At 54.0% G+C, this 119,704-nt stretch overlaps 1 protein-coding gene and 2 long non-coding RNA genes across 16 annotated transcripts; 2 read left to right on the top strand and 1 right to left on the bottom strand.

Annotated features, from left to right (window-relative positions):
• Positions 1-11,892: 11,892 nt before the first annotated feature.
• Positions 11,893-20,467, bottom strand: LOC138992052 (uncharacterized). Its single transcript, XR_011467854.1, has 3 exons — positions 20,303-20,467; positions 14,277-14,456; positions 11,893-12,605 (listed from the first exon to the last, which is right to left on the bottom strand). It is a non-coding gene; the product is annotated as an uncharacterized lncRNA (long non-coding RNA).
• A 143-nt stretch (positions 20,468-20,610) lies between these two features.
• Positions 20,611-81,551, top strand: RGS9 (regulator of G protein signaling 9). Of its 14 annotated transcripts, none has more exons than XM_070388949.1 (21): positions 20,654-20,815; positions 21,205-21,275; positions 36,282-36,378; positions 38,400-38,450; positions 39,490-39,596; positions 39,780-39,831; positions 40,062-40,120; positions 41,569-41,645; positions 45,073-45,154; positions 48,948-49,010; positions 58,794-58,823; positions 59,498-59,559; positions 60,899-61,012; positions 62,521-62,541; positions 62,946-63,061; positions 66,626-66,713; positions 67,346-67,484; positions 68,609-68,694; positions 70,808-70,925; positions 77,659-78,107; positions 80,951-81,270. In XM_070388949.1, the coding sequence occupies exons 3-21, from the start codon at positions 36,303-36,305 to the stop codon at positions 81,123-81,125; spliced, it is 1,965 nt and encodes a 654-aa protein (XP_070245050.1). In that variant the 5' UTR covers positions 20,654-20,815; positions 21,205-21,275; positions 36,282-36,302; the 3' UTR covers positions 81,126-81,270. The 14 variants fall into 14 exon arrangements, 12 of the variants coding, with proteins under 12 accessions (XP_070245041.1, XP_070245050.1, XP_070245051.1 ...); XM_070388943.1 differs by lacking the exons at positions 20,654-20,815; positions 21,205-21,275 and adding an exon at positions 31,860-32,052 and having other exon boundaries at positions 80,954-81,045; positions 81,138-81,551; XM_070388942.1 differs by lacking the exons at positions 20,654-20,815; positions 21,205-21,275 and adding an exon at positions 31,860-32,052 and having other exon boundaries at positions 80,951-81,045; positions 81,138-81,551.
• A 3,175-nt stretch (positions 81,552-84,726) lies between these two features.
• Positions 84,727-89,097, top strand: LOC138983958 (uncharacterized). The gene is made up of 3 exons (XR_011461317.1): positions 84,727-84,879; positions 85,042-85,091; positions 88,391-89,097. It is a non-coding gene; the product is annotated as an uncharacterized lncRNA (long non-coding RNA).
• Positions 89,098-119,704: the final 30,607 nt, after the last annotated feature.

Here is a 119,704-nt window from a genome sequence, read left to right as displayed (position 1 = left end):
AATGGTACACATTTAAAAAAAAAAATCTAAAAAAAAAAAAAAGGAGCTAGAGGTTTGATGGTTCCTCAGAAAGTTATACTTAGGATTGCCATATGACCCAGCAATTTCATTCCTAGGTATATACCTGCAAAGAATTGAAAACAGGTGTTCAAAGGAAAAACTGTACTCCTGTGTTCATGGCAGCACTATTCAGAATAGCCCAAAGGGGTGAACAACTCATATCCATCGATGGATGGATGGATGAACAGTGTGGTATATCTGTGCAGTTCAATTATTCAGGCATTAAAAGGAATGAAGTGCTGACACGTGCTACAACGTGGATAAGCCCTGCAAATGTTATGCTGTGTGGAAAAGCTGGTCATAAAAGTCCACACGGTGTAAGGCTCCGTTTATAAGAAATGTCCAGAATAGACAAATCCATAGAAACAGCAGATTAGTACTTGCCAGCAGTAGGCAGAAAGAACAGGGAGTGATTGCTTCATGAGTATAGGCTTTCCTTTTGGGGTGATGAAGATGTTTAAGAATTAGATAGCGGTGATGGTTCATTCACAGAATTTTCGAATATATGTATATTATATACATCCTATATGCATAGGGCGTGCTCAGTCATGTCTGACTCTTTGCCCATGGACTGTAGCCCACCAGGCTCCTCTGTCCATGGGGTTCTCCAGGCAAGAATGCTGGAGTGGGTTGCCATTTCCTTTTCCAGGAGTTCTTCCCCATCCCAGGGTAGAAACCACGTCTCTTGCACTGCAGGCGGATTCTTCACCCACTGAGCCATCAGGGAAGCCCCTTGGAATTTACTAAATGCCCCAAATCATACACTTTAAAATGGTCAAGTGATGAATTTAATGTTATGTAAATTTCACCACAATAAAATGAGGTAGGGAAAACAGTAGCTTCCATAAAACAAAACTCACCGGAGTCATTTACCATTGAAGGCCCACAGAATACAATGTTCAGTGAATGAAACTGTGATTATGAGTTTTTTTTTCTTTTTTGGCCATGCAGCTTGTGGGAGTCTTAGTTCTCTGAGCAGGGATTGAACTCAGGCCCTTGGCAGTGAAAGAGCTGAGTCCTAACCACTGGATAGCCAGGGAATTCTCTGGTTATGTTTAAAGTAACTCGAACAATTAAAATTATTTGCACCAGAAGCAAATCTACTCTAACTATTGTTTCAAGTCACATTATAATGATATTAGTGAATATTATAATTTTCAGACAAATTGTTTCATAACTGAAAATAGAATCTAAAGTTTTTAAGGGAATATAGAGTCTGTTGGTTGGAATTGGATCTGCTGGCTACTGTATTTCCGATAGACACAGATGTGAATCCATCGGAAGCATCTGTATTAGCTGGTTAATCCAAGTGCAGATGAGGGTTCAGATACCCCGAGGAGGAGCTGTGATAAAAAGATTGCACGGGTAAGCGGTTAGTTAGTTGTCGTGTGGCTCTCTTCTTACTGGAAACTCAAAGTCCAGTGGCAAACAGTCTTGCTAGATAAATAATCACGGTGTGACTGACAGCGTAGAAACACATTTCCACACGACTTTTCTGCTCTCTGTGGTCACTGTATGAAGGATCAGGCCCTGTCTAGCAATACTGTCCATTCCTGTAATCTCCTATCTGTTCTTTTTTTTTTTCCTCCTTGGCCGCTCCACGGCTTGTGGGGTCTTAGTTCCCCGGCCTGGGGTGGGACCCATGCTCCCTGTGGTGGAAGCGCCGAGTCCTAACCGCTGAACCTCCAGGGCAGTCCACCTATTTGTAACTTTCTGTTGGAACTGAAAGAAAGACAGGTTTCCTATCTTAGAGTCACAGTTTTCTAAAAAGTGTGGTCTTCCCTCGTGGCTCAGTTAGTAAAGAATCTGCCTGCAATTCTGGAGACCCCAGTTTGATCCCTGGGTCCAGAAGATACCCTGGAGAAGAAAATGACAACCCAGTCCAGTGTTCTTGCCTGGGAAATCCCGTGGACAGAGGAGCCTGGCGGGCTACAATCCATGGGGTTGGAAAGAGTCAGACACGACTGAGCAGCTAACACTTTTTAAAATAGTGGCACTGCTTAGCTCGTTTGCCAGACTCTGACAAATAACTCTGGGCTGTTTACAAAAATCAGTGTTCTTCACAGAGGACAAAAATGTGTCACCCTCAGACATGTTCGAAAGAATGTGCCAGAGGCACTTGGAACGATTCCAAAAAAGGAGTTTAAAAAAAAAAGATTTTGGAACGATGGGAAACATAATTTAAATAAGTGCTTGACCTGCCAAGGTGACTACTCACTCTTCAGGATGGGACAACACCCATTTAGATGTGTTTATTTAAAAATCAGTCACATTACTGGATGGGGAAACAGTGGGTTAATTTTCTAATAAAGATGGCAACACACCCAAGGTTTTCTCTCCTTGACTCTTCAGTCTCATCACCAGTGTTATTATAATAGGTGTATTCTGCTGCTTTCTTTCAGATAAAACAGGCGTGGGTTTTTCGTGTCTTCCTTTCTGTGCGAGGAAAGGAAGGGAATTCCCTAGTCTTCCCAGAATACAGATCTTCTAAGCTGTGTGTGTGTGCTGTTTTAAATGCCCCAAAGCACTTTGACCTACTTTATGTCATTCTCTGTTCACAATAGGCTGACGGAGCACCCAGTGTTAAGCTCACTCCCTGAGCAGGAGGAAGCCGGGTGGAGAGAGGCCTGAGGACTCGCAGCCTCCCTCCGACTGCAGAGGCAGAACCAGAACCACCTCCTTTTGACTCTAAATCCAGGGCTCTTTCTGAGTCACCAGGAAGAGGTAGTTCCCTGGTGCCCAGGTGTACGAAGATCGCATTTAAGGAACAAGTAGCTAAGTTTGTTTATTTGTTGGTTGGTTACTCGGTCTGTTTTTCCAGCCCCTTTTGGGCTACATGCCACCTCAAAGTTCACAGCTCGCAGGCTGATCCTGGCTCAGTCAGATGTTCTGCACCGGAGCTCAGACTCTGGTTTGTAAAATGTTCTGGGTGACTGAGGTAGAAACAAGAAAGGAGGAGGCCGGCTTTACAGCCATATTTACGCGGCGGCTGAAACCCCAGATGGTCCCTTCATGTGAGTCTGGTATGAAAAGGCAACTTTCTTTGTTACGAAACACAACGGTGCCCTTACCAGGATAAACCTCTCATGTGGAAAGTTTTGTATGAAACCTGGCATGTGGAATTGCCTTCGTGGTGGATCTTGTTGCTGGTGTTATTGAAGGAAAACATGACTTTAATTACTGGCTGTGTTTTTCTCAGCCTCCGAGGAAGATTCGTGAGCTGCTGTTGGGCAGTCGTGACCTCTCGGCTTCTCTGGAGTCAGAAGCCTGCCTCTCAAAGACACACACCCGTCCTCGGAGAAACCCTCATACCTCGCTTGCTCAGTGCGCCGGGCGCGTTTGTGGGCAGTCTATTAATGTGACCCTAAATGCGAAGCTTTGCTTGGAAATCTGAGATTCTTTCTGGGAAGCTCAGAACATCTTGCTCACCATGCCTCCTCTTCCCTTACACTTCTGAAGGTGAGGTCGGCTTTTTATGTTGTGCTGCCTGTGAATGGCTTGCGCCTTGCCAATACCAGTAAAGGTTCTCTAATGCAGGTTCATGCAAAGATGGGCCCGATAAAGGACAGAAATGGTATGGACCTAACAGAAGCAGAAGATGTTAAGAAGAGGTGGCAAGAATACACAGAAGAACTGTACAAAAAACATCTTCACAATCAAGATAATCACGATGGTGTGATCACTGACCTAGAGCCAGACATCCTGGAATGTGAAGTCAAGTGGGCCTTAGAAAGCATCCCTACGAACAAAGCTAGTGGAGGTGATGGAATTCCAGTTGAGATATTTCAAATCCTGAAAGATGATGCTGTGAAAGTGCTGCACTCAATATGCCAGCAAATTTGGAAAACGCAGCAGTGGCCACAGGACTGGAAAAGGTCAGTTTTCATTCCAATCCCAAAGAAAGGCAATGCCAAAGAATGCTCAAATGACCGCACAGTTGCACTCATCTCACACGCTAGTAAAGTAATGCTCAAAATTCTCCAAGCCAGGCTTCAGCAATATGTGAACCGTGAACTCCCAGATGTTCAAGCTGGTTTTAGAAAAGGCAGAGGAACCAGAGATCAAATTGCCAACATCCACTGGATCATGGGAAAAGGAAGAGAGTTTCAGAAAAAGATCTATTTCTGCTTTATTGACTATGCCAAAGCCTTTGACTGTGTGGATCACAATAAACTGTGGAAAATTCTTCAAGAGATGGGAATACCAGACCACCTGACCTGCCTCTTGAGAAACCTATATGCGGGTCAGGAAGCAACAGTTAAAACTGGACATGGAACAATAGACTGGTTCCAAATAGGAAAAGGAGTATGTCAAGGCTGTATACTATCACCCTGCTTATTTAACTTATATGCAGAGTACTTCATGAGAAACGCTGGGCTGGGAGAAGCACAAGCTGGAATCAAGATTGCCGGGAGAAATATCAATAACCTCAGATATGCAGATGACACCACCCTTATGGCAGAAAGTGAAGAGGAACTAAAAAGCCTCTTGATGAAAGTGAAAGAGGAGAGTGAAAAAGTTGGCTTAAAGCTCAACATTCAGAAAACTAAGATCATGGCATCTGGTCCCATCACTTCATGGGAAATAGATGGGGAAACAGTGGAAACAGTGTCAGACTTTATTTTGGGGGGCTCCAAAATCACTGCAGATGGTGATTGCAGCCATGAAATTAAAAGACGCTAACTCCTTGGAAGGAAAGTTATGACCAACCTAGATAGCATATTCAAAAGCAGAGCCATTACTTTGCCAGCAAAGGTCCGTCTAGTCAAGCCTATGGTTTTTCCAGTGGTCATGTATGGATGTGAGAGTTGGACTGTGAAGAAAGCTGACCACTGAAGAATTGATGCTTTTGAACTGTGGTGTTGGAGAAGACTCTTGAGAGTCCCTTGGACTGCAAGGAGATCCAACCAGTCCATCCTAAAGGAGATCAGTCCTGGGTGTTCATTGGAAGGATGGATGCTAAAGCTGAAACTCCAATACTTTGGCCACCTCATGTGAAGAGTTGACTCATTGGAAAAGACTCTGATGCTGGGAGGGATTGGGGGCAGGAGGAGAAGGGGACAACAGAGGATGAGATGGTTGGATGGCATCACTGACTCGATGGACATGAGTTTGGGTGAACTCTGGGAGTTGGTGATGAACAGGGAGGCCTGGCGTGCTGCGGTTCATGGGGTCGCAAAGAGTCGAACACGACTGAGCTACTGAACTGAACTGAACGTAGGTTCTGTTTCTCTGGAGAAGTTGACATGTGCGGGGTCTCAGCTGAGTCCTGTGTCTGCACACCCTCTGCTCCCAATCCAGTTTTCTTTCCCTCAGAACATAGACTGGCAGGCCCGGGCCTGCTGCTTCCATAAACCGTGCTCCTGACTCGGTGGCAGCCAGGTGTAGCATGGCACGCCAAAACTGGCCTTGGCCTCTGTACCCACCTGGGCGCTGACCGTCATGTGGTTAGGGCTCACCCAGGGGTGCCGAGAAGCGGTCCCAGGGGCCTTTGTCAGGCCATGGCAGCCTGGCTCCCCAGGGGCGAATAATGCCATCAACGGTCCGTCTCCAAACTCCTGTGTCAGCCACTAAGGGAAAGAACAGGCTGGCTCCCGGCAGGACTCAGGGAAAGACACCAGCTGCTGAGTCAGAGTCACAGAGGCAGAGGTCTGGCAGCTGAGCCACGAAGGCCTTCCTTGTCTCTCGCTGTGGTTACTGCCTTTCTCCTGGCCCTGGGAGGGTTGGCCGGGCCCCCACCGCACACGAGAGGATGAGGAGGGGGTAAGAGCAGGAGGAAGCGCTTCCCTGTGTGCCAGCAGCTGTGCACTCGTTTGCCCTTTCTGGTACACAGCTGGTGATGGGAAAAGTCCTTTAAGCAATGAGTTGAGGTCACCTGCTTCTCTGGTTTAGCCGTGTGAGCCAGATCAAATTGTCTGCTGGTCATTTCCTTTCCCAGAGAAGGAAAGGAGCAAGGGTGCGGGACCCTGGGGAGAACTCACTGAACATAGTGTGCCTCACTTTTCCTGTCTGTAAAATGGGAGTTTGATGATGATGGTGGTGGTGATTTTTACCTTTTGGCCACATCGAACAACGTGAGATCTTGGTTCCCCGACAGGAGCTGGAACCTGTGCTCCCTGCAGTGGAAGCTCGGAGCCCTGAGCACTGGACAGCCTGGGAAGTCGCCCGGGATAAAAGCGTTTTCTTAGGGAGACACTGCTCCTGGTGAATTTCATGCCATCCCAGTCCAGTGCTGGCCATTTTTCGCATTTGGCCCCTGATGGTAGAGAACACCCAGGGTTCTCCCTGCTGTATTTCCCAGGCCCTCGCCCTCTATCTCACTCCTTTCCTTCCAGGACCTCCACCCCTACTCTCATCTCCCACCCCACCTCCCCACCCTGTCTCATTATTTCCTTCCCCTCGTCCCTCCCTCACCCCCCAGGCTGATCAAAGTTCCCAGCCCGAGGTCCCCAGGCATTCTCCCGCCCCCCACACCCCGCAGATCATGGTTCACAGCAGGCGGTAACTTCCCCCCCCTCCCCCACTGCCCCGGAATAAGGGTCCGAGGCCAGGACCACAGCCAGCTCACTGGTGCCCTCGACATCCAGCATGGCACATGGTGCGTGCTCGTGTGCTGAGCTCAGCTACACGCGACTCTCTGCAAACCCTAACTGTACCCGCCAGGCTCCTCTGTCCATGGGGGTTCTCCACTCAAGCATACTGGAGGGGGTTGCCATTTCCTTCTCCAGGGTTTATTCCCAACCCAGGGATCAGACCTTCGTCTCCTGCATTGGCAGGCGGATTCCGCACCACTGAGCCCACTGGGAATCCCATGTCATATGGTAAAGACTCACTGAATGTGTGTTATTTAAATGAGTAGTCACCATCTGCCTGCTCCCAGCCGTCTCCCTGCATTTCTGACGGCTGCCAGCTGGATCTGCAGCCCTGCAGGACTGGAGGGGCGTGTGTGCAGTGACCAGAGACTCTTGTGGCTCTGCCCCACCACTCAGAACCAGGGTCCAGACGCTGCAGGACACTCCGCTAACTTGGCACGGCCAGACACCACTCATGAGGGGCTCTCAGGTGACCTGAGCTAGCCGGAGGGTGCGCCTGCCACGGGGCGCCTGGGACGCGCCATCACTCGCTGCTATCCATCAAGTGGCCGCCCCCATGGGGCAGGCAGGACGCTCCTGATGCCCGCGGGCCGAGAGGAACCAGAACTTGAGCTGCCACCCCTCTCAGCCGCTGCCCACCCCTATCAGGCTCGGGCTGGGGTCTCCGAGAGCGGCAGGGAAAGCTGGGCACGAGTGGGGTCCAATCCGAGCTGCTGCCCCACACGTCTACCGTGTTGTTCTTGTTGTTCAGTCACCCAGTCGTGTCCAGCTCTCTGCGACCCCATGGGCTGCAGCACACCAGGCTCCCCTGTCCTTCACCATCTCCCAGAGTTTGCTCAAACTCATGTCCACTGAGTGGGTGATGCCGTCCAATCATCTCATCCTCTGTCGCCCCCTTCTCCTCCTGCCCTCAATCTTTCCCAGCATCTACCATGTGAATCCTGAAAAAAAAAAAATACACACACACACACAAACTCCCTCAGCTTCATTTCTTTTTCTTTAAAAATTATTTATTTATTGGCTGCCCTGGGTCTTGGTCACGGCGTGTGGACCCTGGTTCACTGACCAGGGATGGAACCAGGCCCCTGCGTTGGGAGCGAGGAGTCTTAGCCAGTGGACACCAGAGCTTCGTTTCTGTCATCTGAAAAGTGGAGCTAATTCTGCCGACACGTCACTGGGCTGCTGAGAGGGTTCAGTTTGGTGATAACTAAGCACCTGGCAGAGTGCCTGCCTGGCCCCACATAGGTGGCACATAATGTAGCATCTGCCGCTGTGCATCGGGGGACTGGAAGTGGTTAGTGATTTTGTTACATATATATGAAGGTTAAAAAAATACAAACCGTGGTGTTGTTGTTTAGTCGCTAAGTCCTGTCCGAGTCTTTTGCGACCCCACGGACTGCAGCCCGCCAGGCTGGCTCTTTAGTGAGGGCAAGGACAGAGGCAGATGTGCTGGGACGCGTGGGGGCTGCCCGTCTGGGAGGCTGGGTCGACCCTGAAGGGCTTAAGGAGCCAGGGTGCTTCTGTGTCGGAAAGCTCCTCTCCTGAGGAAGGGCTGAACGCAGGCCCAGGAGACATGTGTGTGCGCACATGCGCGTGTGTGTGTTTTAAAACAAACGTGTAATTTATGACATCTACTCCACCCTCTGAATCACACAGTGACCCTAGACTTTGCCCAGAGTCTCTGAGATTGTGAAGGACACTCCTTAATTCTAGCGAACTCCTGGAGGTGCTAGGTCCAGGCTGGAGACATCAGAAGTTGGAGGGAAAGTCGAGTCTCTGATGGCTCCCTGGCTGGCTTTTCAATCCCCTTCATACCTTCCCGGGGACAGGCACAGCTTCTAACAGGACTTCGGGCTTTGCTGGGTTGGAGGGGGCAGACTCTGCGGGAAGGGAGAGCTGCCGCACCCACAGCGGGCCTCCCCCTTGCCCCAGCTCCGCTAATCCTCCAGCCGCCTGAGTCACTGTGACCCGTCTCCTTCTGCAGACTGTCCAGGTCAAAAGCCAGCCCGTGGTGGCTGCCGTACAGGGAGGGACCAACCTATGGCCTGTGGTACCAGCCCAGCACTGCCTGGCCTGGACGTGTGGGGAGCGTCTGTGTGGGCCGGGCACTGTGCCTTGTGTTGTGGACTTAGAAAGGAGGGCCATTGCAGGGAGGGCGAAGTGGATGAGGCCAACTGGTCAACCAGCCATCACAGCGCTGTCAGGAACAGGGACAGCTGATGTGTTCGAGCAAGTCCACCAGCCTGGGAACTCAGGTGGGGTCTTGGAAATCAGGTGGATGGTATTTGAGTTATTTTGAAAGAAAAGAAGGGGAAGGTGCGGAAGGGAAGGTGAGCATTCTGGGCTGGGGAATAACATTCGGGGAAAGATCAGGAGGCCCGGAACGACAGCGGAATAAGGAGATGCTGCTGCTGGAAGTTTGTTGTCCGGGAGCTCTCGCTCTGTGTTGGGTGAGCCCTGTTCCCATTTCCTGGATGGGTAGACTGAAACTCTGAGCCGTCAGGGGCGCTCATCAAGGTCGCACTCAAGGGGTGATGCTGATTGAAATCTGGAAATGCCTGACTCCAGCCATCCCACCCAGCAGCGCGGGGCACCCTGGGGGCTGCAACTCATTCGACTTCACATGGGGGGCACATGGGGACCCCACACTGATTCACAAGCATTTTTTCCTTGTAATTGTCTTGATGAGTAGACCTAGCTGGAGGAGCTGAGCAGGTAGCCCCGCGCAGGGCACAAAGGTGACCCTAAGTGATGGTCGAGCCCTGCCCGGTGTGGCGGGTCCGTCGTCAGGGCCGCATATGCAGTGTGGCCTCACCCCGGGCACGTCAAGCACCTCTGGACTCATGGGCACTTCCCCCGGGTGCTGGCTGGGCAGCAGATGTGGGTTTCTTTCTAGGCTGGGCTGCCCGAGGATGCGGTCAGTGTAAGCTGCAGGCCCGGCTGGAGCGCGGTGGAAACAGACTATCTCCTAACCCAACGTTTCCTTTTCGGAGGCCCCTTCCAGCTGGGGCGCTTGATTCCAACTTCCTTATCAATTCGAGCTTCCTACCCTGATATAAGGAAGCTATTAGAGTCCACTTCCTGGTGTTGCCTTGACCTCCCCTGGCCTTGCTTGCGCTGGCATGGAGTTGTCTCATCAAGTAACCAAGAGAGACAAGGGCCCTGCATAGCCTGTGCCTGGGTGTGACCTGTAGCCCCTCGTGTTCCCCGATGCTCCACGCTTCAGTCCTGCCCATCCGGGCCCTTCTCTCCCACTGTGGCCCGGGGGACGTGGGGAGCACCTTCCATCTACCTGGCAGACGCTGGCTCCGAGACGCTCTGAGAGCCAGCTCACTGGAAAGCTCAACTGCTCATCTCAACGTCCGCTCCTTCCCAGTCCTGCCTGGGGGCCTGGGAGTCCAGGAGAGGGGAGCTTGGGGGAAAAGACGGGGTGTGTCTCCTGACAAACTGGATCCTGGTGACCTGGGGCCGCTGCAGGGAGCCTGGCCTGAGCCAGGTCCTGCATGTCCTTTAGGGGCCCTCCAATGGGGACCTGCTCAGCCATCACTTTACAAGTGCGCCTTCCCGACTTCCCTGGGGCAGGAGGTCGGCAAGGACGAGGATGGACTATATACCCCAAGGCTGGGGTGGGGGCGGGGAGGGCTGGCCGGAGCTCAGGGCTGTCAGTGTTAACCTGCCGGCCTCTGGAAGCAGGGTGCCAGGAGGCACGGAGAGAGGTGCTTTGTTTCTGTTCCAGGGGCTTCTGGAGAGACAGAAGGGGAAGGGAAGCCCAGCCGGCTTCTCTCCTGGGAGCCGTGAGGCACCCTTGGGAACACAAGAACCCAGCAGAGCCCCGGAGCCTCTGCCTGCAGGTCTGGCGAGGCCTCCCCAGCTGTCTGAGCCCCCAGGGCTCTGGGCACACAGCACCAGCACTGGGTGACCCGCAGCAACAGAAATGCACTCCCGCCGCCCAGGGGCCACAAGCCCGAACTCCCGGGGTGGCCAGCTAGAGACCAGGAGCCTCCTTTGCTTGTCCAGTGTCTGCGGTGGCCACACTCCTGGACGCGCCGTGCCTGCACACACACCGCTCCGCTCCCACGGCCATTTCTTTCTCTGGGTCTTCACGTCATCTTCCTCGTGTCCAGATTTCCCCTTCTTGTAAAGACACCAGTCATACTGGAATAGCGTCTACCTGACCTCGTTTTAATTCGATTTTGTCTCTCAAGTCACATTTTCACGTATAAGGGGTGTCAGGACTTGGGTCCATCTTTTGGGGGGACACAACTGGACTCTGGCCCTGGCCTCACCAGGCTATTCTTGGCAAGGCCCTTAGCTAAGGGAAGAGACAGAGACAGAGTCAGAGACAGACAGGGTGGAGCAGGGCCAAGGTGGACATGGTGGGAAGCAGGCTGGAGCCCACGCAGGGAGGCGGAGGCCTCTAGCCGGACAGCTTTACCCTCTGGCAGGAGCCAGTGAGGATGCACCAGGGCAGGGATGCGGGTTAAAGGTTAAGGGTGCCATGCTTCCTACAGAGAATCAGAGGGGTGAGGTCTGCTCAGGGGTGTGGACGAGCCGCAGGACCCGCCAAAGTCACGGGGTGATGAGTAGCTTCAGGACCCAGATGAGACGGTGACCTGCAGTCGTGCTGACGAGATGCCACAGCCGGTTTTCCTCCCGGGTCTCTTATTCTCTCCCACGGGGCACCTCCGCTGGCTCAGGGGGACTGGAGGGCCAGGCTGAGCACCGGGGGCCCAGGAGGCCCTCGAGAAGTGGGCTTGCCGGCTGACCTGGAGTCCAGCGAACCGGGCGGGAAGCGCGGCCCCTGGGGGCCGAGGACCCAAGGGGAATGGCAGGGCCGGGCGTTAGGGGGCAGCGGGGTTGGGGGAGAGCTGGGGGGCGTTAGGGGCGGGGGGGGGGAGCTGGGGGCGTTAGGGGGCGGGGTGGGGGGAGCTAGGGGCGTTAGGGGCGGGGTGGGGGAGAGCTGGGGGCGTTAGGGGCGGGGTGGGGGAGCTGGGGGCGTTAGGGGGCAGCGGGGAGGGGGAGAGCTGGCGGGGGCGTCAGGGGGGGGGGTGGGGGGGGAGAGCTGGCGGGGGGCGTCAGGGGGCGGGGAGAGCCGGGGCGGGGGCGATAGGGGGGTGGGGGGGGAGAGCCAGGGGGAGGTGTCAGGGGGCGCGGGGGCGGGGGAGAGCGGAGGGGCGAAGCCGGCTCGCAGGCCCGAGCCGGACTCCAGACTCCGAAGGGCGCGCGTTGCTGGGTGAGGACAGGGTCCCGTGCGGCTGGGGGTGGGCGGCTGACGCGGGGGCAGCAGGGTCCCCGGGGGCTGTGAAGCTGGGAAGGGGGGCACAGCACTGCGGGCTCTGAAGTCACTCACTTCAGACGAGAGCCTGCCCGCGGGGGAGACACCTGGCAGTAGGAGGAAGCGGAGCGGCGGGGGTGGGGGAGCCCCAGGGGAGCGGGGCTTCCAGCCTGGGCGGGGTGCGCGGTGGGAGGCCCTGCGGGGGCTGCTGCTTGGAGTTCTTGGGCAGAGGGCAGTTCGTTTAGAAAGGGGGTCCCATGGGGGTGGAGAGTGTGCGATGCAGGGGCCGGAAGGGGGTGCCAGGAAGTTGTGTCGGCCCCGCGCTCCCCCAGGGACGCCCACAGTGCAGTGGGGACCCGGGCCCCTGGGATCTGTGTCACACGCGGGCGCGGGCCAGCCCAGAGGAGGAAGGAAGCGCTCGGGTGAGGGGGGCGCTTCGGGGCCGCCACGGTCAGACCCGGGCCGGGAGAGGCCAGAGCCGACCGGAGGTCCAACATGAACCAAAGCCGCTCCCTGCGCTGACCGAGGAGGGCGGTTCGGGAGGGTGAGGGGCAGCACTGGCTGGAAAATGAGCTCAGGTCCCCGTGGCCTTGGGGTGTCAGGCGGGGGGCGCCGTCCTCTCCCGGGAGGCAGTAGGGAGCCACAGAAGGTCTTTGCAGGAGGTATGCTGGCAGTCCCTGGGAAGATAAATTCTCTGAGTTTGTATTAAAAACAAAATGCTTGGTGTCTGCAGGGCAGCCTTGGCTTTGGTCCCAGAAAAGCTGGCTACCCAAGGAGCGAGGAGGCAGGAGGATAGGACTGCTGCCCCCAAGGTCAAGGTGCTGCTCACGTTACTGGGGAGAGAGGGGGGCGGGGAGAGGGCAGGGGTGCGGGGCAGAGAGGAGGGAGGGGAGGGCGGGGGTGGGGGAGGGGGAGGACCGAAGTTCCCCGTCTAAATAAAGAAAGTGAAACTGGCGGTGGCCGTGAAATGGGCCCTCGCAGGTGTCTTCACTTCCTGCCGTCGGTCAGCTTCCTGAGCCCTCCAGAGGGGCTCTTCCCAGGAAGACCAGAGCCGGAAGGAAGCAGGGCAGGAACCTTGGAAAGTCCCTGACTAGGGAGCATCACAGTTAAAAGGACATGGAGACAGTGCTTTTCTCTCATAAGGGCGAGGCTGGAGACCTGAGCCTAGTCTGAGGGTCCAGCGGGCCTGCGGAAGCCGGAAGGAGACGGGATCTCCCGGCTGGCCCAGGGCAGGGCTTCTCAGGGCGGGCAGCGCTGGAGAGATGCTGGCTGTGGGAAGCCCCGGCTGGGGGGAAAGGGCTTGCCCGTGGGATGAGTCACCTCCGCCCCAGGACGGAGGGAGCAGAGGGCAGAGTCGGGGTGGGAGGTCGGGGTGGGAGCGGCCTTCAGCTCCCCCGCGCCTCCTGTCTTTATTCCACAAGCCTCCAGTCTTTATTCCACAAGCGCTTCACTCGGGAGTCGCCGAGCCCCGCGGCGGTTCCTCTGGACTTCGGACCTGGCCTGCTGGGTTGGAATCTCTTCTCCACCCCTTCCTAGTTCTGGGCCAGGCCTCCTGCGGTGTCCAGGTTCTCTCTTGAACACGGAGCGGGTGGGGAGGGCATCCATGTGACCTGAAGACTAACTCTTTAAAACACACTTGGGACTTCCCTGGCGGTCCAGTGGTTAAGACTTTGCCCTCCAACAAAGAGGGTGTGGGTTTGATCCCTGTTGGGGGAGCTAGGATCCCACAGGCCTCAAGGCCAAACAAACCAAACTTAAAACAAAAGTAATATTGTAACACACTCAATAAAGACTTTAAAATAGTCCACATTAAAAAAAAAAACAAACCTTTAAAAAAGGGCCTTCCCTGTATTAAATCCAGGAGCTCCAGTCCACCCCTTTCCCTCCTCCATCCCACTTCAAACTCTCTCAAACTTCTTTTCCTAGATTACATGCGAAGTTCAAAAATTTGCTTCTATTTCTATATTTTCAGTAGTGAGCATATATTTACAGGGGAACAAGGAGACTTGTAAAATCAAAGACGTCAATTTTCTCAGAGTCCACCGGACTCCTGATTAAGGAAGGCAGAGTGTGATGTCTTCTGGGGAACAGGGGACGGGACAACGGGGTCCTGTTTGCCTTGGATCATTTCTAGCAGCTGTTTCTGGGAAGTGTGTGCCCCGGACCCTCTGCAGGAGCGCTTCTCCTTAGAAGATGGAGGGGAATCATTCCTTATCATAGAGGGGCATCCTGGAGGCGACTAGGAGGTCCCGCTTGGCTCAGATCATTCTACGTGGAATTCCTGAAGCCACATTCCCATGTTCCTACCCGCTTCCTCCATCCCCGACTCACTCACTCACCCACCTCACCTGGAAGCCATGGAGGTGCAGCTCAGGTTGAGAAATAGGATGTGCTGTTACTTCTGAACTGAGCTGATCCCTTTCGATAGACAGGCGTGATCTAATCAATTGCCTCGCAAGGAAAGCAAATTTTCATCAAACTCCAATGTATTTTCACCACACTGTTCTCCTTCTCTCATGCATCTTGGACTAAAATAAAACAATGTAGGTTCAACAAACATTTGGATGAATATAGTCACTTATCCTGAAGACCATTTCGACTGCACAGTTTTTCCTTTCTCCCCCCACCTTGTCCAATTCATCAAGCCAACTCCCATTCGCTACTCAAATACAATTTATTTCTATCCCAAGTCATTCCAAAAAGGACTTGTTGTGGCTGACCAAAAGACCAAAACCCAGAGAATGAAATCTCTGGGAGAAAAAAACACGAAAAATTGAACATTCATTCCAGTTCCTGCAAAAGAGCCTGATGCCAGATTTGTTCTGCTGCTCAGGGTGGGAAATGTCTGGGCGCACATCTCTTTTTGATCAAGAAAAAGGATACGTTGTGATTTCTGTCTTCAGGGAACTAAACTTGGAAGGAGATTTCTTTTGTGGTGTTTGTTAGAGAGACAGAATAGACACTGTCTTGACAGTAGTTTGGGGTCAAGTCAGATTTTTTTCGAAAAGAAATTCACGTGCTTTGTTCCTGTAATGACTTTTGGTACCCGCTGGAAACCCTCATACTGTAGATTTGCCCAGAGATGCCGATTCAACGTGGGCGTTTGAAAGCACAGTGGTGGAAGCTCAGACTGGCAAGAATTTTTGGAGGCAAATGTTATTTCTAATGTATTGGCCATTATTTTATTTGGCATCTGTGAAAACATAAGCATTATGTCGTCAGTGTTGTCAGCTAGGTCATTATGATTTTTAATAGGATGCCATTGGGTGAATCCTGTGACATACAAGTGGGGACTAAGGAGGAGCTGGGACTGTGGTCATTTGGACATGAGTCCACTTAATCTTTGGGGCTTCCTTGGTGGCTCAGAGGTTAAAGTGTCTGCCTCCAATGCGGAAGACCCGGGTTCGATCCCTGGGTTGGGAAGATCCCCTGGAGAAGGAAATGGTAACGCACTCCAGTATTCTTGCCTGGAGAATCCCATGGACGGAGAAGCCTGGTAGGCTACAGTCTACGGGGTCACAAAGAGTCGGACACGACTGAGCAACTTCACTTTCACTTTCCACTTAATCTAGTATTCATCCAAACTCTTGATTCATTTATACCATGCCTCTTTTCGGGCTTCCCTGGTGGCTCAGACGGTAAACAATCCTCCTGCAATGCAGGAGACCTGGGTTTGATCTCTGGGTTGGGAAGATCTCCTGGAAAAAGGAAAGGCTACCCACCCCAGTATTCTGGCCTGGAGAATTCCATGGACAGAGGATCCTGGCAGGCTACAGTTCATGGGGTCAGCTGCAAAGAGTTGGACAGGACTGAGCGACTTTCATTTTCACTTTATGCCTCTTTTCACAGTTGGATCAGTGAGGCATACAGGAGATGCTTAATATAAAACGTGTGTGTGTGCTTAGTCGTTCAGTTGTGTCCAACTCTTTTTGACCCCCTGGACTGGACTGTAGCCTTCCAGGCTCCTCTGTCCATGGGGATTCTCCAGGCAAGAATACTGGAGTGAGTTGCCGTGCCCTCCTCTAAGGGATCTTCCCAAACCAGCGATCCAATCCAGCTCTCTCGCATTGCAGGTGGATTTTTCACCATCTGAGCCACCAGGGAAGCCTCAACATAAAATGGTAAGCTATAAATTAGAAATCCAGGCAAGGAAGGCGTTCCCTGGGGGTCTAGTGGTTAGCACACAGTCTCACCCCAACCTGTTGAGTCAGAATCTGCATTTTTACAAGATCCCTGGGGGACTGCTATGTGCATTAAAGTTTGAGAAGGTTGAAGAGCGGACTCTGGGGAGTGCTGAACAACTCTGACCGGGGACTGGGATTCCCTGAGGTGATGAGTCTTGCCTGATGTCCCCAGTGGGTCAGCCGTAGGTTTGCAATCAGCATCTAAGTGTCCTGAGTCCTAATTACGTTCCTTCTTCCCACCCTACCTCGTCCCCTTCATCTGGGAAATGAGGACGCTTGATGAGATCCTTGTTAGGGTAGTAAACTGTGGGGTGATGAGGGTGGCCATTCAATTTATCATCCGAGCAAGGTCGCCTTAGAGAGTGCCAGAGGACCGTGAGCGTCTTCAGGCTGACAGGCCACTCACAGTGACTCAGCTGGCCACTCTACGCACCTACGGTTCTCTCCTGGTCGACAGAGCCCTCTCACAGATGTTCAGCAATTTAAACAGCAGAAATATCCAGTGACCAGATGATCTTAACATTCTATCTTTTTAATAAAATCTGATTCTCAAGGAAACTACACACACACACAATCTCCTAATAGACAAGTCACCATCTAACCTAATTGAGAAAACAGAAAGCCTAAGGTAACAAACAAAAGAGTGGGGAAACAGGTTTGCCAATTATGAGATTCTGAAACCGTTCTGCTCTCCCCATCCCCATGAGTCTGGGAGCCTGGCTGAAGCGGGGCTTTCCCGCCATCTGTTATGCTCTGTGGCCGCCGCCTGGCCGGGCTGACGTCACATCTGCTGGCTTTCGGCCAAGTCATCTCCCGATGAGTCAACCAGCCCTATTCCAGCACTTCAGCCTGGAGCTGAGATGTCAGAGCAGCTTGGCAGAACTCCGCTCTTCTGCTGGGATGGGAACCCGATTATCTAAAGCCCAGTTTGTTGACTGCTCCTCTGACGGCAGCTGCCCACGTCCCCTCTCTGCCACAGCGTCACCCGCCGCCCTCAGCTGCCCAGTTCTAGGCAAGTCCCCATTTTTCACAGAACCATGTTGCTGGAGCTGGGAGGGCTCACCCTGTCGGAGACTGGGAGCTCCAGTCGCCCCTTTACAGATGAAGAAATTGAGGATGAGGGGAGGGAAGTGGCTGTCAGATGAGACTGCTTTTATTCATTTTGTGCTCTTTCTATTATACTATCTTTAATGACACTAAGTAACAGTCACAACTGGCATCTGTTGGTTTGCGTGCTGTCTATCACGTAGGCAGTCACTGTGCCATTCCCATTTCACAGAGGGGTTAAGTAACTTTCCCAGACTCACACAGTTCGTTGGTTGTAAGTAGCAGTGTGGAGATGTGACCCCACATAATCTGACTTCAGATGCTATTCTCTCACCTCCACTGACTGCTCCAAGAGTCCTCACGTTATTCTGGAAAGATACAGGACTCAGACGATGGGTGTAATGGAGCCACTAGAGACGGTGGTTTTCAACAGTCCCCAAAACACGAGAAACTGTGGTTTATCTGACATTCACCACTTGTCAGTCACGGTTCTAAGTGTTTTTAAAACATTTTAAAATTTTATATGGGAGTATAGTTGATTTACAGTATTGTGTTAGTTTCAGGTATACAGCAAAGTGATTCAGTTATACATATATATGTCCATTCTTTTTCAGATTATTTCCCATTTGGGTTATTATAGATTATTGAGTATAGCCTCTGTTTGTGACCCCAGGAACTGTAGCCAGCCAGGCTCCTCTGTCAAGGAGTTTTCCAGGCAAGAATACTGGAGTGGGTTGCCCTTTCCTGCTCCAGAAGATCTTCCTGACCCAGGAATCGAACTTGCATCTCTCGTATCTCCTGCATTGGCAGGCAGATTATTTGCTCTTGCGCCACCTGGGAAGCCCTCATTAATACTCTCTGCTGTATACAGTAGGTTCTTGTTGATCATCTATTTTATTTATATGTAGTAGTGTGACCTAGGATAACCACGATGGTGTGGTCACTCACCTAGAGCCAGGCATCCTGGAGTGTGAAGTCAGGTGGGCCTTAGGAAGCATTACTACAAACAAAGCTAGTGGGGGGATAGAATTCCAGCTGAGCTATTTCAAATCCTAAAAGATGATATTCTTAAAGTATTGTACTCAATACGCCACCAGATTTGGAAAACTCAGCAATGGCCACAGGACTGAAAAAGATCAGTTTTCATTCCAATCCCAGAGAAAGGCAATGCCAAAGAATTCAAACTACTGCACAATTGTGCTCATTTCACATCCTAGCAAGGTAATGCTCAAAAATTCTTCCAGCTAGGCTTCAACAGTACATGCACTGAGAACTTCCAGATACACAACCTGGATTTAGAAAAGGCAGAGGAACCAGAGATCAAATTGCCAACATCCACTGGATCATAGAAACAGCAAGGGAATTCCAGCAAAACATCTATTTCTGCTTCATTGACTATGCTAAAGCCTTTGTGCGGATCACAACAAACTGTGGGAAATTCTTAAAGAGATGGGAGTACCAGACCACCTGACCTGCTTCCTGAGAAACCAGTTTGCAGGTCCAGAAGCAACAGTGAGAACCGGACATGGAACGATGGGCTGGTTCAAAATTGGGAAAGGAGTACGTCAAGGCTGTATGTTGTCACTCTGCTTATTTAACTTCTATTCAGAGTACATCACGTGAAATGCTGGGCTGGATGAAGCAGAAGCTGGAATCAAGATTGCCGGGAGAAATATCAACAACCTCAGATACACAGATGACACCACCCTTATGGCAGAAAGTGAACAGGAACAAAAGAGCCTCTTGAAGTAGGTGAAAGAGGAGAGTGAAAAACCTGGCTTAAAACTCAACATTCAAAAATGAAGATCATGGCATCCGGTCCCATCACTTCATGGCAAATAGACGGCGAAACAATGGAAACAATGTCAGATTTAATTTTCTTGGGCTCCAAAGTCACTGTGGATGGTGACTGAAGCCATGAAATTAAAAGACACTTGCTCCTTGGAAGAAAAGCTATGACAAACCAAGACAGTGTATTAAAAAGCAGTCATTACTTTGCCAACAAAGGTTCATATAGTCAAAGCTATGGTTTTTCCAGTAGTCATGTATGGATGTGAGAGTTGAACCATAGAAAAGGTTGAATGCCAAAGAACTGATGCCTTTGAACTGTGGTGTTGGAGAAGGCTCATGAGAATCCCTTGGACGGCAAGGAGATCAAACCAGTCAATCCTAAAGGAACTCAACCCTGAATATTGCACTGGAAGGACTGATGCTGAAGCTGAAGCTCCAATAATTTAGTCACCTGATGTGAAGAGTTGGCTCTTTGGAACAGACCTTGATGCTGGGAAAGATTGAGGGCAGGAGAAGGGGCGGCAGAAGATGAGATGGTTGGATAGCATCACTGACTCAAAGGACATGAATTTGAGCAAACTCCTGGAGACAGCAGAGGACAGAGGAGCCTGGTGTGCTGTGGTCCATGGGGTTACAAAGAGTTGGACATGACTTAGTGACTGAACAATGAGTGTGGACTTCCTGGTGGCTCAGCAGTAAAAAATCCATCAGCAATGCAGGAGATGAAGGTTTGATCCCTGAGTTGGGAAGATCCCCTGGAGGAGAAAATGGCAACCCACTTCAGTATTCTTGCCTGAAGAATCCCATGGACAAAGGAGCCTGGGGGGGGCGACAGTCTATGGAGTCCCAAGAGTCAGACATAGCATATGCACACACACACACACACACACAGAGTGTGTGTATGTTAATTCCACATTCCTCATTTTATCCCTCCCCCCCCCTTTCCCTTTTGGTAACCATCTTTGTTTTCTATGTCTATGAGTCGGTCTCTGTTTAGTAAATCAGGTTATTAGTATCACTCTTTTAGATTCCACATATGATATTTGCTAAATGCTTTTCATATGTATCAGCTCAGGTATCCTAAAACCAAAACCAAAACTCCCCTTCCCAAAGAAAAACTCACAAGGAGGGAGCAGCAATGGCACCACTGAGATGGGGAGAATGAAACAGAGAAAGGTTACATAACTGGCTTGAGCACAGCGAGTGGCCATCTTGGGGTTCAGAGCCAGTCCACCTGGCAGGGGAGCTGCATTCCTCCCAGCTAACCACACTCCACTGCCGGTTCACCGGGTTATTCATTCTGTCCTCGCAGAGCCCGACACACAGACAGGTGTCACTTTCCATCCACTCACTTTTCTCCAGCGAGATGAGGAGACAGACGCTCAGAAAGTTCAAGCAGCTTGCTAAGGCCATGCAGGGAGCTGATGGCAGCCCAGCTAGGGATCCAAGTGCCGGGGCGCACTGTTCACGCCCCTGGGCCTCGGTGCTCGGTCCGAGCTCGCCCCGGACCACAGAGCATGCGGGCGCCCTGGACCACAGAGCATCCTGGCGCCCCGGGCGCACCTCACCTGCGGCTTCCCGTGCCCGCCGGCCCGACACTGCCCCCTAGCGCCAGGTGGGTGCCAGCGCAGCGCTCGCCCGGGCGGGCGCGGCGCGCTGATTGGCCGGCGCGGATTCGGGCTCCCGGGGGCGCGGGTCGGGGGCGCGGCGGGCAGCCTCGCTCCGCCTGGGCTCGGGACCGCGGGCGCGCTCTCCGGGGGCTTCCCCTTCCGTCCCGTGCGTCCCGGTTCTGAGTCCCAGGGGCCAGGATGACTATCCGACACAAAGGCCAGCAGTGCAGGCCGAGGATGGCGTTTCTGCGGAAGGTGAGCGCGGTGCCATCCGCCGGGCCCGGGAGGGGCGCGGGGACCACCTCGGGGAAGTGCCGGCGGGGACGTGGGCTGGGCTGCGGGCGGGCCTCGTGGGGTGGGGGGAGTCCTTTGTGGTCTTAGTAACCTCAGTTATCTAAGCTTCCACGCCGCCTCTTGGTCCATGTTGGAGTACACGGGCCCGACTGTCCTGAGGATGTCTACACGCCACACTTGCTCCGAGAAGCTTCCAGTGACCCACGGGGGGAACCTGCATAGGAATGCACCTGGCATTGCGCTCCTTTCTTTCCCTGGATCGGGCCCCCAGCCCTTACGGCCACTTCTGCGCATCAGACTGCCCACCGGACGCTATGAAGATAGGTGTGACTAGTGTCCCCATTTCACAGGGAAGGCGACTGAGGCGAGTGCGGCCGAACACTGAAGACCCGTCGGTGTGACACGACAGCCCCTGACAACGGTAGGAGCGCCACGCAGGGTCTGCTGGGAAGGGCTGCCGGCTCTACCCCAGGAGCCGGGGAGCGCCGCGGAGAAGCGTGCCTTGAATGTGAGACCCAGGCATGCTACATCGGGCTCTGCTGGGCCCAGGAGAGGCAGAATGAAGACCCAGGGGATGCGTCTTGTCTGTAGGGAGCCCTCTCCGGTTGGTGGGAGCTCCCCCTGGCTGAGATCTCTGTGGAGAGTGTCAGCCACCTAATGTGAGCAGCATTGTGAGCAGTGGGGGGTGGGCGGGATGTTGAAGCCATCCCTTCTGATACTTTTGGTGACTGTCTGGATTCCTTGCAACGTTTGCGGTCACACCTCGGTGAGCCGGAATCTGGGAGTGGTAGCGCCAGGGCTGCCTGAGGGGTCAGACAGGCCAATGATGACGTCTTGTTACAGCTGGGAAGCTGTGGTCTGGTCATCTCTGTGTGTCTGCCTGTCTGTATGTTGTGGAAGGGGTCTTCAGGAGGGATGGCACAGGGCACAAAGGTGATGGGGGGCCCGGAGAAAGGCCGCAGCAGCAGCCCCTGTGGAGAGCTTTAAAGTCTAGGCGGGTTTCTGTTGTTGGTGGACAGTTTCTGTTTAAGAAAAGATCAAGATGGCTCTGAGATCCTAGGCGTCAGTCATATACATGTATAATTTTTTTTGCGCTTCGGATTGATAGCTTTTTTATATGTTTTTGTTTATTTCCAGGTCTTAGTTGTGGCATGCGGAATCTTCTAGTTTGCATAGGAACTCTCTAGTGGAGGCATGTGGGATCTAGCTCCCTGATAGGAGTGGAACGCAGGCCCCTGCATTGGGAGTGCAGCGTCTTAGCCACTGGACCACCTGGGAAGTCTCTGACTAGAACTTTTTAAAGGGAACCATTTAAGTGGTTCCTTTAGAGTTTGGTTGGCATGGGTGTGTCCTCTGGAGCCAGGTTATCTCTGTGGGAACTGTGTAGGTTTCTGGCCGTACAGGATGGAGGGGCAGACAAAGGAACAAGGACACAGTCATGTCTTGTTACTGTCGTCCTTTGACAGGTCTTGCTTGAAAGTGCAAGTTTAGTAACATACTATTAATAGTAAGTCACTTCAAAGCTCCCCTTGATAGAGGTTTGGGTCAAAACTGCCTCATTGATTCTGTTGTTATTTCAGTATCTACATCATCGTGAATAAAGCTGAAGAGGTTCCTTGTACCCAATTTTATTCTATAATGTTAGGGCAAGTTTCCAGTGAAAGTTACTTCATGCACACATACAACAGTTCTTGAGTGTTTCTTAGCAACCTTCTATTTATCAGAGGAAATGTTAATCATGTTTTACTAAAGTAGGTCCTTGAACAAATTTCCGAGGTTTGTCATTAAGAAGCCCTGAATTGTTGAATTTCCACTTGGAACAATTTGTATTTTTTCCATGTAATTGTTTCTATATTTTATAAATAATTCATTGATAACACTGGCTCAACGATGTTGAGGTGGTATCTATTCATGATACATGTAGGAGGAAGGGCAAGGAGGGTCCACTTCCTTCTCCAAATGCTAACGGCTCGTAGTACTTCATTATTTATGGACTGATTTCTCAATCGTCTGTAAAACTGAAACCATCCTACGGAAATCCAGTCAGATGATTTTCAAAACAGGGGTTTCAAAATGTCGTTTGAGAAGTGAGAGTGACTCTTGCACAGGTCTGTACTCAGGTGAATGATTTATGTCAGTGTCCCCAAAAGTGTGTTCTGGGAAAAAAACACCAGTTGGTGGTGGGGAGAGAGGTGGCTATTAACAGGGTGTTACCCCAAAGTCTCTGAGGTCAAATGCTTGAAAACCACTCAGCTAAACAAAGTCAGCTGAGCTCCATTACTGCAGAGCTTCTCAGAACAGTTTAATATTCTATCAGTAACTGTGGCAAGAGACTGGAGCTCAGATCCCAAACTTACTTGTCCATCTTTTATTGTCCCCTCAGGAACACACTGTGTGAAAGCTTCTTTATGTGAAATATTCCCCAATGCAGCTTGACAGTGTCAGAGAAGGTGAATCTGGTTCACTGAAGAATGCATGCCACAGTAGTCACACGCAGCACGACAGGGTCCCATACAGGAGGCCAGGGTCACACAGGACAGGGTCAGAGTAGGACAGGGTCTCATAGGAGGACAGGGTCTCACAGTAGGGCAGGGTCACATACAGGAGAGGGGCACATACAGGACAGGGTCACACAGTAGGACAGGGTCCCATACAGGAGGCCAGGATGACACAGTAGGACAGGGTCACACACAGGGCAGGGTCAGAGTAGGGTAGGGTCTCACAGTAGGGCAGGGTCTCACAGTAGGATAGGGTCACACACAGGACAGTGTCACACAGTAGGTCAGGGTCACACAGTAGGTCAGGGTCACACACAGGACAGGGTCACACACAGGACAGTGTCACACAGTAGGTCAGGGTCACACACAGGACAGGGTCAGAGGAGGGCAGGGTCTCACAGGAGGACAGGGTCACATACAGGAGGCCAGGATGACACAGTAGGACAGGGTCACACACAGGGCAGGGTCAAAGTAGGGTAGGGTCTCACAGTAGCGCAGGGTCTCACAGTAGGACAGGGTCACACACAGGACAGGGTCACACAGTAGGTCAGGGTCACACACAGGACAGGGTCACACACAGGACAGTGTCACACAGTAGGTTAGGGTCACACACAGGACAGGGTCAGAGGAGGGCAGGGTCTCACAGGAGGACAGGGTCACATACAGGAGGCCAGGATGACACAGTAGGACAGGGTCACACACAGGGCAGGGTCAGAGTAGGGCAGGGTCTCACAGGAGGACAGGGTCACATACAGGAGGCCAGGATGACACAGTAGGACAGGGTCACACACAGGGCAGGGTCAGAGTAGGGCAGGGTCTCACAGTAGGACAGGGTCACACACAGGACAGGGTCACATACAGGACAGTGTCACACAGTACGTCAGGGTCACACACAGGACAGGGTCACATACGGGACAGTGTCACACAGTAGGTCAGGGTCACACACAGGACAGGGTCAGAGGAGGGCAGGGCCTCACAGTAGGACAGGGTTAGAGGAGGGCAGGGTCTCACAGTAGGTCAGGGTCACACACAAGGCAGGGTCACATACAGGACAAGGTCAGAGTCGGGCAGGGTATCACAGGCGGACAGGGTCACATACAGGAGGCCAGGATGACACAGGAGGACAGGGTCCCACACAGGACAGGGTCTCACAGTAGGACAGGGTCACACAGTACGTCAGGGTCACACACAGGGCAGGGTCAGAGTAGGACAGGGTCTCACAGTAGGTCAGGATCACATACAGGACAGGGTCAGAGGAGGGCAGGGTCACACAGGAGGTCAGGATCACATACAGGGCAGGGTCCCACACAGGACAGGGTCAGAGTAGGACAGGGTCTCACAGTAGATCAGGGTCACACAGTAGGTCAGGGTCAGAGTAGGGCAGGGTCTCACAGGAGGACAGGGTCTCACAGTAGGACAGGGTCACACACAGGACAGTGTCACACAGTAGGTCAGGGTCACACACAGGGCAGGGTCACATACAGGACAAGGTCAGAGTCGGGCAGGGTCTCACAGGAGGACAGGGTCACACAGTAGGTCAGGGTCACACACAGGACAGGGTCAGAGGAGGGCAGGGTCACATACAGGAGGCCAGGATGACACAGTAGGACAGGGTCACACACAGGGCAGGATCAGAGTAGGGCAGGGTCTCACAGGAGGACAGGGTCTCACAGTAGTTCAGGGTCACACACACAGGACAGGGTCACATACAGGACAGGGTCAAAGTAGGGCAGGGTCTCACAGGAGGACAGGGTCTCACAGGAGGACAGGGTCTCACAGTAGGTCAGGGTCACACACAGGACAGGGTCAGAGGAGGGCAGGGTCTCACAGGCGGACAGGGTCACATACAGGAGGCCAGGATGACACAGGAGGACAGCGTCTCACAGTAGGACAGGGTCACACAGTACGTCAGGGTCACACACAGGGCAGGGTCAGAGGAGGGCAGGGTCACACAGGAGGTCAGGGTCACACACAGGGCAGGGTCAGAGGAGAGCAGGGTCACACAGGAGGTCAGGGTCACGTACAGGGCAGGGTCCCACACAGGACAGGGTCAGAGTAGGACAGGGTCTCACAGTAGGTCAGGGTCACATACAGGACAGGGTCAGAGTAGGGCAGGGTCTCACAGGAGGACAGGGTGACATACAGGGCAGGGTCACATACAGGGCAGGGTCTCCAGTAGGTCAGGGTCCCACACAGTAGGACAGGGTCCCACACAGGACAGGGTCAGAGTAGGGCAGGGTCTCACAGGAGGACAGGACGATAAGACTGCAGGAGGAGGCCACACACAGGAGGCCAGGATGGCTACGCCCACGCTCCTCACAGCTGAGGGCACTCAGCCCGGGCGGTCAGCGGTGCCGGCGGCCAGCCGCTACCCGGAGGAGGAAGAAGCTGGGTTCCGAACGGGTCTCCCCGCCAGGCCCACTTCCGGGCGGGGGCTCGGTTCTGAGCGCCAGCCCGCGCCGGGCGGGGGGCCCTTCCGGGGCGCCGGCAGGGCCTTCCCCCGACACCTGCACGCGTGTGTCTGTTACTTGATGCGTTTTACACGCGCGGCCGGTCCGACACAGCACGACGAGCCCTAGCTCGCGTCCTTTTAGGTCGGGTTTTCACCCTTCTTGTCCACAAACCAGTCGCCTCGAGGGGTTGAAACGAGGAGACAAGTCCACAGCGCTGGGGGTCGACGGGCCGACCCCGAGCCAGGCCCTCGGGAAGGGCCGCGGGAGCTGGGGGGCAGACCCACCCTCACTAGCGCGCGCCCCCCAGGCTCCGGCAGGCGCAGGGAGGGGCCGGGCCGGAAGTGGCTGCCGCCGGAAGTGGCCGCCGCCGGAAGCCCGCCGGCGGAGCCTGCCCTTCCTCTCTAGGGGTGGGGCGGTACCCGCGTCTCTGTGGTCCGGGCGCGGCGGGCGGCGGAAGCGGACGCGGCGCGGGGCTCTGCGTGGGGCCCTTCCCTGCCCTTTGGCACCTGTGCGCGCCTGGCGGCGCAGCTGGCAAGAGTCGGGAATTGCCCTCATCACGACGTTAAATGTGGAGCTGCGGGAACGCGCCAGGGCCCCGTTTCTCACAGCGCGGCCATAGGGGCTCTATCGAAGTGAAGTCTGGCGCCCATTCGCTCACACTTGACTTGTTTTTTTTTAAAGCGGTCTCACCCTTGAAGTAAGTTTTGGGCCTGAAGCCCGGCCTGGCCGCTGGACCCGCGGCTCCTGTGTCCCTCCGGGTTCGGCCCTCCGGCGCCCTGGGTCTGCGGGGCCCACAGACAGACCTTCCTTCTCTTCCCCTCGGGCCCACTGGTTCGCCTGGGTTCAGAGGCTCCTGTTAGCACCCTCTTACTTGGATTTTCTGGTCCAAGAAGAGAACAGAAACTATACAAATACAGAAGCTAGGAAAAGTAGAATCGTCTAGGTTTAAAAAACTTCACAGCATCCAACACAAACATCCAACATCTGTGGAGGATTCATCCTGGGCAGACAATCAGAGAAGTGGAGGGGAGAGGAAAACCTGCGTTTCTGAAGTGATCCTCCCACGAACGTCTGTTGGGTTTGCTCGCCCAACACCCAGTTTTGTTTGTTGCAGTTTTAAAGTGATGATTTTTCTGTGGAAACCAGCCAGCTCTCAGTCGTCTGAGGTGGGCGCAGGACCCAGGCGTGCCGGGTGGGAGCGCCCCAGCACGTCAGGGGGGCGAGGTTTGAGGTCAGAGGCTGGGCTGCCCAGGTCCCAGTCCTGGGTGCTACCTCATAGGGGTACTAAGAACCTCAGCTTATTATTTGTCCTCTACTCGTTTTTTAAGAAAAACCTTGTTTTAAATTGTAGTACAGTTGGTGTGCAATGTTGTGTTCATCTCAGGTGTACATCAATGTGAATCAGCTAAACACATGCATATACCCACTCTTCCTCGGAGTCCTTCCCCAGGTAGGCCGTTGCAGTGTTAGAGTTCCCTGTACTATACGGTAGGCCTGTGGTCATCTATTGTGTTGCTTTTATTTTGAATTGGAGTATAGCCACTTAACAGTGTTGTGATAGTTTCAGGCAGCAAAGGGACTCAGCCGTACACGTACATGCGTCCATTCTCCCCCAAACTCCCCTCCTGACCAGGCGGCCACAGAACACTGAGCAGAGTCCCCTGTGCGGTACAGCAGGTCCTTGCTGGTTATCCGTTTTATATGTAGTGGTGTGTGCATGTTACTCCCAACCTCCTAGTTTACCCCCCGTTTTCCACTCTGTTTACCCATTTGTTCACTGGGGGTATTTTGTTTTATTGGAGTATGATTGCTTTACCACACTGGGGGCATTCATAACAGGCGTCTACTCCGAGACTGTACCACACACTTGGGGGATAGGGCAGGTGTGCTAAGGCCTGTTAGTACAGGCCATGATGAGTTCATCTCAGCGTGCTCTCTTCAGCTTTCTGTTTTTTCCTTTTCGTTTTTGCCTCCCACGATCCCACATCATCCACTGCATTGCCCCAGAAGTTTATTTTTCGTCTTTTTTTACCTACGGAGACACCCTCAAGACAGAACCATGTCTTCCGTGCATGCTCAGTCGTACCCATCTCTTCCCGACCCCATGGCTGGTAGCCCACCAGGCTCCTCTGTCCGTTGGATTTTTTTTCCCAGGCAAGAATCCTGGAGTGGGTTGCCATTTCCTTCTCCAGGGGATCTTCCTGACCTAGGGATCGAACCCTCGTCTCCTACTTGGCAGGCAGGTTCTTTACCACTGAGCCCCCTGGGAAGCCAGGACCGTGTCTTACTCACCATTATACCATGCGCTTGACACGGTTCCCACCCCAGAAATGGTGCTCGGTCAAGTCTGTCGAACAAAACTGAATACTCCCTGACACAGAGCGGAGAGCACTGGACCAACGAGTGAAAGTGTAGTGAATCCTAGAGGAGGGACAGCGGGGAGATGGTGACAACCTCATGAAACTGGGGCCACTTTCTTACCGAAAACGCCACGATCCCTGGAGACTGCAGACTCCATTTCTTCGTGCTCTGGACTTGCTGTCGTATGGAGGGCAGGTGCTGGTGATCAGCAATCTACTGGTACCCAAGCCTGGCTTTCTGAACGACTGCTGCTTTTTTTCTGCCTTAGAACCCATTTCTTCTCTTGGGGACTGGCAGGGAAAATGACCACTGCCTTCAAAGAAATCAAATCTACCCTCAAGATATCAGATATTGCCCTGTGAGCCCAATAATCAGGTGCAAACGTTCACACACATGATGCAGAGTGGAGAGTGAGCCTCCTTAGGCACGGACGAGATGGATCCGGGCAGCCAGAAAACCCCTTTTAAAAAAAAATTAGTTTTCTTTATTTGTATTTGTTTTGGGCTGTGCTGGGTCTTCGTTGCTGTGCAGGCTTGTCTCTAGTTGCAGAGAACCGGGGCTGCTTTCTGGTTGCAGGGTGCAGGCTTCTCGCTGCGGTGACTTCTCTTGTGGAGCGCGGGCTCAATCAGTAATTGTGGAGCATGGGCTCAGTTGCTCCACAGCATGTGGGCTCTTCCTGGATCAGGGATCAAACCTGTGTTTCCTGCATTGGCAGGTGGAATTTTTTTTTTTTTTTTTTACCACTGAGCCACCAGGGAAGTCCCCAGAAAACCCTTTCTCACGGATGATTGCCCAGCCTCCAGTGGTGATGCTGGGTGAGTGATATCACCATCTGTTTCTCTGTTGAACAAGACTCACGTGGAGCCACATGGTCTGAGACTCAGTAATTCTTAGAGTCAGAACAGACGCAAGCGCTGAGTGTAGATCTCATTCACAACATCCAGTACCATGGCCACTTAAGCTGTGAATATTCCCGTGACTCCCGGTTCCCTGGTCCATGAAATAACCTATGTAGTTTATGGAATATTCTAGTTGCTAGAAAGTTTTTCAAATCTTTGGTGAAAGATTTCACCAAATCTTTATGCAATGGTGCCCTAATTCAGATTTTGCTAGTTCTTAGCAAGCTTCGGTGCTGCAAAATGAATCCAGCAAATACAAAGGACCTTCACCTCCCGTCCAGTAGCCCTGTGGTCACTGATGGCACAACAGTAGGGTATTGATACCACGGGAATCGGCGATGCCACAATCAGATCTGCCTCCTGCCAGAACCAAAGCCCAGAACCCGCCGCTCACAAGCTGCAGGCTGACCGTGTCCTCGGCGAAACTCAGAATACGAGGGGGTGTAAGGTGTGCAGCAGTTATCTCCCCCAGATCTGCAAGGAAAAAGTGCCACATGGGTGGCACCTACTCCGTGCTGAGGGAGGAGGGTGGAGGGAGACGTGAGCAGAACATGCGACAGGGGAGAAGATTTGGAGGGGAGAAAACCCACCACGTGCTGGAGAAAAAGTAAAATTCAGGGCTGGTGAGAGGGAGAGACTCCATGTCGAGGGGCAGTGAAACTACAGCTGACAATTCAGATCAGGCCAGACTGAGGGAGGATGAGCGTTTTCAGGGAGCTGATGGAGCCACTGATGATTTTTAAGGAAGGGAGGGGGCCTTATAAGAGCAGGACCTGGGGAAAACTTTCTCTGACCTTGCACTTTAAAAATTGAGATATAACTCACATACTATAAACTTCACCCTTTTAAAGCACACCGTTCAGTCATTTTGTCTACTCACAAGGTGGTGCGACTATTAACTTCTGTCTAGTTCCAGGACATTGTCATCAGCCCCGAGAGGAAACTCAATACTCATTAGCGGCCACTCTCTCCTCCACTAAATATGTGTACTTTTTACAAAATACCAAATTTGGTAACCTGTGAAGTGACTTGAATTTTGAACCCAGGAGGATTTATGTGTTCCAAACATAAAGAGGAAAAGGGACAGTGGCTTTTCTGAAAAAGAAGTGGCTTTTCCAAGGTTGTGTTGATATAACCAGAAATTATCTATCTATCCATTCATCCAACCATCCGTCTGTGCCATCAATGTTCTATCTAACTAGTCTATCTTTCCATCCATCCATCCATCCATCCATCTATCCATCCATCCATCCATCTATCCATCCATCCGTCCACCTACCCAGAAAGAGCAGAGAGAGTGAGAGAGAAGGCAGTATTAGATCCACATATGGGAGCAAAGAGCGTGGGTGGAGCTGATCCTCAAAACCAGCATATGGGAGACATGGCCGCTCTGGATGTTAGAAGACAAGTCTTGCAGGGATCATGTTTTTACCTGCAGGCATCTCCCGTATCAGCCGTCTTCCTGTACGCTTCCAGACACTGCCATTCCCGGGGAATCCAAGAGAGAGCAGAAGGCGCAGAAACTTGGAAAATCCCTTGCTCTGGAAAGCCCTAAGGAAGACCCTTGCTTTCCATGGCCCTCTGGGCTCTTCTTTGATGACAGAGGTGGCGGCTGGGGCCCAGGCCTGTGGAGTCTGAGCGACCCCACAGTCAGGGGTGGCATCTGAGCGTCAGGAGTGGGGCTCCCTCTTGCCCCACCCCCCATCCCATGTGGCAGGAATGGTTGGGGCATGTCCACGATGGCATCCGCTCTTCAGCCACGTGGAACCTTGGGCTGGCTGGTCTCAGGGCAGCAGGGCCTCGATTTGTAGGGATGCTAAATCCCACCCTGTCAGCCTTCGGGCTGATCGAGCTGTGTATTTTCCTTCACATGTTAGAGTCTCGAGACTTCAAGACTGGAGAGCAATTCTGAGTTCATTGAGCCCGACTCTTTCTTATTACTCCTGAGAAAACAGAGACTCAGAGAGATTATGTAACTTGATCAAATCCACCTCTCCCACTAATCGAAGTGTCAGAAAAGCGGGCTGGGGGTGGGTGGGGGTGTCAGCGAGAGGGACAAAGGCCACAAGGAGATTTTGGGGGGTAACGTGCTCCTGACTTGACTGTGGGTGTAGTTTCCTGGGTGGATACATACACTGAAGCCCATCAGGTTGCTCACTTTAAATTCCTGCACTAATGTATGTCAGTTCTCACTCAGTAAGGCTGCTGGAAAAGAGTCACCCATCCGGGGAGGGGCACAGCAGGGGCTAGCCAGGAGGTTCACGCTTCCCTGAAACCCAGCACTGTCTAAAAAGCAAAGCCTATTTGAAGTCGTGAAAATGCCTTTTCCCATAAAGTAATTTTTCCCTTTCTTAAAATTAAAAAAAAAAAATTGAAGTGTAGCTGCTGAACAATATTATATAAGTTACAGGTTGCAGTATAGTGACACAATTTTAAAGATTACACTCCAATGGTAGTTACTATAAAATATTGGCTATATTCCCCGTGCTGTGCATACATCTTTGTTTTACACCTAATACTTCGTACCTCTTACGCCCCCCTTCTCCCTCTTCCTCCTCGCCGCCCGCCGCCCCCCGCCCCTTGTTTTACCTCCCAGCGAAGTCCCATCCTGCCTAAGGGCTCTCCCCGGACCACAGAGTATCCCGGCGCCCTGGACCACAGAGCATCCTGGCGCCCCGGGCGCACCTCACCTGCGGCGCCCCTGGCCCGCCGGCCCGACACCGCCCCCTGGCGCCAGGTGGCCGCCAGCGCAGCGCTCGCCCGGGCGGGCGCGGCTCGCTGATTGGCCGGCGCGGATTCGGGCTCCCGGGGGCGCGGGTCGAGGGCGAGGCGGGCAGCCTAGCTCCTCTCGGGCTCAGGGCCGCGGGCGCGCTCTCCGGGGGCTTCCCCTTCCGTCCCGTGCGTTCCGGTTCTGAGTCCCAGGAGCCAGGATGACCATCCGACACCAAGGCCAGCAGTACAGGCCGAGAATGGCGTTTCTGCGGAAGGTGAGCGCGGTGCCATCCGCCGGGCCCGGGAGGAGCGCGGGGACCACCTCGGGGAAGTGCCGGTGGGGACGTGGGCTGGGCTGGGGGCGGCCCGGTGGTCGGTTATCGCTCCTTGATGTTATTGAGTGACGGTTTGCCGTGTGTGTGTGTGTGTGTGTGTGTGTGTGTGTGTGTGTGTCTGTCTGTCTGTCTGTCTGTGTGTCTTAGTCTGTATTGGTTAGGTTTCCTTGTAACCTGTTTATAGTGGAGAGTCTGCAGCGGGGCGGTGATCAGCTGGAGGCTGAAAACAACCTGTTACTCGGGAGAGGAGGCGCGGCTGGGTCATTTCTGAGACAGTCTCCAGACGTTGTTGGAAGGCGCCCAGAGAGTAAATGAACATGTTTACAGTTTTCTGATTCAAAGCAGCAGTATTTAAAGTGTGTGTGTGTTTGTGTGTGTGGTTAATGTGTACATACAGAAATGGTGTGATTTGTAAGCTAGAGAGACACCCTGCTTCCAGCATCCCTGGGTTGCTCGTTCAAGTGCGTGTATTCGTGGCTCTCGGCTCTCTAGGCCGGCCGCAGAAGTCAGGACCCTCCTGTTGCAAGGGCTTTCTCAAACCAGGTGGCCAGGCACTGGGTGTCCATCCTGGGGACTTGTGCCAGGTGGAGCGCATCTTGTGGGGTGATATATTTGGGGATGAAGTGGCTCATTTTGTTCTGGGCTCTTAGATAAATGGTATTGGAGGAGGTTGGCAGAGGCTTCTGTCCTGGGTCACTCGCCTGCACCCGCTCCCATCTGCAGTGAAGTGTCCTCTGTCTTAGGCTTATCCTGAGGAGAATTAGCTGAATCCTTTGTGACGGTAAGAGCTGCCCTGAACCCTTGGAGCTCAGCAAGCTATTGTTGTCAAAACTGCCCTGATCTGTCTTGCAGTGTTAAAAGCTGGGCAGTTTGGGCTAAGCTGGGCCACTGGTCACCCTTGGTCCACTTAGTTCAGTAAGCTGTGCGTCTGCCAGGTGTAGAGGTGTGAGGGTATACAGCAGAGGTGCAGCGTCGTCTCCCTGGGGAAGAGCATACGTTAGAGAGTTGTTTAGTCAGTGGCTCAGTCGTGTCTGACTCCTTGCGACCCCATGGTCTGCAGCATGCCAGGCTCCTCTGTCCTTCACCGTCTCCTGAAGTTTGCTCAAACTCAAGTCTGTTGAGTCGGTGGTGCTATCTGGATCCCCAGGTGGTGCAGTAGTCAAGAATCCCCCTATGAATGAAGGAAACCAGGGTTCCATCCCTGGGTCAGGAAGATCCCTTGGAGAAGGACGTGACTACCCACTCCACAGTTCCTGCCTGGGAAAGCCCGTGGACAGAGGAGCCTGGCGGGTTGCAGTCCATGGGGTCCAAGAGTTGAGCACCACTGAGCACACACACGCTGAAGAACGGCATTTAGGGAAACCCAGGGCTCGGATGTGGGAATCGTGCGGGGACGTGGGGGAGCCCTCAGGGAGTGCGGAACTAGCTTGGGCGGCGAGAAGTTGATGATGGAAGGGCTGGTGGTGAAGGAGGGCTCAGGGTCCGCACACGTCTTTCGGAGGTTGGGGGTTTGATGCTTTCTGTGTTCAGTGAGGAGCTGCTCGACAGTTTAAAGTTGGGGAGGAATAAAACCCGTTGGTTCCCATGTTAGAAAAACGATTCTGGTTAGAGGGGAGGAGGGCCTCTCCACTCTGGTGGCACTTTCAAAACTATGGCCATCAGATCACCAGCCTTAGAGTTTCTGATTTACTTAGGAGGTAATTAAGTCGTTAAATCTATGGAGCCCAAACATCGGTGTTTCTGAAAAAAAAAAAAAAAAAGCAGCAGCAGCAGCTTCCCAGGTGATTTGAATGTTCGGTGCAGAGAAAAGGCCACAGGACATTGAGTGACATTTGGGGACGTTGTGGGGAAGGGCTGCTCCTGGCATCTCTGGGGGGAGGCAGGTGCTGCCAGACCCCCAGGCGCACAGGGCCTCTGGCCCCACATGTCAGCAGCAGCAGCGCTGGAGGGCACCCTGGAGGCGGGGGACCTGCCAGGCGCAGGCAGAGACAGGCGGCCAAGCCTGGGGGTCGGCGGAGGTTACACGTTTCCCGGAGGCCAGGTCCACTGGGCGAGTGGGAGACTCCGCAGAAACAAATGCAGAGCCCGCAGCAGCTGGCGGGGCCCTGGGGGTGCCTCCCAGGTGTCTGTCAGGTGGGCAGAGCAGGTTTTGGGGAGGGGCCTGTCTGGGAGTGGTGCCCCCAGGGGTTGGAGAGCCGTAGGCGATGTGATCCAGTGTCTACTGGCCCCTGGCGGGAGGGCTCCTTCGTCCCCTGTTGGCAGACAACTCCGAGGTGCCGCTGACTTGCCCGTTGTCTGTGCAGAAAAGGGCTGATGATTATCGTCCCCCGGGGAACCTTCTCGGGCTCCGAGGAAAATTCCAGCTCGTGATCTTGCCCTGTGAATGACAGCTCCCTCCTGCAGGAGTGGCGTGGGCGTGGGAGGTGGGCTGCCGTTCCTGCTCCTGGTGACACTGGAGTTCCCTGTCACGCCTGCAGTCACGCCCAGCACGTGGCCTCCAACTCCCCCATCCTGCCTCCAGCTTGGGGTCACCCGGGGTCAGGCGAGGCCCGGGTCCCCCTCCAACTTCTTGCTCCCCAGGATCGTGGGGGGCTGAGTCTGGGGGGCTTGAAGGGGGCTGATGTCTGGGGTGCGGGTGGCCATCCCCTCTGGCCTCTGGGCTCCCAGGCATAGGGAGGAGCAGAGGGGAGTTGGCAGCAGTTGAAGCTGAAAGGTGGGGCCTCTCACCTGCTGAGGACCTGGGGTGTGGCTCAGATGGCCCCATCTGTGATGGGCACGGGGCCTTCCTGCCGGAGGCAGAGCTGGAAGCCGGGTCTGCACGGCTCTGCTGGGCCACGACAGCAGAGGCGCGGCCCGGAGTGCATGCCCCGGCTGAGGTGTGCGCAGTGGTCTCCGGGTGGCTCTGCGGGGCCCGTGGGGCCGTGCTCTGCTGGCATCCTCACGTGGCGCCCCGTCCCCCCGGCCGGTGTGTGTGTGTGTGTCAGTCGCTCGGTCGCGTCCGACTCTTTGCAACCCCGTGGACTGTAGCCCACCAGGCTTCTCTGCCCCTGGGGTTTCCCAGGCAAGAATACAGGAGTGGGTTGCTGTTCTCCTTCTGAGAAGATCCTTCTCCAGGGGATCTTCCCGACCCAGGGATTGAACTTGTGTTTCTTGAGCATCTCCTGCATTGCAGGTGGATTCGTTACCGCCTGAGCCACCAGGGAAGCCCCTCTGTGTGTGTCTGAGTCCTTACCTCATCTCTTCAGTGGACACCAGCCAGGCCCGCCCTAATGACCTCCTTTTAACTTGGTCACCTTTGCAAAGACCCTGTCTGCTGATCCAGTCACATTCTGAGGTCCTGGGGGACAGGACCTCAACCTATGAATTTGAGGAGTGGTGCCATAAGAGAGTCTCTTGGAGATGAGACCACCAGCCAGAGTCCTGTGGTTTCTTCCCTGGAGAGACCCCGGGGGGACTTCCCTGGAGAACATCTGAGGACGGTGGACCCAAACCCCAAATGTTCTCGAGGTTCCTTTGCTGCTCCCCCTCCCACCAGCCCCCCTTTCTGAGAAGTGTGACACCTGCCAGGGAGAAATCTGACTCCCGTCATTGTGTTTTTAAAATAACTCTCATTATTCCTCCTCGGAAGGTTATTTTCAAACCTTTTGTAACTAGATTTTTTTTTTTTTTTGATGCAAAGAGAAGGAATCAAACCCCCTGACTTTCTGCTGGAGAAACTCAGGTTTCTAACTCATACTTTGGGTTTCTATTCTCCAATGCTTGGGCGCCTGGACTCCATGAAATGTTGCTGTTTCATCTCATACAAGTTTTGGGATAAATGTGGACTTTCTTCTGGGAGCTAACGTGGGAAACGGGGCCCCGGACTCTCACGTCTGAATAGCAGGCAGCCCTGGAAGGAGCAGGTGTGTCCCAGGCTAACGGGCGGGTGTGAATGCAGAAGTGGTGCCTCCTGCAGCCCGAGGCCCCTCGGTCCCCACCCGTGTCCAAGAGAAGCACCCTCTCCACCCCCATCCCGGGGCATCTCCTCGCTCCCCTCTACTGTGAGCCTCTCGGCTGGCCCAGTGGCCTGAGACAGCAGTGGGCTCCTGGTTGTAAGCGCCCCATGTTCCTCTTGGCATCTTTTGCTCCCTCGGTGCCACTCAGCTGAGCCGGGCTGTTCTGTCTTGCAGATCGAGGCCCTTGTGAAGGACATGCAGGACCCGGACACAGGGGTCAGGGTGCAGAACCAGAAGGTCACGGTCGTCAGCATCCCTCACGCCATGACGGGTAAGGTGTCTGGCTATTTGGTCTTGGCTTGAACAGACCACACACAGGTGTTGGCAAACTAGAGCCCACGGGCCAGAAGCAGCCCCTGTTCTGTATTTGCGAATAAAGTTTTATTGGAACAGATCCACGTCCCCATTTATGTATTACCGGTGGCTGCTTTTGCACTGCAGTGGTAGAGTAAACACACACTCTCCCCCTCCATACACACACGAGTCCAGTGTCCAGCCTCTCATCCCTTGTCTAGGTGTGTGAGACACACTGTCCTTCCTGGCACCTGGGGCCCCCTCAGTTCCCGGATTTGGGGCACTGCCCACTCAGCCACGGTCCCCCTCGTTTCTCCTACGTGGGTGAATCCCAACTGCAGTCGGAGCCCTTGTCGTGTAGCATCGGCACTGATCAAAGCAGACTGGGTCAGCGCTGCTGCCCCCTCGGAGGGCAGGTGACCGGGACTTAGGGGACGACGGGGCTGATGTGCGAGCTGAGATCAGCACAGATCATGTGGTAGATGCCCTGGGAGCCCCTAATCCCATCTGGTCTATTTCAGGAAGTGCCCAAGTGGATGCGAAAGTCCTTGGCTCCTTGGCGGGGAGCGCTAACCCGTCTTCTGCTGGGGGCGGGGGGACTCCTTGGTGTGCACACCTCTGTGTAGAGACGTGGGGTGGACTGTCTAATAACACACCCAGTCCTGGGATTTTAAGTCGGATTTTAGGTGAAGAAGTCTGCTTTTGAATAAGCAAGGGGCTGAATAAAGACAAGAGCGACAGGGCCCCCCCCCGGGACCGTCACGGTGGCGAGAGCGACAGGTGCCCCCCCGGGACTGTCACGGTGGGCACGTGGACGTGGGGAGTGGGTGGCTGGACATGTGTGCGCCCAGGACGTGTGTACGAAGGGGCGGGTACGGGCCGTCCCCCCTCAGCCGTGCTGTGCCCCCCACCCCAGGGCACAGGCAGTGGGGTTTAGACCCTGGCTCCCCCGCTGTGGTGTGTTTCGTGGGCCAGTTTCCACTCAGGCAGGGCACCTAGCTCAGCCCTTGGGAAGCAGGCTGGGGTTGCTAGAAAGAGTGGTGTTGGCATTTGCACGATGGCTTCGGAGCTGGGGTGCATCTTTGTTCTGAGATGATGCTGCCGCCTCTGACGAGGAGCATGTCCTGCTGAGGGGCCGGGACCTGGCCGAGCAGGAGACACGCAGCTTCCTTGAGGTCCCGTGTCCACTCTCGGCTGGCTGGTGGGGCTCAGCTTGTCCTGGCCCTTGGATCAATGTGAATCCTTGGGAGGGGCTCCCCGTGCCCCGATCTTGTCCCCGTCTGCCTCCCCTGCCTTCTTGCTTGCTGGCCTCCCATCTGCGTTGCCCCCGGGGCCAGCCCTCAGATGTGCAGGGCTCAAGGGCAGGCAGAGCCCACGTTCCACGGTCTAAAGTTGTAAACAAGACTACAGAGTGTTCCTAAGAAAGTGTCTCGTCCTTCTGCTTTGACAGAAGCCTTTATGATGACCTGAAAAGCCAGGCTTGGATGTACCACTGGCCATCAGAGTTTTGCTGGGGAATGTAGGGGCGTCAGAGACCCAGCACCCCGACCCCCTTGCACCCCCTTCCCCTCCCATCCGGGTTCTCATTACTGCCAGGACTGAGCTCCATCCAGAGCTCTATGGACAGCTTGCTTTGGGGCTGTTTTTTTCCCAATGGTCAAGACTTAGTCTGTTTACTTCCCTCTTGATGGATGACAGTCCAGGCACCCGTTATTGTATCAGTAAGAAAAGAGAGTCAGTACCTCTGAGAGGTGAAGGCTGAGGGGGTGGCGGGGACATGGGGTGGAAGTCTGGCTGGACTCACATCGTGGGCGGCCCTGAATCATGGGCTGGGGGTTTGGACTGGACATAGTTGGGGGGTGGGTTGCAGGGAGGTCCCTGGAAGATCTGAGCAGCAGGACGAGATCACGGCTGGACAGGGAGGCGGCCAGTTGGGTGGCAGCGTGTGGGTGGGTGTTGGGGAGGCTCTGACGTTGGCCAGACCCTTCTGCTTTGCAGGAAGTGACGTCCTCCAGTGGATCAGCCAGCGCCTGTGGATCTCTGGACTGGGTGAGAGCGCCTTCTGTCCTCAGCCCGACTGAGGGCTGCTGTGGGCATCACCCTGGGGCGTATCTGGGTGTAGCTGGGTGGGGCTCAACCCGTGTCTCTGAGAAACTGACCTTTTAATTGGCTAGTTGAAGCCTTTGTGAGTAAAACAGCCAGACTCAACATGGAAGGGGTGATAACCGGGGGGACACAGTTGTTTTTTCGTACAAAATACTGAGATGTGTAAGTCACAGGCTTCCCTGGTGGCTCAGATGGTAAGAATCTGCCTACAAGGCGAGAGACCCAAGTTTGATTACTGGGTCAGGATGATCCCCTGAAGAAGGGAATGGCAACCCACTCCATTCTTGGCTGGAAGAATCCCATGGACAGGGGAGCCTGGCGGGCTAGGGGGCTAGTCCATGGGGTTGCAAAGAGTCAGACATGACTGAAGCGACTAATATGATGACTGCTACTACTAAGTCGCAGGAGTAACTGGGGAGGAGTCAGTCAAGAAGGACTTCCTGGAGGGGGTGATGCACACGTACACTTGGTCTGGAAGGACATGATGCCTGTGAAGTGTGCAGGGGAGCTCGGAGGGCCTGAACCCTGGGGGCAGGCAGAGTCCAGCTTGGGGCAGAAGTCGGCTGTGAACTGGGGGCAGAAGTCAACCGCCCCTTCCTGCCTCTCATGGGGTGAAGAAGGGTCTGTTGGTCAGAGACACTCTCCCTGCTCCTGGGTTTCTCCAGACTCAACGGTGTTCCTCCAGGAAGTCCCCATCTATCACCCCAAACCTGGCCCCTGTCAGCCCTGGGGTTCACTGGCTCCCCTCCAGACGCACTGAGTTGTCTCTGGGGCGACCAGGCTGGGGGACACTCTGGGACCGTCTCCCCAGCTGGTACTTGTCCACAGCGAAGGTCAGGAACCGTGCTCCCACTTCTTGGCGAAAGTGCCGTGAGGATGGGGGTGCCCGTCCTGGCGTTTGGGGTGCTGTGTGGGGGCGGGCGGTGAGCTTCTGCTCTTGGCCCCTGCTCTTAACTTCCTTGTCTCACCTGCTCCTCCCCAGAGGCCCAGAACTTGGGCAACTTCATTGTCAAGTATGGCTACATTTATCCCCTGCAAGACCCCAGGAACCTCACTCTGAAGCCCGACAGCAGCCTCTATCGATTCCAGGTGAGCCTCGGCCTTGACCTGGGGTCAGTGGGGCAGGATGTCATCTGGAGGTTTAATGGTCAGCTTCACATCCTCCCAGAGCTTTAGCAATGGTGGCAGAGGCCGAGGCATGTTTCAGGCTACGGGGCGGGGGGCCCGGGGCGCACAGCCTGTGTCAGCCTGGCCGCCTGGTTTCTCTCGCAGACGCCGTACTTCTGGCCCACCCAGCAGTGGCCGGCTGAAGACGTCGACTACGGTAAACCGCGCCCGCCCCCGGCCTGGCGAGGGCTCCCCATGCTGCCCAGCTGCACGCTGCGTCTTGGCGGCGTCTGTGGCCGTCACGACCTTGTCTGTGTTAGGAGTGGCTCCTGGGGGCGGGAGCGGGTCCCGGAGTGTCCTGTCTGCTACGCTGAGCATGGCAGCCTAGCTCATAGGGGGGTTTCGACAAGCGATGAGGGTGGAAAATGGTGTCGTTTTCTTTTCTAGCCATCTATCTGGCCAAGCGAAATATCAAGAAGAAAGGGATTTTAGAGGAATACGAGAAGGTATGGAGACGCTTTCACGTATAGGTCCTTGTCATTGAGTGCAGTGCAGTCTTGAGCTGCTTCCCCCGTCCCCCCGTTACTCCATTCACACATGCGCTCATCACCCCTCCATCCCTCATCCTGTGCCCATCCATCATCCGCCCATATATTAATATTTGGAAGCAGCTGGTTGGAGTAGTCTCCCCCATGTTGTGCTACAGTTTCTCCTGCTATAGTTTAAGCCTTTGTCTCAGTAACTCCTGGGCTCATAGTAGCGACTGCTTTCCTTTCTGTCCCCAAATAAGAGGAGTTAACATGTGTGACGATGCACATTATAGGAGGGACAGATTTTTTTAAAAACACTTCTTATTTTGTGGTGGAGTATAGCAGATTAATGCTCTTGTAACAGTGCCAGGTGGACTGCAAAGGGACCCAGCCACACATACACGTGTCCATTCTCCCCCAAACTCCTCTGCCGTCCAGGCTGGCACACAATGCTGAGCAGAGTTCCATGTGCTGGACAGGAGATCCTTGCTTATCCACTTTAAATAGAGCCGTGTGCACAGGTCCATCCCAGACTCCCTGACCAGCCCTTCCCGGCATCCTCCCCACCTGCAACCATAAGCTCCTTCTCTAAGTCTGCGAGTCTCTTTCTGTTTTGTAAACAAGTTACATTGTATCATTTCTTTTTAGCTTCTGCATATAAGGGGTGTCATACGCTATTTCTCCTTCTCTGTCTGATTTACATCACTCAGTATGACTATCTCTAGGTCCAGGATGGAGAGATTTGAACCTGAGTGTGAGATGGGAAAACAGCAGTGCAGGCTTTTGTTTTGGGCAGAATAAGTCAGATTTCTCAGAGAACACACCCTAGTCCTCAAAAGGCTAGGTTTCTGGGCAGATGGCAACAATCTTGCTGTGTTTACTTTTTGAAAGTGAGAGTGTTAGTTGCTCAGTTGTATCCAACTCTTTGCGACTCCATGGACTGTAGCCCTCCAGGCTCCTCTGTCCATGGAATTCTCCAGGCAAGATACTGGAGTGGATTGCCATTCCCTTCTTCAGGGGATCTTCCCGACCCAGGCCACATTGCAGATTCTTTACTGTCTGAGCCACCAGGGAAGCCCCAAACACGTTTTTAGAAGGGCCAGCATCACACACAGTGTTAGGTTGTAGCTCTGTGGGTTTGTGGTGCTCTGCTGTTGACTGTTAAGTTTCCACATTCTTCTCCACACAACTCCCATCTTCGTAATCAGACTAGGATACATTTATTAAAAAAAAATCCAAGCCCACCTGTGGCTTCTGTTGTGAAAGCTTGTTGAGGATTCGGCATCACCCTGTGAATGAAGCCTTTGCACAGCAGGTGGGGAGGGGGCGTTTGGCTAGGTCTCCTGGTTGACTAGGGCTCCCTGCCCACTGCACACAGCAAAGCTCCTGAGGCTCAGTGTTCTCATTTTGTCTTCCTCCTCTAGGAAAACTACAACTTCTTGAACAAAAAAATTAACTACAAGTGGGACTTTGTCATCATGCAGGCCAGAGAGCAGTACCGGTAAGCCGGCGCTCGCCCTGGCCCTCTGGTATCCCTCTGCCCTCCCCTCCTTCCTTGTTTCTTTAAAAAAAAATGAGCTTTTATCAGGTGTCTGTGTGTTAAACAGCGGGCTAGGCCTAGGTGTAGGGAAGGGAGAGGCATTGTCCGGGGAGCTGGAGGCAGCGGAGAGGGGTGTCCGGAGGGGGCGGGGTGGGAGGACGGTGGCGGGGCAGGGAGGGAGAGGAGCGGGGTTGGGGGGACGGTGCGGGGGGGTGCCCACCTGAAGCGGAGCTGGCACAGAGAGTGGCAGGAGTGAGGCTGGAGGTGTCGCATCCAGACTGGGAGAGGGTACTCTGCTCAGCACTGCCGGATGGTGAGCCGCCTCAGTTCACGTGTCATGAGCTCAAAGAAGTTTATCTTTTTAAAAAAATGTTATCAGAGTGTAGTTAGAGAAGGAAATGGCAACCCACTCCAGTATTCTTGCCTGGGAAATTCCATGGCCAGAGGAGCCTGGTGGGCTACAGTCCACGGGGTCACACAGAGTCAGACGCGACTGGGCGGCTACACAGCAGCAGCAGTTGGAGTGCAGTGCTGTGTTGGTTTTGGGTGTCTGGCAAAGTGGACCACCAGTCACACATACATACACGCCCTCTCTTTTTAGATTCTTTTCTCACGTGGGTCAGTACAGAGTACTGAATCGAGTTCCCTGTGTATACAGTAGGTTCTTATTAGTTACCTAGTTCATACACGGTAGCGTGTGTCTGTCTGTCCCAATCAAAGAAGCTTTTCTGATTAGCAGTTATTACTGCACACAGATCACCCCGAAGCTTCATGCTCCGAATGGCAACAGTTGTTTTCCGCTCACGGAAGTTTCCGCAGCTCTGGAGTCGGGGACGGCTTGGTTGGAGGTTGTGGATCAGAGCCTCTCGTGTGGCTGCAGCCATGAAACAGTCACACAAGTAGTCAGGAAGTAAATATAAAATGACATGTTGGGTCATGAACTTTAAGGACATGGCCTGTGCACTCTCGTGCAGAACCCAGGATGGCCCCTGTGGTGCTTTTAAATCTGTCTGCAGTTCTGAGGGCTTCCCAGGTGGCTCAGCGGTAAAGAATTCACCTGGAGTACAGGAGTCCCAGGTTTGATCCCTGGGTCGGGAAGGGCCCCTGGAGAAGGGCATGGCAACCCACCCCAGTATTCTTGCCTGGAGAACCCCATGGACAGCGGAGCCTGGTGGACCACAGTCCATGGGGTCACAGAGAGTTGGACACTGAGCGCCTGAGCACGCACGCCCGGTTCTGTGACCCCTGTCCACTGTGAGGGGGAGGGCTTGGCGTTCACCCCTTCCTCCCCTCGGGGTCTCTCCAGGAGGTCACTTGGCCTTCCTCACAGCATGAGGCATCTCACCGCCTACAGGTGGTCCGAAGCTCTGAGGGCAAATACCACAGGGAAGGAGGGTGGCGGCTGCCCGCTTTGATGGCCCAGCCTCAGAAGCTGCACAGGGCCGTCTTCCTGACGTGCTCTGTTGGTCAAAACAGCCGGAAACCCCACCCGGTCTCTGAGGGGGAGGACACAGACCCTCCTTACAGCGGGGGGAACCGTAGACAGATTTATAAAGCACCACAGTGGCCACCCCTGATCCTGCATGCAGTATATGGAATGTGTCCCTAGAGCACACAGCGAAACTTGTGATTTTGTATTTATTGCTTGACTCTTTCTGTAACATTTAGACCAGAAGCTATTCAAGGGCAAGACACATGTTTGTGTGTCATGCCGGTGACTTAAACAGCAGACGTTCATTTTCTCACAGGCCTGGAGGTGGGGAAGTCAGAGTTCACGGTTCCGCCAGGGTTTGGTTTCTGATGGTGCCTCTCTTCTCGGCTTGCAGATGGCTGGTGGCCTTTTTGTTGGGGGAGGGTGGTGGGGAGAGGAGAGAGGCTGTCCAGTGTCTTCTGTACCCAGGGCACGAATCCTATCCTAAAGGCCCCACCCACATGACCTTATCTAACTGCTTCTAAACTCTTAAGTGCTTCTTAAAGAGCCTACCTCCAGGTACTGTCACACCGGGAGCTAGGGCTGCAGCACATGAATTCTGGGGGAGAGTTTCTAACGTTCAGACCTCCACAGTCTGGTTCTCCCAGTGCTTGGATCAAAGTGGAGATCAATAAATACAACATCAAATGACTGTGGGAATGAGTGCATAATTGATCAATTAAGGGATACTTTTGCTTTAAAGATCATAAAGTGACAAACTACGATAATTCCTCGCTCAGGGTTCTCTTGAAGCCCATTCCTCACGACTCTCCTCCAATAAGCTCGCAGACAAGCAAAGCCAGAGAGGACACAGCAGTAAATTAGCCCTCGACTGTATTTCCAGGGCTGCCAGCATTATGGAAAGTCCCCAGTGCCCCAGGCCATCTGTGGCCTGTCTGCCTGGCTCGTTTACCCAGTAGAAGATCCACTTAGGTTGGCAAGGGGACAGTGTTTATAGTTAACTTCCGGAGGAGGTTGCAGAGCGCCCCACGGGAAGGGCCCTCCCCGCCTACCTTGCTTGCTGGGTGTCCTGAAGTTACTCAAACACGTGAGCTGGCACACAACCCCGCCGACCGAGTCTTGAGAGGGTGTGTGCGTCATCCTGCGTTGCCTAGGAGAACGAGCCTCCCTGAGCAGAGCTCAGGTCGCCGTGGAAACAGCGCTGACAGGTCCACGGTGGGATAATGAGCACAGCCTCGTTTCCTACCTGTGATGGCGGGGGAGACTGGGATGGGAAGGAACACAAGTAACCTTTCCCAGGAATCAGCTGGGGGGCTCAGGAAAACTCTGACTTGGCACAAATTCTCTGAAGCCGCAGAGTGGAAGTGACGCTGGAGAGAAGCCGGGACTCCCCGTGCACGCTCTGGAGTTGCTTGCCACGCCCTCCCTCAGATGTTGATGATTTCGTTTATCAGAGCAGGGAAAGTTTGGAAGCCGGGTGGGTGGATGTCAGCCCCGCAAGTCCTCCGTACTTCTGCAGGGGTGACGTGGGTGGGGATGGTCAGACCCTCAGCTGGTCATGGGGCCTACATCGCCTTGCAGCCCGTGCTCCTGTGGGGAGCTGGACTCTGGGACCCGTCCCCAGTTCAGCTCCCGCCGCTGCCCCCTGGTGGCCCCGTGACCCTCAGCGGGGGCTCAGCCTCTCTCTGCTTCAGTCCCTGGGCTGCAAGGTGAGGCTCGCTCACCGGGAGGATTCGATGAGTCAATATGTGTAGAAGTTCTGAGCAGGGTACTCAGCGTGTAAGTGTGGTGTTAGGGTTCGCTACTTTCATCATCGTCATTATTATTATGGCAAGTACAGCTTATCTGGGCAGATCCGGAGAGTGGTCCGGAATGGGGTCCTTCAGGAAGGGGGGCCATCAGTGAGCAAAGCATGCAGCATCTTCCTGGCCTCCAACGTGGCTTGTGGCTTTTCAGGGCCGGGAAGGAGCGGAACAAGGTGGACAGGTGCGCGCTGGACTGCCAGGAGAAGGCGTATTGGCTGGTGCACAGGTGCCCTGTGAGTGCCCTCCTGGCCCACCCGCCTCCTCTCACACCTGCCCGCCCCACCATGCTCCCCACCCCCGTGCGGCACAGGTGCCCTGTGAGTGCCCTCCTGGCCCACCCGCCTCCTCTCACGCCTGCCCGCCCCACCATACTCCCCACCCGCGTGCGGCTCATCTGTCTGGGGCTGGAACTGAATCTGCAGGAGCTCAGTGCTGGCTCGCGTCCAGGGTCCTCTGGCTGGAAGAGGAAATGGACTGACTGGATGGAGTCTGCCCGCCGCCCGTCCGTTGGTGTCAGGATGGAGCGAAGTTCCCTAACGGAGGGACCGGAATGAGTCTGCCTTGTGTGAGGGCTGAGACTCGATGCCTTGGAAAAAGAATATGAGAAGAAAAAACTGTACTTCTCTGGGGGTCCAGTGGTTAAGACTCTGCTCCCGGTGCAGGGGCTTAGGTGCAGTCTCTTGTCGGGGAACTAAGATGCCACGCATTGCATGGTGCGGCCAAAAAATTAAAAGAAGAAGAAAGAACTAGAGCCCAGGCCGCACGGCAGAAGCAGCCCCGTGTTGCGGGAACGGGAGTCGCCTCGCGGTGGCCACGCCCCGGCGTCCCCGCGCCGCCTCTCCCTTCCTCGTCTGCGTCCCGCTGGCGGGGGCGGGAGGAGGGGGTGAGCGTGTGCTCAGCCTGGGGCTTTGAGCGTGGGGCTCGAGGGCGCTAAGAGGCCGAGAGAGACCAGCCGTGACGGCCACGTGCCCTGTCACTCATTCCCGGGAAGGCTGGCCTCGCCCCCAGCGCAGCAGAGGCGGTGTCTGTTCACGCCTGTTTCGGACCCGGTCGCTGCAGGCGAAGGGATTCGGAGAAGTCAGCTATTCAGAACCGAGCTCCTCCTCTTGCGGGAACCAAGTTCTCAGAACCAGAGTGACCTGCGTCCCCCACGGTGTCCAAGCTTCCGGATTCTTTGAACTTGAAGCCATCAGGGTTTGGCCGTTTCGCTCATTTTCTTTCTGGATTCAGAACAGACAGCCCGTAGGCGTTCCCTCTGTGAAGGCGTTGGTGTGGACGCCATGCTGGCCTGGGCTCCGCGCTAGGCCTCATGGTGCGATTTCTTTCTCCTTCAGAAAAAGCTTCTTCCTCTCTTTGGCCGTCTCAGGTCCTCGATGCGGCACGCGGGGTCTTTGGTTGTGGTGTGTGGGATCCAGTTCCCCGACCGGGGACTGAAGCCGGCCAGTGCGTTGGGAGCACGGAGTCTTGGCCACGGGAGCACCAGGGACTTCCCTGCGTGGACGTTCTTACGTCACCTCTCGGCCCGTGTGGGAGGCACAGTCAGGGCTGGTGCTGACTCCCTGTGGGAGCTGGCGCCCCGCTCTCCTGGAGAGCTCCTCTGCCTCCCACGACAGCGTCACGTGGTGTCACTGGGCGTGCAAGGCCTTTGTCACCTCCTCAGTCATGAGAGCATCACGTGATTGCTGCTCAGAGTTACCTGCCCCCTCATGGGTGGCCCTGGGGAGCTGTGTTCAGAACACGGCCTGATGTGAAAGAGCAGCCGTGAGCAGATGTGAACAGACGTGAGCAGATGTGAGCAGACGTGAACAGATATGAACACATGTGAACAGACGCGAGCAGACGGGAACAGATGTGAACACATGTGAACAGACCTGAGCACACGGGAACAGATGTGAACAGACACGAGCACATGTGAACAGACATGAGCAGACGTGAGCACATGTGAAAGATGCAAGCAGACGTGAACAGACACACGCAGACATGAACAAACGTGAGCAGACATGAACAGCATGAGCACATGTGAACAGACATGAGCAGATGTGAACAGATGTGAGCAGATGTGAACAGACGTGAACAGCGTGAGCACATGTGAACAGACGTGAGCAGACATGAACAGATGTGAACAGATGTGAGCACGTGTGAAAGACGTGAGCAGACGCGAGCAGACATGAACAGATGTGAACAGACACGAGCACACGTGAAAGACATGAGCAGACGTGAACAGACGTGAGCAGATGTGAACAGATATGAGCACATGTGAAAGACACGAGCAGATGTGAGCAGACGTGAGCACACGTGAAAGATATGAGCAGACCCGAGCAGATGTGAACGGATGTGAGCAGACATGAGCACACGTGAAAGACACGAGCAGACGTGAGCAGATGTGAACAGACGCGAACAGACGTGAACAGACGTGAGCAGACATGAAGCCGCTCTCACACCCCGGCCCCCTCCTGGCTGCCTCTCTCCATCGGAACTGAACTGGGAGTTGGGGACGAGACCAGGGTGTCCCTGAGTCTCCGCTCCCTGAGTTTTTTTTTAAAACTCTCAGCCTCTCAGTGGCCTGGAGTGTAGGGATGAGGGCCACGTCTTGTCTGAGGAGCATCCGCTTTAAAGTCTGTCTTGGGTGGGGATGGAGCGATCCAAGTGACAGGCCAGCAGCCCAGGCCGTCAGATGGTCTCCGGGAGCACTCATCCAGAGCGTCCGCCCTGGGCTGCACGCAGCTGCGCGGCTCCCCATCTGCTGACGGCCACCGCCGCCCTTGTTTCCTGTGCCCTGACGTCAGCTCTGAGGGGTCTCCATTCCAGCTGCCTCTGGGGTCCCAGAAACTGCATCAGAGTGTGGGTCAAGTGTGTATGTGTGTGTGTGTGTGAGAGAGAGAGAGAGTGTAAGACTGTTTTCCATCTCCCTGGGATGGGAGGTCCCAGATGGTTGCCTGCACCAAACAGAGGAAGTGAAAGACCTCAATTGCTGGCCTGAAGGAGTTCAGAGCTGGAGCAGGACTGGCCGGGGAGGCGGCCTGGTGGAGGCGGCAGAGCTGGAGACCAGCTCTGGGCCAGGCCTCTCCACCGTGATCTTAGGGTGAACTGAGGCCTTGCCTGGTGACAGCGACCCTCCGTTGTGAGCTTCCATCGTGCTAAATCCTCACAAGAACCAGACAGACAGGAGGGGTCATCTCTGGTTCTCAGCACAGAGAGAGGTCTTTTCCAAGATCCTCCCCCCAGCTGGGAGATGGCGGAATCTGGATCAGAATTTCTGGGTGCTTGACTGAAGCCTGGACTCTCCAGAGCAGTGAACCGTGGAGCGCAGCAGTTGGAAGGCCCCTGTGCCAATCCCATGAACTCCGATCCAGTCTGCGTATTAATCCATCTATCCACCTACCCACCCACCCACCCATGCATCCATCCACCCACCCATTCATCCACCCACCCGTCCATCCATCCACCCACCCACCCATCCATTTATTTATCCATCTATCCACCCAGTCCCTTGGACTGCAAGGAGATCAAACCAGTCCATCCTAAAGGAAATCAACCCTGAATATTCATTGGAAGGACTGATGCTGAAGCTCAATGTTTTGGCCACCTGATACAAAGAGGCCGACTCACTAGAAAAGACCCTGATGATGGGAAAGATGGAAGGCAAAAGGAGAAGAGGGTGGCCGAGGATGAGATGGTTAGACAGTGTCACTCAGTGGACATGCAGATGCAAACTCCAGGGGCCTGGAGTACTGCAGTCCATGCTGCAAGAGAGTCCGACCTGACTTAGTGACTGAACCACCACCACCACCAATCCACCCACCCACCCACCCGTCCAGCCACCCATCCACCCTCCCTCCCTTCCTCTGGGGATGCTATGGTGGTGGAAGATGCCCCAACCTGAGGAACCTTACACACCCCTGTAGCTCCCCACAGATGGGCCACAATCCTCAGCTTGGTCTCACGATGGGCAGCTTGGCCAGAATCCAAAGGTAATCAGAAACTGGAGACTCTCCCGGTCCTTACACTGAGTTTTTCCTCATTCAGCCAGGGGCGAACAACGTGCTGGACTACGGCCTGGACCGAGTGACTAACCCAAATGAAGACCAGGTAAACCAGGTCAGTCTGCTGCGTACGTTGGGCGGGGCCTGGGCCAGGGGGGTCTTAGGCTGGGCAGGTGTCTGCGTGCCGTTGTCTGTCTGTGTCTGTAGGGCAGTGGAGCCTCTGCTCTGAGACGGCCAGGGAGAGGAGGCCTGTGCACGCTGTGGTGTCAGAGAGGGGAGACCAGGGCAGGGGTTCTGGTCAGGAGAGTGGGTGAGGGCAGGCCAGGGCAATGGGATCTAATGGTTGGTTTTCAGACTCCTGAATCACTTCCCTCTTTGAAAATCTGATGAAACTTATCAACCCGTGTCAGCCAGAGAGGCACAGAAAGGCCTTTTGCACGCCGCTTCCACCAGTTCCCTTCCCCCTCAAAGACAGTAGGCCCCAGGCTCACAACCCCTGAGTCATCTTTGGGTTCAAACCTTAATCCACATGACAGGACCTGGTCCCTCCACTTTCTTTTGCATCTCAGTCGGCTGGGATCTTTGCTTTTTTTTTTTTTTTTTTAAAGGACCCCTTTCCTTAATAGGCCACCGCTGATGATGAACTGTTTCCTATAATAGACTTTTATTTAAGGAAATGTGGTTCAGAAGCTGCTGAAACACAGGGCACCCCGATTAGGGTTTCCCAGGCATGGCACAGTTATTTGGGGCAGATAGTTCTGTGGGGCTATCCCATGCCTTGTGGGGTGATCCGAAGCACCCCTGGCCTCCCCGACTGGATATCTGTAGCTCCAAGCATCTCCCTGATGTCTCCCAGTCCTGACGATCAGAAGTGTCTCCAGACATCATCTGGTGGTCTTGGGGACCAAGACTGTCCAGGCTGAGAACACGGGTCCCAATAAACCAGCCTGTCCCCACTTAAACTAGCTGTGGACGGCTCCCTTGCTTTCTGTCCACTGCTGTATCTGGCAGCAAGCAGCCAGGGGCCTCGTTAGCCCCGTGTATCACCTGTAAGCCTCGGTGGTGCCTGGAAATGCTGGCAGGAAGTCTGACTTGTTTTCTTAGCCCACGGGGACCCGGAGCTCCGCATGACTGTGGGGACCCCCACCAGTGCCTACACGTTTTGGGTGGGGTCCACGTGGAGGGTGTCCATACACAGAGGACACCCTGGGGACTCCGCTGGGCTCCCTGCCCCTAAATCAGAGCCCCCCTCCCTTGATACATGTTTGGCACCGTCAGCGGCCTTTTCCACATTCCCTGCGTCAGATGACAGGTAATTGCCCAGGCCTTGGCGGCTTGGTTGCCATGGATACAGCATCCTCAAGGAAAATACTGAACAGGGCTGGAGATTTGCTTTTTTGTGGATGCTGGCAGCTCTGGGACCTGTGTGGCCTGGAGGAGGGGGTGTGGAGGGGAGGCCCCCACTCAGCCTGACCAGCCACACACCGCACATGTGTGTGTGCATGTGTGCATGTGTGTACCTGTGTATCGTGTGTGTATCTTTCTGTGTGTATGGTATGTGGATATGCATGTCTCTCTGTATATATTGTATGTGTGTTTTATGTATACATGCATGTGTGTATATGCTTGCATCGTATGTGTATATGTGTCTGTATGTATTGTGTGTATATACATGTATATGTGTGTGACTCTGTATGTGTGCGTGTATGTGCACGTGTGTGTTATGTGTACATGTGTGTGTGTTGGGTGTGGATTGTGTGGATGTGTATTTGTGTACATGTGTACGTGTGTATTGTGTGGCCACCCCCTGGGGAGTCACCCCACACAGCACCCCCGTGAAGCCGCTCACTCAGCATCTCAGCCTCCCGCCAAGGCCAGAGCCAGAGGGCCCGCCTCTGCCACACACACACACATACACACAATACACATACATGCATGCACACATACAACACACTCACACAGACACATACATATATACACGCAATACACACAGACACACACACACAATACACATACATGCATACACACATACAACACACACAGACACACGTACACACACACGTACATACACACTGTGTGTGTGTGTGGTGTGTGTGTGTCTGTGTGTAGTGTATGTCTCTGTACTGTGTGTATATGTGTCTGTGTGCGTGTGTGTGCATGTGTGTTATGTTTGTGTATTTGTGTGTGCATATGTGCGTGTGGTGTGTATACATGTCTCTGTATGTGTGTTATGTGTGTCTCTGTGTCTATATATGTATGTCTCTGTATGTACTTGTGTATTGTATGCATGTATGTGTATTGTGTGTACGTGTGTGTGGTGTGTATATGTCTCTGTGTGTATGTGTGTGTGTATGTATGTGTATTGTGTGTATGTGTGTGTATGTGGCAGAGGCGGGCCCTCTGGCTCCGGCCTTGGCAGGATGGCTGAGATGCTGAGTGAGCGGCTTCACGGGGGTGCTCTGTGGGGTGACTCCCCAGGGGGTGGCCAGCCCCTTCTGGCTGAGGCAGGGTCCTCAGGGCCCCTTTCTGGGCAAAGGCAGGCAATGTGCCCCTCCAGGAGCCCAAGCCGAGGCTGGGGAGGCTGCGGCCACGGTGCCGGCAGCGGGGGCACAGGGGGCGGTGGGGGGGTGGGGGACGCCGGGGGGCAGGGGTGGCCGGTGGGCCGGGGGCGCCGGTGGGTGTCACAGCCGGGTACCCACTGTCTTTCTGTTTCTCTCCCACCAGCTCCCCTCCTCCGTCTGCACTCGGGCTGCCCTGGTGCCTTAAGAAGAACAAAGACGTGTAACTCTGCTCGCGGGCCCACCCCCAGCCCTCACCAGCCCTCCCCCTGGACCTGGGGCCCCCAGCCCTCCGCCTGGGCCCAGGGCGGGTGTGTGTGTGCCCTCTCCCGCAGCTGGACCCAGTGTCCCTGCTTGTCTGGCCCGAGCGCAGGGTGCAGGGAGCGGGCAGCGTGTCCCGGGGGCTGGGTGTCCGGAGGTGTCGGATTTCTGCGCAGTGCTGGTTTGAAGAGGGCTCGTTTCTGACAGTTTGTAAATTCTTGGAAAGACCTCTTTTCCTTAAACAGAGGCAGATGACCCGGAAACTGTAAACACCATGGAGAGAGGGCAGAGGCTGGGGTTTGGCAGGTGCCCGGGGCCCTGGGGGACCCTGTGCCTCAGGCTGGTGGCCGCGGGGGCTGCCCAGCCCGGGGAGGAGCCGGCCGGAGCAGGATGGCCCAGGAAGCGGGTCCTCTTGGTCCTGCCACCCCGGCAGGTGGGGCGCCCTAATCTCAGAGGGCACCTGTCCCCACGGGGAGCAAGCTGAGTGGCGGCCAGCCCCAGCCTGGCTGTAGGCAGTGGTGCCAGGGCCGTGCCCCTCCCCTGGACTCCAGCAGGGTCTCCAGGTGGTTCTGTGACAAGGGCTAGTGGGAGCTCTGACATCAAGGTGAGGCCCTGCTCCCCGCTTCTGCAGTTGTGTCATCTCGGACAAGCTGTGGCTCAGGCAAGCTCTTGAGCTCAAAGCCTCAGTTTCCTCGTCTGTAAAATGGAAATAAGGAGAGTGCCTCCAGGGGCTGAGTGAGGTCATTTATGCCAAGCGTCTGGAGTGGGATTGGCGTGTGCGCACACTGGCCACAGCAGTGCTCACTGTTGTCATGACCATCTCTTTGCTGCCAGAGAGGGAATCTCTGGGGCCCGGAGACCCTCCGCCCTATCTGGGGGGCTCTCCCCTCACCCCAAGTGTCCCCCTTCATCCTCCTTTCTTCTCATCCTTCTGCCCTGACTGTTGGTGGCAGAGGCAGGCACACGGCAACGCCACCACCCTGCCTGGCCCTGTGGACGGCTGCGGAGAACAGCGCCGTCCACACCGGTGGCCACTCCAGCCTTTGGGGGAAGGGCAGACACATGGCTCCACGGTCAGGGGCTGTGCCCTGTGGAGCTCCGGCCAGGAGCCCTCCATGAGCAACACCCCTCACCCCATGTGTCCCTGCCACCTGGGGGCAGACAGCTGTCTTCCTCTGGCTCCTGTGCGACCGGCGGGCGGCCGGGGCTCCATGCGGGCTCAGCAAGCGGCTCGTGACGCGGAAGCTCTGGCGTCTGTGTTCACAGCTGGGGACACAGGCGCTGGGGGTGGGCTGCCCGTCCCGGACACACTCTCGGGGCTGGTGAAGCCGGGTGAGAGCTGACGGGCCCGAGCCCCCTCGGGGCCTTGTTGACATGTCCCGATGTCCGCTGCGCGGCCTCTGGAGGCTTTGCTGGAGTTTATTCTCTTCTCCCAGCAGCGTGGTGAGAGAGGTCACACCAGTTCCGTTTTGCGGAGAGACTGAGCCGTCTGTCTGCTCAGGCCGGGCCAGCCGGCGGGCGTGTGGGTCCTCACGGTTCTGTAGCCGCTGCCTCTCCGGGTACCGCCTCCCCATCCCCAGCCGCACCCTGTGGTCCTGCGCCCGGCGCCCCCTTCATGGCAGGGTCTGTGCTCAGGCCCCGAGCTCTACGCTCAGCAGGCCCGCGCTTGCCTTGATGTTCTGCTGATCTAGAACCTTCTCCAGGTCCCTGGTCCCCTGAAAGCTGTGCGGTCAGTCCCGCCCTCATCGGGACAAGGACTCCTTCCGATGCTCACAGCCTCGAACTCTCGTCTCCTTGGACCGCTGACCGCACCCCTCTCTTTTCCGGTCAGCTTTGCCAGAACTGCTTCCGCTCTCGGATTTCCGGTTTCCGGCGTTTGACTCTTCTCTGCTCTCGCGGCCCGTGTTCCCGGCGTCCCTGGGGTCCTCCCCACCTTACGTTTCGCTCCACGGCTTGCCCGGCCCTCACCTGTTTCTGCACAGAAACCTGCCTGATCGCCTGACCCCAGGGTCGCTGCTCTTCCCTCCCCGGGGTTGCCCAGCCTCTGCCCCCGTCACCCCAGGGCACAACCTTGAGCCCTCCTGCCCTGGACCATCGCCTGCAGCCTGCGTCTGGATCTCAGGGCTGGCACGCGGGCCACAGGGCTGTGTGTAAACAGGCTCTGGACGTGTTCCTATTTGGGCAACTCTGGAAAAATCCCAAGCCAGAATCCTGGGAATGCAGAGAATGCTAAGATTCCTTGAGTGGGGTGCTCCTCCTGTAACAGCGTCTTCTTCCCTGGGCTGCGGGATAAAGACGTGACTTCACCCCAGGAGGACTAGCTGTGGAGACAGTGGGGTTTGTGCGTGCCTTCCAGGGTGCAAGACGTGTTTTAGTCTTACCATGAGACGGCTTTCTCAGAATTGCTTAGAAATATGTGTGTGTGTACTTTTTAAGGGATTTCCTGGTGGCTCAGATGGTAAAGAGTCTGCCTGCAATGCCGGGGACCCAGGTTCAATCCCTGGATTGGAACAATCCCCTGGAGAAGGAAATGGCAACCCACTCCAGTACTTTTTAATAACTGAACTTTGATTAAATATTTCTTATGACCTTTTCTGCTTCCCTGGTGGCTCAGAGGTAAAGAACCCACTTGCCAATGCAGGAGACTTGCAGGAGATGCGGATTTGATCCCTGGGTTGGGAAGATCCCCTGAAGGAGGGAATGACAACCCACTCCAGTATTCTTGCCTGGAGAATCCCACGGACAGAGGAGCCTGGTGGGCTACAGTCCACAGAGTTGTAAAGAGTTGGACACGACTGAGCGACTGAGCACACACACGCGTGGCCTTTTCTGTATTGATAGTAATAATCATATTGATAGGTTTGTGAGGCTTTGAAGCCCAGTTAAGTTTAAATTTCACGTAAGCAGCAGATGACTGTGTCCCCAGTATTGCCTGGGCATCCTGATCTGCCTCCTGACTGGGGCTAAAGCGGTACCTGCGTGTTCTTGGCAGAAGCATCTGAGCCCTCGTCAGCAGCCAGTGCTTAGGGTCCCGCCCCACGCCAGTCACTGCAGCTTATGTCCCTCTTTACGGATGAGAAGGCAGAGGCTTTCAGCTGCCGGGTAACTTATCCAGAGTCAGGGAGCCGAGAAGTGACAGACCGGGATTTTGACCTCTCTGACCCAGAAGGTCGATACTCTTTTAGTGACCCCCATCCGTCAAATTCTCTCTCTGTCTTTTCAGAGAAGTCCAGAACCCTCTCCCTACTGCCAAGATACACACTCTCCAGACAGGAGAGAGACTCCCTGTATGTTAACCTAGAGGAGGCAGGTCCCATGGACAGAGGGTTGTTTTTTTTTAAATGATATATATATATATACATCATTATTAAATGATATATATAGATATAAATCATTATTAAATATATATATATATTTTAATAGTTGGGCTTCCCAGGTGGCGCTAATGGTAAAGAACCTGCCTGCTAATGCAGGAGACATAGGAGACGTGGTTTCTACCCTTGGGTCGGGAAGATCCCCTGGAGAAGGAAATGACCACCCATTCCAGTATTCTTGCTCAGAGCTTCCCACGGACAGAGGAGCCTGGTGGGCTACAGTCCATGGTGTCACAAAGAGTCAGACACGACTGAAGTGACTTAGCATGTATGCGGTGGCTTTACAGTGTTGCATTTGTGCTGTACAACGAAGTGACCAGGGTACCTGTATCCCCTCCCTCTTGGACCTCCCTCCACCCCACACTGGACATCAGTATTTAAAGTTAGAAATAAACGCTGAAGTCCATGTGGGTGATCCAGGGTGGAGGTGGACAAGCTCTTAGACCCCAAGGAACCCACTGCAGTCCGATTCCCAGGAGATCGCTGGTAGTTTGGGGGAACCAGAAAGCCCACAGCAAGCCCAGCGTCCTGAAAGGATAGTAAAGTCAAGAAGGGAATTAAAATATAAAAAAGTTTAACACCCTGAAGACCGAGATAGTGGCCCCAGAAACAGCAGTATTAGGCCGGAGACCATGCCGAGTAGACTAGAGGTGGGAGTGCTGGTGGCGGGGGCTGTGCGAGGACGGCCCCCGGGGGCCCAGAGACGGTGGACAGGCTGGGCTGCATGCCCACACAGGGCGCAGGGCCGGGGACACCGAGTAGACTAGAGGTGGGAGTGCTGGTGGCTGGAGGCCTGCGAGGACGGCCCCCAGGGGCCCAGAGGCGGTGGACAGGCTGGGCTGCGTGTCCACACAGGGTGCAGGGCCGGGGACAGCGGCTCATCCTGGGGCCTGGGCACTGAGGGAGGGTGTCTGAGACCCTGCCCACTGGGCACCCCGAGCACAGTTGCAGTCGTTACCACCGTCAGCGTGTCCACGCTCCAGCCTTGCTGAGGTATTGGCGTTATTACGTGTGCAGGTTTCAGGGGTATAGTGGGTGGTTAGATGCGAACAGATATGGCAAAGTGAGTTCCACCAATGAGTTCACACCTCCACCCTTGACTTTGTGGTGTAACAGTTAAGATCTGTGCTCTGAACAGCTTCTAAGCATGTAATACAGCATCGTTAACTATGGTCACCGGGCTGTGTCAGGTCCCAGGTCCTACTTCTCTTCCAGCTGGGAGTGTTTTATCGTCGTTAGTGTTAATTAAAGAGTCAGTCAGGTGTGTGCTTCCTCTTGGACTGGGGCTCTTGCGTTCTTTCGTGCTTCTTGGTTTGTTTTTGTTTTTAATTTGTATTGGAGTGTAGTTGATTTACAGTGTTAGCCTCAGGTTTACAGCGAAGTGAATCAGTTAAATATACACATGTCTCCTCTTTTCTGGATTCTTTTACCACTGCAGACTGCTGAGCAGAGGTCCCTGTCCCGTGCAGCAGGCCCTCATTCTTTATCTGCTTTATAGGAAGTGGTGTCTCATGGCCAAACAGGGGCATTCCATTCAGCACTAGCCTCAGCCTCGGGGCAAGCGAGGAACAGGTGAAGAGAACACACCATTTTCCGATTCTCCTGGATCACTGCTTGGATTTTTTTGTTTTTAAACGGCCTTTTTTCAGCCTTTCTTGCTATGATTCTTGTTTTCTCTGGCCCGCACTGTGCTTCCTGTGGGATCTTAGCTCTCTGACCGGGGATGGAGCCCGAGCCCCCCGCAATGGAAGCACAGTCTTAGCCACTGGACCACCAGGGAAGCCCCACTTCTCCGCTTGCCAAGGTCACATCTGGGTTTGAATCCTGGTTCAGTCAGTTACCAACCAGGAGATGTCAGAGCCTTGGTTTCCTCGGCCGGAAATTAGAATAATAAAACCTCCCTCCCTTAAACTTTCTAAGGGCTCAGAGAGGTGTAAATTGCTTTGTATATAGCTAGGTGATTATTTTCACACAAAAGTCCAGCTTCTCTTTTGAGCAGAAGGCATAAACCAGTAGATACTCTTCTTAATCCACTTCTGCATGACTTGAACTGAAGCCTCTGATTATATTAGATTTGAATGCAAATCCACCCTGGCCCTGGGGTCCTTTCCCACCTGAAATGTGTGTCTTCTCACACAGCCCTGTGTTAGGAGAACATAGGAACAGATAATTAGCGTAACTGCCAAAATGTTTGGGTCATTTGGAGAGTGTTCTCAGTTTTTTAAGAGAAAAATATTCTCTTAACCTTAAAATGCATCTCCTTTTTTTTCAGCCTCCAGGCACACAGTGGTCATCATTTGTCTGGTATTTAGCGAGCATCTGCTCTGTGCCACAGGTTATGCTCCGGAAGATTAACGTGGTCTTCCTGCTCCTGGTAGCGCCTGATGGGTGCTGCATAGATTAAACAGAGGTGCACAAACAGTGTCTAATTATGGTTGTGATGAGTGCGACGAAGGCGGAAGCGTGTGTGGGGATGAGGGTCAAATCAGAGAGCTGTGCCTGAGCATTCCCTTCCTTGGTTAAAAGTATGTACTTTTCATCTTTGACTGTGTCTGGTCTCAGTTTGGCGCGTGGCCCCCGGAGCGCACGGACTCTCTAGCTGTGGCGCGGGTACTCGGTTGCCTTGTGGGGTGTGGGATCTCAGTTCCCTGAGCAGGGCTCGAAGCCACGTCCCCTGCACTGGAAGCTGGATTCCTAACCCTGAACCACCAGGGAAGTCGCACGTTGCCTTTCTGAGATCTTCTGTCTTAGCTTCCCGCCCCGCCCCCGCCTGAGAAAAGCAATCACATAAAAACAATTCCTGATGCAAAGTTAAAAAAATGCCGCAAAGTAGAAAGGAGACTCACATATGACGTTCCAGATCAGACCCTCCTTCCTTCCTTGTCACTGGGCTCTGGCCCAGGACTTAGCTCACTAGCTGGCCAAAGGAGATCGTGTGGTCCTTGGGCTTTCCCAGGGATGCAAACCCGGTGGGACTCAGCAGCACGGGTGTTAGCCGCCAGGAATGGTGCTCAGCTTGACGCGTAAGAGGCACACCAGGCGGTCCTTGACACAAGCAAACCTCGGAAAACTGGTTTGGGAAGCACCAGCTGTACCCAGCCTCCCAGAGTTGGATGGGGCAGACAAATGGTACCAGGGGCGCGTGTCAGGTGGTAGGAAGGTTCAGGAGGAGGCAGGTCTGAGTGGTTTCCGGGAGCTTCCAGGATCCTAGACATGGGGCTCCTCTCCGAGTCGCCCTTCCTCTGCTGTGAAAGTCCAGACCGAGGAGGGAGCCCGAGGTGAGAGCGTCCGTGTTACGGCTCCGCTCTGGGGCTCAGCTTGCAGTGGAGGCTGCTCTCGAGTCTTTGAAGCATGTGCTTTATTTTCGCTGGCGTGGCTTTTCCCTGAAACATCGGGTACTGGTCAAGTGGCTAGTTCCCCCAGTGGATGTTATGTGGGCGCTGTGGTGGATTGGGAGCAGTCCTGAAATAGTGGCAAAGCAGCCCCTTCTGTCACCAAACCTCCCAGCTGATCTAATTCTCCAGTAGTTGTACAGAATAGGGTGGAACAAGTAATGGGGAAATTCTGTCTTTTAAGTAAAAAAAAAAAAAATGGGCAGTGTTCTCTTGGGGAAGGGTTTTTATGTTTCAAATGGATATTTGGACTCTAATGATTTCATGACTTCTGTTTAATGGTTTTGCTTCTTTGTTTTTACAGAAACAGACCGTGGTTTCTGTCAGGAAAGAGGTAATTAGCCTCCCAGTTTCAGGGAAGTTTGATTTTTAATCCTCTAACAAATTATATGTGCTTTGGCTTCCTGCTCTGCACTCAGCGATGAAATGAAAACCAGGTGTAGGGTTCAGACAGTTGTCTACAAAGTAACGGACGGCACAGACGCCAAAGCGTCTCTTGTAAGATGTGCCTGGGGTGAGCTGCTATGCGGGACATGAAGCACCCACCAAAGGCGGGATCTGCGGGGTGTGGGGTGGGTCCCGCACCCTGGATCCCGCTCACAGTCAGAGGAGCTCAGCGTCTGTCCGGGATGACGGGCTAACTGCCCGGGCAGATCTTCTATCCAGGGCCCAGGACAGAGGCCTGGGTCATGATGGCCGTGAGGTTAGATCTGCTTCTGTGCGTCAGAGGCGTCTGGGGAAATGCTGAGCCTTTGTCTCGGTTTAGAACTTTCATTTTTCCCAGGTGGTGTCTTTTCTGAGATGAACACACAATGAGTTAAGGCTGCTCATTTGGAGTTGGGGTCCTCTGTGTGCTACAGACCTGAGCCCTGGGGTCCTGGGGGGCCGGCTTGAGGGGGCGGGATGGGGTGCTTTGTTGGGGAAGCAGCTTCTGGTTCAGAGTCGCGTGTAGGCATTGGTGTTGGCGACACCCCAGGTGGGGCGGTCTAACCACTGTGTCTTTTCCAGATCATGTATTACCGACAGGCCTTGATGAGGTCCACGGTGAAGTCGTCCGTGTCTCTTGGAGGGTAGGTCTCTAACCTGTTGCTCTTGCTGAGGTTGGCACAGCAGGTCATCAGGCAGGAGAACTTCTGCCTCAAGGAGGACTTGACAAGTCGTGGTTGGCTTGAGATTCCCAAGGACTTAAAGGGACAAAAGCAGTCTCACGGGATTAAGTTGGGTTGGTCTCTGGGTCGGGTGAGGAATAATCAGAGAGGGGTGAGGCGCTGGACAGTCTGTGGATGGGAAAGTGGGAAGCGTTCACGGCCTAGATGGTATGGTTCAGCGGTACTCATAAACATCCGTTGTTAACCTTTGATTAAAATCCAGTTGGGAGAAACTGGAAATTAATGTTTGATTTCTCAAACTTTCAGGCTGTCTTGATCCAGTCTCCCAGAGGGCATTACTACTCTGACCTGTTCCAGAAAGTCAGTTTTGAAACCAAATGGACAGTCCATTATAGGAGGCTCAAAGGCTGTTGGATACTTTTAGACTCACTGTCTCGGAGCCTCATTACCATAATTTCCACACCATTAGTGTCTGGACCTGTGGGCACCTGTTTTCCCCCTTTCTTCCCGCTGTTCCACGGTGAACGTCTGGTGGGAATAAGAAGGTCTTGTGAGAAGTGGAGCCCGGGGCCTTGAGTTCCACCCGGGACTGAGGACGGGGGGCTCTGCCGTGTCCCTGGGGCACGGGTCCTGCTCCGCAGTCCCTCGTGGCGGTGGGCAGCCTTCGTGGCGGGCACCTCGTGTGTATATTATGGATGCAATATGCCCACCCTTAGGGTGAGGACCTGGCAGATTTTTTCCCCAAACTAGCGGACACCAGGACACATGTTGGTTCAGGAGGTCTAACCCAGCTAGAAGGGATTAGCGCTTGCCTGTGTTTGTCTCGGGGAGACCACAGTGTTGAATAATGGGTCTGAATTCCCAAACGCCAGCATCTTTGACAGAGGGTGGGCCCCAGGGTGGAGACAGAGCCTCACTGAGTCTCCACGGACCTCATGCCTCCAAGATGGTGCCGAGACCCCTGTTTGAATGCGTGCAGAATCAGCTTTGCACTGTGAAGACTCACGATCAAGGCTGAAGAGGCCGTGTTCTATGAACCAAGCACAGAGAAGTCACAGAGGAGCCGGATTGGGAGACGCCGTTCCATTTCACGACGAGAATAGGACAGATCTTGTTAAGCACCTGCCAATCCTGAGAGTTGTTAGTGTTTTTCTGAGAAGACAGTGATGAGTATGTAACCACACAGACAGAGTTGAAGGAGGGCAGGCTGGTCAACCGACCTGAGTGTTGACTTATTTGGTCTCTGGGGTGTTGAACTTCCAGGAAATCACTTTTTTTTATTTTTATTTTTGCTTTTGAGGATCGTTAAGTATAGCGAGCAGTTTTCATCCAATGATGCCATCATGTCAGGCTGCCTCCCCAGCAATCCGTGGATAACGGACGACACCCAGTTCTGGGATTTAAATGCCAAACTGTACGTATTCGAGATGTCTGTGTTCTTTAGAAGGAACTTTTCACGTTACAATTTTCACGTCATAGAATTCACCACTTAAAGTGTATGTTTCAGTGATTTTGACTATGCTCCTAGGCTCATGCAACTGCCACAGGTCAATTTTTAAAATATCACCCCAGTAAGAAACCCCCTACCCTTTAGATTCCACCTGCAATGCAGGAGACCCAGGTTTGATCCCTGGGTTGGGAAGATCCCCTGAGAAGGAAATGGCAATCCACTCCAGTCTTCTTGCCTGGAGGATCCCATGGTCAGAGGAGCCTGGCGGGCTACCGTCCATGGGGCCACAGAGAATCAGACAAGACTGAGCGACTAATGCACACACCCTTTAGCTATCACCCCAAGTCCCCATCCGCTAAACCCCTCCAGCCCTCCTCAGCCACTAAACTGCCTGTCTCTCCAGGTTTGCCTCTTCTGGGTGTTCATATAAATGGAATCGTACAATATGAGGTCTTTTGTGATTAGCTTTTTACCCTTAGCATGATGCCTTCAAAGTTTATCCATGTTGAAGCAGATATTAGTACTCAATTTCAAATTATGGATGAAGAATATAATTCTATGGATGGACCACATCTTGCTCACCCGCTCATCAGCTGGCAGACGTCCAGGTCGTCTCTGCCTCCTAGCGCGTGTGAGTCTGCTGCTGTGAACGTTCATGCGCTCGTCTTCCTGTGGACGTGTATTTTTCATTTCTTGGGGTGTGTGCCTAGGAATGGAGCTGCTGGGTCAAAGGGTAACTCTGTTTTAACAATACAGAGATTGTTTTTGAAAAGAAAACAGTCATCTCTATGGCTTTCCATTCTCGATTTCTAATTAGAGTAAAAATAAGTTCTGGGAAGGCAGAGCCCTTAACCTGCCTTGAGGAATTACACCACTCATTCCTTCGCTGTTTGTGAAATTTGAGGGGTTGTTGCTGCATAATTCTGCTGTTTGGAAGAGGAGGCAAAGGCTGAACTACAGACGAGAAAGCCAAGCTGACACAGAAAGAAAGAAGGGGAGGGGGAGGAGGGGCAGGGCCGGGGCGTGGGTGCAAACCACGGGCAGGTCGGCGACACGGCCGCCGCCTCCCGAGGCCTGTGGAGCACCCCGGGCTCAGACCCAACCTGGTGAGCAGGCCTGGGGGGGTGCCCTTTCCCCTCCTTCATGTAGCCCTGTGGTCAGCTGATGGGTCAAGGAGGGCGCCCGTGGGAGGCGGGGGTCAGCTGCAGGGCCCAGGACTCGGGAGCCATCTGGTTATGAGGATGGTTTCCTTCAGCCTGTGTGTCTCTCACAGTGTATCGAATAAGAGTTGTTGTTGGGGTTCAGTCGCTCAGTCGTGTCCGACTCTGAGACCCCGTGGACGCAGCACGCCAGGCTTCCCTGCCCTCCATCTCCCGGAGCTTGTTCAAACTCATATCCATCGAGTCAGTGATGCCATCCAACCATCTCATCCTCTGTTGTCCCCTTCTCCTCCTGCCTTCAATCTTTCCCAGCTTCAGGGTCTTATCCAAGGGGTAAGTTCTTCGCATCAGGTGGCCAAAGTATTGGAGCTTCAGCTTCAGCATCAGTCCTCCCAGTGAACATTCAGGGTTGATTCCTTTAGGATGGCCTGGTTTGGATAAGAGAGGCCCCCCTGAATTTGGGCCTGGCGTGGCGGCCGGCCCTCGCCTCCGCAGGCCTTGGAGGGGCTGTGCGTGTCCCTCTGTCCTGGAGGGTTAGTGGGGCGTCCCCCCCACAGCCCCGCCCGGGCCGCCAGCTCCCGACCCCAGGCCCAGGGGATGTGTCTGAGGCTGCATTTTCCGAGCAGGGGGTTACCTGGCTTGTCTGTGCAGGGATGGGGGAGGAAACGTGTGGAGGTTAGTGGGGCCGAAGCCCCTCGCCCCACACAGGTCGCACTTACACACGGTGGTCCTTGCAGGGTGGACATCCCAACCAAGATGCGGGTGGAGCGCTGGGCCTTCAACTTCAGCGAGCTGATCCGGGACCCCAAGGGTCGGCAGAGCTTCCAGCACTTTCTCAGGAAGGAGTTCAGTGGTGGGTCTTTGATTTTTTTTCTTAATAGAAGCATTTGCTTTTGGAGACGCTCCTGGACATCTAGCCTGGGGCCGGAGGATGCTGGCAGGTGTGTTCAGGGCTCTGCTCCGGCCAACTCTTGGTGGGAGCTTTCCAGACTTGCCCCTTCTTGGGCTCCCTGGTAGGGGGGTCGCTTTGCTCACGGAAGCTGTGTGAGCTGTGACTCTCCTCCCCAGCACCCCGTCCCCTTTGGCTGCTGGCACCTGCTCACCCTGAGCCCCAGGGTCACCCAGCCACGAGCTCCCAAGTCTGCCGCCGCCATGCGCCTGGCTTTCTTCAGCGCAGGGCGCCCTGGCTGCCGATTCAGCTCGCCTGGACCCCGTCCCCAGTGGGTCCTTCCCAATTGGTTTGGGGTGGACTCTGTCAAGTTTTGATAACTCCCCGAGTGACTGTAACGTGTGGCCCCGATCAAGGACCACATCTCAGCTCCCAGTCTGCTTCCTTAGAAGGTGCAGCTTCAGTGGAGTTGGGGGGGGGCTGGGGGGTCTAACGCCTGATGACCTGAGGTGGAGCTGACATAGTACCGATAGACATAAAGGGAAAGTGTTGGTCACTCAGTCGTGTCCGACTCTTTGCGACCCCGTGGACTGTAGCCCACCAGGCTCCTCTGTCCATGGAATTCTCCAGGCGAGAATACTGGAGTGGGTTGCCATTTCTTTCTCCTGGGGATCTTCCTGGCCCAGAGATGGAACCTACGTCTCCTGCATTGCAGGTGGGTCCTTTACCATCTGAGCCGCCGGGGACATATGGACATAAAGTGCACCCTTGAATCGTCCTGAAACCGTCCCTCCCTCTCCTGCCCCCAGTCCATGAAAAAGCTGTCTTCCGTGAAGTGGGTCCCTGGTAGTGAAAGGCTGGGGGCCACTGGTAGGCCCGCGCTTCATGTCCCGGCCTTGGGGGCCCTGCAGCCTCACAGATACGGCGTGCAGGGAGGCACCCGGGAAAAGCGGAGGCCAGACTGGGGCCACGTCCCGCCGGTGGAGCATTCCTTGGGCTTCACCGCCTGCCCTGAAATCCTGGCTTTCCCGCCAGGTCCCCAGCCCCAGGGCACCCCTGCCCCTCCCTTGCTCCCTGAGACCCGCTGGCCTGTGAGTTGCATCTGAAACTACCCCCCGGGACGTGCCATGAGCCTGTTTGCCTGCCTGATGTGGCAACTTACGTTCTAATAGGGATTCTGGAAAAGCCTTTTCTCTGACTAAGCCTGATTTCCAGGATGTAATAAACCCAGAGATGGGGAGGGGGCTGCTTCAGGCCAGAAGCACCGGGTGAGGAAGTGGGCTGGGCGCCATCTCGTGGCCCCCTGACGAACCACAGCCTGAGTTTATCCCATCAGTGAGAATTCGTCTCTATGATTCCCTGGCTGTTATTTTGAAAAAGAGCACTAGTGTGATCTCTGGGTGACATTGCCACGGCTTCTGGTACAGGCAGAACAAGTAATCAGTCCATTTCATTAAAATTTTAAAAATCGAGACATGCTGCTCATGTTGTAAATTTGGACCATATAATCCACCTGCCCTTTCACAGTGTGCAGGTCAGCGCTCTGTATTAGACTCAGAGGTGCACAACAGCACCACCGTGTTAACTCTAGAACGTTGTCAGCGCCCCCCAAAAGGAACCCCAACCCATGGGAGCCGTTCCCTATTCCTCTGTCTGCCTCTCCCCCCACAGCCCCCTGCCCAGTCCTGGGCAACCACTGATGTTCTTTCCATTTTCACGGATTTGCCTGTTTGGGACATTTTCTGTACATGGAGTCATACGGTATGTGGCTCGCTGTCTTCTTTCACTCAGGAGAGTATTTTGCAAGTCGTTCTGTGTTGGAGCCTGTAATCATGCTTCATCCTTTTTAATGGCCGAATAGTATTCCATTCGGGCTTCCTTGGTGGCTCAGCAGCAAAAATCTGCCTGCCAATACAGGAGACGTGGGTTTGATCCCTGGGTCAGAAGATCCCCTGAAGAAGGAAATGGCCATGAACTCCATCTAGTATTCTTGCCTGGAAAATCCCATGGACAGAGGAGGCTGGTGGGCTACCGTCCGTGGGGTTGCAAAGGAGTTGGACACGACTGAGCGACTGAACGACAGCAGTGTTCCGTTCTGTGCAGGCACCCAGCCTCAGGTGGTAGACGTTCGGGTCGTTTCCGCTTTTTGGCTGTTACGAGTAGTACTGCTGTGAACATCCATGTACACACTTCCGTGTGCTCATTTATTTACACTGGTAAAATATCCATAAGGCTGCCATTGTAACCATTCTCAGTGTCGAGTTCAGTGACACTGTCACACCATCCGTCTCCAGAACCTTATAATCTTTCCAAACTGAAAATGTCCCCTTTAAACACGAACTCCCATCCCCTGGAAGCCGTTCTGCTTCCTCTGGGCCTGAGTGCTTGGGGGCCTCGAATACATGGAATCGTACGGTATTTGTTCCTTTGTGTCTGGCTGGTTTCACTTGGCACCACTTCCTTCAGGGTTCACGCCGCTGTGACCTGTGCCAGGATCCCCTCCCTCTCTGGGCTGAGTGGCGCTCATTGCGCGCGCGCATCACGTGTGTTTGCTCTTGTGCTGGCGAACATTTGGGTGGTTTCCACCTTTTGACTTTTGTGAACAATTGTGCATTTAATTTTACTCCTAAGCAATGAACTGTCTTTTGCTGTGGGCAAGGTGGTGTCCATGGCCCTTGATGTAAAGCCAGTGGCTGTCACTCAAGAGCATCCTGGCCTGTCTGCTCCTGCGGGTGGTCTTGGTCCTAAGGACTCCCTGGATTTTATGCCAAAGAGGAAGGGTATAACTCTATAGAATTCTAATCCTATAGAATTAGGGGACAGAGTCAACTCGCTTAGGCTCCTACAGCCTTCTCTGGTCTGAAATGCCCGGGAGGCTTCCAGGGAACAAGGAAACGGAGCAGAGGGATGGGGTGGTACATTTCCCTACGTGGTGGTGTTCCGTGACCCACCCCCCGCCCACACGCACACCCGTGCCCACATGCACACACGCAGGCTCCTGCTTCCCGCTGCTGTGCCTCCTGTATTCTCTCAGGCGACACTGCCACCTGGGGCGATGCACCCGGGGTCACACTCCCGGGCGCGGGGTCACCGGGTGGAGGGCGTCGAGCTGGAAGGACACAGGGGGCGACGCCCGGCTTTCCTTCTGGGCCCAGAGGGGCAGGGTCTCTGGCTCAGGCGGCCCTGCGTTTGGTTCCCCGCGGCCAGGCCTTCCCGGAGGGTCAGTCCTTCAGGGTCGCGGCTTCAGCAGAGCATCTGTGAGGGGCTCTGGCGGCAACATGCGCTGCAAGGCTCTCAGAAGCGGGTCTCTGTGCACCAAGGGGGCACCGTCAGCATGCTCCCTGGCCTCGTGCCCTCTCCCGGGCCCTGGCCGGAGCACCCAGGAGCCTGCGGTCCCACCTCCACCCCCGCGCCCGCGGCCCAGGGCGGGAGCTATGCCCACTGACTGCTTCTCTTCTTTCCCTCCCTCCGCCTCCCATCCGGGTTCCCGTCTGGGTGTCCACGGCATCTACCGTCTGCCCCTCGCAGGGGAGAACCTGGGCTTCTGGGAAGCCTGTGAGGACCTGAAGTACGGCGATCAGTCCAAAGTCAAGGAGAAGGCGGAGGAGATTTACAAGTAAGCACGAGCCATGCGAGTGCAGAGGCCCCCCACCTGGCTGGTCCTTGCCCTGCACTCGAGGTCAGACTGGACGGAGGCCCCACACGCCCCGTGTCGTGCCGTCAGTGCACCTCGTGTGTGGACGCCTCACCCCTGCTCTGGGGGGCTGGGGGTCACCCCACCCACTGTTTGCTCTCTAAGAGGTTGGGAATTCCTAAGTTAAGCATATTTCACATTCCCAGTGCTGGCAGGGAAGTCTTCTTGCTTCTAGGAAATGCTGCTTGACAACCTATTCAGATGCTTGAGTATTCTGGAAAAGGACCCCTTTCACCCCAGGGTCGGTGAGGGGTGAGTTATGTCTGCCAGCCCCTCTCTCCCGAGCAGCTGGGAAGATTCCATTCACTGACTTGGTTTGGCTACTTTCATTTTAAATTTAGTTTTGGCTGCACTACACAGCCTGTAGGATCTTAGTTCCCTGACCAGGGATGGAATTCACACCCCCTGCCGTCTTGCGGTCGCACAGAGTCGGACACAACTGAAGCAACTTAGCGGCGGCAGCAGCAGCAGCAGTAGGGAGTCTTCACCACTGGACCGCCACCGGGGAACTCCCTGTCTGGCTACTTTGGCTAACATTCTTCTCCCGGTCTCAGGCTGTTCCTGGCCCCCGGGGCGAGACGGTGGATAAACATAGACGGCAAGACCATGGACATCACGGTCAAGGGGCTGAAGCACCCCCACCGTTACGTGCTGGACGCGGCGCAGACCCACATCTACATGCTCATGAAGAAGGTAGGCAGGGTTGGCCGAGAGCGCCAGGAAGTCCTCCAGTCTCTGGGTCCCCGGATGCGGGGGAAGGGGGCGTGTGTGGTCGTGGCCTTGCTGCTGTTGGGTGCAGATCTGTCAGCTGTGTCTCCCACCTGCAGCAGGCCTGGCCCCTCCCTGTGCTCCCGAGCCCTCTGGCCAGGGAGGAGCAGCTGCTGAGGCTCAAGCCCTCTCAGGTCTTCTCACTCTGCAGTTGAAGGGCTGTCCTGACATAGTGATGGCACCAACTTCCATTCCCACCTTGCGTGCGGGAGGGTTCCCTTCTCTCCACATCCTCTCCAGCGGTTTTTGCTTGCAGACTTCTTCATGGTGGCCGTTCTGACCGGTGTGAAGTGGCACCGCATTGGGGTTTTGCTTTGCATTGCTCTGATAATTAGTGATGTTGAGCATCTTTTCCTGTGACTGTTGGGCCATCTGTCCGTTATGTCTTCTGCCCACAGTTCTCATGACTTTTGCTGTCACTGCTTAGTCTTTAGAATGGTACCATTTCAAGAAATTAAAATCAGTTCCCCATTGGTTGTTGAGAAATTCCCCCAGTTGTTGCTCTGGGCTTTCTCCTGTATTTGTTGGGACTGAAGTTTGCAGTTGGTTTGGGTGAGGCAGCATTCAGGAAGTGACTTCTCTGAACCTGCCCAGGGTCCCAGGAAATAGCCACACAAAGGAATCCGGGCTTCCCTGGTGGCTCAGACGGTAAAGAACCTGCCTGCAGTGCAGGAAACCCAGGTTTGATCCCTGGGTCAAGAAGATCCCCTGGAGAAGGAAATGGCAACCCACTCTAGTATTCTTGCTTGGAGAATCCCATGGACAGAGGAGCCTAGTGGGTTACAGTCCACGGGGTCACAAAGAGTCAGATACGACTGAGTGAGTCAGCACAGCACTGTAAGTGATCAGGTGAAATGGATGCCGCCGGCCTGGGGACCACACTTGAGAACCGTGGCTTTCGATGCAGATCTGAATGCCTTGAGCACAAGGAAACAAATCCTTTCAGCTCCCGTCTCGCTGCTGGGAGGAAGCTGGGAAAAAGGCAAGTGTATTCTTTTGACTGGACCCTTTCCTTCTTATAATTCTCGTTTTTCTCTTGTTCCTGCCAGGACTCTTACGCTCGCTACTTAAAATCCCCAATCTATAAGGAGATGCTGGCCAAAGCGATTGAACCCCAGGAAACTACAAGGAAAAGGCAAGTAGAATGGGCTGAAATCACTCACGGCCTGCTGTTTTGTTTACAGGGAAAGGAGGATCTTTTTCAGCCAAATGGCTATTATCAAGATATTTTCTGGATGAAAATATTGAGACTGGGAGGCATTCTTAGGGTCTGATCGCCTTATTGGCTTCATCACGCTCTGAAAGCATGCTGGCGGGACGCACATGGTCATTACTGCCAGTCAGTTTTGTTTTCCTAATGCTGGTTTGAAAGAGTTTTGATTATCAAATGGAATAATGACCTTTATTACAGATGGAAGCATTGCATTGGCCTTTTAACTGGCACACTTCTCCACTCCAAACTGGTGTTTAGGAATTAATTTAGCTACGTCCTGGTAACATCCTTTGTGATGGCTCAAGACTGTGGTGACAGGGGCAGATTGCTCCCAAAGAAAAATGCTGGACTTTCAGGGAAACGAACAGGGGAACTATTCTTGCTGACCACAGGGGACTGCTTTTCATCAAGTCCCTCTGTTCCTTTATCCATGCTCACCTTCCTCACTGGAGATGCGAATGTCCCTCTGGCAGCCCTTGGGCAAAGGATAAAACGTCCTGAGGAGCAGTTTGAACTCTCTGGGGGTGAAAAAGAAAACGCTAGAGGGATTTAAGATTCAGAAGAGTAACCAAACAACAGCTTGAACAAAGATTTGGGACTTTGGCAGAGTTTCCCCAGCCCCAGGGCCTGTCCTCCCCGCACCCACCCCACCCCACCCCCACCCCCGCCTCCCATAGATGCTTCCCATTTGTCAGCTCAGCCCCACGCCAGGCGCTTTTCCAGCGTCTCCAGTCAATCCAAAGGAGGGGGTGGTTGGACCAGAGCCTTCATCAGAGGAGCTTTAAAAGACCCCAAGTTGATTTCATTTTTGAGGATAACGGCCTTGCTATGAAAAGGAGAGAAAGGAGGTCTTGGTGGTGGGTAAGGACGGGAGTTCAGTGTCCCTGGGAATCGGAAAGCTTCTTTAAGCCACAAGAAACGGCCACAATAGCTCCAGACGTCCTGCCAGAAAGCAGTGGGGGAGGGAGGGGAGCGTCTTGTGCCTCTGTCCAGATGTTTTTAGGTTGGCACAGACCTGAGAAATCAGCTGGCGTCTCTTGTGGGGTGCCTGGGCTCTTGTCTGGGGTGGCGCTGGACCGCGGGTGCAGCGCTCGGCTTCAGGGTCGAGGACCGCGGTCTGGTGATGCTGTCGGCGCTCTGGGTAGTAAGCGCACCCTGGGGACCCGGGAAGCCCGGCCGGTAGCTGTGCGGGGATGGCAGGGGCTGTGAGTGTGTCCCATGACTGTCAGGCGTGAGACAGTGCACGAACCGGAAGTTTTCCAGAGCAAGTTAAGTGGAGCTCCAAGCAGGCATGGCTGGGGGTGGAGACCGAGCCTCGGGCACGGCTCACAGGTGGGGGCGTGGTTCCTCCCCCGGCGGATACGGAAGTTCCAGGGATTACATGCTCTGGAAATTTGGAGAGCTCCTAGGCCTGAAGTCGCCCTTTCCGGCTGAAATGCTTCCCCAAGCCTGCTCACGGTCGCCTCCATCACATACCCGGAGCTGTGTCCTGGCCCCCGAGGTGGTGGTGGACAGTGCGGTCTCGGCGATGCGTGGGTGGAGTTGGTGGAAGAGGCGGACGGGTCGGCGCATGCGCACATAGCCGCCAGCGCATCCCTGGTCCTCCAGCCCCTTCCCCTTCCTCTGCCGGTCCGGCCTCGCTCTGCGACGGCCTAGCACTTTCCTTCCTTACCAGAACCTTGGCTTTTGAAAACAAATGCTCCAGTTCTCCCTGGGGGGCGAGAGCCCTTGGGCTTCCAGTACCCAGGCCCCCTTGTCCCTTTCTTTCCCGAAGAACCTCTAGGAAGCTAAGGGGACACGTTGGTTTCCAGACACTGTGGCGGGTGGTCTGCGCTTGGCGCTGCCCAAGCTCTCTGGCGGCCTCTAAGAGCTGATGGCAGCTGGGGCTCACTCAGGCCCCATCCTCCCGCGGCTGGGGGGCCTCCGAGGGTCCCCCTTAAGGTTCTCCGGGAGGATGAGGGGCCGCCAGAGGCCGGCCTCGCCCCGCCAGGTGTCCAGTGCTGCGCTCCGCCGACCACCCCCTTCTCTCTTCCAGCTCGAGCCTCCCGTTCATGCGGCGGCACCTGCGCTCCAGCCCCAGCCCCGTCATCCTCCGGCAGCTGGAAGAGGAAGCCAAGGCGCGGGAGGCGGCCACCACGGTGGACATCACCCAGGTCATGAGCAAGCTGGACCGCAGGAGCCAACTCAGAAAAGAGCCGCCTCCCAAATAAATCCACACTTGCTTCCTCCCGGGGTGGGGGAGGCAGGGCTGGAGGAGTCCTTTCTGCGTTCTTGGGGCGGTGGGCCGCTCGGGTTCACGCTGATTCCTCAGACCCCCGACCTGGGCTTCCCCCTACCCCTCCAGCTCGCCAGCGGCCTCAGGTGGGCAAAGGCAGGGGCTTGGGCACCTGACTCCATAGCTGTGACATCTGCCTGCTTCCCTCCGGAGCACTTGGGGTGAGAGCCAGAGAGAAAAGCCGCCTCCTGAACCGCCACTGGCTTTAGGACGTTCGGGAGGGCCCTCCCCACCCCTCCGCGTAGTTCTTTCAGGCGGGTTTGCTGTTTGTTTCCAGTGGCTTCAGGAAGCTCCTCCTCTAGTCTCTCCAAGTTAGACTTTGTCTCTAAAGCACTTGGAGACCCGCCCCCCGCCCTCCCCCCAAGGGGCTGCTTCAAGGTTCCTCGTCAAACCAGCCCAGAGCAGCTCTGCTGACACAGTTCTGTTGAGCCTGTTCTCAGTCCTGAGTTTTGAAGGCTGGCCGGGTCTCTCCTTCGTTTTTGCCTCCTCTCCCCCTGTTACACGATGCCAGGGGAGATTAGTAGCTTGTAGGAATGAAGGACTCAGGCTGGAGGCCTCAGGATGGGTCCAGGTAACACGGAGCATCTTTCTGGACAAAGGATGAAGGTGCTGATGTCTTCATTAGTAGAAGGAGGGATGGTTGGAGGTCTGTGACATTTTCAAAGTGAGTCAGAGTCAAAGATAGTTCTCTTCGGGTTATTTTCTAGATGTTGGTGCTTCCCTTCTTTGTAGCTTTAGATTAGGTGAGCCTGTGGCGGGGCGGTACTTTCTGTTGTTCCCAGTCAGAGACCAGTTTACACTCTGAAAGAGCAACTAGAGGCGCTTTGTTCCTCTCTCCTTTGAAGAATGCTGGAGTCCTCCTATGGGAGGGGCACCTCAAGGAGAAATTCCAGGTGATGAACCTTTTGTAAACTCACCTGAGTGGGGGACAGTACCTCACCATGTGGAGTCTAATGCTTTAGATCTAATTAGTTCTGCATCAATGCATTATGTGAATGGATGGATGGATGAATTGATGAGTGGGTGGATGGATGGATGGAGGGATAAGTCGATGGATGAGTGGGCAGAGCCTTGGGTTTGGAGAAGGCCTCCTAGGCTTTGGTCCTCATTCTCCTGCTAGCCAGGTAGTCTTCAGCAAGTCTCTTCACCTCTATGCTTTGTGATTTGTGAACTGAGGCGCTGGGGCCAGATCCATGCTTCTTAGACCAGACTCAGTGAATTCCAGGAGGATACCCAGCCTGGGGCATCAGTTTTACTTGAAGATTTGGAATGGGAGGAAAGATAGATAATTTTTAAAATTTCACATTAAAATAATCATGAATATATTATGAATTAGACTGCAAGATGTACATGAATTTTTAAGATGAAATTTGAGACATCAAAGCCATCTCATGCCTGGCTGTGGCAGATTCAGGCTCTGCCCTCAGACTCCTGGGACAGCGTGGCTCCCCGGCTCTCCTGCTGTTTGTCCTACTTTAACGGGAAAGTTTGCGGAGCATGATCTGGAGGTATTTGCCACCCCTTGTAGTTACCGTGTGTGAGCTGAGTTTGTGCACCCAGCAGAGTGGGGGTGGCTGGTGGGCGTGTTGAAGTGCACCTTGAACCTTCAGGTCATGGAGTGTGTCTTGTTCATCTGTGACTCAACTGTTCACCTGCCCATTCCTCACTTGTGAGACATGTCTGCTTCACACGACTCTCGTCCTCCAGCAGAGTACTGGGTGCTCCAGGTCAGACACGTAGTAGGTCTGGCACAGATGCTGCTGGAAACCTCATGTCAGATACACAAGGACCCCACAATCCAAGCAGAGGCGTAGGCCTGTCAACAAAGTAGGTTATCGTCCTTTATTGGACACGTGAGCCCCATTGAAGGAAGGCGGATGACAAATGTCTTCTGGATGGCAGCAGTTACACTCCACACGTCTTTGATTCTATTATTATTAGAGTAGAGTTAGGTTACATATTATGTTGGCTTCATGTGTACGGCATAGTGATTCAGTGTTTTTATGGGTTGTACTCTTGTCTAAAGTTATTGTGAAGCCTTGGCCGTGCCCCCGTGCTGTGCATTATGCCCTGGCACCCGGCTTATTTTATACCCAGTAGTTTGTGCCTCTTAATCCACACCCACCGATGGATTTTAAACGCCTGCTTTGTGTGCGGGCCTGTGGTGGGGGCTCTGGCCCAGCTGCAAACGTGGACAGATGTCTTCTGCCCTCACGGGGCTGACGAGGGTGCGAGCGCATCCAGGCTGGGCAGTGCGCAACACCGACGTGCTGGAAGAACCTGGGGATGGAGAACTGTCTGGCCTGGGGACTCAAGGGGTCCACCGGGAAATTCTCATGTTCCGAAGGAAGAAACCACAGGTCCCTCCCCAGTTTTGAGGTTTTGGAAGTGTGTCTGCTTCTGGACTCCAGCCGCGGGCCCCGCCCCTGCCGGCTTAGTCTCTGCTCTCCATCCCTGTTAGCCCCACAGGGCCTCTTTGACTCTCAATGATATAAAAACAGTATTTATCTGGACAATATTGTTGCTACATTTAAATTAGTGTCATACTCCTTATTATGCCCTGTACTTAGGTACCTTCTCGATTCTGTTATTATCATATTTTAAACAGTCTGAGTTTCTCTCCCCATATGGGGTGTATCTGATGCTAGAAGATAAGTTGTGCTACAGAGTGCCAGGGATGTCTCTGTAGAATTCCAGTGTGAAGCTTGGCTTTTAGAGAAGAGACTGCTTTTGTTGTGAGCGTTGAGTGGAAATACACGGGCTAGAGAGTCGAGTAGAGTGCTTTGGGAAATGCCCGGCGTGAGTGCTCAGCAGATGCTGGCTGCTGTGAGCGGCGTCACATCCACTGTTATTATTACTGTCCTCACTGTCATTCTCACCACCTCCACCAGCGTCATCACCACCAGCATCCCCTCCACCAGCGTCACCATCGTCGTCCTCCCTTTCACCGCCATCCCTAGCAGCTTCACACTCTTGAAGCGCATGCTCCCTTGCATGTCCGTGTTGCCCAGTACAGTGACCTACCATTCTTTATTATTTAGGGCATTTAAAGCCCTGTTGACCCACACCGTCTTGCCTCTGTCCTCGCTGAGAATCCGGCCCTCCAGGGACCACTAGGATATATCCGAGGGGAGGAGAGCAGGGCGTCACAGTCCTGTGGCCTGTCCGCAGTTCTGGGTGAGGGCTGACCAGCAGCAGGCAGTGACTGATCAGGCTGTGGTGGGAAGGCTGACGCTGGGGTGGGCAGAGGAGATGACGGACAGAAGAAACAGGGAGTTGGCTCGTGTGGATTTTCCACCGTGGGGTCGAGTGTGCTCACTTGCTTTGGGGGACAGTGGAGATGGGGAGAGTGAGAGGGGGCGGGAAGGGGGGACTGGTGCAGAGCATGCAGCCCGGAAGGTGGCCCCCTCCTCCCGCCTGCTCCCAGGAAGTGGCCGCAGGGTCTCCTCCAAATTCCCAGCTGGCTTCTGGACGGGACGTGAATGGCATCCCTGTACCATCTGCTTTGCCTTTCATGAAAGCCTGAGCTCGTGCTCTCATGTCAGCGGCCTGCTCCACGCCATCGCGTTCTCCTGGGAAAATAAACAGCACAAAGCGAAGCTGAGCTCGCCATCACTGTGTCTCTGTCGCATCATTTCTCTGCCATGTGCCTTGCACGCGCTGCTTTGCCATTTCACGCCCGCGGTGGGTGTGGCCTGGGCTGCCGGGGCTGTGGCGAGCGGGGATCGTGGTGGAAGCGGGCGGAAGAGGCATCTTGCTCGAGTGTCCAGGGCCTGTTGGGCTGTGTCCAGGGCTGCTCACCCAGAAGGAAGGACCTTCTCAGGACAGGTGAGTGAAGCCAGATGGGAGCTGCCTCTTTACCTGTCCTGTCGTTCACCCCGGGGAGGAGCAGGTGCTGGGGGAGGGGGGTGGGCTGTGGGAGAGCCCAGAGTTGGGTGGGGGTGCGTGCCGTCAAGTCCCCTGGGTCAGGCTGCCTCATCTCCGTGGGCCTCAGTGTTTTAATCTGTGAAGTGGGGTCATAACAGGAATTGATCACAGGCTTAATGAGTGAGGTTTAAGGTGATGCCCTGAGGTGCGGGTGTCCTCGGTGAACTGGAGGAAGGAGAACCTTGCTGCCCCACCCCCCGTCTCTCTGAACAAAGCCTGGTCTTAGTGTGGCGTATTGGCTCAGCACCCCAAGTCCTGCCCAAACCCTGTAGGCAACAGGCTGGCAATGTGGATCAGTAGGCAAGCAAGGGCTTTGAGGGTTACACGGACCTGGGGTCAGAGTCTCATTTGGTCACGGTAAGAGTTAACAATCGCCGAGTAGCAAGTTCGCACCAACGGCCACCATTTATGAGCTCGCGGTTGGCTGGGTGAGGCTTTGCAGGATTTCCGGGCACACCGTCAAGGTGTCTCGGGCTGTGTGAGTTCTCACTGGGGGCTCAGGAAGAGTCTGCTTCCAGGTTGTTGGAAGGATCCCAGCTCTTGTTGCAGGACCCAGGGCCCCATTTTTTGCTGGCTGCTCTCAGCTTCCAGAAGCCACCCAAACTCCTTGCCACCTGCTCCCCACTCTCCATCTTCAAAACCAACCATGGAGAACCCCGGCTTGTTGGATTTTTATCACGAGCCTCTGACTTCTGTCTCTGGCGTCTAGACTCAGGATTGAAGGGTTCAGGTGAAGAGCTCAGTGTCACCAGAACGATTCAGAGTCACCTATGCCTTATCTCACGGCATGATCATGGGGGTGGCCGCCCAGCACGTTCACAGCTCACACCCATCCTGAGGTCTTAGTGGCCACCTTAAAGTTCTACATTCTGTAGTCACCGGCTTGCAGTGGGAGCCTGGGGATGGTCCCAATCCGCTCCGTCCTCAACATTCTGGTCACTAAAACGGGGCAGTTGTAGATTCACAGGGAACTGGCACAGAGGAGGTCTTCATAACCCGCAGGGCCACATATCTGACAGTCACCTCCCAAACCCTCCATCACGGCCATTCCCTGCAGACTGTCCTGCAGGGGAGACGTGAGTCCCTGTAGGAGGCGGCGTCAGAAGCACAGGGCTCAGCTTCTCACACGACCTGGCTCTTGCTTACTTGCAAAGCAGTGCCCTCGGTGTTTGTGAGGCTTTGGCCCCCAACTCAGGTTCCCCTCCAGTGAGTCTGGGGTCTGCATTTATAACGGACACCCCGTGTGATGCTGACCTGTAAGCATCCATTGGGCATCACACATGTAAAATGTGGAGCCGGTGAGCCCAGTTGCAAAGCCTGCTGACCATCCCTGCGTTCCTGGGCTTGGCTCCTGGAAGCCTTAGCTTTCTCATCTGTAAAATGGGCATAGTAAGTGTTAGTTGCTCTGGAGGTACCTGCAATAATTCACATCAAGTTTGCAGCCCAGAAACTCAAATTTCTGAGCTTCTCGAGCATGTTAATAATAATCACGATGGTGATTAGTAGGCATAGTAACCCGGTGGCCCTGGGTCAGGGCCTTGGCTCTGGTTGGTAGGCCTGTCTGAGCAGTGGATCAGCATCGGTGGCTGCGAGCTGCTGTTTCAGAATCTTGCTTGAGCTTCAGGGAGCAATGGGAGAGGGTGGGGCCCCCACCCCCCAAGGGCTGAGCCCCGGTGGTCTCCAGGCCTTGCTTTTCTTCTGAGGGCTGCTGGGAGTCTGCCCGCCCGCCCTTCCCTCTTCAGGCTGGGGCCCGCAGCCACCTTCCTTCGGGCCCAGGCGACGCCCCCTCTGGGCCGTGGGGCTGTGATGGTTTCACAGAGGGCTTGTGCTTCCCTGAGGCCAGTCCTCTCTTGGAGGCAGATTTGGTCCACCTCTCCCGGGCACAGCCCAGGACCGGCCCAGCCCCCAGCCCAGACGGCACCAGGCTGCCAAGTGCTGCTCAGCTGCGGCGGCAGGCCCTGGGGGACACAAACCCGGCGGGGGAGAGGCGAGACAAGCGAGCTTCCCTGCCCAGGACTTGGATCCTGACGCCCCCATCTACTTGCACGGAGCTCTCGGGCTCCTTCAGCTGACCGGCCCCGGTTCCCCGCTCCTGCCCCGCTGGTCGGGGACCCAGGGCCAAAGCCGCCCAGGGCGGCGGTTGCCTCAAGGAGCCGCCTTATCTGTATTTCCAGTCTCCTCCTCCCCCGGGGGCCCAGGCCCTGCTGCGGTGCCCGTGGGAGGTGCAGGAGAGGGTGGCGGTGGATGAGAGTCGGGGCTCAGGACGCGGCGGCAGGTCTCAGGCCTGGAAGGGTCCGCACAAGCCAGGGCTCCTTGCCCCACCTCCAGTGCTCTGTGGAAAGGGTTTTACGTGCCTGCAGACCACAGGTGGCACCAAGGCAGGGCAGAGATAGGATGATGCTCGGTGGGTGAAGCCCGTGCTCCTGGAGAGTGGAGTTGATGGTCGAGGGGAAACCCCAGCCCGCAGCCAGCTCCCAGGCCTGGAGGAGCCTCCAGCTGTGCCCTGGGGAGGCGGCCAGGGCTTGGGGAAGCCTGTTCGAGGCTGTGCCATTCTCTCAGGGGGCTCGGGACACCCCTCCCCGGTCCCCAGGGGCAACCGGACGGGCCTGGGCTCCAGCCTGGAGGGGGCAGCCCACGGCGGGGCCAGCTGTGCCCTCACTCCCCGTCTCTCTCCTTCTCTGCAGCCCGGCCAGCGGCTGGCTCCCAGCCCCCATCTGGCTGTGTACACCGGAACCTGCGCGCCCCCCTCTCCCTCCAGCCCCTTCTCCCAAAGCTGCCGCTCCCCTGGAAGGCCCTTCCGCTCGCCCAGCCGCTTCATCCGGAGGCCCAGCAGCACCGTCTGTCCCTCACCCATCAGCGTGGCCCTGGAGGGCTCCCCGGGGTCCGAGCAGAGGCGGGAGACCGATGTGTCAGGGGCGGTCGGCGGGGCCTCCATGGATCAGCCCCGGCCCCGGGCCCAGCCCAAGGCGCGTGTGCGCCTGTCCCTCGGGCGGTTCCTGAGACGAGGCTGTTTGGCGTCCCCGGTCTTCGCCCGGCTCTCCCCAAAGTGTCCCGCTGTGTCCCACGGCAAGGTGCAGCCCCTGGGGGATGCCAGCCGGCAGCTATCACGACCGAGGCCCCGGAGAGCAGCCAAGTAAGGATGGAGGGGGTAGTGTGTGTGTGTGTGCACGCGTGCTCATGGGGAGTGTGTGCACGCACATGGGGATTGTGTGTGTGCACATGAATTGTGTGTGTGCGCACACAGGGATTGTGTGTGCGTGCATGGGAGTGTGTGTGTGCACACGGGATTGTGTGTGTGCACACATAGGGAGTGTTTGTGTACACATGGGGATTGTGTGTACACGGGGATTGTGTGTGTGTGCACGAGATTGTGTGTGTGTGCACATGGGGATTCTGTGTGCACAATGGAGAATGTGTGTGTACACGGGGATTGTGTGCGTGTGTGCACACGGGGATTGTGTGTATGTGCACATGGGGATTGTGTGTATGTGCACACGGGATTGTGTGTATGTGTGCACACGGGGATTGTGTGTATGTGTGCACACGGGGATTGTGTGTGTGTGCACATGGGGATTTTGTGTGTGTGAACATGGGGAGTGTGTGCGTGCACATGGGATTGTGTGTGTGCACACGGGGATTATGTGTGCACACGGGGATTGTGTGTGCACATGGGGATTGTGTGTGTGTGCACATGGGATTGTGTGTGTGTGTGCACATGGGGAGTGTGTGTGTGTGCACGGATTGTGTGTGTGTGCACATGGGATTGTGTGTGTGCACACGGGATTATGTGTGCACATGGGGAGTGTGTGTGTGTGCACATGGGGAGTGTGTGTGTGCACATGGGATTGTGTGTGTGCACACGGGAATTATGTGTGCACATGGGGAGTGTGTGTGTGCACATGGGGAGTGTGTGTGTGTGCACATGGGATTGTGTGTGTGCACACGGGAATTATGTGTGCACATGGGGAGTGTGTGTGTGTGTACTCGGGGATTGTGTGTGTGCACATGAATTGTGTGCGTGCGTACACAGGGATTGTGTGTGCGTGCATGGGAGTGTGTGTGTGCACATGGGATTGTGTGTGTGCACATGGGGAGTGTGTGTGCACACAGGGATTGTGTGTGTGTGCACGTGGGGATTCTGTGTGCACACATGGAGAGTGTGTGTGTACACGGGGATTGTGTGCGTGTGTGCACACGGGGATTGTGTGTGTGTGCACATGGGGAGTGTGTGTGCATACCGGATTGTGTGTGTGCACATGGGATTGTGTGTGTGTGCACACGGGGATTGTGTGTATGTGCACACGGGATTGTGTGTGTGTGCACACGGGGATTGTGTGTGTGTGCATACACGGGATTGTGTGTGTGCACATGGGGAGTGTGTGCACACACGGGGATTGTGTGTGTGCATGAGATTGTGTGCACACGGGGATTGTGTGGTGTGTACACGGGGATTTTGTGTGTGTGCACATGGGGAGTGTGTGTGTGTGCACATGGGATTGTGTGTGTGCACACGGGGATTATGTGTGCACATGGGGAGTGTGTGTGTGTGCACAGATTATGTGCGTGTGCACATGGGGATTGTGTGTGTGTGTGTGCACATGAGGAGTTTGTGTGTGTGTGCGTGCACACAGGATTGTGTGTGTGTGCACATGGGTGTCTGGTGAGGACCCAGGTTCTGTGGTGTGGGGTCTAGGGCCTGGGGGCTGGGCAGATGGAGAGGGGAGAGTGCCGGGTGAGGAGGAGGATTCTGGAAAGCAGACCCCATGGACAAACCTTTGACCTCCAGACCCTTTCCAGACTCAGCGCCGCCCTGTGCGGTCTTTCTAGGGGAAAGTGACGTGGCGTGGAAGTGATCCAGCCGAGTCCGGCTCTTCATCCCCTTGGACTATACAGCCCATGGATTGTTTTTCTTTTCCATCTTCCCCCCTTTCTATTAACATGCTCTTCCAGGCTTCTCTGGTGGCTCAGTGGTAAAGAATCCACCCGCAATGCAGGAGACCCAGGTTCGATCCCTGGAGGAGGGAATGGCTACCTGCTCCAGTATTCCAGCCTGGAGAATTCCATGGACCGAGGGGCCTGGTGGGCTACAGTCCATGGGGTCGCAAAGAGTCAGAAATGACTTAGTAACTAAACAACAACACAATCCTCTTCCACTCACCCTGCCCAACTAAAACCTTGGCCTAATGAGTTTGTTGCATTTTTAAAAGGTCCGGAAATTTCAGTGGCAGTGCTGGGACCCACAGGTGGTGCTGGGCCCCGGTCCCCTCCCCTGCCTTGGGGGCCCTCTCCTCCCCCACCCGCTCTTGCACACATCTGCCCTGGGGAGCACTCAGTGGGGCTACAGGGTGCTGACAGTGTGCAGCCTCCATTCAGGGCTGGCCCCTGTTATCCCCGCTATGGGCGGCAAAGCAAGACGGACCTCTGAGAGCCCCCTACCCCGAGGCAGCTCTCTGGTGAACAGGGGCTCCGGGGTGCACTTGAGGGCTCCGGGCTCCTGGGCACAAAGAAGAGTTATGGACAGTGCAACACAAAGGCAGCCCCGCCTTTGTTCGGTCTTGGGGGAGACAGCACGGAGCACCCCTCCACCCTCTGCCATGCTCCTGCGTTTTGGCCACGCATGGTCTTGGAGACGGCGGCTCCGTGCTGAGGCCGTAGGTTGCCATGGATACCCAAGTCTCCAGCCTTGGCTGTGCGCTGTGCATCTGGGGTGGGGGGATCCAGGGGGAAAGAACTTGTCCGTTGATTCCTCCCGATGGGCTCTGCTGAGGGAACGCTCTAGTTTGTGGCCACAGCAGTCTTGGGGCTTTTGAAAACCTCTGTGCTCCGTGGCCACCACTTCATTAGAAGGCAGTTTAAAGGGGCTGAGGCCTGGGTCCCGGTATGTTCTACAGGAATATCTGGAATTCATCAAAACCGAAAAAACTGAAGCCCCTTGAAAAGGGAAATAAAGCGCTCTCTGAATTATCCTTCGTTCAGCAGGAAAACAGAGCCTCCCTCGACACCCAGTGAACGGGTACCCCCCCCAGCCCCGAGTGGGTCACCGCACACACAGCTTCCAGAAAGGCGCCTGGGTCTGTGCCTCCTCGGGGGGTTGGGTGAGCTGGGTGTGGTGACCTTCTGTCTCCACACACTGCTCTGCTCATGTGTCTGAAGCTTTTTCCAGATCAAGATGGACGTGCCCATGGGAAGCGGGGCCTGTCTGATGGACTCGGAGGACCCGGGCCCCGGAGCACGAGGTGACCAGGCCACAGAAAAGGAGGTCATCTGCCCCTGGGAGAGCCCCGCAGAGGGCCACGCTGGCTGAGCCTGGGGCCTTGGGCCAGGAAGTTGCTCCCACAGACTCTGCAGGATGGGGCCACGGGACCCGCTGTCTCTGGGACCAGAGTGCACGAAGATCACACGTGGGGGCCGGAGGGACAAGATGGGTGGACTCTGCAGAAGAGCGCTCTGGGTGGGTGCCCCGTGGCCAGCCTTTCCCTTGCCCCCATCTTTCCTCTTGTCATCAGAAGAAAGGCATGTGGACCAGAGGACTTGACTTGCTGCCTTAAAACCAATAAAAGGTTACCTTGTCTAAGTGTTTTTGGATCGGAATGCTAGCGTACATCTAGTTTTATAAGCTATCTGTGAGTTCTCGCCTGCTAAGTCCCTCCAGTCGTGTCCAACTCTTTTGCAACCCCATGGACTGTAGCCCCCTAGGCTCCTCTGTCCAGGGGATTCTCCAGGCAAGACTTCTGGAGTGGGTTGCCATGCTCTCCTCCAGGGGATCTTCCTGATCCAGGGATCAAACCCTGGATCTCCTGCATCTTCTGCATTGGCAGGTGGGTTCTTTACCACTGGTGCCACCTGGGAGAAGGAAATGGCAACCCACTCCAGGGTTCTTGCCTGGAGAATTCCAGGAACAGGGGAGCCTGGTGGGCTGCCGTCTCTGGGGTTGCACAGAGTCGGACACGACTGAAGAGACTTAGCAGCAGCAGCCACCTGGGAAGCCCTTTATGAGATCTTATTTATGCGATAAACTCAGGTCTTGGTTTTCCGCACCAAGGGAACTGAATCGCCTCCAAGAGCTCCCTGCTTGTATAATTGGTTTGTGCTTGATGCCCTCATCAACTGAGCTCCTCAGGGGGAGCTTGGGGCTGGGCCACCACACAGGAAGAGGGGGCTGGGAAAGACATCCTCCTGGAGTGCCAGGCTTGCTCAGATCCACCCAGAAGCAGAGGGCAAGGTGGGATGAGGTGGACCAGGGAACTGCTAGGGGAATAGCTGGAGAAAGGGGTGGGGCTCTCGGACCGCAGCGCAGGGCCGACCTTTGGGGAGGCGGGGGGCGGGGGCCCTGGATGGTGGAGCAGTTCCAGGACCGTCTTGGCGAGTTTGCGGGGGTGTCCTTGAGCCTGTGTCTTTCGAGGGTGGCTGCGCATTTGGACCCTGCTGTAAGGGCGTTGGCTGGGAGCCTCCACGGGCGGCCTGACCGTGGCGTGGACACGCTGGGGCCGCTCCCAGAGGTTTGCGCCCCGGTCGCCCTTCGCTCCCAGCTCTTCTCCAGTTGTGAACTCAGCATGCTGGACAGAGCGCCCCCACGGTGAGTCTCTGCAGGGCCCTGGGCAGCCAGCCGGACATCTCACTTCGTGGAATTCCTCTAGATCCCTGGTTCTCAACCAGGGCCCAACTTGTCACAGGGGACGTTGAGCAGTGTCCGGAGACATCTTCAGTTGCCATGGCTGGGGTGGGCCTCTGCTGGGTTGGGGTGGGGGTTTCCTGAAGTCCAGTAGGTAGAGACCAAAGTGAAAGTGAAAGTCACTCAGTCGTGTCCGACTCTTTGCGACCCCATGGACTGACTATACAGTCCGTGGAATTCTCTAGGCCAGAATACTGGAGTGGGTAGCTGTTCCGTTCTCCAGCGGATCTTCCAGACCCAGGGATCGAACCGGGGTCTCCTGCATTGCAGGCGGATTCTTTACCAACTGAGCCACCAGGGAAGGTGCTAAGTGAACTACAATGTGGGACTGCCCCCACCCGCTCCTCGACAGAGGACGACGGGCTCTGAAGTCTCAGCCGCAGTGGAGGAAGCCGGAACAGAGGTCACAGGTCACTGCTTGTGTGCTGGACGCTGCTGGTTTCTGCCCAAAGCCCTGAAGTGTTGCCCTGAAGGGTCCACTGGGATCATGCTTGAACTGGGCAGTGGGTTGAAATTAAGGGTTACGTGGTGAATAAAACATTTCTTAAAAGTTGCCTGGAGCCTTCCCTGGTGGACCAGAGCTTAAGGCTTCCCCTCCCAACGCAGGGGCTTCAGGTTCGATCCCTGGTCAGGGAGCGAGGATCCCACAGGCCTTGCAGCTCAAAAACCAAAACATAAAACAGAAGCAATACTGTAACAAATTCAATAAAGACTATAAGAATGGTCACATTAAAAAAAAAAAAAAAAGCTTAAAAAAAAGATGCCTGGAAGGTCCTCGTAGAAAAAAAGGTAAGTGGTTTGCCAAACCACTTATTATGTTCTTCACCTTTAATCCTCAGAATTCAAGAGCCTCTCACTTTTAACCTCAGACACTTACTTTATTTAGCCCACAAACACTGGGGCTGAGCCATCGCTCTGCACACATCAGGAGACGAGTGGGGGCGGGTAGCTGTGTCCCCCAAACCTGGATCTACTGCCCTGAGGGAAACTCAGAGGCTTCAGCTCTGAAATAGCATCTCATTTCAGATTCTACAGAGTCCCCTCTCTTGGGCTCACAGGAGTCCCTCAGGAAGGGGAAGGGAAACTTTCTCCGAGAGAGTGAGCAGTCAGCCACGTTTCTTGGAAGGTGAGCAGGCCAATCCATTGAAATGGCCTTCCCCGGTGGCTCAGACGGTAAAGAATCTGCCTGCCATGCAAGAGACCTGTATTTGGTCCCTGGGTCGGAAAGATCCCCTGGAGGAGGGCACAGTACCCCAGTCCTGTGTTCCTGCCTGGAGAGTCCCATGGACAGAGGAGCCTGGCGGGCTGCAGTCCACAGGGTCACGGCTGGATGTGTTTCATTGCAAAGCTGGTCTGAAAGGAGATGAGGGGCAAATCCACGTCCTCCCGGCAGCCAGTGTGTCTGGAGACGAGGAGAATCTCAGCACCGGGCTCGCACACTCGTGCCCCCAGGCACCCGGGGTCCTGCAGGGAACCCCGCCCGGCATCTGGTGATGGATGATGGACTCTGGTTGCCTGAGCTGAGCATGTGTGCGTGCCAAGTGGCTTCAGCTGCGTCCGACTCTTTGCGACCCTAGGGACGGTCACCTCCAGGGCCCTCTTCTGTCTCCTGAGTTGGCAGGTGGGCTTTTTACCACTAGTGCCGCCTGGGCAAGCCCCGCGCTAGGGGGAAGTGCAGTCACAGAGAACCCCAGGAGGAAGGAAGGCAGTGGTCCACACGGGAAGGAATTTCTGTCTCCACCACATGCTGTTCAAAGGCAGGGAAGGCCCAGGGTGAGTGGCCTCCAGGGAAGAGAGACAGTCAAGGGACTGGTATGCTTTGTGCCAGCCCAGGGCGCCGGGGCCCTCAGGAGCCTACAGGCCGAGCTGGGTAGGGGCGAGGGGACACAGGTCTCGGGCTCCTCGGCCTCAGAGGCCCTGCCCTGCACTCTGGGGACGGTCCCCTCCCAAGGCTTCACCAGAAGGGGGAGTCCCAGGCTCACGGATCCCCAGAGAGGCAGCTTTTCCTCCTGGGGACTTGAGACTGGAGTGAGAAGGAAGCGGGCCAGGAGGAAGGTCCTCTCCTGGTTGGAAAGCCAGAGAGGCGGATGCGGGGAGCGGAAGGGACCGGGCCTCCCCCTGTGCTCGGAGCATCCGGAGCCGCTGAGCTGCAGGCTGATGGTGGCCTGTGGGGGTCTCCTGGCTGCTGCGTCCTGGGGGCTACCGGGGGGCTGGGCCATTTCTAGTGGCTTTGGTGAGTGTTGAGACTCTGCAGAAAAACTCCCGCAGGAAGAAAACTCCCTCCTCAGCCTGTGGACCATGGCCAAGAGAATCCCTCGCGTGGAAGGTCATCTCTGCGTGTCCACCCCCGACTTCCGGACGCAAACTGATTAACTCGCTTCCTCTGTCCCTGCAGGTTGCCCAGATGGCGCTGGTGATCAAGAACCCACCTGCCAAGCAGGAGAGGTGAGAGACAGGTCCGATCCTGGGTCGGGAAGATCCCCTGGAGAAGGAAGTGGCAGCCCACTCCAGGATTCTTGCCTGGAGAATCCCGTGGACAGAGGAGCCTGGTGGGCTACAGCCCATGGGGTCACAAGAGTCGGACACGACTGAGCGCACCCACACGCATCTTTCCCTGCTCAGCCTGAGCGGCTCATCAGCTCCCTCGTTGGGCAGGTGAGGCTGGAAGCTAGGCCAGGCAGAGGCACCTGGACGGGGGCTGATGCACCAGGCAGTTAGCAGAGTCGGGGCTCTTGGCATCTTTGCGTGGACGCAGAAGACAGAAAGGTCCAGGTTCCTGGAGAACAGAGAAGTGAGGAGCTGCTTCCCTCCTTCTCTGGGGGTTCGGCCCTGAGGCTGCTGACGCCCCCACGCCCTCCCTGAGAGTGAAGTCTGACTGGAGACGTGCATGTGGTCCAAGTATCACACCCATCAGGTCTCAGCGTGTCAGCTGCCAGGTCGGGTCATCCTGACTGCAGAGAATGATTCAGGCCCCTCAGGTCCACTGGGACCCTTGTGGTGGGAAGACCCACCCAGGAGAGGCTGGCTCCAGGGTTGCCGAAATCGAAGAAGCGGGTTCTGCCGATGACTGCTTAAAATTCATGTTGCCATGGCAGCGTGGCATTAGGCCACGGGTGATCCGGCTGCAGGGAGCTTTCATCTCGGGGAAGGCAGGGTTTCTTTTGCTCTTGAGCTGGCTCCAAGGGGACACTGCCTTGGGGTCAAGCTTTGCTTTGCTCCTGCGCCTGGGGATTGTCCCAGCAGTGGACAGCTGGGAACGGGGAGACAAAGAAGGAGGCTCTCAGAAGTCGGCTAAGCCCAGACACTGTGATTCTGGTCGGGGGGAGTTGGCTTGAAACCCTCCGGGCAAGAGATTTGAGTCTGAAGAGAGAGCAGTTGAACGGTCTGTAACGAGGGACGCGTCTGCACTGCTCTGCTTGAGAGGGAAGCACCAATGAGGAGGTTTGTGTGTATTTAGCAGCAGAGCCAAGGAAGAGCGTGGTTTATCTCCAGATGTGGCCTGGCTCAGCTAGTCCTAACAACCTGAGTAATTTAAGGGTTCGTTGAACAGCCGTCATGAGGACTTACTGTGTGGTTGGCGCGGGAAGATGCAAGAATGAGTCACATGGCTTAAACCCTTAAGGACTCGCTGGGTAGTCAGGTCACTAAAGACAGTGAAAGCATTAGCTGCTCAGTCGTGTCCGACTCTGCGACCCCGCGGACCGTAGCCCACCAGACTCCTCTGTCCGTGGGATTTCCCAGGCAGGATACTGGAGTGGATTGCCATTCTCTTCTCCAGGGATCTTCCTGACCCAGGGGTTGAACCTGGGTCTCCTGCATTGCTGGCAGATTCTTTACGGTCTAACCCCCCGGGGAAGGCCCAGGGCACTGAAATCTGCGTTAAAATGGTGTACGCTGCTGTCTACAGACCAGATAGCTAGTGAGAGCCTGCTGTATGGCACAGGGGACTCTCCTCAACACTGTGGTGACCTCAGTGGGAAGGAAATCCAAGAAAAGAGAGGATACGTGTACAGCCAATGCACTTTGCTGTACGGCGGAAACAAACACGACATTGTAAAGCAACTCTACTTCAATAAAGATTTTTTTAAATGAGGCAAAGCAGCATGTGAGACTTCAGAGAAGGGAGAATCACCCCATCGGTGCCCTCGGGGTTTTCACAGGTGAGTCTAGGTTGAGCCTCAGTTGATGGGAGGAAGAGGAGGAGAGCATTCCAGCTGGAAGGGCCACAAGGACAACCGGGCGGCCGCGGGATAGAGGGGGCAGCATCTGGGAGCGACCAAGGGGCCGGTTCACTAAAGGGCCAGGAGGAGGTGGTGCTGCAACATAGGCTGACCCCAGAGCTGTGCTCAGGAGGATGGGCTTAACTTAATGGGCAACAGGGGGTCATAGAGCCTGAGCACGTCTGATCAGAGTCACACTTTGGAAGAATATGTCTGGGGACAGAGTTTGGGATGATGGAGCCACAGGGAGCTTGTGAGACCTCCATAGGGCTCGAGGGGTAAGGGGACCTCATGAGGCTGACAGCAAGGGGGTTTGAAGGGACAGAACAGCCAGAGGTCAAACAGGCCTGGGCACGTCGAAAGGGGCCAGAAGACGTTGGGGGCGAAGGCGGCTGAGACGGGGAGCCTGGTGCATCAGAGAGCGCAGCTGCTCTCCAATGGGCCAGGAGACCAAGAGGAGGAGGCGGGTGGGGGAGATAATGCATGACGCTGAGTCTGAAGATTCCCGAGGGGCACTAGCAGAAGAGCTGGAAGGGCCAGGTAGCCCTCGTGGGCATCCTTAGACACAACAGGGGCGCTGAAGACCTGGTGTTTGAGAGCAGATTGGCAGGCAGGGCAGGGGGAGATGGGAGGGAGGTTCAGGAGCAGAGCCCGGGGTTGGGGGAGTGAGTGAGGAGGAGCTGGAGGAGCGTGGGGGGCCAGCTGGAGACCACGGGTGCAGGCTGGCGGTGCCGGGGCGGCTGTGAGCTGCTGTCTTCTCGGGCAAATGCCTCAGCCCCCCCACTTACTTCTGTGTCTGTGTGTCTGACCGTGGGGGAGAGGGTGCAGGCTGGCGGTGCCGGGGCGGCTGTGAGCTGATGTCTTCTCAGGCAAATGCCTCAGCCCCCCCACTTACTTCTGTGTCTGTGTGTCTGACCGTGGGGGAGAAAGACGGTGGGGTGATCTGAGAGAGTAGCTTGAAACACACATATAGCACGTGTAAAGTAGAAAGCTGGGGAAATCTGCTGTCTGACACAGGAGCCCGCAGCCGGGGCTCTGTGACGGCCTCGAGAGTGGGGAGGGGAGGGAGGTGGGGGAGGCTTGGAGGGGGAACACGTGTGTGCCTAGGCTGATTCATGGTGATGTGTGCAGAAACCATCACAGTATTGGAAAGTGATTATTCTCCAGCTAAGAATAAAATTAAACAAAACAAAAATGTGTCCTTTGGTCCTGGAGGCTGACTCTACATATCTGGCCTCCTAAGTCACATTTCTGGTGACTTTCAACCCTTTCTTCTTTTCCCTAAGACACAGTTGAAATTCCCTGGTATTATTACTCTGTACAGTCATAGAAAAAAGGCTCAGTCCTCAGACAGCATCTTCTTTCCCCTGTCTCCTCACCCACCTGACTCACACTGTGGGACCGGTTACTGCTGTCGCTCAGCCCTGCCTGACTCTGTGGCCCCATGGATGGCAGCACGCCGGGCTTCCCTGTCCTTCACTATCTCACAGAGTTTGCTCAAATTCATTTTTTTTAATCCCATAGATGCTGTGAATCATGTGACCAATCCAGGCTGTCTCAGCCCTGGCTTCTGGGGAAATCAGAGCCACGTCTTCTGTAAAAATGCAGTGTGTCTGAGCCGTACAGCGTGTGCTGTGTGAACAGAGAAAAAAGGGAAGGAGACGAGCTGGCGCGTCAACAGCAACAACACTGCTGTGTTTCCTAAAAGCAGACCCTGAGATGAAGACGCGCGTGCCGGTCATACCTGATGAGCGCTTCCGGGAGGGCCTGGTCAGGGATGGGGAGGCCGGGCGGGGAGGCGGAAGAAGCCACGCCAGAATGTGCTCTCGGGACACAGCCTCTGCCCGCAGGGGACTCTGGCGTGAATCTGGCGTGTATGTTGCGCCTCGGCACGTTTTCTATGACTTCATGTACAGTCTGCCCACCTGCCTCTCCCTTTCTGCACATTTGGGCGAAGCAGCTCCAGGACCTGAGAGGAGCCCTTCAGGGACGTCACAGGTGCTGGTGGTTAGGAGCACAACCACGCTGAGCCCGGAAGAGGAGCTGCAGAAACAGCCGCAGGGTCCGTGGGGCCTCGCTGCTGCTCCAGGGCCCACTGCCCAGCGGTCGTTTCTGAGAAGCAAGCTGACGTGTGATGATGACGCCTTTTGTACACTTCGGCAATGTTCATTTCTGCGTGTTAAAGATACATTATTTTAGAACTGGAATAAAAACTAAAGTAAAATGTTAAACCATCTCGTCACTATTCTCCTGTATCCATTAGCCTGTTTTCTTTCCCTCTTTGATAAACTCCCTTTAAAGAACATTTAAGATAAATTTAAGATAAGTTTTATTTATCTTTCTTATTAAAAGTGGTACAGGGACTTCCCTGGTGGCCCAGTGGTCATGGCTTTGTCTTCCAAAGCAGGAGTTGCAGCTTTGACTCCTGGTCAGGGTGTTAACATCCCACATGCCTCGAAGCCAAAAAACCAAAACATGAAACTGAAGCAAAAATGTAACAAATTCAATAAAAAGATTTTTAAATGGTCCACATTTTAAAAAGTCTCTAAAAATGTTTTCAAAAAAATGTTTTACAAAATAAAAGCACTACAAAAGCACTACCTGTTCATTGTAGAAAATGCAGAAAATACAGGTGAGTAAAAAGAAGGCAATAAAAGCCCCCAGTCTTACCATAAAGAATACCCACTGTGATCACCTTCAAATATATTCTTTCATGAGTGTATGTCAAATTCAAATAAGACAGTGCTGTAAATATCTGGTTTTTAAGATGTTTAGACAAACTGTTACATCTGAAAATAGTTTTAGATTTACAGAAACGTTGGAAAGTAGTGCAGGGAATTCCCGTATACCTTTCACCCAGTTTAATACTGGCTTTTTTCACTTAATTTGTCACGAACAATAAATATTGTTCTCAACAATCTTCATCTCAACATCATTTAAAATAATCAGATCATGTTCAATTGTAAGGACATAGCATATTTACTGAACTAATCCCACTTAGTTGGATATTTGGGATATTTCTAATTTTTCACTTTTACAGGTGTTTCTTACCACAAAAAAAAAAAAAATTCCTAGAAGTATTGCTTGAAAATGAGAGGAAAAATCTGAATGCTTTTGATACCTGTTGGTCACTTGACTTCCAGGAATATGCCTTCAGCAGAATATCTGAGCCCCCATTTCACCTACTGTGGTACAATTTAAAAGTATATTTTTAAAAAACACCACTCACTTACATGTTCATCTACTCCTCAGCCATCTTCACAGAAACATTTAGGATGAAGTTTAGAATTTAGAAAGGATTTAGAACAATGACCGAGCACCTGAGCCCTGCGGCCCTACCCACCATGCGGGGCAGGTCCCACGTCCTGACTCGGTCTTTCCCTGGCTGCCTGACGCTTTCCGGGGCTTCCAGGTGGCACAACTGGTAAAGAGCCCAGCTGCAGTGCAAGAGACGTGGAGACACAGGTTCGACCGGGAAGACCCCCTGGAGAGGGCCTGGCAACCCGCTCCAGTGTTCCGGCCTGGAGAATCCCATGGACTGAGGAGCCTGGCGGGCCACGGTCCATGGGGTCGCGCAGAGCAGGCACGACTGAGCGACTCAGCATGCACGCCTGATGCTTTTAACCTGGTGTGTTTTGCTTGGCTTTGTCTTCCCTTCGGGTCATCAGTACCTCCAGGTCCTGACGGCCCACAGTACCAAGTGCCACACTGAGAAATCAATGGGTGCTCAGTGATCCCGCTGTGGTTCACAGACTGGTTTAAAGTTCCCTCATCTGGGGGAAGCGTCTGTATAGGGCAGGGAGCTCAGCCTGGTGCTCTGGGACAACCTGGAGGGCGGATGGGGAGGGAGGGGGTTTAAGCAGGAGGGGACGTGTGTACCGATGGCTGACTCGTGTGGATGTGTGGCAGAAACCAACACAGTATTTTAAAGTAATTATCCTTCAATTAAAAATAAATAAATTGCGAAGAGCTTCCCTCATTTTGGGTGGGACAACTCAGAACTTCCCCAGGGGGATCAGCCCCAGGGGCCCAGCAGCTTCGTCAGCAACACACAGCTCATAGGTTTTCTCGGTTCTTATCCCACTTACCCCACGGCCTCACGGAACTTTCTGGAATCACCCCCAAATAAGTGACCTCCAATGTCTCTGGCTTTCTCTGGTGAAGGAGGGGCGGTGTTGATGATATATGGTGACCGAGGGCACTCAGATCTGAAACAGGGTCTCAGAGAACAGTATTTACCCTAATACATCAAATGCATTCTGGTCTTTTTTCTTTTCTCTGTAATTCTGCCGGACCTGATCCGCTACATTGACTTGATGACCCACTCCTGGGTCTCAGCCTGCAGATGGAAAAACCGCTGTCCTAGAGGGTGGGCATTCTCAGAAGAGCTGGTCTTGATCAGAAAGGCAGTTTGATAGCTGACCTCTTCCTTGAGAGGCACAGTGAGCTGCTGAGGTCAGCCTGGGTGGCTTTTCACAGCCCGGGGACGCCTCCATTTCATCCAATTTCAAACCAACACTTCTTGTCAAGGGGCTACTGCACTGGCCTCTGCTGACCACTCTGGCACGACGCCAGATGGGAACAATGCACCCCCTTCTCTCTGCAGCCCCTCGGGTCAGCTCCGAGAGGACCAAGGCTCCGAGTCAGGGTGGGGAGAGCAATTAGGGAGGAGGAGGAAGAGACGTGAATTTTCAAAGGTCAGTTGCAGTATGATCAGCCAACGCTTGGAGGTTTATTCCAAAGGCCTTTCCTGATTAGAAAAACAACAATAAAAGAAAAAAAAAGCCCCCAACCCACAAGTGGGGTAGGAAGTCGAAGAACACTTTAATTCATAAGGAAAAGGACTTGAATAATTGATGCTGCCTCCATGCCAAAGATAATTTCAGCTCGTGCTCTATCTCACAAAGACATTTAGCATTGATTGAGATCAAAGCCTCCAGAACCCCTGCTGCTGGGCTGAAAGGCAGAACTCGCAGTGGCCTTTCTCGGCTCTGATAATGTCGTCTTTATGTAGTTAATAAACTGCACACTTCAGTCAAACTATATCATTACAGAAGACTTAGGGAGCTAATAATTTAAAAGCAAAGAATTGCCTCTGTTCTTCACTTTGAACTAAACAACATTCTGTTGAATGAGGAGCACATCAAAGTCTTGTCAGTATTACCAGTGTGGATTGAGAGAAGGCCGCACAGAGTGGGTGCTTCAGCCGTCAGGGAGAGGGAGAGGGAAAGGGAGAGGGAGAGAGAGGCATTGGCTGGTCCACCCAAAGGCAGTGCTGGGTGCGTTATTATTCTTTTTCCGACTGTGCACGCGTCAGGTGGTCTGCTCATCTGGTGGGCATCCTTGTTGCACAACGTACTTGAACGAGATCACAACGTCCGCTTTTCACCTTGGCCTCGTTCTGAACTTCATCTCAGTTACCTTCAGCCTGCCCACCCCTCTGGCCACTCCTGGACTCCCAGGTTAGATCCCTGGGTCGGAAAGATCTGCTGGAGGAGGTAATGGCAACTCACGCCAGTAACCTTGCCTGGAGAACCCCATGGACCTAGGAGCCTGGTGGGATGCGGTCCATGGGGTTGCAAAGAGTCTTACACACATACACACACACACACACACACATCACATCTTTCATTTACTCTCTCATTCGATTCTTCTGGCCATTCTGTGAGGTAGTGCCAGTGTTTTATGAATCGAGATGCTGAGGCTTCGAGAAGTGATGACGCTTGTCTTGGAACCCACAGCTGGGAGTGGCATGCCCATGGGGAGTGTGTGGCAACGTCAAATACAGGTATAAACATTTGGAGGGTCAAACAGTCGCCTACTTACAATGATTTAACTTAAGATTCCTCCACTGCAAGCTGGTGCGGAAGTGACGCTCATTCAGTAGAAACTGTGCTTCGAGTCTGGAATTTGGATTTCTTCCTGGCCCATGACGCATGGTCCGGTCTCCCCTTCTGCTGGGCACCGGCAGCCCCTGTGTTGCCTGGGCAGCCAGAGGGTCACGAGGGTAAAGAGCCGACGCACCAACGGCGACCCGGGACCTAGACAGTCACCCTGGCCTCTCCTTTCAGTCCAGGGTTAGTTCAATAACTCACATGAGATATCCAACGCTTCACTCTAACATAGGCTTGTCGTTAGGTGATCGTGCCCAACTGCCGGCTAACGGAGGTGTTCTGAGCACGTTTGAGGTGGGCTGGGCTAAGCCGTGATGCTTCCTGTTGTTTAGTCGCTGAGCTCTGTCCAAGTCTTTGTGGCCCCTTGGACTGTGGCCTGCTAGGCTTCTCTGTCCACAGGGTTCCCCAGACGAGCATACCGGAGTGGGCTCCCATTTCCTTTTCCTGGGGCTCTTCCCGACCCAGGTATCAAACCCATGTCTCCTGCATTGGCGGGTGGATTCTTTGCCACTGAGCCACCCGAGAAGCCGTGATGTTTGGTAGAAGAGGTGTGTTAAACGCGTTTTTGACTTAAGAGGTTTCAGCTTACTCAGACTTTGTTGGTCTGTAAACCAATAAATCAAGGAAGACATGCCGTGTGTTTCTCAACACTGGGGGCTGTCAGATAAGTGACTGCACCCCAAACAACGGCACAGCTCATAGAAATGCCATCAGGGTGCAGGGATGGGTCCCTATGTGCCATTAAGTGGAAAAATGAGGTCACGAATTTGCATCCCGCAGGCGTGCGTGCGTGCGTGCGTGCAAGCTCATGTGTGTGGACAGTATCTCTTAAACATCAAGGGCTGTTCTGCACCTGCATTTCCTTTGCTGAGCCTCCCCCGAGCCCACTATCTCCGAATTAAAGTTCGGCTCTTCGGTGCTCGTTGCCTCGGGGAGGGGATTTGGAAGAGAAGGAGCGATGTCAGGGTTTGGGCTTGAAAATAACAAAGTCTTCAGAGTGGAAATAAGGAGGCAGGATGGATAAACTCCACATCCCCTCTCCCTGCTCCACCCCAGGAAAAAAAGGTCCTCTGTGGTTAAGGAGGGGGTGGGATGGAGGGGGAGGGGAAAGGGAGAGAGGCTGAGGGGCTGGGGGTTCCCGAGATCAAATGCTGAGCTTGGCCCATCACTTGGGCCGAACCTGCTGGGAGCTGTGTGGAGGCTCCTTCAAAGGTTCTGAGAACCACGAGCACCTGAGGCTATTGCTCAGAGCCCTCTGACCCCAGCGGGGTACCACGTGGAGAGGACCCGAGACGGGCCCCAGCCCGCCCTGTGGCCCACCCGACCTTTCCCCAGCACTGGGGGCCTCGCAGGGCCTGCTGAGGGGCAGCGCACGTGTCGAAGGCTGCCAAGACCTACAGACCAGATGCCCGACCCCCAGTTCCTCCCCTTCTGTTCTCCACCCGTGGTGAGAATTTGGCTGCTAATCCAGGGGAAAGGAGGGGACTGAACGGATGGCAGTGAATTCCTGCCTGCGGGGGGTCGGGTTCACGAGGAGCTGAACTACAGGAAATCAACATCTCTTTCTTGCCCACCTGAAGCTGTGGACCCAGGGCTTATGGACAGGAGAGCAGTATGATCAGTGGTTATTGCTGAGCGATTTCTGTTTTCTTCTGGATGCTTTCCTGGTTTTTCACGTGTTTGGCGATAGAACACTCATTAATATTGAAATTAGAAAAAAAAAACAAACGTGCTTAAGGTCCTCCTCCAAAAGCAAGAACGAGAGTTCACCTTCGCCGAGGAGGCTCGGGGCACCGGCCTACGTGCCATCCCCTTCCTTGCTCACACCCTCCATGGCCACGGCCTCAGAGCAGAACCCGGAGGCTCAGGAGGTGGTGCAGCTTGCCTACAGCCGCAGAAGGGCACTCGCCGCACAGATGTGACTCCAAGTCCTGGACTCTTTCCGCCTCACCCCATTGTCTACCAGACAAAGTGTTTTTTTTCCTTGTGAAATGCGAAGTTAGCCAGAGCATCTGGGTTGGGGCTACAGATTCCAAGAGAACACAGGTGCTGAGCCGCGCTGGCCTCGCCAGTAAACAGACGAGTCTGTACAAAGGGCGGGCCAGCGTGGGGCCTGGGACACAGCTGTCTGTACAGTGTGAAAGGAAGGCTTGCCACGATGAATTATACTGATGCAACAATGGGAGAACCGTTTTTGAAAGAATTGAGCTGTTTTTAAGAGACAAAGGCACATGAATCCCACCAACATTGATCCACTTGGTGTAATTTTTGAACCTTTTTCTAGGGTACGTCCTCACTGAAATCTGACATAAATAGAGATGCTCACACAGCGAACCAGGGTGCAGCCTGATGGATTTTCACAGGCGTTTCAAGGCCCCCAGGAGCCCGCCGGGTACCCTCTTTCAGATTCCTTCTCCTCGACAAAGATAATAACGCCCCTGACTTCTAACACCTGAGCTTAGTTTTGCCTGATTTAAATTTTCTGTGAATGGAACCTTTTGAACATTATATAAATGGATCATAAAGGATGTTTATGAGATTTGCCTGTGATGTTGATTCATCTTTTTTCAAGCTCACTGACATACAACACCCACTGTGTGTGCTCAGTCACCTCAGCCGTGTCCGACTCGGCGACCCCAGAGACTGTAGCCCGCCAGGCCCTTCTCCCCACGGGAATCTCCAGGCAAGAACACTGGAGTGGGCTGCTACTTTATCCGCCGAATGACTATATTTATCAAATGCGAGTCTACACAGAAGGTCTTAGCCATTCTCCTGCTGATGGGCGTTTGATTGTTTCTACTTTTTTTTTCATGTTGTTTGGTGAATGTGTTTCTCTGGGGCAGATCCCCAGGAGTGGAATTGCTGGGTCACGGAGACTACGCTGCGTGCTCTGCTTTGGTAGATTCCACCAGACAGCATTCCCAAGCGGCTGGACCAGGTTGCGTCCGAGCTCCGAGTGTCTCAGAGACTCCCGTCCCCAGCCTCTTTGCCAGCAGCTGGTGCTTTCTGCTTCGATGGGCGTGCAGGGGTGTGTTGTTGCCTCACTGAAGCTGAGTACCTGAACGCCTCCTTGTGTGTTTATTGGCCATTTGGATATCCTTTTGTGGTAAAGTCCTGTTCAAGTCTTTTGTAGAGATTTTAAAGAATAATTACTATAATTCTTTGTGGCATAATTCTGATTCTATTGGAGTGATTGTACACGTGGTCTCTGTGGTATGATTTTTTTTAACTGCACGCTTTAAAAAATATTTATTTATCTGACTGCTCCTGGGTTTAGTTTTGACACACAAGATCTCCATTCTTCGTTGCAGCCCGTGCGCGCTATAGTTGCAGCGTGCAGACTCTTAGCTGTGGCATGTGGGATCTAGTTCCCTGACCAGGGATGGAACCCAGGCCCCCGGATTGGAGTGTGGAGTGTTAGCCCCTGGAAAGTCCCTATGGTATGATTTTTTATGTTTCCTTACTGAAAACACATGTTCCCACTAGTCTTTTCACTGATGCCTGAGATGTCTACATCACACTTTCTTTTGAGGGAAGACCTGAACATGTAGGTGGAGAGGAGGGTCTGACAGGTGCGTTGAAGTTGTGGGGAACGGGGGCATGTCCAGATTGCCGTGGTTAGCTCGGTCTATGATAAAGGACCCAGGGAAGCTAGAGAGATGGCAGACATCTTAGCAGCCACACGGCCACGGCCCACAAGGAACAAGAACCTCTCATCATAATGAAAGTTATGGTATTTCAACAGCCAGGCTTTTTCAGTAGGGTGGGTCAAGAGCTAGGTGGTCTCCATAGCAACGCAGGTCATCCCACTGAGAAGCTTGGTCCTGCAGCTGCCCTCGGAGCGGAAGGCGTCTGTTACTGCCTGGCCGTTTGTCCCTGCTGCTGCTGACAAAGCAGCGTCAGATTTCCTTCTTCCTGCGTCCCTGATGACGCCCCGTTAAGGCTTCTAAGTCTCAAGTCATCCACTGCATCTCCAGTCTTCTCTCTGTTGTCTTTCAATGGTTGCCCCCTATTTATCATACTTCTCTCTCTCTCTTTCTCTACAAGCCTCATTTTCCAATGAGAGACTCTAATCAGATGGCCACTGTGGGGCACTCCTGATGAGCAGAGCTCTTCCACTAAACCAGAGAAACTGAGAACGTAGTGGGAACCACTGGGCGAGCCCTACTCTTCACTGTGGTCTTTGGCTCTAAAGACCAAGCCAACTTTCACCTACTTGGTGTACAGCATCTTTCTGAGGTTCCACTGTGGGAGCCTGAGAGATCAAGAGAGAGAAAGATTTCTGATCATGTTGTTATGGACCTGGTTTCAGCTCTGTTGTTGTTATTTAGTTGCTAAGTCATGTCTGACTCTCTGCGATGCCACGGACCGCAGCACGCCAGGCCTCCCTGTCCATCACCAACTCCTGGAGTTCACTCAAACTCATGTGCATCGAGTCGGTGATGCCATCCAGCCATCTCATCCTCTGTCGTCCCCTTCTCCTCCTGCCCCCAATTCCTCCCAGCATCAGGGTCTTTTCCAATGAGTCAACTCTTTGCATGAGGTGGCCAAAGTACTGGAGTTTCAGCTTTAGCATCAGTCCTTCCAATGAACACCCGGGACTGATCTCCTTCAGAATGGACTGGTTGGATCTCCTTGCAGTCCAAGGGACTCTCAAGACTCTTCTCCAACACCACAGTTCAAAAGCATCAATTCTTCGGGGCTCAGCTTTCTTCACAGTCCAACTCTCACATCCATACATGACCACTGGAAAAACCATGCCTTGACTAGACGGACTTTGTTGGCAAAGTAATGTCTCTGCTTCTCAATATGCTATCTAGGTTGGTCATAACTTTCCTTCCAAGGAGTAAGCATCTTTTAATTTCATGGCTGCAATCACCATGTGCAGTGATTTTGGAGCCCCCCAAAATAAAGTCAGCCACTGTTTCCACTGTTTCCCCATCTATTTGCCATGAAGTGATGGGACCAGATGCCATGATCTTTGTTTTCGGAATGTTGAGCTTGAAGCCAACTTTTTCACTCTCCTCTTTCACTTTCATCAAGAGGTTCTTGAGTTCCTCTTCACTTTCTGCCATAAGAGTGGTGTCATCTGCATATCTGAGGTTACTGATATTTCTCCCAGCAATCTTGATTCCAGCTTGTGCTTCTTCCAGCCCAGCGTTTCTCATGATGTACTCTGCATAGAAGTTAAATAAGCAGGGTGACAATATACAGCCTTGACGAACTCCTTTTCTTTTTTGGACCCAGTCTGTTGTTCCATGTCCAGTTCTAACTGTTGCTTCCTGACCTGCATACGGATTTCTCAAGAGGCAGGTCAGGTGGTCTGGTATTCCCATCTCTTTCAGAATTTTCCACTGGTCTAGGCAGAGGCAAATCCATCTTCGGAATTTTGTTTACATGCACCAGTAAACTCCCTTCTGGCCTCAAGCTGGGTTGAGTTGAGTTTCTGGCCCTTGTAACACAAAGTGTTCAATGAATGTAGTGAGCTTCCTACATAAATACTAGCATGAAGAAACTGGATCAGAAGTTTGAAAGATGCTCTTAGAAAAAAGACTCACAGTTCCAAGGACATCAAATCATAGAAGAAAACTCTGTCTTGTCATCCTCCTCCGGAACACATGAAACAGAAGCAAGTTTGAGCCTTAAAGAATCGAACCTACAGCAACTGGAACTCGGGCGGACTGGCTCTGCTGCGTTTCTGAATCCGCTTCTGACCATTATTATTGTGCTGCTGAGCCCTGGGAAAGAGAGAAACCACCTGTCAGCCCTGAAACTTCCCTAGTGGCCCAGCGGTTAAGATGCAGCACTTCTGACGCAGGGGGTGCTGGTTCAATCCCTGGTTGGGGAACTAAGATCCCACACGCCTCGCGGCACAGCCAAAAAGTAAGAACTTAATAACTCTTTAAGTTTGATAGCATCTCCTTCCATCCACTCCTCTATTCATCCATCCATCTCTATATTTACCCACTAATTAAACAAATATCAACAGAGTTTAAATAAGGGACACAAAGAAGTGAGTCAGAGAAGGACAAAGACCGTATAACACGTGGAATCTAAAAAAATGATACAAATGGACTTATTTATGAAACAGATTCACAGACTTAAAAAGTGTTTTTATTTGGTGTGGACCATTTTTAATAATCTTTATTGAATTTGTTACAATATTGCTTCTGCTTTATGTCCTGGTGTTTTGGCTGTAGACTTGTGGGATGGGAGCTCCCTGAGCAGGGATCAAACCTGCACCCTGTGCATTAGATGGTGAAGTTGTAACCACTGGACCGCCAGGAAGTCCCGGACTCACAGACTTTGGAAACAAACTTACAGTTACCAAAGGGGAAAGGCAGATGGGAAAGGGGTAAATTAGGAGTTTGGGGTTAGCAGATACACACTACTATATGTTGGAGAAGGAAATGGCAACCCACTCCAGTATCTTTGCCTGGAAAATCCCATGGACAGAGGAGCCTGATGGGCTACAGTGCATGACGTCACAAAGAGTCAGACACCACTGAGCGACTTAACTCACTACTATAACAGGTGATCAACAAGGACCTACTGTATAGGGCAGGGGACTCTACTTAATGTTCTGTGATAGTCAATGTGGGGAAAGAGTCTGAAAAGGAATAAATACATGTATATGTATAACTGAATCACTTCGCTGTATATCTGCAGCCAACACGACACTGCAAATCAACCATACACCAATAAAAAAATGAAAATTAAATAAGAAAGCAACTATCACAAGGCCTAAGGAGGGAGATGACTTGAAACACTAGGTCATGATCAGATTAGCAAGACTTTTCTGCGCCTGGAGGCTGGGGTCCTCTTTTGCATTAAAAAAAAATGAGAAAATCTAGTTAGATACTTGCTCACGTCCCTTTGAGGCTGTTCCGTGATGATTCAGATGGTTTTCAGAATGGATGATAACTTAGAGGGTTATACGGTCCAATTTTATCATGTCTGGGGCGAGAACACTCAAACTTTCGGTACCCAGAGCCCGACACCCGCTCCGCCCCCCATGACGTCATCACTTGCCTGTGGGGTCGAGCAGCAGGGCCCGGAAAGGACGCGGAGCAGCTGCCGTGTGATGGTGGTGTCTGGGGCACCCACCCAGAAACGAGAAGTGGAACAAAAGAGCTGGGGGCCCCAGAAAAGCTGCCTTGGGGTTCTCCTCCAACAACTGAAATTCAGAGCGTGTCTGCACACACAGGGAGAGGAAAGGGTTCTGAGCGCTGGCCCCGGGAGCAGGGAAACGCCAGCTCCGGGCAGGCTCACGGGGGCGCCGGGCGGCTCTGCCCAAGAGCTGCTTCCCCGACTCCCTCCTCCAAAAAGGAAATTGCAGGCTTGTTACAGCTTCGCTCAGGACCGGGGATTATGGAGCTTAAACTCTCTCCTTCAAGCCATGTTCAAGTTTTTGACTTAAAAGGGAAATGTTTCATTTTGGGCCAAACGCATCCTCCCCCTTCCCCCCTTCCTGGACGGAGAACAAAGCAATTCAAATCAGAAAACAGAGGGGACTCCGTGAGCAGTGTCCACAGGGACCCGGCTCCCAACTGGATCCGACGGAATTTGATTGAAGTACAGCTGAACCCCTCCGCGTTTGTTCAAATGTCATTTCAATAGAAACGTTTCAAATCTCTGCCAAGGAGCTGCCCAGGGGGTGGCGGGCAGCTTGGGCCGGAGACCACAGGGGCGGACCGGGGAGAAACTGACTCAGCCCGGCTCGGGGTGGGGGGGGCGGGGGGGGGGCGTAGTGGGAAAGGGAGGGGGAGAGGGCGGAGGTGGACTTTCTGGGCCGCTCTCACACTACAGATGCGAGATGTAAACGAGACAAGGAGGCCTGGATTTTGGCATCGTATTTTCCTTTTTTTCTTTTTTTCAGACGCAGATAAATGCAAAGCCTGGGAGGATTCATGATCGAAAGAGTGAAAGAGAGACTGCAAGATCCATGGTGCTCTAACACGAATGCGCCGTGTTGTCCGTTTGGAAAGGGGACGTGTGTCTGGCTGGCCTGGGCTTTGTCAAGGCAACTGCACAGGATTTGGTTTGAGGTTGGGGCTGAGGAGGTGGGTCTTGATTTCCTTACCCTTCATGGTGAAGGTGGCCATGATGTTAGTGGTTCAATAGCCAAAACAAGAGAAAAGGAAGACCCAAGTTGGAAGACTCGTGCTTTTTCAACTTCTGAACAGTCAGCTGTGGAAATCGAAGATGTATACAGAGAGCTACAGGCATCAGGACTGTGTGGTCCTAGTAAAGGACAGACCAGGGGTCCACGGAATAGAACTGAGAGTCAGAACAGGACCACAGCACTATATTTAATGTGGAAAACCAAGGACTTCCTGTACAGCACAGGGAACTCGGCTCAGTGTGCGGCCGCCTGGACGGGAGGGGAGTTTGGGGGAGAGTGGACACGTGTGTGTCCACTCAGCGAAGGCTGAGTCCTTCGCTGTCCACCTGAAGCTGTCACAACATTGTTGATTGGCTATATTCCAACGTACAATAAAAAGGTTTTGAGAGGAAGCGGGAGCCTAGGAATAAATCCGTATACTTACGATCGATTGATTTTAGACAAATACGTCAAGACAATTCAGTGGAGAATGAATACTTTTCAACAAGCAGTGCTGGAACTATGGGACATGCACACAAAAAATGATGAAGTTGGATCCCTACCTTATACCACAGACGCAAACTACCTCAGCGCGGCCAAAGACCTAAATGTAAGGGCTAAAGCTTTTAGAAGAAAACCTGGGTGTAAGTCTTCAGGGCCTTGACTTGGGCAATGGCTTTTTGGATATAACGCCAAAGGGAAAGCAACCTCCTGAAAAGTGATAAATTGAACTTCGTCAAAATTAAGCGCTGCAAAGGACATGATCAAGAAAGTGAAAAGACAACTCACAGAATGGGAGAAAATATTTGCAAATCTAGTGTCTCATAAAGGCCTCATAGGCAGGCAACCTAATTTTAAAAGTGGACACAGGGACTTCTCTGGTGATCCAGTGGTTAAGAATCTGTCCGGCAATTCAGGGGACATGGGTTCGATCCCTGGTCAGGAAGACTCCACTTACCACGGAGCAGCTAAGCCCGTTCACCCTAGAGCCGGTGCTTTGAAACAAGAAGCCACCGCAATGCAAAGCTTGTGTGCTGCAACGAGGGAGTAGCCCGCATGAAGCAACGAAGACCTAGCTCAGCCAAAATAAATAATTATTTTAAAATGGACAAAGGATTTGAATAGACATTCTCCAGAGAAGATGTGCAAATAAGCAATAGGCATAAAATAAGCTTGACATCATTAACCTTTAGAGAAATGCAAGTCAAAAACCACAGTAAGGCATCACCTCACACCCACTAGGGCGGCTGTGATCAAAACGTCAGCAACAGACGCTGGCAAAGGTGTGGACAGATTGGAAATCCCCTACATCGCCGAGGGGAATCTGAAATTGTGTAGCCATTTCGGAAAACAGCAATTCCTCAAAAAGTTAAATTTAGAGTTAGCCTATGACTCAGCAGCTCCACTTTGAGGTCCATCCCAGGAGAACTGAAAACAAGTGTCTACACAAAAGCTTGTACATGACTGCTCAGAACAGGATTACTCACAGTGGTCAAAGAGGCAGAAAGAGCCCACGTGCCCATCGACTGATGACAACAAATTGTTCCTACAAGGGAATATTTTTCAGCCTTGAAAAGGAAGGAAATACTGATACATGGGGGAACATGCGTGAACTTTGAAAACGTTATGCTGCTGGAGAGAAGCCAGACACAACAGGCCACGCTTTATGTGCACACTGCAGGTCCAGGTGACTCAGCGGTTAAGAACCTGCCCGCCGGTGCAGGAGACCTAAGAGACTAGGGTTCGATCCCTGGGTCGGGAAGATCCCCTGGAGAAGGAAATGGCAACCTGATCCAGTATTCTTGCCTGGGAAATCCCATGGACAGAGGCACCTGGCAGGCTGCAGTCCGGGGTCACAGAGAGGCAGACAGGACTGAGCATGAACACGTCAAGAGCGCTGAGCAGAGAGGGACCCACACTTCTGCCGCCTCCTCGCCTCCCTTGGAAACATCCAGATTACTTGCCAGGTGGCCGGCTGCCGGCCCCACTGCACTGGCTGCCTTGATGTCCCTGGACTTCCCCTCGAGACGTCCCCACCACCTCCCCCTTAACCCCCAAAGAGCCCTTGGCGGACTTGGAAACTGAGTCACACGGTCCCTTCCGGAAGCCCACTCCTCCTCTCCCCACCCCCGCCCTCCCACCCGTGACCCGCAGGCTGGTTTTCATTCTCTGTCTCTCTCAAGCTGTGAGGGGTATGTCTTCCTAACACTTGTCAAAAATTAAAGTGAGACCCGCTTTCAAATGTTCTGTCTGTACTCACGGCCAGGAAGGCACGTCTGTCTCCAAAGAATTTGCATTTACAATTCCAAATATGCACTTGCGCTTGGGCGAAAGAATGTCTTCCTGCTTTCAAGCTGGGCTTGGCATGACCTCTAGGTTTTAATATTTTCAACAAAGTGTCATTGGACGATGTCACCGCATGCAGAAAGCGGGGGAGGGAGACGGGCCTTTCGCGGATGTGCCGCCTGGTCCGAGAGTCAGCTGAGACTTGGCCCAGAGCCACCTACCTGGTTTTACCTTTTGCTCTCACCCTTTATTTAATTTTAAAAACCTCCACGGAAGCGTTATTGTTTTCATTTCTAGGTTTTAATTACTTGAGGGTCAACACGCGTTTTCTGAAGACTGAAGTGTTGGCCAATGCTACACAAGAGCATCATGGTGGACCTCCTTCCTCGGTCACCATCCCTTGCCTCCAGCCCTTGCCCCCACGCACCCTGTCCCCCGAGGCTAATCACAGCCACACTCCTAGGTCTAGATTTTGCCCACAGACTCCTGGAAAAACTCTGATGCTGGGAAAGATTGAGGGCTGGAGGAGAGCGGGTGACAAAGGATGAGATGGTTGGATGGCATCACTGACTCAACGGACAGGAGTTCGAACAAACTCCAGGAGACTGTGAAGGACAGAGGAGCCTGGCGGGCTGCAGCCCTGGGGTCGCAGAGTCGGATGCAACTTAGCAACTGAACAGCAACATCATCCAACAACAAGTCCTGTAAGAATCCAGCTGAGGGTGCTCTCTCTAGGGCTGCCCCAGAGGGTGATGAGCGGTGGGATTCTGGCTCAGAGTGGTGGGGCCTGGCCGCCCCCAGTCAGGGAGCCCCGCTGGGTCTGCGGCAGGTGCAGTCCTGTGGGTGGCCAGGAGGAGGTGTCTTGTGCTTCACAAGGTCCTGCTTCTGGGCCACGGTCTGAGCTCTGCCATTCCTCCTCCTCTCTGCACACAGAAGGCTCTGTCTTGACAAAGCAGTGGCGGGCACCCCACGACTCTGCCTGTCCATCACCCTGTCACAACAGTCAGCGCTGCCCCAGGCTTCACCACCCAGCTCTGTGTGACTTAGACGTTGGCCCGACGGCGGGATTCTGAAGCTTCATTCAACAGCCCACCAGGCGGGGGGCCCTGGATAGGCAGGTTTGCTCAGAAGTGAGTGTCCCTGGCATCCAGAGCAGGTGTCTGACGCCCTCACTCACCACCACCCCGGGAGGATCCCCCTCGGGCTGGACGGAGCAGAGGCCGTCTGCGAGCAGACTCAGGGGGCATCACCCCCGGCCGTGGGCTGGCTGGGCAGGGAGGACTTGGCTGATGCTGGGGGCTGTGACTCCAGGTCCATTTTCAAGGAGCACGTGTGGATTTTCACAGCCCTTCCTGGATTCATTGGGGTCGCCCCCAGAGCTGACCCTTTTCCCACCTACGCCCCGGAAAACAGGCTCAGATCTGCCAAGCGCTTCATCAGCCCCACAAAACCGGAGGTCTCGGAGCAGGCCGATTGGAGGCCCTCCGAGCTCCGCTCCAGGCTGCCCCGCTGCAGCACGTGTCCAAACAGACGCGACCCCTAAGGGGCAGAGGACACAGCCAGCCATCATCACCTGCTTTCAACTCCTGAAAGCCTTTCCACTTCCACCTCTGTTATCTTGTCTCCTGTTCCCGGGAGGTCTTGGAGCCTGTGGTTGGGGTGGACACGGGACCTGCATGGTCTCTCCTCCCTGCCGACCTCACCCCCAAGGGACCCCCCACCCACTGTGTCCTGCAGGCTGCCTCCTGGGATGTGTGGGCGCCACCCTCCCCTGAGAAGCCCGCCTGGGCTCAGTCGCCTTTGCAGCCCCGTGAGCTGAGGGGACCCGCCTGGACCCGCCTGGACCAGAGAGAATGTTGCTCAGAGGCCTGGAGCGGCCGGCACGAGGCCTGGACCCGCAGCTCCGGGACAGCTCCCGCCCTCCTGTGTGTCCTGAACCCCAGGGGATGGAGGAAGCCCAGAAGTTCCATTTATCCAAAGAAAAAGCTTCCTGGAAAATTACCTTCTACTTCATCACCTATCTGTTTCTCTCTCTTTTTTTTTTAACAATTGTAATAAAATACGCATAACATAAAATCGACCGTCTTAACCATTTTTAAATTCAGTGGCGTGAAGTGCGCTCACCTTGTCAGGCAACCACGGCCGTCGCCCACCTCCAGAACTTTCTCATCTTCCCACACTGAGACTCTGTCCCCATTAAGCACCAACTCGCCGCCCCCCCAGGTCCTGACAGTCACTGTGCTACATCTGTCCCTGTGAACGGGAGGGAGTACCTCACCTCAGTGGAGTAATCCTTCGGTGCCCTTTTGTTTGTTTATTTATTCTCTACTTTTTGGCCGTGATTCGCAGCATGTGGGCCTCAGCCCCTGCGCTGGAAGCACAGTCTTGACCACTGGACCGCCAGGGAAGTCCCCGGTGTACGACCTTTTGTGAATGACTTTTTCATTTAGTGTAATGTCCGCAAAGTTCATGCTGTAGCGTGTGTCAGAATTTCCTTCTTTTCAAAAGCTGAATAATATCCCAACGTGTGTGTATATGTATGTGTGTGTACATGTGTGTGTGTGTGCGTGCGTGTATAAATGTGTGCATATGTGTACGTGTGTGTGTGTGTGTGTGTGTGTACCCACTATAATTTAAATGTTCATCTGGTGTCTGTTTCTTTTAAATCAAATGTCTTAAAATTACTTCCTGGTTAAGCAGACTATTTATACCAAAATAAACCCTGATAAATAGGTCCAGGGGTCTGCAGACTTCTTAATGGGCCAGATAGTAAATATTTTAGGCTTTATGGTGATTGTGGTCTCTAATGAGCCCTGGTGGCTCAGTTGGTAAAGAATCTGCCTACAATGAAGGAGACCTAGGTTCAATCCCTGGGTGGGGAAGATCCCCTGGAGAAGGAAATGGCAGCCCCCTCCAGTGTTTTTGCCTGGGACATCCCATGGACAGGGGAACCTGGTGGGCTACAGTCCATGGGGTCACAAAGACTCAGATAAGAATTACTGACTAAACCACCACCACCAGCATCAGAGTGATATAGTAACACAATCACAATGAAGCCCATATTGGATGCTTAACTTGGTTTCACCAATCTTAGCTGCTGTGAGAGCCAGTACTTAGTTGGGGGGTGAATTGCTCTTACCCTTGGCGGCCCTGATGGGCTGTGCCCGGCGCCAAGCTTCCTTCCCATGCTTCTCCACTGGGAGGGCTTAATGGAAGCCAGATCCAGGGTGGGGTTTGGTTAGGCTTGGGGGTCCAGGACTCAGAGTTTCTTGGTTTATCACTGAGCACAACCCCCAACGTGATGACAGATGAAGACCCAGGGGTGGCGAGGAGGTCATGGTGACCCTGTCTAGACTCTGAACTTATTTTTAAGAGGCAATTTTGTTGGAACCGGGTCTCAGGCGGTTCCATGTGTTCTGAGATGGTGCTAAAAGGATCTTCTGTACAGGGGCAATGTCCTAGGTTTATGGTTTCCTGGCTAATTCCACCATAAACTTAATTGCCTTTTCTTTGGCTTTGAAGCCCTAAGACTCCCCTTGGCACAGGACTCCCTTCCCTACACACACCCAGGCTCCTGGCAGGAAGGATTGGCTGAAGATCCAAGTGCCAGGGCTCCCTGACTCATTCTGCAAACGGTTACTTCTGCCTGGACCCTCCCTCTGCAGGAGGTGACGTCAGCGAGAAGCCACGTCGCCAACAGCTTGCCGAAGCCCTTGGAAGCAAGCTCCTGGGAGCTGCTGCTTCCAGGCCCGGCCCGAGCATCGGGGAGTCCAGCTCACTGCCTCCTCCCTGGCCGACCCCTCCACGATTTAGGAGCTCTGTCCAGCCTGCTGGGTCTAACCTGAGTGGCCTTAGCTCTCACTTCATTCCCACTACAACGCTAGAAGCCTGTGTCCGCGTACCCATTCTACAGAGGAAAATACTGAGGCCAGGGTGAAAACGAAGGAGCTGAGTGAAGACCGGCCGGGAGGTGTTGAGCGAGAGCTCAAACTGAGGTCATCTGGCTCTCAATTCAGGGTTTGTTCCATCATGTTGCACACACCGGTGTTCACTACTTACGGCCACCATGATAAATGATCTCCAACCTGGTGGCTGAAAACAATAAGAATTTATTCTTTCTACAGTCCTGGAAGCCAGAATTCTAAAGTCACTGTCGGTGGGTGGGTTCCTTCCAGAAGGAGAGTCTGTTCCTTGTCTTGCTCCAAGCGCCTGGCATTCGAGAACCTGTGGGTGCCTCGCTTCCGTCTGTGTTTGTCTTCTCACAGGTCTTGGCAAGACTCTCTTCTCTGGATAAAAAGGGAATGAGGTAGAGAGTTGGAGGCCTGGTGGCAAAGATAATCCAAGACAGAAGGAGGGTGTAGAGTCAGGGACTCCCTGGCTGAGTCCTGGGCAATGACTGGGGCTTCCCACGTCTAAGCCTCCTTGTCACCTATGACTTGGGGCTCGTGACCACACCCCACGGGGTTCTCTAAGAACTAATTGTATGCACAGCAGCGCTCAGCCCCAGGCCTGGCACCAGGGAAGAGCCCGATGAACATGGAAGAAACAGGATTGATAAGGAGTCTCCCATCCCGCTGTGGATAAAACCCAAGGTCTTTGTGACAAGGCCTTGCCTGACGCGGGTCTCGTCCTTTCCGGTCTCCCTTCTGCCCGCTGCCCGCTCTGCTCTGGGCATCTCGGCTGCTGCACTGTCCCCTGTCCCCTGCTGCCCCCGCCTCTGCTCAGGGCCTTTGCAGCTGTAGCTACTTTGGCCTGGCCTGATTCTGCTCCCTCTTCAAAGGTCATCTGACCTGAGGCCTGTCCGGGCGTCCTGTTTAAAACCCTCCCGATCAGTCCAGTTCCACCCAGGTCCTCCTTGGTGCCCCGGTTCTGCCCTTCTGCCCCCGTGGACCGCGGTCTTCTCAGCGCTTATCACTCTTGTTTTCATTGTTCAGCTACTCAGTCGTGTCCGACTCTGCGATGTCATGGACTGCAGCACGCCAGCTTTCCCTGTCCTTCACTATGTCCTGGAGTTTTCTCAAACTCGTGTCCGTTGAGTTGGTTCAGTTCAGTTCAGTCTCTCAGTCGTGTCTGACTCTTTGTGACTCCATGGACTGCAGCTCGCCAGGCCTCCCTGTCCATCACCAGCTCCCGGAGTTCACCCAGACTCACGTCCATTGAGTCGGTGATGCCATCCAGCCATCTCATCCTCTGTCGTCCCCTTCTCCTCCTGCCCTCAATCTTTCCCAGCAACAGGGTCTTTTTAAATGAGTCAGATCTTCGCATAAGGTGGCCAAAGTATTGGAATTTCAGCTTCAACATCAGTCCTTCCATTGAGTTGCTGATGCTCTCCATACAGTAAAGCTGTGGTTTTTCCAGTAGTCATGTACCAATGTGAGAGCTGGACCATAAAGACGGCTGAGCGCTGAAGAGCTGATGCTTTCAAGTTGTGGTGCTGGAGAAGACTCTTGAGAGCCCCTTGGACTGCAAGGGGATCCAACCAGTCACTCCTAAAGGAAATCAACCCTGAATATTCATTGGAAGGACTGATGCTGAAGCTGAAGTTCCAGTACTTTAGCCACCTGGTGCGGAGAAATGACTCATTAGAAAAAACCCTGCTGCTGAAAGATGAAGGGCAGGAGGAAAAGAGGGTGACAGAGGATGAGATGGTTGGATGGCATCACCAACGCATTGGACAGCTTATCATGAACTGATGTGGTAAATACTCTTGACCCTTGAACAATGCGGGGTGTGGGGTGCCACTGTATTTAACTTTACAGTCAAACCACTATAACCAGGTTCCATATTAGAGGATTCAACCAAGTGCAATTGTATCACACTGGAGTACTTACTGAAAAAGTATCTGCTTGCAAGTGGACCCACACAGTTCAAGCCTGGGTTGTTCAGGGTCGACTGTATTTCCTGATCTGATCGTTTGCTTCTGTCTTCTTCCAGCCAAGCATGAGTGTTTAAGGCCTTGTTTGTTCACTGCAAATCCTCAGTGTCCGTGGCAGAGGCCGCAGGCAGTAACTCTCTGCACGTATGTTACACTCATGCATGAAGTCTGCCCGGCAGCCCTGGCTAGCAGTGGCTCACGTGTGCAGTCTCGCCCCGTCAGCCATCTTTTGACTTTGCACGTCCACCAGCTGCACTCTGCGCCTCAACTCACTTCACGTCTGCGTTTATAGGTGGAGAAACAGGCTCAGAGAGGCCAAGTCAGTGGCCTAAGATCACACAGCTCATCGGCAGAGGCGTGGAACTCGTATCCCTGTCCGCCTCATCTCCCCTCCTACGCTGGGGTCTCTCTCAGCTTCTGACTCTAGAGGCGGAAAATGAGGAAAGATGGAATCTGCCCCCATCAGGGGGCTCCCTGGGAAACTCTGCAAGCTCGGCTCCCAGAAGAGGGTCCTGGCCTCCGGAATTCTTGGCAAGAGGCAGGAGATGTGCCTGGACCTTCTGTCGCTGACCTTGAAGAAGCTTCTTCAGAAACTCTTTTTAATCTAAACTCCCCGGCAGCTTCCAGCCACCCACATCTGAAGTCGTGTCAGCAGGGCCCGCTCAGGCCTGGCTTTCTTTCCAGAGTTCCTGACCCCGCAGCCTCCAGCACTGCTCTAGCTGCTCCCCCATCTGTGGTGACGGGGGCGTCGAGGAGGTGGGCGGAGGAGGGCAGGGACCAGGCTTCCACCCCCGCCTTCCCAGGGGCCGAGGGGCCGCTGTCCTCTGCCGCTTCGTCTCAGAAAGTCCACCTCCAGGAAGCACTGCAGAAGCTGCCGTGAAGAGCCGGGGGTGCCCAGGGGCTGTCTGGGGTCAGGGGCCCCACTTGGGGCCGAGCACCTTCTAGCTGGCATGCCACCTGGTCAGGCCACGGGACCCCGCGCCCTGGGTCTCTGAGTCCACCCTGCACGGCTCCCTTCCTGCCACGGCATCTCCATCAAACTGAATCGAAAATGTGTATGGAGCCAATGTATAGCCTGTTTGGGGCCCTGGGCCCTCTGGGCCCATCTGGGGTGTCCCTCCCATCCGTGGGGTGGTCAAGACCTAGCTCACAGCTCAGAACCTTCCTGAGGTCTTCCCAGCTTAACCTGCTCCAGACTTTGACACCGATTAAAATTCACAGGGGCTTCCCACCACCTTCACCACCGTGCGACCCTCTGCAACGCCAGCTGGGAGTCCTACCGCCCAGCTCAGCCTTGAACTGTCCACCTGGAAACAGCATCACACAGCGTAAGTGAAGGGCTCTATCCTATGAGAAGACCTCTGCCCTGCGGACGCCACTTAAAAGTCCAAATTGTCACCGGTGAGTCTGACCGACCTGCTGCAGTTCAAGGGTCTAACGACCCCTTCCTTGGGTTAAATTAATTTGCTAGAGAGACTTGCAGGACTCAGAGAGACAATGTACTCAGTAGACCACCGGTCTATTGTAGAAGGATATGACGTAGGAACAGACCGATGCAAGAGACGCAGGGTGCGGGGCATGGGGAGAGCTTTCGTTCCCGCTTCAGCGAGAGCCTACCCACATCTCCACCTGTTCACCAACCAGCTCCTCAAACCCGCCCCTTTGGGGTTTTTATGGAGGTTGCATTACCTAGGCATGATTGCTCAGTCAGTAAGTTACGTCCGAGTCTTCGAGACCCCACGGACTGTAGCCTGCCAGACTCCTCTGCCCGTGGGGTTTCCCAGGCAGGAATACTGGAGCAGGCTGCATTTGCATCACCTGGGCAGGATTGGCTGAATCACTGATCAGCCCTCCAGCCCCTCTCCTCCTGGGGTGGGGGTGGGAGCATGGCATGCACCCTGCTGGTTTTCCCGGCAGCCAGCCCCCGTCCTTCAGGTGCAAGTCCAAAGTCATTTCATTAACACAGCGAAAGACACCTTGGTTGCGCTCACCACTAGGAAATTGAGAGAGTTTTAGGAGCTCTGTGCCAGGTGCAGGACAAAGACCGAACGTGCGTTTCTGATTATAAACCACAGTATCACACGGCTCAATCAGATCCCTTCACACTGCCCGCCCCGTGGGGCCCAGGGTCTCTGTGGAGCAAAGACCTGTGGGAGGGCTTGCTCTTGGCTCAGGATAAGCCCAGGGTCTGCGGCTCCTGGATCCCCAGCCTCATCTCTCCAGCCCGTCTCTGCTCTTCTGGATCTCTGAGCGACCTGGCCATTTTCTGTGGTCTGGCTTTCCCTGTCTTCTTTCTGCTGCCCCTCTCCGGGCTGGGGAACAGGGTTCCCTCAACACTTGAGTCCTTCCCAGAAGCACGGAATGGAGCCTATTTGGAGTAGGTTGCTGATGAGGTCATTTGTCAAGACGCAGCCATGCTGGGTCAGGAGGGCCCTGGGTCCCGTGTGGCTCTGTCCTTACGAGAAGAGACCCAGAAACACACAGAGAAGAAGCCCAGGAAGACGGAGGCAGAGATGGGGTCATGAGATACGGGCCAGGGGCCTTCCCGTCTTCCTGCCACCCCAAGAAGTTAGGATATGGGCAACGGCGTCTCCTCCCCTCCAGCATGGCCCTGCCGACACCTCAAGTTTGAACTTCAGGCCTCCAGGACAGTGATAGAATGGATTTCTGGGATTTTCAGCCATCCGTTTGTGGTGCTTTGTAACACTGGCCCTAGGGAACTAGTCCTTCCTGTGGTGGGCACAGCTTTTCCCCTTCCACATCAGACCTCGCTTTCCAGCCTCCTCACATCAGGTGAGCGCGCCTGCCGAGCAGCCTGTGGCCACGTGGTTCCCAGGGCGCTGCGTCCTGTGACACTGCTTCGCATCTCTCCTTCCTGCCTCCCCCATCCTCACTGCCCTGGGCTGGAACCTTGCCATTAAAGCGTCAACACTTCTCCTTTGGCTTCGTGCTCAGTTTTCCAGAGGGTGCAGTCTAAACAGTGGTCAAATAGGATTCTTGCCCGGGAAATCCCATGGACAGAGGAGCTTGGCGGACTACAGTCCTTGAGATTGAAAAAAAGTCGGACACGACTTAGTGACTAAACAACAGCAACACCAAAACCTGCTTTTTACCCGGCTCCTTGCTTCCAGAGTCATAGGCCACAGAAGCAAATCAAAGACTGAGCAATTCTGGAGTAAAAAGGAATCTGTCTTGAGAAGGACATACTGTATGACATCCCTTATATGCAGAATGTAAAAAGAAAGGATAAAAATGAGCTTATCGACAAAACAGAAACAATTTACAGTTTAGAGAAGGAACTTATGGTTGGTGGGTCGGGGGAAAGGATGAAGGGAAGGGATAGTTAGGGAGTTTGGGATGGACGTGGACACACGGCGATATTTAACATGGATAACCAGCAAGGACCTCCTGTACAGCACAGGGGATTCTGCTCAGTGTTACCTGGCAGCCTGGGTGGGAAGGGAGCTTGGGGGAGAATGGATACATGTGTATGTATGACTAAGTCAGTTCACTGTCCACCTGAAACTATCTCAACATTGTTAATTGCGTATGCTGCTGCTGCTAAGTCGCGTCATTCACATCTGATTCTGTGCGACCCCATAGACGGAAGCCCACCAGGCTCCTCTGTCCCTGGGATTCTCCAGGCAAGAACACTACCAATGCAAAATAAAAAGTTTAAACAAATCTGCCTACCCAGCAGGCTAACATTTATTGAAAACTTCCTCTGTTGTAAACATGATTCTAAATGTCACATGCTGAAATTCCCACACCCACCCACTGGCGGGGGTCTTAGTATCATTCTGCCTTACACTCAGGGACGAGACACGGAGAATCTGCGTAACTCATCTAAGACAGCACGGCGAGCCAGCAGAGAAGCCTGCGCTCGGATCCAGGAAGCCTGGCCCCAGAGCGTGGTCGTGGTCGGAATGCGGCACAGGCTCCGCCTTCACTCAGGACTGCCTTTGTTTTTGAATGATGGATTAAAAAAAAAAAAAAAATCACACCCCCTGTGGACATCACCTGAGCTGGTTCTACCGAGAACAGTTTACCCTGATTTCCTCCAGAGATGCTGTTGGAACCAGCAGGGAGCCTTCTGCCTCAGCCTGCGCAGAGACCCACCGCAACTCTCTACGAGCTCACAGCTTCGCCCTGTAATAAACATTTGCAGGAAAGGAGAGGAGGAGAAAAGGGGGGAAAGTTGTCTTTATTTTAAAAAAAGCAGCATCCTTGTTGCAAGAGCAGGAACCCTGGACAGATATTCAGTGGTACTTTCCATTCTTAGCTGCGGCTCCCACATTGGAAGAGAGAGTCTTTTACTACATCATCAGTTGCTCTGCGACTCTGTGGCTTCTAAACATGGGGATGGCCGAGAAGAAAGCAAGAAGAGGCTGCCACCACCATGAGACAAGGTCCCTCAGCTTCTGGGAGTGGAGCTGCCACGTACAGTCGCACAGGTTGCACACTGCACAACTGCTGGGGTGGCCGTTCCCACGGTTGTCCATCGCACGGTTGCCCTGAGCGGGAACCACGCAATCCAATCCGGCAACCACAATGCTGAGGTTTGGGTGGGGTGGGTGAGGGTAATTGCAGGGCTATAATCATTCTAAATACAATCTGGCTTATCTGAGTGCCTCAGGGTGTAGTCCATGCCATATCACAAAGCCCCAGGAAGGTCTGACACTGGCGCCTGGAAGCCTGCCCGGTCTGAGGCGAGGCCCGAGCTCCAGCGGGAGTGTCTGCAGTGGCATCGCCCTGACAACCTGGCCCTGAGTGCCCACTTGCTCCCAGGGTCCCGCGGCCTCTGTCAGCAGGTTGGGCCGGATCTTTCTTTGTTGTTGGGGCGAGGCTGCTGGGTGCCCTGACGGAGGTTTAGCACGTCTTTGGTCTCTATCCTCAGATACAACAAAACTGCCCCCAGACGTTACCAGGAGTTTCCTGGGGAACAAAAGTGGCTGGGACTTGCAGAGCCGTGCTTTCGAGGTTGACTCAGTGTGGTCGAGGTGGTAGCTACTGGCACACGTGCTCTCAGGCACTTGGAGTGGGATCGGTCCAAAGTGAGGTGCCCTCGTTCACAAGCGATTTCAAAGAGTACAAAGCAAAAACCAAAAAAAAGAGAGTGCCGAAGTTCTCAGTAAGAATTTTACAGCGTTGATTACACACGAACATGATAATCTTCTGGATCTAAGGGGCTAATTAAAATATAACATCCATTTCCTCTTTCTTTTTTTAAAATGTGACCCCTAGAAAACTTAAAATGACCCATGAGTCTTTTTGTAGCTTTTAGTCGGAAGGTAATGGCTTTACAGTGTTGTGTTGATTTCTGCCACATAACAATGGGAGTCAGCTGTAAGGATACTTGTGCTCGCTCTTGAGCCTCCCTCCCATCCTGCTGGGACCTATGAGTCTTCAATGCTGCTTCTGCTGAGAAGCGTGAGGTTAGCTGTCCCCCCTCTTTTCCAGGGTCTTTCCCCCATGGCTCAGTGGTGGAGAAGCCACCTGCCAATGCAGGAGACTGGGGTTCAGTCCCTGGGTCGGGAAGATCTCCTGGAGAAGGAAATGGCAACCTGATCTGGTATTCTTGCAGGGAGAATCCCACGGACAGAGGAGCCTGGTGGGCTACGGTCCAAAGGGTCTTGAAGAGTCGGATACGACTGAGCTCCACACCCTCTGTTGCTGGGGCTCCAGGGGCGTCAGCAGTGACCGTGCTGGGCTTGCCTCTGTCCTGCCCCTGCCGCCCTCGTCCCCATCTGGACACGTCAGGTCCACCCCACTTAGAAACACCCTGTGTTGGAAACTTCACACTGTCACCAGCTCCGGGAAGAAGGGCCCAACAGGCCTGCTCCTCCACACCTGCTGGGCAGGCAGGGACCCCGGCCCCGACCAGCGTCTGCATTCCCGGGTCCCCTGTCACGGGTTCTACCGTGCTGCCATTCTGGACCCATTCCACCGATTCCATAGCCCTTTTCCTCCTGCCGTCTTCCAGGTACATTGCTCTGATCCTATTATTCCCCCGTTTAAGAACCTTCTGTGGCTGCCTCACCATCCCCCGGACAGCCAGACCCCGTAGCTGAGTGCTCACAGCCTGTTGCAAGCTGGCTGCAATCCACCTTGGGGGCTGGGACTTACTGTCACAGGCTTTCCTTCCTGTTCCAAACAAATGGGTTTATTTCCTCTCAGGTCCCCTGCCCTTGGCATCATCCCCTCTGTCAAAGCCTATTCATCTTTAAGACCCTTTCCAATCCCTCCTCCTCTGAGAAGCCTTCTGTGTTTACACCATCCGTGGTCACCAGACCATGTCTGCACTGAGCACTCGGGAACAGTCATCTGACTATCCTGAGGATGTTCTGGTATCTGGTATTCTTTAGTAACTATACCACTCCTTGGATTTCCCTGAGTTTAGATCGCTTCAGTCCTGACCAACTCTCTGTGACCCCGTGGATTGTAGCCCGCCAGGCTCCTCTGTCTGTGGGGTTCTCCAGCAAGGATTACGGAGTGGGTTGCCATTTCCTTCTCCAGGGGATCTTTCCAACCCAGGGATTGAACCAGCATCTCTTGCATCTCCTGCGTTGGCAGGCATGTTCGTTACCACTAGCACCACCTGGGAAGTCCCTCTTTAAGCACAGTTTGTAAAGTTTGTGGACAAGCCTTCTAGGAATATACTCATGAGAATAACTAGTCCCAGTATCTTAAAATGAGAGCTCTCTCTCTCCCATGGCAGATGCTGGGGATCATGCCTAAGCCTCTCGCTATTTCCTAAAACCCCAGCCCTGTGCAAGACACATCTGAGGATTCACTCATGCTGGTTGGAGAATAAGGCCCTCATTCAGAAGGACAAATCAGGACTTTCCTGGTGGGATAGTGGTTAAGAACCCGCCTGCCAGTGTAGGGAGCACGGGTTCGACCCCTGGTCCAGGAAGATACCACGTGTGTACTGCAACTAGAGAAAGTCTGTGCACAGACATCGAGACCCAGGGCTGTCAAAAATAAACAAAGAACTTAAAAATAAGAAGAACAAGTCAAATGGGAGGTGGGGGTCAGGCAGGAGAGACCCTGGGAGGTACTCTGGGTGCACGCGTTGCTGCCTGTGTGCCATGACTCAGGTACCCGTGGGCACTGTGCTATGTGCCCATGGGTACTTGCCCAGCCCTGGAGCTCTCCTCTGAGAGGCGAAAGGTCAGGGCGGGGAGTCCCCTGTTCTCTGGCAGAACATCTGAGGCGCCGTCTCCCCAGCTGTCTCCTAGGTTAGTGGCTTCCTAGGAAGTGGCGAATCTCTCCTCCGGCTGCCTTATAGATCAATATTTGCGCTGGTGGATTGTGGCAATTATGCAGGGTGGTGGGGCTCGTTTCTCTGCCTCCCGCGGTGCCGGGCCCTGCAGACGGGGCTGTAAACCTGACTCAGGGAGACGGGCTGCCAGGCAGGACGGTCCTTCTGAACAGCGCGCTCCATGTCCAGTAGGCCCACCTGCGAGGGGGTTGCTGCCCCTCCGTTTGTGTGGTTGGTTTGGCTCTAATGACTCTGCCCTCTTCCTCCCAACAGCCTGAGCAGTGAGCAGGCTCTCACCATCCAGCACTGGTGATTTGCCATAAAGTCACCCCTTTCCTTTGGCTTTGTTCTCAGAGCAGGATGAGATGGGGAGAGCTGGGTCCTCCTGGGCCTTCCCTGGGGCCAGTCTGGCCTGAGAAGGGGCACAGCAGACACAGCGCCTGCCCAGCGGCCGTGCCCACCAGCCCTCTCAGCCTGCGCCTGTTCTCGAGCGGCCGGTAGGTGGCTCTGTGAGCGCTGCTCACTCTGCAGGAACCTCAGCCCAAGCATCCGCCCTCTCAGCCTCGCGCGCTGGGCCCCCAGGATGCTCTGGCAGCTCCTCAGGTCATGTCTTCCTGGCAGGAGGCGGCAGTGGGCATTTTAGGGGCTTGGAGAAGCCTGGGAGGGCCAGACCACATGTGGTGTGTTGGAGGGCTCAGGGAGAGTGCAGGTTTGTGCAGAGCAGAGCAGTGGTCTCTGCATGCTCACTCATGTCCAACTCTTTGCAACCCCCTGGGCTCCTCTGTCAATGGGATTCTCCCGGCAAGAATACTGGAGTGGGTTGCCATTTTCTCCTCCAGGGGATCGTCCCGATCCAGGGATGAACCTGTATCTCTTGCATTGACAGGTGGGTTCTTTACCAGTTGAGCCACTGGGGAAGGAAGTGGGGGGAGGCTCTGTAACAGGGATTAATCACACAACCCCTGGAGGAAGGGGTGGTCCGGCTTTGCATCCTAGCTCAAACTCCTACAAGCTGCTCGGCTTTAGGCAAATGACTCAACCTCTCTGTTTCCATGGGTTTATCTGTAAATTGAAGACGTGATACCTCACAGCGTCCTTGAGATAAGAGCCCACATGAACAGGGCCCGCCACCGTAGTAAGCACTCGGTGAGTCTCAGCCCTTTCTTATTAAATGGAACAGGCAGGCTGCAGAGGCCGGTGCGAACTTACCCACCGCCCCTACCCCCATTCCCACGAAAGACAAGAAGAGGAAGCCAGGAAAACAGGGCAGCGAATAGGAAGGACCCTTCTCCTTCTGTTGTACAGAAACTGATACCAGCAGGGATTAGATGTAGTCTCCATGGTAAAGGAAGCCTCGCTTGGAGACGGGAAAGAGCACTTGGGAGCTTGGGGCTGGGGTTACCTAAACCAGCAGGGCCTGTGGGGAGGCACCGAGGGGTCTCCCAGGGGATGGTGCGTGCCAGGACTGCTACCCTACGGTGTCACAGAGGACCAAGGTGCCCAGGGGTGGGATGTGGTGGGTGGCTGCACACCCCCAAAGAAGGAAAGGCGCAGGTAAGCCCTGATTCCCAGGGAGGAACAGGTTGGGCCTTTCCTGGGAAGATGCTAGAACCATCTGGGGTGGGGGCCCAAGGGGGTGGCTTAGTGAGGAGCAGGGGCCCTCGGTCAGACCCTAATTCCATGCTGGTCAGTGCTCACGGGCAGCACATTAACCCCTTCAGTTCCTACTGCGTGCCACGGGAGGGTCTAAGGACCAGTGAGGTCACCCACGTGAGGATGTGTGTTTCAGTGAGCGGAGGGAAAAGCCAGATGACGTCATAAAGAACACATTATCCCAGACAGATTTAATTTCAGTCATCTTCACTTTCAGGGCAGAACATGGCAGGTTGGGCATACCAGAGGAATCCAATCTCTTTGCTAAACTGAGGCTCAGACGAAAGTAATTTGTCCAAGGTCATAAGCTCATGAAAGGCAAAGCTGGGGTCTGGTCTCCTGACTTCAAGTCAAGAGCTTTTAAAAATTGTTATGACTTTTCATCCTAACATCAAGATTTAGTCAATAACAGCATTTCTACAAATAGTTTTTGAAGGAATAGTAATAGGTACTTCTAGAAACAGAGTTTCTAGCTAATTAAATTTGGGAAATGCTGAGTTAGAAAAAATTACATGGGATTTTTTTTTTTAAACCATGGGACTTCTCAGAGCCTTCACTATGTCTACACACTTTGAGAATCTCCTAGACACCAGTATAGTGAAAAGCATTTCTCAAAGGAATGCACTTCTCAGAGCCTTCACTATGTCTACACACTTTGAGAATTTCCTAGAGGCCAGTATAGTGAAAAGCATTTCTCAAAGGAAGGCACAAAGCTACCCTTGTTTTCTTAGACCGTCTCCTGGAGGTTATTCATGGAGTCCGCAGTTGACTCTTGAACAAGGCAGGTTTGAGGGGGTGCTGACCCACCAGGCAGCTGAAAATCTGAGTGTTTATAATTCCACTTCCCTATCTGTGTCTGCTCTGTCTATGGCTCATCCACACTCCAGAGTCCTCCCACCCTCAGATCCCACCAACCGTGGATCATGTAGAACTGTAACATCTACTATTGAAAATAGAATCCTTGTAGAAGTGGATCCACGCAGTTCAAACCCACGTTGTTCAAGGGTCGAGTGGTTGGGTTGCTGTGTGTGTGTGTGTGTGTACGCTATGCGTAAATGCTCTTGATTTGGAGACGTCTGTGGAGTAGTTGAGTATGGATAGTCACTAGCTCTCTGATCATGCTATGCGATCAAGTTCACAGATAAGCTCAATGGACGTCCTTTAATCCATGTTGATGAACGTATGTATGTATCTGTTTAATGAGGAGGGCCCACAGCAGAAGACAGCACTCATGCCTGCACGGTGGGATTACTAGTTATTTTCATTTCCTTCTTATGCTTATCTGTGCTTTGTAAATGTTCTACAATGAACGCGTGTTCTGCGGCCAGAAAGAAAAGCCGCTCTTTATTGCGTAATCAGTGCTGTGGCATCGACTTGAAAGGACGCGGCTCCTCTGGGGATTAAGTGCCGGGCCTATCTTTACTAATGACTTAAACAAAAGGATGGAGCTTGTGCTCATCAGAGCCTCACATGATGCTAAATTTGGTGGGGTGGCTCCCACTCACAAAGCCAAGAATAAAATTCAAAACAACCATGACAAATTGAAAACACGACCCTACAAAAACCGGATGAAATTCAATAGTACAATTAGAAGGTGAAATATTTAGGGCTAAAATCAGCCACCATATGTTGAGGATGAAGGCTCCGACTGCCAGGTAGGCACCTACGAGGCGCTTGATTCTGGACTAAGGACTGGGGCCAGACACGGGGTTAGGAGGAAAGTCCTGGCGGCAGCTGCTGTCCATGCGACTGTGGTTTCTGA

The sequence above is a fragment of the Bos mutus genome, chromosome 19 (genome assembly GCF_027580195.1).
Source record: "Bos mutus isolate GX-2022 chromosome 19, NWIPB_WYAK_1.1, whole genome shotgun sequence".
Taxonomy (NCBI): Eukaryota; Metazoa; Chordata; class Mammalia; order Artiodactyla; family Bovidae; genus Bos; species Bos mutus.
This window is presented reverse-complemented; position numbering and strand designations above follow the sequence as displayed.

Coding starts and splice junctions, on each gene's coding strand:
- RGS9 (XM_070388940.1), top strand. CDS start 20,759: ATGACTATCCGACACAAAGGCCAGCAGTGCAGGCCGAGGATGGCGTTT. Junction 39,597..39,779: donor GCAGCCTCTATCGATTCCAG/GTGAGCCTCGGC, acceptor TTTCTCTCGCAG/ACGCCGTACTTCTGGCCCAC. Junction 66,714..67,345: donor AAGGCGGAGGAGATTTACAA/GTAAGCACGAGC, acceptor TCCCGGTCTCAG/GCTGTTCCTGGCCCCCGGGG.